General features: G+C 43.5%; 2 protein-coding genes and 1 pseudogene across 2 annotated transcripts; 2 read left to right on the top strand and 1 right to left on the bottom strand.

Moving 5' to 3' along the window:
• Positions 1 to 3,297: 3,297 nt before the first annotated feature.
• Positions 3,298 to 96,708, bottom strand: LOC115145332 (dedicator of cytokinesis protein 7-like). Its single transcript, XM_065002803.1, is given in 52 exon segments — positions 3,298 to 4,016; positions 6,116 to 6,283; positions 6,442 to 6,692; positions 8,337 to 8,447; positions 8,449 to 8,577; positions 8,764 to 8,853; positions 9,175 to 9,285; positions 9,287 to 9,310; positions 12,213 to 12,344; positions 12,608 to 12,751; positions 12,994 to 13,186; positions 13,260 to 13,360; positions 13,625 to 13,783; positions 14,046 to 14,198; positions 14,396 to 14,530; positions 14,887 to 14,983; positions 16,911 to 17,007; positions 17,178 to 17,313; positions 20,594 to 20,660; positions 20,662 to 20,771; positions 20,951 to 21,123; positions 21,407 to 21,576; positions 27,737 to 27,757; positions 27,759 to 27,859; positions 29,426 to 29,593; positions 31,343 to 31,456; positions 31,655 to 31,795; positions 32,403 to 32,498; positions 34,008 to 34,078; positions 36,864 to 36,873; positions 46,296 to 46,394; positions 55,035 to 55,201; positions 55,317 to 55,481; positions 55,737 to 55,965; positions 56,974 to 57,130; positions 57,132 to 57,160; positions 57,381 to 57,519; positions 61,279 to 61,349; positions 61,701 to 61,818; positions 76,495 to 76,657; positions 82,339 to 82,575; positions 82,947 to 83,109; positions 83,275 to 83,355; positions 83,579 to 83,728; positions 84,165 to 84,231; positions 84,320 to 84,405; positions 84,670 to 84,882; positions 85,016 to 85,145; positions 85,313 to 85,381; positions 89,784 to 89,959; positions 92,678 to 92,777; positions 96,671 to 96,708. Coding segments are annotated over 52 exon segments (6,363 nt in total). The 3' UTR covers positions 3,298 to 3,973.
• On the top strand, positions 65,497 to 71,222 carry LOC115145336 (angiopoietin-related protein 3-like). The gene is made up of 6 exons (XM_029686829.2): positions 65,497 to 66,182; positions 66,481 to 66,591; positions 66,754 to 66,976; positions 67,665 to 67,760; positions 69,028 to 69,300; positions 69,472 to 71,222. Exons 1-6 carry the CDS (start codon positions 65,658 to 65,660, stop codon positions 69,660 to 69,662), a joined length of 1,419 nt encoding a protein of 472 aa, XP_029542689.1. The 5' UTR covers positions 65,497 to 65,657; the 3' UTR covers positions 69,663 to 71,222.
• Positions 96,709 to 103,705: 6,997 nt separating the features above from the next.
• Positions 103,706 to 125,868, top strand: LOC135561354 (cysteine protease ATG4C-like; annotated as a pseudogene).
• The last annotated feature ends 18,311 nt before the right edge of the window (positions 125,869 to 144,179 follow it).

Genomic DNA, 144,179 nt, shown 5'->3' on the forward strand with positions numbered 1-144,179 from the left:
ATCAGCTGCTAGTTTTTTAGCATCTTTCCTGACGATTTACATACTCCTTTTTAAAAAAAATGTATTTCGAAATGTTTATCAACTTCTGAAAAGTGACTCAACATTAATGCCCGCACCTCCTTCTAAAGGACACTAACCATTTTCTCTGTCACCCCCAGTCAAGACATCATTTCCGAGGCGACGGAAACCTCGCGAGTGATGTCATCAACAAGCGCTCAATCTTGACTCATTTCGCAACGATTTTCAACTCATTGTAAATAATGGTTGGCTGTCTGCAACAACAGTATTTCGGGTTCGATAAACCAAACCTAATTTATCACATCTGTTGAATCCTGATTTAGAGTTTACAACATCAATCAACATCTCTCAATTCGCTAATCTTATAAAAACATTTCGATGGACACAAATCTATCGTAATTGTTCCCCCGTTATTATTCAGAATTAATTTGATTTAAGTTACTGTCTCGTCTTTGAATTAGCATTTTAATTACGACTCTTTTCCCAATGTATTATTCCCAACAAATTATTTAGTGAACAGACATCGCCTTGCATCAAAATCTCCGTTCTTATATTAAGTTGAATGAATTAGTCTTTCAATTTGAACCAAACAAACTATTTAAAACGTTCAGTTTATATCTTATACCAATACTAGTGACTATAACTTTCTCTGCAAAACAATTAGTTTAATTAAAACCAAAAACTCAGACATATATAACTACTCTTTACACCTCAGCTGGGAACCGAACCCCGGCCTCCCACGTGGCAGGCGAGAACTCCACCACTGAACCACCAATGCTATGGAACTGAGATTCTCCGCAAATAGACCCAATTTACAGTTCTGTATTTGTTACTCCGGCATCTGAACAACAGAAAATAGCACTAATTTAAACGCCCAAAGTTTTCCCTCAATTAGGATTCTCATTAATCTCACTCCCTTCGTATCTGACCCTTTCTTAAATACGTGAATTTTGTTCTTTTCTGCCTCTTTCTCTCTTAACCCACATTCCATTGTTTTCAGCTGAACTGCGGATGGCGGTTCCCCTCCTAAATGACCTTCCTGTGTCCATTTTAGCTTTAATCCCTCCCAAACTTTCTTCATGTGCTTCCATTGTTTCTTTCCCCCTGATCTATATTCTATTTTTTGTTCTAGGAACTCATTAAACCTCAGCTTTGGAGTATTGGGGGTCGCCATTGTGAATTTTTAATCGTGATTTTATTTAATTCAATCGGAATTTAATCGTAGTTTTAATCGGAATTCTCTCCTTCTATCTGAATATAGTTAGCATATACTTCGCCCGACGTTGATTAATACCCACGATGTACTCGAAGAGACACTGCTGCACGTGCTCTGTCTTATCTCTGAGCTTTTCCTTGTATATTCAGTTCGAGAAAAACGATTGGGTTGGTATAGCTTTCGTGGAGCGCGCAACCAAGGGATCTATTCGACTATATAGTCGCAATATTAAATATTATATTCAGATCTTATTTCAATTATACATCAGTCATTTTGTTCCTGATTATACATTTTACACAGAAGTTATAGATACATACAACATGGAAGTTTACATACAACACAGAATTTTCGGATTTATCCAATAACCCTTCTTGAGTTCTCTCTCTCTCTCTCTGTCTCTCCAACCATCAACAATCTTAATGGAGACGATTACAACCACATTACATTTTAATATGAACAGTTACAAATACACGTTATCTCTCTGACCCCTATCAGCTTATCTTTATCATTGGACCTCTTATCAGACTGGACTTCGACCGAGTCGCGGGACAAAATTACAATTTTTTTCCCTCGGCGCCAGGTTTAATGAATAGTAATTAGCTATCCCCTTACTGATATCTATCCCTAATCTCTATCGTGCTGACCCCTACCAGAATTTACACACATGTCCGACCCCTATCAAAATTATATCTGACCCCTATCGGAACTAATAATTACACATGTCCGACCCCTATCAGAATTATCTTTGACCCCTATCGGAACTACAGGCCTCAAAAGTGATCCCTCATCATTGAAAGCTATCAGACTGCGCTGACCGGGTCACGGGACAAAATTACAATTTATCCCCTCGGCGCCAGATTTAATGAATAGTAATCAGCTATCCCCTTACTGATATCTCATCAATGATTTAATCACCCGGCCGTCGCCGGTTTGTACCACATATGTTCACTCTACTGTTCTTTGACTCGTCAGCAAATTATACATTTACACAAGAATTCATACTTACTCGGAAATACTGATCAGAATTTAGACAGACTATACGACAATATGCAAAGTTTGATTTAACAGGTTTTGCTTACCTTGTTTATGGTGCACCTTTTAGATCAGTTTCCCGAGTTGAGCAGAATTATTGTCCTCCCCCGAATTTCTTTCACCCGTCTTTTTTGGAACCGTCCTTCCGTCACTCTCCTTCTCACACCCAATCAACTCACTTCGACCGGACCGTTATTAAACCATCCTCTGCTACCAAGTTCTGTTGATAAAAGGATATTAGAAGGGTGAGCCGGTTAAGGATCGATTCAGACCAGGTGTTAAAATTGTACGACAAGCGACAGTTTATTTCAGAGTGAGAATATCTGGTACACGTAAATACAGCTCTTCCGTTAGTTCGTGTTGGAACAGCAGGCAGAGAGCGAGTAAACAGTCAGCACAGCCCTTATATACGTCACAGAAAGTAGGTTGACTCTAGGAAGATCGGATCTCCGGATTGGTTCAGCTGGTTGTAGTCTGTAGTCTTCCGCCATTGGCTCAGTTGTCTGTCCGTCATCGTAGAATCTTCTTCGGGCACACAGTGTTCGGTTAAAAGGGAGATTATGTGTGTAATGTGGGAGCTATCCTGTAGGGGACCCCACAGGCTTTACTGTGAAAATACGTTGCTATGTGTTGTCTCAGTTATAACAATGCAATAGCCATGTATTTAGCAGTAGATTGGTCTCCTGCATAATAGCAATTCTTTACAAAAGCCACGTCTTTCTACACAGTACCACAACTTGATGAAGTAGCCAATCATTTTGCTGTGTATTTTAGATGGAATCAAGTCATTATAACGTACCAGAGGCCACCAAAATACAGCTCATTAGGCAACCTTATTTTAAGCCCCCACGGTCCGGGAAGTCCATAGCTTTACTTAGGGAAAACACTGGCTCCATGCCTTCAAATACTGTTGAACCGTCAGAAATAAGCTGCTCAGTTTTGGTCCATAATGTTTAAGTTCAGTTAGATACAGATAAAGGTGACCATCTCGGTCTAATTCTTGGTGGAATAACTTTTGCACGTGTAGAAAATAACATTTCTTGGTCGATTTATTATTTTGTACAAAATTGTATAAATACATCCAAGCAGTCAATAAATACCTAGCCAATCACTTTACAAAATGCCAGTACAACATCGTATTGAAGAAGACATGTTTTTGCATCATGGATGAATGTATTTAGCCTACATTGGATGTTTTCTTGTAAAGTTCTGTCCAAAGAACAATACTCACCCATTTGGACATTCAAATATTTATTTAGTAAAATAGTAAACAAAAAAATACATAACTATTCAATGTCAATGTTTAAAACATTTCCCTAACTAAAAACAAAATGTAGCTTAACTAAAAATGAGAATGATGATAAATAGTGTCGGTACATATTTTGCAAGTTTTCTTTCCTTCCAATTTTTGATTAAATATGAAAAAGTTCAAGTCGTAAAATGCATTGATACACAGTAAATAAAAAAAGTGCACACATGAAATATGAATACAGATTTGACATTATACGTAGTAAGATCCACTTTGTTAAACCCACTGATTGCGTAAACAGCCTGCCTGTAAACGAATAAGACACTTGTATGACGTACCGAGTTCGTGGTAACACTTCTTTAGCTTTCCGTCTGCTCGCTATCGGGAACGCTGACTCGGTCTTTACACATGAATAAACTAAGGCAATGATTCTTAATAAAAAAAAATGCTCTTCATCTTCAAAGTTCAAGCTTGCGGAGACTCATTCTGCTGAAGGAATCCCTGTGGAAAAAAAGAACACAGAATGCAAAGTCAGTGAAATATGGAGAAGCCAAGCCATACCAGATTGGCCATGCATATAACCTTACACCCAGTTGAGACCAAGTGCAGATAGTTTTACAGAGGTGATTCCAAATCACAGAATACCAAACTACCTGGTGAAGCTGTCCGTTTGCTGAATTTAACAGAAGCAAAAGCAGGAAATCATATTTGTGTGGAGGGGAATGCATGACAAAACATAAGCAATAGGAGTACTTCATACATCCAAATGAACATGACAAAACATAAGCAATAGGAGTACTTCATACGTCCAAATTAACACCTTAAACACTCCAAAGAAAGTGTTGTGAACATTAGAAGCAGTTTTTTCTACGTCTCTAAAAACATTTGTTGCCATAGTTGCACGTGATATAACGCTACTTGTTAGCTTTTCCCTATCAGATAACCTGGCATACTTATCCCTATGCTAAAAACACCAGCTGGACATGATTTTTCCTGTGACAAATATTGTACCGGCCAATTAAAAACGTTGACGTGACCATACCCTTTTTTCACCCATGAGAGTCCTTAACAGAAGTCACACAGCACCATCTGCTAATCAAAGTCAGTAAAACATGCACAAAACTTAAGTTGGACAGATAGCTCACAGTCAAGGCTTCTAATCCCAGGTGAGATAGTTTTTCCCTTTGAAATGTAGACCTACATTTATTGTGATAGTGTGTTGCTGAAGGGTGCAGCCAAAACCGTGTAAATGAAGATGACAAATATTTCTAAATGAGGAGTTTCTCGGAGATCCTCTCGTAGACCGACACATTCTATTATACAGGGGTGTAGATCGACCAGATCGCACCGGAGCGATGCTTCGTCACTTCTCAGAATGGTGCTTGTTTAATAAAGTGTAAAACTTAAGGTGAATCAATGTCTCGCAAGATCACTTAATGATTCATCAGTATTCTACATAAGCCCAAAATACTGAATATATAATAGCATAGTTTCATGTAACTGCTAGACCAGAAACACCATTTCGTATGTAGGCTACACTTACATTTTATATGCATTATTATAAATCATCCACTTTGTTACATTTTGAATCCAGCATCAATAAGTCAGTGAAACGTTTTACCGAGATACAGATCATTACAAAATAAAATTACAGATGTAGTTTATTTTTTATTATACAAATGTTGTGGCATAAGTGTCAGTAGAGAGAAGTTTTGCTCCTCTCGAAAGTGCAACAATATACAGGGGCAAGCGAATTAGCCTTCCTTCATTTAAATCTGCGTCTGGAATAAATGGTGGAGAAAATTGCAAGATTATGTTATAATACTGTTAATGCATCAAATGGTTGTTTTATGCAACAGAACAAGGGGGGTTCTCAGAACACTTTCATCTGTGTGTGTTCTACTGAGGATGGGCCTCTAGGAGCTTTAATGCTGACGGAAGATTTACCATGTCTTTGGGTGATGAACCTAACAAGACCGAATTTCATAGCATGAGTTACCGTTTCTGTACTGGGTTACCATGGGGAGATGGCTCCAGTATTGAGTTGGTGGGGCCTCTGGTTTCTACACAACGAGAACAGTCTCGACAGCGGATAGCCTTTGCTGTGAATTATTAGCATCTTTCATACGAATCTTAACATTGTGACCCATTCCATACATCTGTTGTTTGCCATGAACATCCAGGAGGATGGACTTTGCTATAAAATGCTGTGGCTTAGTCCTGCTGGTTGGGCTCAACGTATCACCTATAGAGGGGCTTGTTGACAAGCTCCACTACTGCAGTAATTAAATAAGAGCGTTTACTTGTTTTGAAGAAATGTACAAGTCTCTCCTTTTGATTCGAATAATTCCACGACAAGGAACATAATGATGCACTCTGAGTGATAGCGCAGTAATGTGCACTTGAGGTTTAGACTTTACCAGCATATAAAGCGCACGTCCGGGTTTTCCGATCAAGAGTAAATCTGATTACGAGTATCAAGTGTGATAAAATGGATACGATTCCGAATTTCCAGTATGACGAGATCGGCACACCCCTAGTTTAAAGTTAATGCATGTTCACAAGCATGTTCCTCTGCTTGTCAACATACACACACACACCTGTGAGAGGTGACCTGCAGCACAGGTTTATAAAGCTGGGGTATCTTTCTGCAGATGAGTGGCTGTAGCGCCTCCTTCAGACGATGGTAGTTCTTCTCCAACTCCCTCTGGTACTCCTTCTGGTCTGGACCAATTAGACTCTTGTTCTTACGGAGGGCGTCTTCACACCTGTATGGAGGAGAATAGGACAGGTGTGAGCAGAGCACTGGACTTCAATAAGACCTGTTGCATACAGGGAATTGGAGTCCATAATCTTGATTTACAAACAACAGTACTTTAAATTGAATAAACTTTATTGACCTCTAGAGCGGAAATTGGTACTTCACCTCTTGGTGAAGTCTTTGAAGCAGAGGCGTAGTTTGTTGTGGTGTCTGTAGAGTTTAGGGTCACTGGGGATCTCTGAAAGGAACACCTGGGCCACTTCCAGAGGTCCCTGGTTGACGGTGGTCCCCACAGACCCCTGCAGGACCATTTGCAGCATCTTGGCATCGGAGGGGTCCTGGTGAGTGGCGAAGGCCAGCTCCTGGGTCTTCTTCTGCATATCCTCTATGGCCACCTCAATGGGCATGGAGCTGATCTAACACAGGGTCAGAGAGACAGGGATTGACGATCAGATGGAGAAAGCAGACGAGAGACGATTGCTTCAATATTTAAAATTAACAGACAGGGATACAATGGGGAGAACAAGTATTTGATACACTGCCGATTTTGCAGCTTTTCCTACTTACAAAGCATGTAGAGGTCTAATGTTTTATCATAGGTACACTTCAACTGTGAGAGACGAATCTAAAACAAAAATCCAGAAAATCACATTATATGATTTTTAAGTAATTCATTTGCATTTTATTGCATGACATAAGTATTTGATACATCAGAAAAGCAGAACTTAATATTTGGTACAGAAACCTTTGTTTGCAATTACAGAGATCATACGTTTCCTGTAGTTCTTGACCAGGTTTGCACACACTGCAGCAGGGATTTTGGCCCACTCCTCCATACAGAACTTCTCCAGATCCTTCAGGTTTCAGGGCTGTTGCTGGGCAATACGGACTTTCAGCTCCCTCCAAAGATTTTCTATTGGGTTCAGGTCTGGAGACTGGCTAGGCCACTCCAGGACCTTGAGATGCTTCTTACGGAGCCACTCCTTAGTTGCCCTGGCTGTGTGTTTCGGGTCGTTGTCATGCTGGAAGACCCAGCTTCAATGCTCTTACTGAGGGAAGGAGGTTGTTGGCCAAGATCTCGCGATACATGGCCCCATCCATCCTCCCCTCAATACGGTGCAGTCGTCCTGTCCCCTTTGCAGATAGGCATCCCCAAAGAATGATGTTTCCCCCTCCATGCTTCACGGTTGGGATGGTGTTCTTAGGGTTGTACTCATCCTTCTTCTTCCTCCAAACACGGCAAGTGGAGTTTAGACCAAAAAGCTCTATTTTTGTCTCATCAGACCACATGACCTTCTCTGGATCATCCATATGGTCATTGGCAAACTTCAGACGGGGCTGGGACATGCGCTGGCTTGAGCAGGGGGACCTTGTGTGTGCTGCAGGATTTTAATCCATGACGGCGTAGTGTGTTACTAATGGTTTTCTTTGAGACTGTGGTCCCAGCTCTCTTCAGGTCATTGACCAGGTCCTGCCGTGTAGTTCTGGGCTGATCCCTCACCTTCCTCATGATCATTGATGCCCCACGAATTGAGATCTTGCATGGAGCCCCAGACCGAGGGTGATTGACTGTCATCTTGAAATTCTTCCATTTTCTATTAATTGCACCAACAGTTGTTGCCTTCTCACCAAGCTGCTTGCCTATTGTCCTGTAGCCCATCCCAGCCTTGTGCAGGTCTACAATTTTATCCCTTATGTCCTTACACAGCTCTCTGGTCTTGGCCATTGTGGAGAGGTTGGAGTCTGTTTGTTTGAGTGTGTGGACAGGTGTCTTTTATACAGGTAACGAGTTCAAACAGGTGCAGTTAATACATGTAATGAGTGGAGATTAATTAATTACTTAAAAATCATACGTCATAATGTGATTTTCTGGATTCTCTCACAGTTGAAGTGTACCTATGATAAAAATTACAGACCTCTACATGCTTTGTAAGTAGGAAAACCTGCAAAATCGGCAGTGTATCAAATACTTGTTCTCCCCACTGTATATGCCTGTTATTCATACAAATGATTGTCAGTAAGAACATCGCACTCTATGAGATGACGTGCCAGTGCCTCACCTCTTCTTTGTGGATGATGTTGATGCGGGTCTTGATGTAGGGGAAGGCGTGGGAGGTGGTGAGGATGGTTTTGCGCTTGAACTGATCGTGCAGATCCCCGTGCGCCCGCCCGCCCGTCCAGCGTGAAGGGCGTGCAGTAGACAAAGCGCCGCAGGTTGTAGTTCTTGTCGAAGTACGTGATGCGGTCCTTCATTTCATAGGTGTCAAAGTACGGCTCCACGTACGTGATCTGGACATAAGCCTGGACACAGTAAAGACACACAGTGACACCTGGTTAACATGATGTTTTACCAACATGAACCACAATACACATAAATAACCAATTAATAAACAATAGCCTTCAAATAACCTAAATGAATATTCAAATAAGTGATTATTTGGAATTACATCTTTATCCACAAACCCTCTCTCCCAACGGCACACGCACCTTATTTGGGTCCAGTTTGCACTTGTCCACTAGATTGGAGTCCTTAATGACTTCCACCTGGTCTTCCCCATAGCGCTCGCCATAAAACCCCTAAGAGATCAAACACACAGGACACACTCGGTGCTCCAGCTCTCTCACAGAGTAGACCGAGACCATTTCACAAACTGAGAAGAGACCATTACCTAAAGGAAAAATCCACTGAAAAACAATCTTTTGGTATTTCTTTCATTAGTCCACTGTTGATACGGTCCCAAAACATAATGTACTGTAGCAAGAGACACTTTCCATCTTGAAAGTCCAACATCTTGAAAACTTGACTGCTGACATGCGAAACATTTCAGGACTGTTATCAACAGTGGCCTAATTGGAAAAAAATAACCAAAAGATAGTTTGAGACAAACTGCCATTTACCTCGAGTCGGTGTGAGACCTCTGCTAGCTTGGTGATGGCAGGCTCTTTGTACACAAACTCCTGCTCGTCCAAGTCCCCAAATTTAGAGCCGTAAAATCCGACTCTGAAGTAAAGTACCAAACATTCTCTTCCCATCCTGTCAGACAGAAAACAATGTTTTACAAATGTAAAATATAAACGCATGCTACTTGAACAAAAACATGTTGCTTTTACACAGAATGTCATCAGAAGTGTAAGGATAAAGCACGGTAATAACCCCGTGGATGATGAGTCTGATTATGTCTGAGCCAGACTATTGATACATTAGCTGAAATCCATCCAACTCAGTGAAACCATCAAGTTCCAAGTTCTCGTCATCAGCAAACACTTCAATCGCAACACCAAATACGAACACAGACCAACGACCTTCAGCGTAATAGACACCGTTTTTAGGCTAATGTAAATGTTTGAATAAACTTTAAACAACTTTCAGAGGCTCTATCAATGATCACGTTGACCAATGATGTGTTATCGCTGATCAGATTGGAATATGTGCAATGGCCTCGAAACAGTACGTATTTCTGGGTGTTGTGTTGACGTGTGAATGGTTAGATACCACTGCGCCGTTGGAGCTGGGAACACAAGCATTTCGCTACACCCGCAATAACAGCTGATAAATATGTGTGTGTGTGACCAATAACATCTGACTTGATTTGAGTACACGTGTAAAAAGTCTGTCACGGGTCTAAGGTCCAGATGGCCCGGTACCCAAGCCTTTAAACTGGCAGATGAATGAGGATGGACAGAGCCAAATGAAATGAACAGGCGCTGGTCAAGCAGAGAGCTCTGTGGTTTTTCAGGAAGGAGTGGTGCAGCTAAGGAAAATGGGTGTGTGTCGGTGTGGTATGTGTGTGTGTGTGTGTGTGTGTGTGACGTGTGTGAAGAGGGGGAGGAGGATATATACGTGGCTGTACAGAAACAGGTCAGGACTGAGCCCAACCAGATCAACTCAAGGCTGCGAACTCCCAGTACTGCTCCTATTGGTTGCATTGAACAATTGTCTTAACTTACATGGCCTTGGCAATATAGGTATATAGCACAGAGTGAAATACATAGCATATTTTCCTGTGATCAGTTGCTCTGCCATTTGGCTCAGTGGTTGTTTGTCAGTGGTTCATTGCATTACATTCCCCTTCAAAAAAAGTAACAGAAATAAAGTAATCCTCAAACTAGAAACTTACCACAACACACAATTAGTAAAGTGGGGAGGAGGGGTCGGCATGGCAACCAGGGAAATCAAAAGGAGAAAACAAGAACACATTTCAATCAGGATTCCAGGTAATTCATTAGAGAAACTAAACAAGAACACCACGAGAACAACACAAACCAAGGCAAATAGAATAGACAGCAACCACCAATACCCAAACTATTCCTTTTGACTTTAAGAACACACGACACGAAACATGCAGAGAAAGACCGAGTGAAGTAAAGAGAGGTGAAAGGAGAGAGGGAGAGATAAGAGAGCAAAAGAAGAGAATGCAGTCATGGTGGTGATGGAGCTCCACAGTCCCTGGAAACATTCAGGGAGCTGTACTCCCAGTCCTTAAGTTCCCTCGAGAGAAAAAGGAGGAGTGTTCTGTCCTTGTCATGCAACACACCAGGTTAATACCAGTTAATAAGACAACAGCAGCAGTATGAATGAAGGAACTCAGGGGTCGATTTAGTTTGTCTTTTTCCAAATAAAAAAGGGAGAACATTTCACTTTGAGGTGAGACAAATCTAACAATCCAGTCCAAAATCCTTGGACTTGCACCCTCTTGAAATTCAACGTTTCTTAACCGAATGCGAATCCAGTTGAAACTGGTTTGTGGTTCATTTGTTCTATTACAAAAGGGCTCTGGTTTGTGTGTATCGAGAGAACAACCTGGAGGAGTGTATCCTCAGCACGAATATCTGACTAAAATCGAACCCTGTGAGATGAGTTGTGACAACAGGCGAGCGAGCAACAGACCAGATGTTGACGCCCGACCAGACCAGACTGTTTGTTGTTGATGAGAGACGGTCTGACAAGGCAGGGGTGCAAGTAGGTGAAGTCCTCATTCACCAAGACTTGCCATTAGTATCACACTGGGGCTCCCATGCAAGGCCTGCCAAAACGTTAAAACAACCTCTTCCGCAGACAGAGCAGAAGAGGAAAGGAGAATGAGGAGGGAGAGGAGGAGGGTTGCTGCCCGTCACATGGCATCAGCAGTCCCACAGTTGGTTGGACGAAGGGACAAATGGACAGCACCCAGTCTAGGTAGATGTTAATGGACGGTACAGTATAATGTAACATAGCAGCAGAGAGCAACACAACTAGCAAATAATAAATATGAAGTAGAGACAAAAAGTAAATGAGCAGGAACCATTAGGACCTACCTCCCAGCCAGTGCTCTGTGGTGACAAAGAAAAGACAAAATAAACACGTTGGTACACTGCAGTGACTGTCGGTCTGAGAGCGTTGGTACACTGCAGTGACTGTCGGTCTGAGAGCGTTGGTACACTGCAGTGACTGTCGGTCTGAGAGCGTTGGTACACTGCAGTGACTGTCGGTCTGAGAGCGTTGGTACACTGCAGTGACTGTCGGTCTGAGAGCGTTGGTACACTGCAGTGACTGTCGGTCTGAGAGCGTTGGTACACTGCAGTGACTGTCGGTCTGAGAGCGTTGGTACACTGCAGTGACTGTCGGTCTGAGAGCGTTGGTACACTGCAGTGACTGTCGGTCTGAGAGTGTACATATTTGGCATACTCTTTCCTGCAATGGCTCCAACAGACAATATGCACAGTTGGGTCCATGCTCCTAACACCCACATGGCACAGTACAGTCACAGTACATGTTTCTCTGTCCCAGAATCACAGACATGCACGGGTAAGATCCACAGACAGGCAGTCCTAAACGACCTCCACACAGAGGTGGGGCACGTAACAGTGTCTGTTGGGCACGTAACAGTCCTGTCTGTCAGTTCTCTATACCTACAGTATGTATAGGGCAAGAGCTAAATAAAAGCATGTGGCTTTACCTGATGCACGATTTTGCCAAAGGCTTCCTGTAGTTTACCATGTACGGTGGCCAACTTCTTGGCGTCCCGGTTGGCCTCGTGGATGGGGATCAGGACCTTGTACACCTCATTCACCGCCTCGTACATACCAGCCTGGGAAAAGGTATTGAAAGTATTGAGGTGCGCTTGATTTAGCTTGGGGCTTGCACTTTTGGGACTATTCCATTGGTTCCACTATACCGGGCAAAAACGATTAAGTGCATCTTAAGTATTTGACCCAGGTCTGGTTATGTGAAGTATTTATTCCTCTGAGTGGTTAGAATAAGCCTTGACAACACTGCATGTGTCACAGATAAACCAGCTGTGGATTGCCTCTGGTCTATCTTAAGTGCAGTAGTTCTTTCTCGGAGTCTCACCAGGGAGAAGGAGGAAGCAGCCTGATCCAGCAGCCCCACTAGGCCAGCCTCGGTGAAGTATTTCCCCGAGCAGATGCCCTCCTCATCGGGAGACACCACGTCGTCAGACACGGCAGACTCCTCCAGCACGTTGGAAGAGATGTTCTGAAACGGAGAAAGACGAGTCACACATGGTCACTCATTATTTAGACACAGACATACCACTCTAATGGGTTAATCGTGGTATTACTTTTTCTTTACAACATCTTACTCTGTATATTCAGTTGATAAATTGGAGTCAGTTGTGATGGCACTGAGCTAGGACTAAACCTGCAGTACCATGTCTCTCCAGGGTGATTTCCTAGTCAAATCTACAGTCCTAAAATAGTATTTTCCCCTGCCCTCACCTGGAAGGTGACACAGCCGACCGGCAGGTACTTGCGGTCCTCCAGCATGCTGAGGTATTCCGCCACCAGGGCCGCGCTGTGCACCAGACACTGGGCTGCCTCCGCGTGATTGGTCCTCTCAGAGTGTTTACCCGCCATGTTCTGCATCCACGTCAGACGCAGGTCTGGAGACGTCTGGTAACCCTTAGCGATCCTGGACACAGACGCAGCAACGCCTTGAAGAAAAGCTCAGTGTGTGTGTGTGTGTGTGTGTGTGTGGTCCATACCTGTACATGAGGTCTATGAGCATCTCTGGGTCCTCCTGGTGCTCCTTCATCTTGACTGTATCAGACAGGATCATGTGCAGGTTGAACACCAGATCCTGGACCTAAAGTACACACAAAAGATTGAAACATGAAGCATGGGTAATAAGGTGACATCATCATCTCACGTGATTGGACAAAGTATTCCCTTTCCTGCCAGCCATTTTCTGACGCCATTTTCATCTGTTTTTTTGTGTGTGTTGTATATTGAAGCACTTTTATATATTGAACAAGTACTTCCACTGCTTAGTACCACAATAACTAAAAAGGGTTAAATGTCAGTAAGTCCGTACTAATCTATTGACATCCAGCATGTCTGCTGCGGTTACCTGGTCAGGGAAGGTGGTCTCCCGGAGTTCCAGGTCTTCCTCGCCGTAGGTCAAGATGGTCTTCAGGGAACGGCGGAGGAATTCCTCGTTGAAGTTCTGAGACGTTCCCACCAGGGAGGACAGAGACATGGTCGCCTGCATCTTCACCCGGGCAAAATTCTACAAAAAAGATCAGGGCCAGTCAGAGAAACGGTGAGAACACAGAACACCTACATGGACAATGGAACCTGTCCTGAAAAGGAGGAACATATGTTACATGTGGAATATGTACAAGACGTGCAATCATTCTCCTGTGTTTCATCAATAAGGACTCAATGACCCCTAAAGGGATCAATAGTTGTATTGGAAATTGGTAGCGGGCAGGTAGACAGTACTCTTATGTGTCCGTGTTTGCTGTGCGTTGTCCTGACGTTGTACTTACGTTGCCAATCTCAAAGTTCTGCCTCATGAGCAGGTAGAGCGAAGCGGCGACATGGGATCTGATGGTGCCAATACTGCTGCTACAGTTCCTCAGCAGACGCAGACACAGGTCAGCACACTGCTCGGTCTCCTCCTCGAACAGCAGCTCTGGGAACTACACACACACACACACACACACACACACACACACACACGCACACACACACAGAAATGTACGTAGGTATGATAAACAGACAATACTATGACAGTACGCAGACATTTTACAAATCAACCTCACAAAATCTCTTTAAAAAGGTGCAACTCCTCGATGGAAGATATCGACAAGATTGTAGACAGGAAGTCAATTCTGACCTTGGAGACGAGAGCCCTCTGTGTAGCAAAGCAGTGCTGGAGGTAGAGGGCACTCTGGTTACAGGCCATGCTATGGAGCAGCACCTTCAACATTCCCCCCAGGATACTCTCCTTCGACTCTGTTACAGACACCGTCTAGGATACACAAATAGTGTCATTGCAAATAAGAATTTGCTCTAAATGGACTTGCCGAGTTAAATAAAGGTTAAATAAAACAACATTTAAAGGTAGACTCAGCGATATGACATAGGGGCACAGAGTAAACAGCATAGTGGGTACATTTCCACAACGACTAAGAGGGTTGAAGCGCGAGGCTATAGTTATCAGATATTTTGGTGCCCTGGCTGCCACGCTGCAAGAGCGTGAAGCGAACTTGTGCACGTACACATGCGCCGATACTGTTAGCGACTGTGTGAGAGTCTGGCAAAGTCTTGCATCTCTCTCGTCACAATATCTGCAGTGCTGCTGGTGGAAACGTCATTCCTCTGTACCTGGACGATGATCTCCAGAGTGTCCAGAATGGTCAGGTTGGCCTCCGTTGCCAGGTTACCGTCAATAAGTGCTTCATGCTCCAGCTCCGCTCGGGTCCTGTCACAGGAAACAGGACGTGACAGAAGGTCAGACACTCTCCAAAATGGCCGCTGGCCAGCTCCATATTCATGGGGTCCCCTTGAACACCACAGCACTCATCATGCCTGTCAGTCACATTTGAGCCATCGCACACAGACAGGAGTTCTTCCATGTGTAAGGGGTTTGGTGTATGAAGGGTTGAAGAATAGGATGATGGTGGTGGGGGGTTATGACATGCTTTGTTACAGTTGACGAGTCACAAACCTAACTACTAAAGGCTCCTGGGTTTGGGTTGGACTCCCTGGGCTGTGTAGTAGGATACTGTCTCTAAACCTGCACTCGCACAGTACACCAGAGTCCAGAGCACACGGTAGCTACACGCTGAGAGGAGAGCAGGGTACCAGGGACCCAAACGCACTTCCAACCCTTGGGGGGGGGGGGGGGTTAGTTACATGCTGACTGCTGACCAAACCGGACGCGTACGTGGGTCAACGCGCACACGTTGATTTTGTTCACCCACACCTGGCGCGATCAGGACACGCAGGTTGAAATATCAAAACGAACTCTGAACTAAATATATTAATTTGGGGACAGGTCAAAAAGCATTAAACATTTATGGCAATAGAGCTAGCTAGCTTACTGTTGCTAGCTCATTTGTCCTGGGATATAAACACTGGGTTGTTATTTCACCTGAAATGCACAAGGTCCACTACTCCGACAATTCATCCACAGATAAAACGGTAAACCAAATTAGTTTCTCATCATCTCCCCTCCTTCCTTCAGGCTTCTTTTTTTTCTTTGAACTTTACAGTACATTACTGCAACTGCCTGGAGTGCTGACCTCAGTTGATCTTTCAATCACCCACGTGGGTATACGCTCCTAAAAAACAATGAGGAGATGGCATGTGGGTATATGGTCCTAAAAGCCAATGAGGAGATGCTACTTGAAGCCCGGACTTGAAGCGCGTTGAGCGTCACAAATGTAGACGCCATGTAGACGCTTGCGAGCAATGTGGTTGCAATGATTGAATAATATGTATGTGTACATTTATTTTGCAAAGTTCGCGCACGTGACGCGAGTGGTGTGGTCAGCATGTTAGGCAGCAGAGGTAAGACAGGAGGAAGGTTAGGGGGGCACTGGTTGGATGGAGAGCGGTAGGGGTAGAGAGGCCACACCTATAGAAGATGTGATTTCTATGAAAGTGCTTTTCCATTTTATTGTTGTTGATTAACGGACATTCAGTATTACAAACGGGTCTAATTGGCTGTACAATCATCTACATTTTCTACTGTGCAAATTGTCACACATGCTGAATCAACCAATTGAGAGCCTACCATTTGCGACAGAATCACATCGATTTCCCCCATCTAAACCCAGAATAGGGAATAGACACACATCAAGTCAGAACCCAAATGAGCACTGCACACTGGTTAAAGGACCAGCAGTCCCACTGCAGGCACCAGACAGACATAAACCACAAGCACCGTTACAGGAGAGGTTAGGGGGTCAGAGGTCAGGGTACGGAGGTAATGAGTCAGGTCACCAAAGCAGCAGGAGAAACTCAGAGCACTGCAGCACACTGACTCCAGGGGGACCATTCAATACAATACCTGAGTGATCTGTGGCTCCTATACAGAGGCACAGTGAGACACGAGAGAACATTCGGAGGAATGAGTTAACAGATTAAATGGGACAGAGGAAAAGACGCATGTGCCTTACAGGCGTTTTAAACACGGAGCATCTGAAAACAATAGTATTCTGCTGTTGTAGCATCAGGAATCCAACCCATATCGCTCGGTGTGGGCTTGTTCAGTTCAAACTAGATTCTTGTTTCTTTTAAGAAGCCCACTATAGGGCCCGAGTGGATTGTGAGATGGCGATGTGTGCATGCATCTCTCTCTATCTCGCACTATGTGTGTGTGTGTGTAAAAAGCGTAAGCATACTTGTCCATCCTCTCGCTGTGCTGGCGCTAGTGTGTCATGTCTTTTCTCCAGCGCAGGTTTTCCTGGCTGCCGAAGGCACTGCCTGACGGACTCCTCTCTATGGGGGGACGACATAAGAGGAGGAGAGAAGGGAAAAAATAGGCAAAGGGGTAGAGAGGGTGAGGAGATGTGGAGCGAAAGGGAAAGAGAAGGTAAAGGCAAGAGAGATGGAATGGTCATTTTCAGATCACTTTTCCCAATGTGTGTGCGTGTGTGTTCCGTGTGTACCCAGCTGTCCCCTGCTGCGGCGGACCATCTCCTGCAGTGCCCCGATGCTCCCCAGTATGGCCTCCTCCAGCTTGGCCTTCATGTCCTTGGACTTCTTGAAGGTCAGGCTGTTCATGCGCTCAAAGGCCTTCTTCCCCTGCATGGTGGTGAAAACAACATGGGCCTTTTTCCACGATGAGGATGGAGAGAAGTTACACAGGGTTACTGCGCCACACCACCACAGCAAGAGAGGTAAAATGGAATAGAGATGGATTATATAAGAGTAAGGTGAGCCGAAGAGAGTAGGAAATCTCTCCGAGTAAGATTACTTTATTAGTCAACTGCACACAAGGTCCAACTGATACTTCCACTTGTAACCCAACCTCTCCGAAAGACACACACACACACACACACACACACACACACACACACACACACACACACACACGCAGTTGAAGTCGGAGGTTTACATACACTTAGACATTAAAACTAGTTTTTAAACCACTACACACATTTATTGTAACAAACTATAGTTTGTTTACAGACAGACTATTTCACATCAGAATTCCAGTGGGTCAGAAGTTTACATACACTAAGTTGACTTTAACTTCTTATGGCTGGGGGCAGTATTGAGTAGCTTGGATGAATAAGGTGTGCAGATGTACCCAGAGTAAACTACCTGCTCCGCAGTGCCAGTTGCTAATATATGCATATTATTAGTATATTTGGATATGAAACACTCTGAAGTTTCTAAAACTGTTTGAATGATGTCTGTGAGTAAAACAGAACTCATATGGCAGGCAAAAACCTGAGAAAAAACAACAACCAGGAAGTGGGAAATCTGAGGTTGGTTGTTCCTAGTGAAGTGAGTTTGGATTTGATTAGCAAACGCGCAAACAAAAGGAGCTATTTGGACATAAATGATGGACATTATCGAACAAAAAAAAAACTATTTGAAATCAGACACTGTGGTGGGTTTAACAGGCCCGTCTGAGGTTTGCTAGAGAGCATTTGGATTATCCAGAAGAAGATTGGGAGAATGTCATATGGTCAGATGAAACCAAAAGAGAACTTTTTGGTAAAAACTCAACTCGTCGAGTTTGGAGGACAAAGAATGCTGAGTTGCATCGAATGAACGCCATACCTACTGTGAAGCATGGGGGTGGAAACATCATGCTTTGGGGCTGTTTTTCTGCAAAGGGACCAGGACGACTGATCCATGTAAAGGAAAAAAATGAATGGGGCCATGTATCGTGAGATTTTGAGTGAAAACCTCCTTCCATCAGCAAGGGCATTGAAGATGAAAAGTGGCTGGGTCTTTCAGCATGACAATGATCCCAAACACACTGCCCGGGCAACGAAGGAGTGGCTTCGTAAGAAGCATTTCAAGTTCCTGGAGTGACCTAGCCAGTCTCCAGATCTCAACACCATAGAAAATCTTTGGAGGGGGTTGAAAGTCTGTGTTGCCCAGCAACAGCCCCAAAACATCACTGCTCTAGAGGAGATCTGCATGGAGGAATGGGCCAAAATACCAGCAAAAGTGTGTGAAAACCTTGTGAAGACTTACAGAAAACGTTTGACCTCTGTCATTGCCAACAAAGGGTATATAACAAAGTATTGAGATAAACTTTTGTTATTGACCAAATACTTATTTTCCACCATAATTTTCAAATAAATTCATTAAAAATCCTACAATGTGATTTTATGGATTTTTTTTCTCATTTTGTCTGTCATAGTTGAAGTGTACCTATGATGAAAATTACAGGTCTCTCTCATACTTTTAAGTGGGAGAACTTGCTCAATTGGTGGCTGACTAAATACTTTTTTGCCCCACTGTATGTCTGAGGAATTTTAATTATGAGATTTCTGTTGTTTTGAATTTGGCATTGTCACTGGCTGTTGTCATATCAATCCCGTTAGCGGGATCTCAACCCTACAACTTGGAAAATTCATGACTAGAAGCTCATAGAAGCTTCTGTCAGGCTAATTGACATCATTTGAGTCAATTGGAGGTGTACCTGTGGATGTATTTCAAGTCCTACCTTCAAACTCAGTGCCTCTGCTTAATATCATGGGGAAATCAAAAAATTGTAGAACTCCACAAGTCTGGTTCATCCTTGGGAGCAATTTCCAAACGCCTGAAGGTTCCACGTTCATCTGTACAAACAAAAGTATGCAAGTATAAACACCATGGGACCACGCAGCCGCCATACCGCTCAGGATGGAGATGCAATCGGTCTCCTAGAGATTAACATACTCTGGTGCGAAAACTGCAAATCAATCAAAAGGACCTTGTGAAGATGCTGAAGGAAACAGGTACAAAAGTATCTATATCCACAGTAAAACAAGTCCTATATTGACATAACCTGAAAGGCCGCTCAGCAAGGAAGAAGGCACTGCTCAAAAACCGGCATAAAAAAGCCAGACTACAGTTTGCACATGGGGACAAAGATTGTACTTTTTGGAGAAATGTCCTCTGATCTGATGAAACAAAAATAGAACTGTTTGGCCATAATGACCATCGTAATGTTTGGAGGAAAAGGGGGGGGCTTGCAAGCCAAAGAACACCATCCCAACCGTGAAGCACGGGGGTGGCAGCATCATGATGTGGGGGTACTTTGCTGCCTGAGGGAGAGGTGCACTTCACAAAATAGATGGCATCGTGAGGCAGGAAAATTATGTGGATATGTTGAAGCAACATCTCAAGATGTTAAAGCTTAGTCACAAATGGGTCTTCCAAATGGACAATGACCCCAAGCATACTTCCAAAGTTGTGGCAAAATGGCTTAAGGACAACAAAATCAAGGTATTGGAGTGGCGATCACAAAGCCCTGACCTCAATCCTATAGAACATTTGTGGGCAGAACTAAAAAGCGTGTGCGAGCGAAGAGGCCTACAAAACTGACTCCGTTACACCAGCTCTGTCAGGAGGAATGGGTCAAAATTAACCCACGTTTGACCCAAGTTAAACAATTTAAAGGCAATGCTACCAAATACTAATTGAGTGCATGTAAACTTCTGACCCACTGGGAATGCGATGAAAGAAATCAAATCTGAAATAAATCATTCTACTATTACATTTCACATTCTTAAAAAAGTGGTGTTCTTAAAGTGGTGTTCCTAACTGATCTAAGACAGGTCATTTTTACTAGGATTAATGTCAGGAATTGTAAAAACTGAGTTTAAATATATTTGGCTGAGGTGTGTGTAAACTTCTGACTTCAACTGTACATGTACCGATTTGAAAAACAACTCATAAGAGCCTGGGAAGTACAATATTAATAAAACCTTTTGAAATAAGTTTCTCTCCACCCAGTCTTATCCAGGCACGCAATAATGGACTGTCAAGTGAGGCTTGACGTGGTTCTACAGATTTGAGGCATTACTACAATAGATCTACAACACGCGCATGCTTTTTCTGTGCTCCGTCACGTTACCTTGTACTCGAAGCAGGAGACACAGAGGTAGAGCATGTCCAGCAGACGGTTGAGCTGGGAGTCAGACAGTGAACCACTTCTGTAGTACACACTCATCTGCATTCTTCAGAACCCACAGCAGACAGATCAATAGACTGCGACTGGACTCTGCTGAGAAGGTGGCGTGCGGACGACTGGCCTGGAGAGAGGGAGATGGGAAGAGACCAAGGGGAAAAAGGTCAGCAAAACAGAGAGTTATGAAAGTAAAGAGGTAGAAAGGGGGAACTTAACAGAAGGAGAGAAAGAGACTCTGGAAAAAAAGACAGAGGGAATAAGCGAGGAAGGGATAGAGAAAGAGAGAACAGGAATTGTAGTTGCCTGTGGGTTGAGCAGGAAGCTGCTGGGACGGGACATTGGAGATGAGGTCCCCGCTATCGCCATGGCAACAGTCTGACTGATCATGCTGTTGCCGTCCTCTACAGACTCATCCCTCCCGGCCCCATCTGCGGACCCCTGAGCTCCCCCAGGGCGGCCCCACTGGATATGAGAATCTACAGAAATGAGGGGGGGGGGGGGAAGAAAACAATCAGGATCAACATTTAACATTACACAAAACAAAATCAGTCAGGAGTAGCACACATCAGAGTTGCAGACATTGTTTAATGTGCTTTTCCTGAGTAGCACCAGAACCAGTGGGATGCCCAAAGACTTCTAAAGCCACCTGATAGTCCTTTAATCTAATCACACAGCCATTCAAGTATGGATAAACTCCACATATCTACAGACTCCTGAAGGTTTGGGACACGGAAGGCTAAATGTAGAATTTAGACCCACCCATGAAGCCGTGCAGCTGGGGAAGCGTTTCCATGACGATGCCGATGAGTGGCAGGTAGAGCATGGCGACACGGGCCTTGACCTCAGGGTCAGCGTAGCGGGGGTCAGAGTCATGGCTGGACAGCAGGTTATGGACCACACTGATCACCTTCTTATGTAAGCCAAACATCCTATAGGTTAGGGAGAGAGAAAGGCAGAGGTTGTTGTTTTCTTGGACAGGGACAAGTCCAAACACATTGACCAAACTATTTCCTGTAGGTTAGGGAGGGAGAAAGGCAGAGGTTGTTGTTTTCTTGGACAGGGACAAGTCCAAACACATTGACCAAACTATTTCCTGTAGGTTAGGGAGGGAGAAAGGCAGAGGTTGTTGTTTTCTTGGACAGGGACAAGTCCAAACACATTGACCAAACTATTTCCTGTAGGTTAGGGAGGGAGAAAGGCAGAGGTTGTTGTTTTCTTGGACAGGGACAAGTCCAAACACATTGACCAAACTATTTCCTGTAGGTTAGGGAGGGAGAAAGGCAGAGGTTGTTGTTTTCTTGGACAGGGACAAGTCCAAACACATTGACCAAACTATTTCCTGTAGGTTAGGGAGGGAGAAAGGCAGAGGTTGTTGTTTTCTTGGACCGGGACAAGTCCAAACACATTGACCAAACTATTTCCTGTAGGTTAGGGAGGGAGAAAGGCAGAGGTTGTTGTTTTCTTGGACAGGGACAAGTCCAAACACATTGACCAAACTATTTCCTGACGCATTGCATTATAGCGTTTCTAGCTGATGCTAATTTTAAACAATTGTTCTGTCATTTTTGACCCAAAAACTTTTGCGTAAACAAAAGACAGCGTGAGGTATCAAATCAAATGTTACTGGTCACATACACATGGTTAGCAGATGTTAATGCAAGTGTTGCGAAATGCTTGGCTTCTAGTTCCGACAATGCAGTAATATCTAACAAGTTATCTTAACAAATTCATAAAATCAACCTTCTACACACAAATGTAAAGGGATGAAAAATAATATGTACATATAAATATATGGATGAGAGATGGCTGTGCGTCATAGGCAAGATGCAGTAGATGGTATAGAGTACAGAATATACATATGAGATGAGTAATGTAGGATATAAACATTAAAGTGTCGTTATTTAAAGTGACTAGCGATACCTTTATTAAATCCATTTATTAAAGTGGCCAGAGATTTGAGTCTGTATGTTGGCAGCAGCCTCTCTATGGTAGTGATGGTTGTTTAACAGTCTGATGGCCTTGAGATAGAAGCTTTTTCCAGTCTCTCGGTCCCAGCTTTAATGCACCTGTACTGACCTCGCCTTCTAGATGATAGCTGGGTGTACAGGCAGTGGCTCGGGTGGTTGATGTCCTTGATTTTTTTTTGGCCTTCCTGTGACATCGGGTGCTGTAGGTGTCCTGGAGGGCAGGTAATTTTCCCCCAGTGATGCGTTGCGCAGATCACAATACTCTCTGGAGAGCCTTGCGGCTAAGGGCGGTGCAGTTGCCATACCAGGCGTTGATACAGGTCGACAGGATGCTATCGATTGTGCATCTGTAAAGGTTTGTGAGTGTTTTAGGTGACAAGGCACATTTCTTCAGCCTCCTGAGGTTGAAGAGTCGCTGTTGCGCCTTCTTCACCACGCTGTATGCAGAACGCCACAGAATGTTATTGTGCTGGTCAAGGGCAGTCTGGGGTGAAACAGGGGCTATATCTGTTCTTAGTTCTACATTAGTTCTACATTTTTTGAATGGGGCATGCTTGATTAAGATGGAGAGGAAAGCACTTTTGTAGAGCAACCAGGCATCCTCTACTGACAGGATGAGGTCAATATCCTTCCAGGATACCCAGGCCATGTCGGTTAGAAAGTCCTGCTTGCTGAAGTGTTTTAGGGAGTGTTTGACAGTGATGAGGGGGGGTCGTTTGACCGCGGACCCATTACGCACGCAGGCAATGAGGCAGTGATCGCTGAGATCCTGGTTGAAGACAGCAGAGGTGTATTTAGAGGGCAAGTTGGTCAGGATGATATCTAAGAGGGTGCCCATGGTTACAGATTTAGGGTTGTACCTGGTAGGTTCCTTGATAATTAGAGTGAGATTGAGGGCATCTAGCTTAGATTGTAGGATGGCCACGGTGTTAAGCATGTCCCAATTCATCGAGGAGTATACCACCTCAGTCATCGGCTTCATCAATAAGTGCATCGACGACGTCGTCCCAACCAGAAGCCGTGGATTACAGGCAACATCCGCATCGAGCTAAAGGCTAGAGCATCCGCTTTCAAGGAGTGGGACATTAATCTGGACGCTTATATGAAACCCTCATAACAACTATCAAACAAGCAAAGCGGATAAAGATTGAATCATACTAGACCGGCTCTGACGCTCGTCGGATGTGGCAGGGCTTGAAAACTATTACGGACTACAAAGGGAAACCCAGACGCAAGCTGCCCAGTGACACGAGCCTACCAGATGACCTAAATGCCTTTAATGCTCGCTTCGAGACAAGCAACACTGAAGCATGCATGAGAGCACCAGCTGTTATGGAAGACTGTGTCATAACGCTCTCGGTAGCCGATGTGAGTGAGACCTTTAAACAGGTCAACATTCACAAAGCCGTGGGGCCAGATGGAATACCAGGACGTGTACTCAAAGCATGCACAGACCAACTGGCAAGTGTCTCCACTGATATTTTCAACCTCTCCCTGACCGAGTCTGTAATACCTACATGTTTCAAGCAGACCACCATAGTCCCTGTGCCCAAGAAAGCAAAGGTAACCTGCCTAAATGATAACCACCCCGTGGCACTCACGTCGGTAGCCATGAAGTGCTTTGAAAGGCTGGACATGGCTCACATCAACAGCATAATCCCGGATACCCTAGACCCACTCCAATATGCATACCGCCTCAACAGATCCACCAATCGCACTCCACACTGCCCATTCCCACATGGACAAAAGGAACACTTATGTGAGAATGCTGTTCATTGACTACAGCTCAGTGTTCAACACCATAGAGCCCACAAAGCTCATCACTAGCTAAGGACCATAGGACTAAACACCTCCCTCTGCAACTGGATTCTGGACTTCACAAAACGGGCCTCCCCCAGGTAGTAAGGGTAGGCAACAACATGTCTGCCACGCTGATCCACAACACTGGGGCCCCTCAGGGGTGTGTACTTAGTCCCCTCCTGTACTCCACTGTGGGGACAACGTTGTTGATGCACTTTTAGGATAAACATTCCCTGTTCACTCATGACTGCATGGCCAAACACGACTCCAACACCATTATTACGTTTGCTGATGACACAACAGTGGTAGGCCTGATCACAATGAGACAGCCTATAGAGAGGAGGTCAGAGAACTGGCAGTGTGGTGCCAGGGCACCAACCTCTCCCTCAATGTGAGCAAGACAAAGGAGCTGATCATGGACTACAGGAAAAGGTAGGCCGAACAGGCCCCCATTAACATCGACGGGGCTGTAATGGACCGGGTCGAGAGTTTAAAGTTCCTTGGTGTCCGCATCAGTTAAATAAAGGTTAAATAAACAAACACACCAAGACAGTCATGAAGAGGCACAACAAAACCTTTTTCCCCTCAGGAGACTGAAAAGATTTGGCATGGGTCCCTAGGTGCTCAAAAAGTTCTACAGCTGCACCATCGAGAGCATCCTGACCGGTTGCATCACTGCCTGATATGGCAACTGCTCAGCATCTGACAGTAAGGCGCTACAGAGAGTAGTGCGTACGGCCCAGTACATCAGTGGAGCCAAGCTTCCTGCCATCCAGGACCTATATACTAGGTGGTGTCAGAGGAAAGCCCATAAAATTGTCAGAGACTCTAGTCACCAAAGTCATAGACTGTTTTCTCTGCTACCGCACGGCAAGTGGTCCCAGAGCGCCAAGTCTAGGACCAAAAGGCTCGTTAACAGCTTCTACCCCCAAGCCATAAGACTGCTGAACAATTAATGAATTGGCCACCAGACTATTTACATTGACATCACCTTCCCCCCCACATTTGTTTTGTACAAGGCTGCTACTCGTTGTTTATTATCTATGCATAGTCATTTCACCCCTAATTACATGTACAAATTACCTCAACTAACCTGTACCCCAGCACACTGACTCGGTACCGGTACCCCCTTTATATAGCCTCGTTATTGTTCTTTTGTGTTACTTTTAATTATTTTTTACTTACTTTTTTAAAGGTCTACACTTGTCGTATTCGGCGCATGTGACAAATAAAGTTTAATTTAATTTGTTGGGGGGGTGACATGGTGGTTTCGGTAAGAAGTACACACAGTGATACTCCAGGGGAGGTTTACCCCAAATGACCCTAACAGGTAGGCCTACATTACATTCAATGTGTTTATGCAAGTCTTTTGGGACATAGAATGCATCCATAGGATGCTAACTTGTTAAAATATCACATTTGGGATCTAGCTAATGATAAGCTCAGTAGGGTAAATGCAGATAGCCAGCCCCATGCTTCAGCCTATTTATTTATAGCCACTATGCTGCATCAGTTGGGCTACAAGTGATAACGCTTCCTGCTAATAACATACCTGATAATATGGACCATGCATAGAATATATGGGAAAAAGTCCAATACCATCATTAGCTGGGCTTTTAAACTGACACTATATGGGGCAGATGTTCACATAAAAAATTTTGTAGGTTTGTGTCAAGAACTGCAACGCTGCTGGGTTTTTCACGCTCAACAATTTCCCGTGTGTATCAAGAATGGTCCACCACCCAAAAGACATCCAGCCAACTTGACAACTTTGGGAAGCATTGGAGTCAACATGGGCCAGCCTCCTTGTGGAACGCTTTCGACAACCTGTAGAGTCCATGCCCCGAACAAATTTAAGCTGTTCTGAGGGCAAAGGGGGCGGTGCAGCTCAATATTAGGAAAGTGTTCTTAATATTTTGAACACTCATTGTATACGTCAGATGAACGATAACCCCGCTTATTAACTTCTTAAGGTATAGGGGGCAGCATTTTCACTTTTGGATAAATAGCGTGCCCAATTTCAACTTCCTGCTACTCATGTCAAGAATATAAGATATGCATATTATTAGTAGATTTGGATAGAAAACACTCTAAAGTTTCTAAAACAGTTTGAATCATGTCTGTGAGTATAACAGAACTTATGTAGCAGGCAAAACCCCAAGGACTAACCGTTCAAAAAAATGTTTTGTCTGTTCACTGAGTTCTCATTGGGAAACGATATTTCTTAGTTCCTACCGCTTCCACTGGATGTCACCAGTCTTTGGAATTTGGTTGAGGTTATTCCTTTGTGCAATGAAGAAGTAGGCCATCTAGGAACTGCGTAACACTGTTGAGAGTTGCGTAAGACTTGAAAAGTAGCTTGGTTTGTTGTCTTCCTGTATTGAACACAGATAGACCCGTCTTCAATTTGATCGATTATTAATGTTTAAAAATACCTAACGTTGTATTACAAAAGTAGTTTGAAATGTTTTGGCAAAGTTTACAGGCAACTTTTGAAATATTTTGTGGTGATGTTGAGCAATTTGGAAGCTGTTTTTTTCTGGATCAAACACGCCAAATAAATGGACATTTTGGATATATATGGACCGAATTAATCAAACAAAAGGACCAATTGTGATGTTTATGGGACATATTGGAGTGCCAACAAAAGAAGCTCGTCAAAGGTAAGGCATGTTTTATATTTTGCGTTTTGTGTAGCGCCTGCAGGGTTGAAATATGCTACCCTCTTTGTTTACTGTTGCGCTATCATCAGATAATAGCTTCTTATGCTTTTGCCGAAAAGCCTTTTAAAAATCTGACATGTTGGCTGGATTCACAACGAGTGTAGCTTTAATTGAGTATCTTACATGTGTGATTTAATGAAAGTTTGATTTTTATATCAATTTATTTGAATTTGCCGTGCTGCATTTTCCCTGGCTTTTGGCCAAGTGGGACGCAAGCGTCCCCTATACCATAAGAAGTTAACAGTCACTCACTCACACATTGTACTGCCCCTTAGCCTTGAGAGGGTCGAGAATGACAAAGACACACAGTATAGGTCAAAGGAGAGACACTTTCTCAACAGCACATCACACACAGTACCCCCCTAGACCTTCAGAAAGTATAGACAGTACCCCCCAGATCTTCAGACAGTACAGAATGACGAGAGAAACATGAGGTCCATGTGACCACAGTAACCCTCACACACAGTAACAATGTACTAACCACCTAGGAGCCTGCCTCGAGAATGACAGAGAGCGACAAAGGAGCCAAATGACATAACCTCTCGGTCTCCATATCACACACAAACACACAGACAGTAACACAATTTACGATTACTGACGCTTCGCCCTCTGGGTCCAGTCAGCACCAGACCAGCCAGGTAGTGCTGCTCTCTGAAGGGGACAGACAACTCAAACATGTTGGCAATCTTCTGGTCCTGGGCATGGGTAGAGAAGCCAGAACTCTGTGGAGATGGAGAGAGGTATGGAGAGAGTGAGAAACAGAAGCAGGGGATGATATAGAGAAATTGTCCACACAACCACTCCAGGACCTGTGTGCGTGCGTATATCTGGTGCGTATATACAGTTGAAGTCGGAAGTTTACATACACTTCGGTTGGAGTCATTAAAACTTGTTTTTCAACCACTCCACACATTTCTTGTTAACAAACTATAGTTTTGGCAAGTCAGTTAGGAGATCTACTTTGTGCATGACACCAGTCATTTACAGACAGATTATTTCACTTATAACTCACTGTATCACAATTCCAGTGGGTCAGAAGTTTACATACACCAAGATCTTAGATTTGTTTGTTTTTTTAGACATCCCCAAGCCTGGTTCATCCTTGGGATTTCCAAATGCCTGAAGGAACCACATTCATCTGTACAAACAATAGTACGCAAGTATAAACACCATGGGACCACGTAGCCGTCATACCGCTCAGGAAGGAGACGCAATCTGTCTCCTAGAGATGGACGTTCTTTGGTGCAAAAAGTGAAAATCAATCCCAGAACAACAGCAAAGGACCTTGTGAAGATGCTGGAGGAAACAGGTACAAAAGTGTCGATATCCACAAGTCCTACATCGACATAACTTGAAAGGCCGCTCAGCAAGGAAGAAGACACTGCTCAAAAAGATTACAGTTTGCAACTGCACATGTGAACAGAGATCGTACTTTTTGGAGAAAAGTCCTCTGGTCTGATGAAACAAAAATAGAACGGTTTGGCGATAATGACCATCGTTATGTTTGGGGGAAAAAGGGGGAGGCTTACAAGCCGAAGAACACCATCCCAACCGTGAAGCACGGGGGTGGCAGCAACATGTTGTGGGGGTGCTTTGCTGCAGGAGGGACTGGTGCACTTCACAAAATAGATGGCTACATGAGGGAAAATTATGTGGATATATTGAAGCAACATATGAAGACATCAGTCAGGAAGTTAAAGCTTGGTCACAAATGGGTCTTCCAAATGGACAATGACCCCAAGCATACTTTCAAAGTTGTGACAAAATGGCTTAAGGACCACAAAGTCAAGGTATTGGAGTGGCCATCACAAAGCCCTGACCTCAATCCTATAGAACATTTGTGTGGCAGAACTGAAAAAGCGTTGTCGTGCACAAGGAGGCCTACAAATCTGACTCAGTTACACCAGCTCTGTCAGGAGGAATGGGCCAACATTCACCCAACTTATTGTGGGAAGCTTGTAGAAGGCTACCTGAAACCTTTGACCCAAGTTAAACAATTTACAGGCAATGCTATCAAATACTAATTGAGTGCATGTAAACTTCTGACCCACTGGGAATGTGATGAAAGAAATAAAAGCTGAAATAAATCACTCCAATATTTTTCTGACATTTCACATTCTTAAAATAAAGTGGTGATCCTAACTGACCTAAGACAGGGAATTTTAATTAGGATTCAATGTCAGGAATTGTGAAAAACTGAGTTTAAATGTTTTTGGCTAAGCTGTATGTAAACTTCCGACTTCAGCTGTATGTGTGTGTCCAGTGTGTATGTACGGTGTATAGCTGACCTGTGAGGTTGCGGATGACATGCTGGGTGAAGGCGAGGTGGGAGGAGTGAGGAGACTGCAGGGCAGGTTAAGTGTGACGTAGTGCTCGTGGCTACAGACGATCCTCAGGAAGTCGAGTCTCAGGGACTCCAGAGTCGGGTTCTGCAGTGTGTACAGCTTCGTGGACACCTGGGGAAAGACATGGAATGAGATCTAGAAAAGTGCCCAAAACGGGGTTTGATGGAGAAGCACTGTTGAGGCCCTTTACTCCAAGTCAGTGAAGTGATATCCAATACTGTAATTCAAATCAAATCTTATTTGTCACGTGCTCCGAATACAACAGGTGTAGTAGACCTTACCGTGAAATGCTTACTTACAAGCCATTAACCAACAATGCAATTCAAGAAAGAGTTCAAAAGTAAACCAATAAAATAACGAGGCTTTATACAGGAGGTACCGGTAACGAGTTAATGTGTGGGGGTACAGGTTAGTCAAATTATTTTGTACATGTAGGTAGGGGTAAAGTGACTATGCATAGTTAATAAACAGCGAGTAGCAGCAGTGTAAAAACAAAGGTGTTTCAATGTAAATAGTCCAGGTGGCAATTTGATCAATTGTTCAGCAGTCGTATGGCTTGGGGGTAGAAGCTGTTATGGAGCCTTTGGGACCTAGACTTGGCGATCTGGTACCGCTTGCCGTGTGGTAGCAGAGAGAACAGTCTATGACTTGGGTGACTGGAATCTTTATCAACTTTTTAGGCCTTCCTCTGACACCGCCTAGTATATAGGTCCTGGATGGCAGGAAGCTTGGCCCCTGATGGACTGGCCCGTTTGCACTACCCTCTGTAGCGTATTACGGTCATATGCCGAGCAATTGCAATACCAGGCGGTGATGCAACCGGTCAGGATGCTCTCGATGGTTCAGCTGAATAACTTTTTGAGGATCTGGGGACCCATGCCAAATCTTTTCAGTCTCCTGAGGGGGAAAAGGTGTTGTCGTGCACTCTTCACGACTGTCTTGGTGTGTTTGGACCAAGATAGTTTGTTGGTGATTTGGACACCAAGGAACATGAAACTCTCGATCCGCTCCATTACAGCCCAGTCAATATTGATGGGGGCTTGTTCAGTCCGCCTTTTCCTGTAGTCCACGATCAGCTCCTTCGTCTTGCTCACATTGAGGGAGAGGATGTTGTCCTGGCCTGGTCTCTGACCTCCTCCCTATAGGCTGTCTCACTGTTGTCGGTGATCAGGCCTACCTCTGCTGTGTCGTCAGCAAACGTAATGGTGTTGGAGTCGCGCCTGGCCACGCAGTCGTGGGTGAACAGGGAGTATAGGAGGGGACTAAGCACGCACCCTGAGGGGCACCCATGTTGAGGATCAGCATTGCAGATGTGTTGTTACCTACCCTTACCACCTGGGTAGGAAGCCTGTCAGGAAGTCCAGGATCCAGTTGTAGAGGGAGGTGTTTAGTCCCAGGGTCCTTAGCTTAGTGATGAGCTTGAGGGCACTATGGTGATGAACACTAAGCTGTAGTCAATGGAAAGCATTCTCACATAGGTGTTCCTTTTGTCCAGGTGGGAAAGGGCAGTGTGGAGTGTGATTGAGACTGCGTCATCTGTGGATCTGTTGGAACAGGTACGCGAATAGGTGTGGGTCTAGGGTTTCCGGGATGATGGTGTTGATGTGAGCCATGTCCAGCCTTTCAAAGCACTTCATGGCTACCGACGTGACTGCTACAGAGCGGTAATCATTTGGGCAGGATAGATAATTGACAGGATAGCTACTGTAGCGTTACTTTGAAATCCTGTGCACAAAGTCACTCTGTAATCGATCATAGTGGTTTCATCACCAAGCCTTTTAAATGAAAGCAGATTCTACAAGGATGTTGTCATTGAGGTGCTGTTGGGGTGCTAAGTGGGTAGGTTCCCTCTCCCAGTACCTGTTTCCAGTATGTCTTGATGAGGGAGAAGACAAAGCCTCGATCCATGACAGACAGCAGGTCATTCAGGAAGAAGGCCAAGCTGGTGTTCAGACGCTCCTCCAACTCCAGGTCCTGATTGGACATAAACACAGGGTCAGAGGTCAGGGGAAATTCTCGAGAACACTGCTCGATCTGATTTACTCAGAACCATAAAATATCAATTTATTTGAAGTATCTGTGTGGTTAGTGGCATTAGAAACTGCTGTGTTGATGTAAGCCTGATCTGTAGTGTCCTGTGTGTCCTATGCTGTTGACAAAGTTCATTCTAACCTTCTGAAAGCGTGAGACAATGTCCCCAGCAATGGTGCTGACCAGGGCTGTGATGTCATCCATGAAGCGCTCAGGGAAACGGTTCTTTCTGGGCGACTCCAGCCGGTCGGTGAAGTACAGGTGGTGGATGATGCTCTTCACCTGAGGAGTGAGGTCATCAAGGTGAGACAGGGCCCAACCATAGCAGATGATAGAGGACGCTAGGGCCCAAAAGCTTGTTTTAGCATGGGCAGCACCATTGAGGACTTTCACCATTTTTGAAGTAGTAACTGTGTGAAACTTCATATGGGTTAATTAAGGAAGGATCACATAATTCCATCCAGGTCATCAAGAGGGATCAGCCAATGAATTACACGTGTGAGTAAACATTCCATAACTGCAGGTGACAATACATCGCCAACCTTGGCATGATACCTGTTCAAACACACTACAGGTGGCACAACGCACATTTTCAGTTGGTTTTGCCAACTCAAGTAGTAGAAGAAAAATGTACTACTTCAAAATGAAGATGTCCTCAATGGTGCTTCCCATGCTCTCACAGACTCCATAATGGGACAGACACAGTGATGTCTAAGTCTATGGGCCCACCACAAGTTGGAAGCCCCACGTACAATTTATCTTCTTAAAATCAGTTTTTAAAACTAACCAAGCAATTATGTTGGATATGCAACCAGGCCAGAGCAGTACAGGTCGGCACAGCTTAGTAGTGTGAAAAAGGCGCCAGAGATGCAGCTGTGTGTAGTCTTACCATGAGCTCAAAGAAGAACCAGGCCTGTTGTAGAGCTCCCTCCCTGACGATGCCATTGCTCACCACCCACTGTAGGGCCAGCTCCTCGTGGAACAACTGAGACACAGAGAGATGGAGACACACAGACCAGACAGTTAGACACACACATCAATTTAGTTTGAGCTTATCTGAATCATGTAATATTTGCTCAAAAAAAACGAAATAATCCACTTGGTGCACCTGTGTCTGGTGGTAACACTGAAAAGGGAGCCTTCATTAAAATCTAAATATATAAAAATATAAGTATGTGCCGTTTCCCGGAACAAGAGTAAAAGTGCTATAGTTAGTGGTACATTACACACATACACACAGTTCAAATCACAGCCAAGAGGTGGGACATCTACACTCTACATCAGGGAAGGGCAACTGCAGGCCAGCGACACCCCTTTTGTCAGTTGAGGCCTCGACTTACTGGTTAGAGTTGGAATACACAAGGTGAAATTTCAAAATGTGGTTGAGCATCACAGTTTTTCCCCTGTTATGTCAGTCACCGAGTCACTCAATTAGCCCATGTCAGCTAACATTTTTATTTTATTTTCTTTTTTAGATCGTTAAGTTAGTCCCGCTAGCTATCTAAACCTGAGGTAATCACAGTTGAATTACCAACCCATGGATTTTATTAGTCACTCAATCAGATATCATATTAAAAACTGCAAACAATTCTCTCCTCCCTATGGCAAAATGTGTAGAATTGCAGGAAATTAGCTGTAAAACCACAAATTTATATCGCCGCTACATGAAAAATGAGTAGAATTGCATAAAATTGCTAAATGTTTTCTCCAGCCCATGACATAATGTGTAGAATCACAGCAAACTTGATTTGAAACTGCCACATAGCAAAATGTGTTGAATTGCAGAAAATGAACTAATAAAACAACATTTTTCTCTCAACTGTCAAGAGGGGGGCTGCAAAAATGTTTTGCTCGCAAGGTAGGGGGACCCCCCAAACAAAATGTCACTTAGGGCCGCATGCTTATTTTAGATCCCCATTATCTTTTGCAGAAGCAGCAGCTACTCTTCCTGGGGGTCCACAAATGTGTGTGTATGGATGTAGGTATGCAGACCTGCAAGCCACTGTGGCCCCTCATTAGGAGTTCAGATTTTTTTGTGGTCCCCAACCCCATCAAAGTTGCCCATCCCTGCTCTACATCCAAAAAGACTACAATCCCCAAATACACCATCCAAACAAAAGGCACACATCCAAAGACAGACAGGCGAATAAGTTGAGGGGCCATTCTGCATGGCTCCTCCCCTCCCCCAGTGTAGACAGTGGCAGAAGACAGACAGGCGAATAAGTTGAGGGGCCATTCTGCATGGCTCCTCCCCTCCCCCGGTGTAGACAGTGGCAGAAGACAGACAGGCGAATAAGTTGGGGGGGCATTCTGCATGGCTCCTCCCCTCCCCAGGTGTAGACAGTGGCAGAAGACAGACAGGTGAATAAGTTGAGGGGGCATTCTGCATGGCTCCTCCCCTCCCCCGGTGTAGACAGTGGCAGAAGACAGACAGGCGAATAAGTTGAGGGGGAATTCTGCATGGCTCCTCCCCTCCCCCGGTGTAGACAGATACCTTTTTGGTGGGTAACCGTCCTGTTAAAGTTTGCAAGAAACTGGCGCTCTCAGTGTGCGAAGAAACTGGCGCTCTCAGTGTGCGAAGAAACTGGCGCTCTCAGTGTGCGAAGAAACTGGCGCTCTCAGTGTGCGAAGAAACTGGCGCTCTCAGTGTGCGAAGAAACTGGCGCTCTCAGTGTGCGAAGAAACTGGCGCTCTCCGTGTGCGAAGACATGCGGTTGCCACAGCGCTCCATGGCCTACGGGTGGGATGGTGACAACAACAACAGGTTAGTGAGGGTCAACAGGTGTGGGGTCTAGCTGTAGCACCTTCTCAACCCAAGGAGATGTGTCTGCACTCCATGGCCTACGGGTGGGACGGTGACAACAACAACAGGTTAGTGAGGGTCAACAGGTGTGGGGTCAACAGGTATGGGGTCTAGCTGTAGCACCTTCTCAACCCAAGGAGATGTGTCTGCGCTCCATGGCCTACGGGTGGGACGGTGACAACAACAACAGGTTAGTGAGGGTCAACAGGTGTGGGGTCAACAGGTGTGGGGTCAATCTGTAGCACCTTCTCAACCCAAGGGTGTGTCTGCAGCAGAATCCCTCTCTCACACACACAATTAACAAACATGAGCACAAACAAATCACACAAAACATCATAATCTAAACTACAGTATACAAAAACATACAGTAGCAATGTAGAAGTGCAGTGTGTGAGTTCCCTCATATTTACATTTCTTACACACCTCATTAGATACATTTTAAAAACTGCCCGAGACATGCAGTTCGCGCACAGTATTAAATGTGGGGGGGAAATGACAAGAAACACCCCAGATGTGGGTTAACTTGTGCCTACAACTTACCTCAGTTAAATAAAAACACATATAGGATTTTTTTTTACTGAATCTTTGGACATGACTAGAGCCACAAAACACCCTTCATGACAACTGAATGACGACAACCATAATCACAACACAGACAACAGAACAAGGACAAAGACAAGCACATACACACTCGCAGTCACTCCCAAACCCACCCAGCACACTCAATATCAAGCCCATCCCACACGCTGAATGAGATTAGTCGTAGGTCATGCATGGATTTAAATGATCATGGTGAAAATGAAACAGGACAGGGTGAAGAAAGCCAATTCAAATGAATGTTGGGAAAATGAAAAACGCCTCTGGGATTGCCAATAAAAATTGTATCGATTTCAAGTATGAGAAAAGAAAAATGGCACAAACGGAGTCACATGGGTCTTGGCTGGAAGTTGGCCGCAATGTACGTGCAACACCTCTCCTACACTATAGGGGTATTAGTAAGTGCGGTGAGAAATCCTTCCGCACTCGTTTCAAGACAGTGACAATGCCACGACTTCAGAATTGGCATAGATGTTTCTTCACGGTTTAAGGTTCATAGAGGCAGCTTTGACTTCCTAAGTCTGGTAGAGCGTGTAGGTGAGGTGCGGGGTGGTTGAGGTGCGGGTTAAGAAGGGTAGGGAGTGACGGTGATGTATTTTTTGTTGGGAGAGGAAGGAGTTATTGTTTAAGCACCTGCATGGTGTCGGTGTCAGAAGCAGAACCGTGGCTGGATCTCCAAGGGGTGCTCTTACACCGCATGGTGTGCACCCAGGAGTTGGAGCGGTCTAGGCCCTGAGACATCAAAGGTCCCAAGTCAAAGGGTAGGCAAGATTAAGGGAGCCACAAGTGGACAGAGCAGCACAGGGGAGGAAGGAATAGCATTGAGGTTAACGGTTAAGATGATTGAATCGTAAGCAGCAAGGCGGAATAATAAAGTTAGCTAGTTAAAGATCTGAAATAATTTCATTAGAAACTCCTGATTCATGAAAACAGAAATGCATGAACACATTAGATTGCATATCCCATCATGATAATCTGCACCCTTGGTTCAGAAACAAGAATACAGGTTAGTTTAGTAGCATTATTCTGTAGGTATCATTCATCACAGAGGAAGCCATAGAACTAGAATCACTAGGATACCTTGAACAGGAATCTCCATTCAAGTAGATGTGCCATCATGGGTGGATATTCTATTTCTATGGGGGTAGCATCCATCACTAGCATCACGTTAGACCAGACTATTCAGAAAGACAGAGAAGGGAGTGTTCATCCCTCACTCCTCTGTTAAGTATTTTTGGGGTCAAACTAAGTTATTTGATCAAAGTACGATTTATATGGCTGCATTAGAGCAAAAGTCCATGCTATTAACTAATTTACAAAGAGTCTCTGCAATACACTTGGATACCCCTGGAAATGACCCAACTAACAGAGCCATGAAGATTGTTTAACTTTACTAAAAGTGTGCCACTGTATGCTTTGCTATGCCTTCGTCGCGGAGGTTACCCTCTCTCTTCTGTGTGTCAGGTTGCCAATACAGGGGTTACAGAGATAAGGTGTTCCTGCTGATGTTTGTCCATCACCTATAGGGTTGACAAGTCACACAGTTGAGAAATGCTGCTTTCAGGTTCATAGTGTACAGTAAGTGATACAGTGGTACAGTGAACGCTTATGTGGAGGCAGACACAGTGGGGTTTTCAATCCAATCCTCTTTGAAGTCAGTGAATCCATGTAAATGAGGGCTGTGCGAGTGGCTTCCATCTGGCCACTCTACCATAAATGCCGGATTGGTGAAATGCTTCAGAGATGGTTGTGCTTCTGGAAGGTTCTCCCATTTCCACAGAGGAAATCTAGAGCTCTGTCAGTGAGACCATTGACACAATCCTGTCTCAGAGCTATACAGATAATTATTTCGACCTCATAGCTTGGTTTTTGCTCTGACATGCACTGTCAAGTCTGGGACCTTATATTGACACGTGCCTTTCCAAATCATGTCCAATCAATTGAATTTACTACAGGTGGACTACAATCAAGTTGTAGAAACATCTTAACTTCTTGGTGACAGGGGGGCAGTATTGAGTAGCTTGGATGAATAAGGTGCCCAGAGTAAACTGCCTGCTACTTTGTCCCAGATGCTAATATATGCATAGTATTAGTAGTATTGGATATAAAACACTCTGAAGTTTCTAAAACTGTGTGAATGATGTCTGTGAGTATAACAGAACCCATATGGCAGGTGAAAACCTGAGACAAATCCAACCAGGAAGTGGGAAATCTGAGGTTTGTTGTTTCATTTAAATTATTGCCTATCCAATATGCTGTGTCTATGGGGCCAGATTGCACTTCCCAAGGCTTCCAGCAGATGTCAACAGTCTTTAGAAAGTTGTTGCAGGCTTCTATTGTGGAAGGTGGTTGAATAAGAGCTGTTTCAACAAGTCGACGGCTGAGGCCAATTAGTTGTTTACTGTGTGGTCAGTCATGTTTTGTAAATAACAGCGATTACGAACCTCGATTTGGATGAGTACTGCTATTTCAACGAATCGGAGCCAAAGGACATAATGCTCATCCCAGACCCAATCCCCGTCACTCGGAGGAGGCGGCGACAGAGGTTGGCGTGCAGGATAAGTCGCCATTACCCTCCATTCTATTAGTGAACTTGAAATCAGTGGAATATAGACGTTAAATGTCTTACTAACGTCAGCCACGGAGAACGAGAGCCCACAGTCCTTGGGAGCAAGCCACATTGGTGACACTGTTATCATCAAACCAGGTGAAGGTGTTTAGCTTGTCCAGGAGCAAGACATCGGTGTCCGTGGCGTGGCTGGTTTTCCTTTTGTAATCCATGATTGTCTGTAGACCCTGCCGCATACGTCTCGTGTCTGAACCGTTGAATTAAACTCTTTGGGATAGGGGGCAGCATTTTCACTTTTGGATAAATAGCGTGCCCAATTTCAACTTCCTGCTACTCATGCCAAGAATATAAGATATGCATATTATTAGTAGATTTGGATAGAAAACACTGACGTTTCTAAAACTGTTTGAATCATGTCTGTGAGTATAACAGAACTTATGTAGCAGGCAAAACCCCGAGGACTAACCGTTCAGATATTTTTTTTTAAGGTCTCTGTCTGTTCAGTGAGTTCTCGTTGGCAAACAATATTTCTTAGGAACTGGAATTTCAGTTCCTACCGCTTCCACTGGATGTCACCAGTCTTTGGAATTTGTTTGAGGTTATTCCTTTGTGCAATGAAGAAGTAGGCCATCCAGGAACTGCGTAACACTGTTGAGAGTTGCGCAAGACGTGAAAAGTAGCATGGTTTGTTGTCACCTGTATTGAACACAGATAGACCCGTCTACAATTTGATCGATTATTAACGTTTAAAAATACCTAAAGTCGTATTAGTTTGAAATATTTTGGCAAAGTTTATAGGCAACTTTTGAAATATTTTGTAGTTACGTTGCGCATTTTGGAAGTTGTTTTTTTCTGGATCAAACGCGCTTTATAAATTGACATTTGGATATATATGGACGGAATTAATCGAACAAAAGGACTAATTGTGATGTTTATGGGACATATTGGAGTGCCAACAAAAGAAGCTCGTCAAAGGTAATGCATGTTTTATATTTTATTTATGTGTTTTGTGTAGCGCCTGCAGGGTTGAAACATGCTACCCTCTTTGTTTACTGTTGTGCTATCATCAGATAATAGCTTCTTATGCTTTCGCCGAAAAACCTTTTGAAAATCTGACATGTTGGCTGGATTCACAACGAGTGTAGCTTTAATTGAGTATCTTACATGTGTGATTTAATGAAAGTTTGATTTTTATATCATTTTTTATTTTATTTGCCGCGCTGCATTTTCCCTGTTTTTTGCCCAAGTGGGACGCAACCGTCCCCTATACCATAAGAAGTTAAGACCCCACTTTGTCTCTGTACTGACATTTTGCCTGTTTGATTGCCTTATAACTACACTTGTTTTTTTGTCCATATTCCCAGTCACCTTGCAAATGGTTAAATGAAGTAGTTTGTGCTTTCAGGTTTGAGTGAATTCTGCCATCTATCCACGGTTTCTGGTTTGGGTAAGTTTTAATAGTCACAGTAGGAACAACATCCCCTATACACTTCCTGATGAACTTAGTCACCGTGTCTGTGTATACGTCAATGTTATTCTCAGAGGGTACCTGGAACATATCCCAGTCCGTGTGATCAAAACTATCTTGAAGCGTGGATTCCGATTTGTCAGACCAGCGATGAATAGACCTTAGCACGGGTACTTCCTGTTTGAGTTTCTGCCTATAGGAAGGGAGGAGCAAAATGGAGTTGTGATCGGATTTGCCTAAGGGAGGGTGGGGGAGGGGCCTTTTAGGCATCGCAAAAGGGGGAGTAGCAGTGGTCCAGTGTTTTTCCAGAGCGAGTACTATAGTCAATGTGTTGACAGAACTTTGGTAGTATTTTCCTCAAATTTGCTTTGTTATAAAATAGAACGGTTTGGCGATAATGACCATCGTTATGTTTGGGGGAAAAAGGGGGAGGCTTACAAGCCGAAGAACACCATCCCAACCGTGAAGCACGGGGTGGCAGCAACATGTTGTGGGGGTGCTTTGCTGCAGGAGGGACTGGTGCACTTCACAAAATAGATGGCTACATGAGGGAAAATTATGTGGATATATTGAAGCAACATATGAAGACATCAGTCAGGAAGTTAAAGCTTGGTCACAAATGGGTCTTCCAAATGGACAATGACCCCAAGCATACTTTCAAAGTTGTGACAAAATGGCTTAAGGACCACAAAGTCAAGGTATTGGAGTGGCCATCACAAAGCCCTGACCTCAATCCTATAGAACATTTGTGTGGCAGAACTGAAAAAGCGTTGTCGTGCACAAGGAGGCCTACAAATCTGACTCAGTTACACCAGCTCTGTCAGGAGGAATGGGCCAACATTCACCCAACTTATTGTGGGAAGCTTGTAGAAGGCTACCTGAAACCTTTGACCCAAGTTAAACAATTTACAGGCAATGCTATCAAATACTAATTGAGTGCATGTAAACTTCTGACCCACTGGGAATGTGATGAAAGAAATAAAAGCTGAAATAAATCACTCCAATATTTTTCTGACATTTCACATTCTTAAAATAAAGTGGTGATCCTAACTGACCTAAGACAGGGAATTTTAATTAGGATTCAATGTCAGGAATTGTGAAAAACTGAGTTTAAATGTTTTTGGCTAAGCTGTATGTAAACTTCCGACTTCAGCTGTATGTGTGTGTCCAGTGTGTATGTACGGTGTATAGCTGACCTGTGAGGTTGCGGATGACATGCTGGGTGAAGGCGAGGTGGGAGGAGTGAGGAGACTGCAGGGCAGGTTAAGTGTGACGTAGTGCTCGTGGCTACAGACGATCCTCAGGAAGTCGAGTCTCAGGGACTCCAGAGTCGGGTTCTGCAGTGTGTACAGCCGTGGACACCTGGGGAAAGACATGGAATGAGATCTAGAAAAGTGCCCAAAACGGGGTTTGATGGAGAAGCACTGTTGAGGCCCTTTACTCCAAGTCAGTGAAGTGATATCCAATACTGTAATTCAAATCAAATCTTATTTGTCACGTGCTCCGAATACAACAGGTGTAGTAGACCTTACCGTGAAATGCTTACTTACAAGCCATTAACCAACAATGCAATTCAAGAAAGAGTTCAAAAGTAAACCAATAAAATAACGAGGCTTTATACAGGAGGTACCGGTAACGAGTTAATGTGTGGGGGTACAGGTTAGTCAAATTATTTTGTACATGTAGGTAGGGGTAAAGTGACTATGCATAGTTAATAAACAGCGAGTAGCAGCAGTGTAAAAACAAAGGTGTTTCAATGTAAATAGTCCAGGTGGCAATTTGATCAATTGTTCAGCAGTCGTATGGCTTGGGGGTAGAAGCTGTTATGGAGCCTTTGGGACCTAGACTTGGCGATCTGGTACCGCTTGCCGTGTGGTAGCAGAGAGAACAGTCTATGACTTGGGTGACTGGAATCTTTATCAACTTTTTAGGCCTTCCTCTGACACCGCCTAGTATATAGGTCCTGGATGGCAGGAAGCTTGGCCCCTGATGGACTGGCCCGTTTGCACTACCCTCTGTAGCGTATTACGGTCATATGCCGAGCAATTGCAATACCAGGCGGTGATGCAACCGGTCAGGATGCTCTCGATGGTTCAGCTGAATAACTTTTTGAGGATCTGGGGACCCATGCCAAATCTTTTCAGTCTCCTGAGGGGGAAAAGGTGTTGTCGTGCACTCTTCACGACTGTCTTGGTGTGTTTGGACCAAGATAGTTTGTTGGTGATTTGGACACCAAGGAACATGAAACTCTCGATCCGCTCCATTACAGCCCAGTCAATATTGATGGGGGCTTGTTCAGTCCGCCTTTTCCTGTAGTCCACGATCAGCTCCTTCGTCTTGCTCACATTGAGGGAGAGGATGTTGTCCTGGCCTGGTCTCTGACCTCCTCCCTATAGGCTGTCTCACTGTTGTCGGTGATCAGGCCTACCTCTGCTGTGTCGTCAGCAAACGTAATGGTGTTGGAGTCGCGCCTGGCCACGCAGTCGTGGGTGAACAGGGAGTATAGGAGGGGACTAAGCACGCACCCCTGAGGGGCACCCATGTTGAGGATCAGCATTGCAGATGTGTTGTTACCTACCCTTACCACCTGGGTAGGAAGCCTGTCAGGAAGTCCAGGATCCAGTTGTAGAGGGAGGTGTTTAGTCCCAGGGTCCTTAGCTTAGTGATGAGCTTGAGGGCACTATGGTGATGAACACTAAGCTGTAGTCAATGGAAAGCATTCTCACATAGGTGTTCCTTTTGTCCAGGTGGGAAAGGGCAGTGTGGAGTGTGATTGAGACTGCGTCATCTGTGGATCTGTTGGAACAGGTACGCGAATAGGTGTGGGTCTAGGGTTTCCGGGATGATGGTGTTGATGTGAGCCATGTCCAGCCTTTCAAAGCACTTCATGGCTACCGACGTGACTGCTACAGAGCGGTAATCATTTGGGCAGGATAGATAATTGACAGGATAGCTACTGTAGCGTTACTTTCGAAATCCTGTGCACAAAGTCACTCTGTAATCGATCATAGTGGTTTCATCACCAAGCCTTTTAAATGAAAGCAGATTCTACAAGGATGTTGTCATTGAGGTGCTGTTGGGGTGCTAAGTGGGTAGGTTCCCTCTCCCAGTACCTGTTTCCAGTATGTCTTGATGAGGGAGAAGACAAAGCCTCGATCCATGACAGACAGCAGGTCATTCAGGAAGAAGGCCAAGCTGGTGTTCAGACGCTCCTCCAACTCCAGGTCCTGATTGGACATAAACACAGGGTCAGAGGTCAGGGGAAATTCTCGAGAACACTGCTCGATCTGATTTACTCAGAACCATAAAATATCAATTTATTTGAAGTATCTGTGTGGTTAGTGGCATTAGAAACTGCTGTGTTGATGTAAGCCTGATCTGTAGTGTCCTGTGTGTCCTATGCTGTTGACAAAGTTCATTCTAACCTTCTGAAAGCGTGAGACAATGTCCCCAGCAATGGTGCTGACCAGGGCTGTGATGTCATCCATGAAGCGCTCAGGGAAACGGTTCTTTCTGGGCGACTCCAGCCGGTCGGTGAAGTACAGGTGGTGGATGATGCTCTTCACCTGAGGAGTGAGGTCATCAAGGTGAGACAGGGCCCAACCATAGCAGATGATAGAGGACGCTAGGGCCCAAAAGCTTGTTTTAGCATGGGCAGCACCATTGAGGACTTTCACCATTTTTGAAGTAGTAACTGTGTGAAACTTCATATGGGTTAATTAAGGAAGGATCACATAATTCCATCCAGGTCATCAAGAGGATCAGCCAATGAATTACACGTGTGAGTAAACATTCCATAACTGCAGGTGACAATACATCGCCAACCTTGGCATGATACCTGTTCAAACACACTACAGGTGGCACAACGCACATTTTCAGTTGGTTTTGCCAACTCAAGTAGTAGAAGAAAAATGTACTACTTCAAAATGAAGATGTCCTCAATGGTGCTTCCCATGCTCTCACAGACTCCATAATGGGACAGACACAGTGATGTCTAAGTCTATGGGCCCACCACAAGTTGGAAGCCCCACGTACAATTTATCTTCTTAAAATCAGTTTTTAAAACTAACCAAGCAATTATGTTGGATATGCAACCAGGCCAGAGCAGTACAGGTCGGCACAGCTTAGTAGTGTGAAAAAGGCGCCAGAGATGCAGCTGTGTGTAGTCTTACCATGAGCTCAAAGAAGAACCAGGCCTGTTGTAGAGCTCCCTCCCTGACGATGCCATTGCTCACCACCCACTGTAGGGCCAGCTCCTCGTGGAACAACTGAGACACAGAGAGATGGAGACACACAGACCAGACAGTTAGACACACACATCAATTTAGTTTGAGCTTATCTGAATCATGTAATATTTGCTCAAAAAAAACGAAATAATCCACTTGGTGCACCTGTGTCTGGTGGTAACACTGAAAAGGGAGCCTTCATTAAAATCTAAATATATAAAAATATAAGTATGTGCCGTTTCCCGGAACAAGAGTAAAAGTGCTATAGTTAGTGGTACATTACACACATACACACAGTTCAAATCACAGCCAAGAGGTGGGACATCTACACTCTACATCAGGGAAGGGCAACTGCAGGCCAGCGACACCCCTTTTGTCAGTTGAGGCCTCGACTTACTGGTTAGAGTTGGAATACACAAGGTGAAATTTCAAAATGTGGTTGAGCATCACAGTTTTTCCCCTGTTATGTCAGTCACCGAGTCACTCAATTAGCCCATGTCAGCTAACATTTTTATTTTATTTTCTTTTTTAGATCGTTAAGTTAGTCCCGCTAGCTATCTAAACCTGAGGTAATCACAGTTGAATTACCAACCAGGGGTCCCCCATGGATTTTATTAGTCACTCAATCAGATATCATATTAAAAACTGCAAACAATTCTCTCCTCCCTATGGCAAAATGTGTAGAATTGCAGGAAATTAGCTGTAAAACCACAAATTTATATCGCCGCTACATGAAAAATGAGTAGAATTGCATAAAATTGCTAAATGTTTTCTCCAGCCCATGACATAATGTGTAGAATCACAGCAAACTTGATTTGAAACTGCCACATAGCAAAATGTGTTGAATTGCAGAAAATGAACTAATAAAACAACATTTTTCTCTCAACTGTCAAGAGGGGGGCTGCAAAAATGTTTTGCTCGCAAGGTAGGGGGACCCCCCAAACAAAATGTCACTTAGGGCCGCATGCTTATTTTAGATCCCCATTATCTTTTGCAGAAGCAGCAGCTACTCTTCCTGGGGGTCCACAAATGTGTGTGTATGGATGTAGGTATGCAGACCTGCAAGCCACTGTGGCCCCTCATTAGGAGTTCAGATTTTTGTGGTCCCCAACCCCATCAAAGTTGCCCATCCCTGCTCTACATCCAAAAAGACTACAATCCCCAAATACACCATCCAAACAAAGGCACACATCCAAAGACAGACAGGCGAATAAGTTGAGGGGCCATTCTGCATGGCTCCTCCCTCCCCCAGTGTAGACAGTGGCAGAAGACAGACAGGCGAATAAGTTGAGGGGCCATTCTGCATGGCTCCTCCCCTCCCCAGTGTAGACAGTGGCAGAAGACAGACAGGCGAATAAGTTGGGGGGCATTCTGCATGGCTCCTCCCTCCCCAGGTGTAGACAGTGGCAGAAGACAGACAGGTGAATAAGTTGAGGGGCATTCTGCATGGCTCCTCCCCTCCCCGGTGTAGACAGTGGCAGAAGACAGACAGGCGAATAAGTTGAGGGGGAATTCTGCATGGCTCCTCCCCTCCCCCGGTGTAGACAGATACCTTTTTGGTGGGTAACCGTCCTGTTAAAGTTTGCAAGAAACTGGCGCTCTCAGTGTGCGAAGAAACTGGCGCTCTCAGTGTGCGAAGAAACTGGCGCTCTCAGTGTGCGAAGAAACTGGCGCTCTCAGTGTGCGAAGAAACTGGCGCTCTCAGTGTGCGAAGAAACTGGCGCTCTCAGTGTGCGAAGAAACTGGCGCTCTCAGTGTGCGAAGAAACTGGCGCTCTCCGTGTGCGAAGACATGCGGTTGCCACAGCGCTCCATGGCCTACGGGTGGGATGGTGACAACAACAACAGGTTAGTGAGGGTCAACAGGTGTGGGGTCTAGCTGTAGCACCTTCTCAACCCAAGGAGATGTGTCTGCACTCCATGGCCTACGGGTGGGACGGTGACAACAACAACAGGTTAGTGAGGGTCAACAGGTGTGGGGTCAACAGGTATGGGGTCTAGCTGTAGCACCTTCTCAACCCAAGGAGATGTGTCTGCGCTCCATGGCCTACGGGTGGGACGGTGACAACAACAACAGGTTAGTGAGGGTCAACAGGTGTGGGGTCAACAGGTGTGGGGTCAATCTGTAGCACCTTCTCAACCCAAGGGTGTGTCTGCAGCAGAATCCCTCTCTCACACACACAATTAACAAACATGAGCACAAACAAATCACACAAAACATCATAATCTAAACTACAGTATACAAAAACATACAGTAGCAATGTAGAAGTGCAGTGTGTGAGTTCCCTCATATTTACATTTCTTACACACCTCATTAGATACATTTTAAAAACTGCCCCGAGACATGCAGTTCGCGCACAGTATTAAATGTGGGGGGGAAATGACAAGAAACACCCCAGATGTGGGTTAACTTGTGCCTACAACTTACCTCAGTTAAATAAAAACACATATAGGATTTTTTTTTACTGAATCTTTGGACATGACTAGAGCCACAAAACACCCTTCATGACAACTGAATGACGACAACCATAATCACAACACAGACAACAGAACAAGGACAAAGACAAGCACATACACACTCGCAGTCACTCCCAAACCCACCCAGCACACTCAATATCAAGCCCATCCCACACGCTGAATGAGATTAGTCGTAGGTCATGCATGGATTTAAATGATCATGGTGAAAATGAAACAGGACAGGGTGAAGAAAGCCAATTCAAATGAATGTTGGGAAAATGAAAAACGCCTCTGGGATTGCCAATAAAAATTGTATCGATTTCAAGTATGAGAAAAGAAAAATGGCACAAACGGAGTCACATGGGTCTTGGCTGGAAGTTGGCCGCAATGTACGTGCAACACCTCTCCTACACTATAGGGGTATTAGTAAGTGCGGTGAGAAATCCTTCCGCACTCGTTTCAAGACAGTGACAATGCCACGACTTCAGAATTGGCATAGATGTTTCTTCACGGTTTAAGGTTCATAGAGGCAGCTTTGACTTCCTAAGTCTGGTAGAGCGTGTAGGTGAGGTGCGGGGTGGTTGAGGTGCGGGTTAAGAAGGGTAGGGAGTGACGGTGATGTATTTTTTTGTTGGGAGAGGAAGGGAGTTATTGTTTAAGCACCTGCATGGTGTCGGTGTCAGAAGCAGAACCGTGGCTGGATCTCCAAGGGGTGCTCTTACACCGCATGGTGTGCACCCAGGAGTTGGAGCGGTCTAGGCCCTGAGACATCAAAGGTCCCAAGTCAAAGGGTAGGCAAGATTAAGGGAGCCACAAGTGGACAGAGCAGCACAGGGGAGGAAGGAATAGCATTGAGGTTAACGGTTAAGATGATTGAATCGTAAGCAGCAAGGCGGAATAATAAAGTTAGCTAGTTAAAGATCTGAAATAATTTCATTAGAAACTCCTGATTCATGAAAACAGAAATGCATGAACACATTAGATTGCATATCCCATCATGATAATCTGCACCCTTGGTTCAGAAACAAGAATACAGGTTAGTTTAGTAGCATTATTCTGTAGGTATCATTCATCACAGAGGAAGCCATAGAACTAGAATCACTAGGATACCTTGAACAGGAATCTCCATTCAAGTAGATGTGCCATCATGGGTGGATATTCTATTTCTATGGGGGTAGCATCCATCACTAGCATCACGTTAGACCAGACTATTCAGAAAGACAGAGAAGGGAGTGTTCATCCCTCACTCCTCTGTTAAGTATTTTTGGGGTCAAACTAAGTTATTTGATCAAAGTACGATTTATATGGCTGCATTAGAGCAAAAGTCCATGCTATTAACTAATTTACAAAGAGTCTCTGCAATACACTTGGATACCCCTGGAAATGACCCAACTAACAGAGCCATGAAGATTGTTTAACTTTACTAAAAGTGTGCCACTGTATGCTTTGCTATGCCTTCGTCGCGGAGGTTACCCTCTCTCTTCTGTGTGTCAGGTTGCCAATACAGGGGTTACAGAGATAAGGTGTTCCTGCTGATGTTTGTCCATCACCTATAGGGTTGACAAGTCACACAGTTGAGAAATGCTGCTTTCAGGTTCATAGTGTACAGTAAGTGATACAGTGGTACAGTGAACGCTTATGTGGAGGCAGACACAGTGGGGGTTTTCAATCCAATCCTCTTTGAAGTCAGTGAATCCATGTAAATGAGGGCTGTGCGAGTGGCTTCCATCTGGCCACTCTACCATAAATGCCGGATTGGTGAAATGCTTCAGAGATGGTTGTGCTTCTGGAAGGTTCTCCCATTTCCACAGAGGAAATCTAGAGCTCTGTCAGTGAGACCATTGACACAATCCTGTCTCAGAGCTATACAGATAATTATTTCGACCTCATAGCTTGGTTTTTGCTCTGACATGCACTGTCAAGTCTGGGACCTTATATTGACACGTGCCTTTCCAAATCATGTCCAATCAATTGAATTTACTACAGGTGGACTACAATCAAGTTGTAGAAACATCTTAACTTCTTGGTGACAGGGGGGCAGTATTGAGTAGCTTGGATGAATAAGGTGCCCAGAGTAAACTGCCTGCTACTTTGTCCCAGATGCTAATATATGCATAGTATTAGTAGTATTGGATATAAAACACTCTGAAGTTTCTAAAACTGTGTGAATGATGTCTGTGAGTATAACAGAACCCATATGGCAGGTGAAAACCTGAGACAAATCCAACCAGGAAGTGGGAAATCTGAGGTTTGTTGTTTCATTTAAATTATTGCCTATCCAATATGCTGTGTCCATGGGGCCAGATTGCACTTCCCAAGGCTTCCAGCAGATGTCAACAGTCTTTAGAAAGTTGTTGCAGGCTTCTATTGTGGAAGGTGGTTGAATAAGAGCTGTTTCAACAAGTCGACGGCTGAGGCCAATTAGTTGTTTACTGTGTGGTCAGTCATGTTTTGTAAATAACAGCGATTACGAACCTCGATTTGGATGAGTACTGCTATTTCAACGAATCGGAGCCAAAGGACATAATGCTCATCCCAGACCCAATCCCCGTCACTCGGAGGAGGCGGCGACAGAGGTTGGCGTGCAGGATATCTAACAAGACTGTGAGTGGATAAGTCGCCATTACCCTCCATTCTATTAGTGAACTTGAAATCAGTGGACTATAGACGTTAAATGTCTTACTAACGTCAGCCACGGAGAACGAGAGCCCACAGTCCTTGGGAGCAAGCCACATTGGTGACACTGTTATCATCAAACCAGGTGAAGGTGTTTAGCTTGTCCAGGAGCAAGACATCGGTGTCCGTGGCGTGGCTGGTTTTCCTTTTGTAATCCATGATTGTCTGTAGACCCTGCCACATACGTCTCGTGTCTGAACCGTTGAATTAAACTCTTTGGGATAGGGGGCAGCATTTTCACTTTTGGATAAATAGCGTGCCCAATTTCAACTTCCTGCTACTCATGCCAAGAATATAAGATATGCATATTATTAGTAGATTTGGATAGAAAACACTGACGTTTCTAAAACTGTTTGAATCATGTCTGTGAGTATAACAGAACTTATGTAGCAGGCAAAACCCCGAGGACTAACCGTTCAGATATTTTTTTTTAAGGTCTCTGTCTGTTCAGTGAGTTCTCGTTGGCAAACAATATTTCTTAGGAACTGGAATTTCAGTTCCTACCGCTTCCACTGGATGTCACCAGTCTTTGGAATTTGTTTGAGGTTATTCCTTTGTGCAATGAAGAAGTAGGCCATCCAGGAACTGCGTAACACTGTTGAGAGTTGCGCAAGACGTGAAAAGTAGCATGGTTTGTTGTCACCTGTATTGAACACAGATAGACCCGTCTACAATTTGATCGATTATTAACGTTTAAAAATACCTAAAGTCGTATTAGTTTGAAATATTTTGGCAAAGTTTATAGGCAACTTTTGAAATATTTTGTAGTTACGTTGCGCATTTTGGAAGTTGTTTTTTTCTGGATCAAACGCGCTTTATAAATTGACATTTGGATATATATGGACGGAATTAATCGAACAAAAGGACTAATTGTGATGTTTATGGGACATATTGGAGTGCCAACAAAAGAAGCTCGTCAAAGGTAAGGCATGTTCTATATTTTATTTCTGCGTTTTGTGGGGCGCCTGCAGGGTTGAAACATGCTACCCTCTTTGTTTACTGTTGTGCTATCATCAGATAATAGCTTCTTATGCTTTCGCCGAAAAACCTTTTTAAAATCTGACATGTTGGCTGGATTCACAACGAGTGTAGCTTTAATTGAGTATCTTACATGTGTGATTTAATGAAAGTTTGATTTTTATATCATTTTTATTTTATTTGCCGCTGCATTTTCCCTGTTTTTTGCCCAAGTGGGACGCAACCGTCCCCTATACCATAAGAAGTTAAGACCCCACTTTGTCTCTGTACTGACATTTTGCCTGTTTGATTGCCTTATAACTACACTTGTTTTTTTGTCCATATTCCCAGTCACCTTGCAAATGGTTAAATGAAGTAGTTTGTGCTTTCAGGTTTGAGTGAATTCTGCCATCTATCCACAGTTTCTGGTTTGGGTAAGTTTTAATAGTCACAGTAGGAACAACATCCCCTATACACTTCCTGATGAACTTAGTCACCGTGTCTGTGTATACGTCAATGTTATTCTCAGAGGGTACCTGGAACATATCCCAGTCCGTGTGATCAAAACTATCTTGAAGCGTGGATTCCGATTTGTCAGACCAGCGATGAATAGACCTTAGCACGGGTACTTCCTGTTTGAGTTTCTGCCTATAGGAAGGGAGGAGCAAAATGGAGTTGTGATCGGATTTGCCTAAGGGAGGGTGGGGGAGGGGCCTTTTAGGCATCGCAAAAGGGGGAGTAGCAGTGGTCCAGTGTTTTTCCAGAGCGAGTACTATAGTCAATGTGTTGACAGAACTTTGGTAGTATTTTCCTCAAATTTGCTTTGTTAAAATCCCCAGCTACAATAAATGCGGCCCCAGGATGAGGTTTCCAGTTTGCATAAAGTCCAGTGTAGTTCCTTGAGGGACGCCATAGTATTGGCCTGAGGGAGCAGTATACACAGCTGTGACTACAACCAAAGATTCTGCCCCTGAACAAGGCCGTTAACCCACTGTTCCTAGGCCGTCATTGAAAATAAGAATTTGTTCTTAACTAACTTGCCTAGTTAAATTAAGGTAAAAAAAAATGTTTTTATTATAATATTACCTCCCAAAACAATTACGGTTGGCATTTGATTGTGAGGTATTTTATGTTGGGTAAACAAAAGGACTTGAGTTTCTGTATGTTATCACAATCACACCATGAGTAGTTAATCATGAAACATACACTACCGCCTTTCTTCTTCCCGGAGAGTTCTTTATTCCTGTCTGCGTGATGTACTGAGAACCCAGCTGGCTGTATGGACGGGGACATGATTCCATGAAACAGAGTATGTTACAGTCCCTGATGTATCTCTGGAAGGAGATCCTCGCCCTGAGCTCATAGACTTTGTTGTCCAGAGACTAAGCAAATAATATACTCAGAAGCGGTGGAAGGTGTGCATGCTTCCAGAGTCTGACTAGAAGTCCATTCCGAATCAAATCAAATCAAATTTATTTATATAGCCCTTCATACATCAGCTGATATCTCAAAGTGCTGTACAGAAACCCAGCCTAAAACCCCAAACAGCAAGCAATGCAGGTGTAGAAGCACGGTGGCTAGGAAAAACTCCCTAGAAAGGCCAAAACCTAGGAAGAAACCTAGAGAGGAACCAGGCTATGTGGGGTGGCCAGTCCTCTTCTGGCTGTGCCGGGTGGAGATTATAACAGAACATGGCCAAGATGTTCAAATGTTCATAAATGACCAGCATGGTCGAATAATAATAAGGCAGAACAGTTGAAACTGGAGCAGCAGCACAGTCAGGTGGAAGTTGAAACTGGAACAGCAGCATGGCCAGGTGGACTGGGGACAGCAAGGAGTCATCATGTCAGGAAGTCCTGGGGCATGGTCCTAGGGCTCAGGTCAGTTGAAACTGGAACAGCAGCATGGCCAGGTGGACTGGGGACAGCAAGGAGTCATCATGTCAGGTGGTCCTGGGGCATGGTCCTAGGGCTCAGGTCCTCCGAGAGAGAGAAAGAAAGAGAGAAGGAGATAATTAGAGAACGCACACTTAGATTCACACAGGACACCAAATAGGACAGGAGAAGTACTCCAGATATAACAAACTGAACCAGTAAGCCAGTGACTCAGCCCCTGTAATAGGGTTAGAGGCAGAGAATCCCAGTGGAAAGAGGGGAACCGGCCAGGCAGAGACAGCAAGAGCCTTTCCGTTCACCTTCCCACTCCTGGGCCAGACTACACTCAATCATATGACCCACTGAAGAGATGAGTCTTCAGTAAAAGACTTAAACGTTGAGACCGAGTTTGCATCTCTGACATGGGTAGGCAGACCGTTCCATAAAAATGGAGCTCTATAGGAGAAAGCCCTGCCTCCAGCTGTTTGCTTAGAAATTCTAGGGACAATTAGGAGGCCTGCGTCTTGTGACCGTAGCGTACGTGTAGGTATGTACGGCAGGACCAAATCAGAGAGATAGGTAGGAGCAAGCCCATGTAATGCTTTGTAGGTTAGCAGTAAAACCTTGAAATCAGCCCTTGCTTTGAAAGGAAGCCAGTGTAGAGAGGCTAGCACTGGAGTAATATGATCAAATTTTTTGGTTCTAGTCAGGATTCTAGCAGCCGTATTTAGCACTAACTGAAGTTTATTTAGTGCTTTATCCGGGTAGCCGGAAAATAGAGCATTGCAGTAGTCTAACCTAGAAGTGACAAAAGCATGGATTAATTTTTCTGCATCATTTTTGGACAGAAAGTTTCTGATTTTTGCAATGTTACGTAGATGGAAAAAAGCTGTCCTCGAAATGGTCTTGATATGTTCTTCAAAAGAGAGATCAGGGTCCAGAGTAACGCAGAGGTCCTTCACAGTTTTATTTGAGACGACTGTACAACCATTAAGATTAATTGTCAGATTCAACAGAAGATCTCTTTGTTTCTTGGGACCTAGAACAAGCATCTCTGTTTTGTCCGAGTTTAATAGTAGAAAGTTTGCAGCCATCCACTTCCTTATGTCTGAAACACATGCTTCTAGCGAGGGCAATTTTGGGGCTTCACCATGTTTCATTGAAATGTACAGCTGTGTGTCATCCGCATAGCAGTGAAAGTTTACATTATGTTTTCGAATAACATCCCCAAGAGGTAAAATATATAGTGAAAACAATAGTGGTCCTAAAACGGAACCTTGAGGAACACCGAAATTTACAGTTGATTTGTCAGAGGACAAACCATTCACAGAGACAAACTGATATCTTTCCGACAGATAAGATCTAAACCAGGCCAGAACATGTCCGTGTAGACCAATTTGGGTTTCCAATCTCTCCAAAAGAATGTGGTGATCGATGGTATCAAAAGCAGCACTAAGGTCTAGGAGCACGAGGACAGATACGGAGCCTCGGTCCGATGCCATTAAAATGTCATTTACCACCTTCACAAGTGCCGTCTCAGTGCTATGATGGGGTCTAAAACCAGACTGAAGCATTTCGTATACATTGTTTGTCTTCAGGAAGGCAGTGAGTTGCTGCGCAACAGCCCTCTCTAAAATTTTTGAGAGGAATGGAAGATTCGATATAGGCCGATAGTTTTTTATATTTTCTGGGTCAAGGTTTGGCTTTTTCAAGAGAGGCTTTATTACTGCCACTTTTAGTGAGTTTGGTACACATCCAGTGGATAGAGAGCCGTTTATTATGTTCAACATAGGAGGGCCAAGGACAGGAAGCAGCTCTTTCAGTAGTTTAGTTGGAATAGGGTCCAGTATGCAGCTTGAAGGTTTAGAGGCCATGATTATTTTCATCATTGTGTCAAGAGATATAGTACTAAAACACTTGAGCGTCTCTCTTGATCCTAGGTCCTGGCAGAGTTGTGCAGACTCAGGACAACTGAGGTTTGGAGGAATACGCAGGTTTAAAGAGGAGTCCGTAATTTGCTTTCTAATAATCATAATCGAATACCTCTTCTCCCCCGGCGGCATCTTGGAGCAGGCTCTGGGATAAGTTCAATTGCCCTGTGGGGTACGAACAAAGCATCCAATTCGGGAAAGTCATATTCCTGGTCGTAATGCAGGTGAGTTACCGTCGCACTGATATCCAAAAGATATTTCCGGCTGTATGTGACACATTATTAGTTGCTTAGGAGCTAGAAGCAGAGCTCGCCCATATCTCAGCTACCCACTGCAGCCCTCATCCTTCACATGCAACATCCGATCTGTTAAAGGTCCCCAAAGCACACACATTCCTGGGTTGCTCCCCTTTTCAGTTCGCTGCAGCTAGCGACTGAAACAAGCTGCAAAAAAAACCTCAAACTGGACAGATTTAACTCCATCTCTTCATTCAAAGACTCAATCATGGTCACTCTTACTGACATTGTGGCTGCTAAGCGTGATCTATCGTTGACTCTACCTTCTTGCCTTTTTGTGCTGTTGTCTGTGCCTAATAATGTTTGTACCATGTTTGTGCTGCTGCCATCTTGTGTTGCTACCATGTTGTCATGTGGTGTTGCTACAGTATCATGCTGTGTTGTCATGTGCTGCTGCCATCTTGTGTTGCTACCATGTTGTCATGTGGTGTTGCTACAGTATCATGCTGTGTTGTCATGTCTTAGGCCTCTCTTTATGTATGTGTGTTGTGTATCATGCTGTGTTGTCGTGATGTGTGTTTTGTACTATATTTTATTTTTAACCCCAGCCCCCCCCATCATTGCCGTACACACAGAGACAGGGGCATTCTCATTGCCTCTTCAGAAAGTAGCAGGAAATATGAACCAATGATGCATTCTGTTCATGACTTACAATAAACTTAGAGAAATGTATACATTTCCTATACATTTAGTTGATTCCCTACTAAGGTCAATTCCGTTTCAATGCCTGGATTGCGTGAGGGCCCACATTATCATATTTGGACCAGAATGAGGCTCTCCACTACCTATTGTTCCTGCAGTGATGATTCACCATCTAATGTTTTCATAATTTATTTGCAGATAATTTCCAAAAAGCCTACCGATAGCCTATGCAAATGAACGTCTCTCTCACTGATGCGGGTCGGTAGGCTACACTGACTAACGAGACACTCACAGACCTGCAAACTTCAGCACGGCGGCGGCACCCCAATAGATCGCTAGAAGATGCATATCGTTCATTCTAGCAGGAAAGGGTGCGACAGACTAGCGATTTGAAACTTTGAAATGAAAAGTAGCCTTTAATATAAAGTGGAAAAAGTAGCCGGCTCAAAATGAGTTCGTAACCGTCTGATTATAGCCGACGGCTGGCGCTATTGGAAAACACTGCACCATTGATGCATAGTGGACTGACTACACACCAAAAGAACTGAGAAACATAACGTAAACCATGTCAAATCAAATCAAATTTTATTTGTCACATACACATGGTTAGCAGATGTTAATGCGAGTGTAGCGAAATGCTTGTGCTTCTAGTTCCGACAATGCAGTAATAACCAACAAGTAATCTAACTAACAATTCCAAAACTACTGTCTTATACACAGTGTAAGGGGATAAAGAATATGTACATAAGGATATATGAATGAGTGATGGTACAGGGCAGCATAGGCAAGATACAGTAGATGGTATCGAGTACAGTATATACATATGAGATGAGTATGTAAACAAAGTGGCATAGTTAAAGTGGCTAGTGATACATGTATTACATAAGGATGCAGTCGATGATATAGAGTACAGTATATACGTATGCATATGAGATGAATAATGTATGGTAAGTAACATTATATAAGGTAGCATTGTTTAAAGTGGCTAGTGATATATTTATGTCTGGTCTGTAACGTGTCTCCTACCTTACTACCGATGATGGATCGGACCTCATCGTCAGGGGAGGTGGGTGTGCCAGAGATATCAGGGTTACTGTTGCTAAGGCTACGGGAGCGGTTGAGGTTTAGGCTGGCAGGTCGCTGGGCGGACCTGGCCATGGTGGCATAGTGGACTGAACCACCCAGACCTGGACCTAAGACAAACATGGAAGAGAAGAAAATAGTAATTATTGCTCCACAACAAATGTAATGGCGCTTACAATTTAATCGATTTTAATAGAAGTAAAACAGGGGTAAAACAAAAGGTACCTGGTGAGGGGGAGTTGGGGTCCATGTTGGGCAGGCGGAAGACGTAGTATACATAAGAGGAGAGCAGGCTGTTTCTGCCGTGCATGTCCTGACTAGTATCCAAGTACTTATGAAGCCGGTTCACTATGGACGCCATCACCTCGAACGACGCCTGGCCCAGGTTCACTACACATAAAAACATGGACAACACATTTAGGACCAGATAGTGCAGTCGTTTTATTCAGTGCCAGTTCAATGGCATCACAAATAAATAAAGTTCAAAGGCACATGTTTCAGGTTTGTTCTTAAAATATGAACTTTGAATATTTGTGTGTCATTTATGATCTTCCTATCATTTGGAAGGTTAGATGACCGACGGAATACAATTATTTAAATGAACTGATTGAAAGGCTACAGTTCCTATGAGCCTGGATGCGGTACCTATCTGTCCTGATATAACGGGCGGCCGCACCACCAGCAGCACCAGCTTGTCCAATAGGAGGTGGAGGAAGCGGACGATGGGCTCCAGCTGGGAGGAGTTCAGCGCGGCGATGCTGGACTTTAACTCCTCCTCCAGGTTGTTCTCCATGATGCGCATGTCTCCTATCCGCACAGGGAACATGTGGTCCAGGGCATGGACCAACGCAAAAAACTTATCCAGGTACTGGTCCTGATGGAGGGAGGGATGGAAGGAGGGAGGGAGGGAGGGAAAGAGAGAGAGAGAGAGAGAGAGAGAGAGAGAGATGGGGGGATGGGAGAAGTCAGTAAACAAAGAAAACCTGGCTTTGATAAAATAAATATTTGAGACTCCACTGCAAAATAGAAGTGCTTGAACTGTGTGCTCTGTGGTAAGAACAACAGACTAGAGGTCAACCAATTATGCTTTTTCAACAGCAATACCATATTTGTAATAATGACAATTACAACAATACTGAGTTAACACTTATTTTAACTTAATATAATAGATAAATTGAATTTAGTCTCAAATAAATAATGAAACATGATCAATTTGGTTTAAATAATGCAAAAACACAGTGCTGGAGAAGAAAGTAAAAGTGAAATACGTGCCATGTAAAAAAGCTAATATTTAAGTTCCTTGCTCAGAATATGAGAACATATGAAAGCTGGTGGTTCCTTTTAACATGAGTATTCAATATTCCCAGGTAAGAAGTTTTAGGTTGTAGTTATTATAGGAATTATAGGACTATTTCTCTCTATACCATTTGTATTTCATATACCTTTGGCTATTGGATGTTCTTATAGGCACTATAGTATTGTCAGCCTAATCTCGGGAGTTGATAGGCTTGAAGTCATAAACAGCGCTGTGCTTCAAGCATTGTGAAGAGCTGCTGGCAAACGCAGGAAAGTGCTGTTTGAATGAATGCTTACGATCCTGATGCTGCCTACCACCGCTCAGTCAGACTGCTCTATCAAATATCAAATCATAGACTTAATTATAATATAATAAACACACAGAAATACTAGCCTTAGGGCTTTAATATGGTCAAATCCGAAAATTATAATTTAGAAAACAAAACGTTTATTCTTTCAGTGAAATAGGGAACCGTTCCATATTTTATCGAATGGGTGGCAACCCTAAGTCTAAATATTGATGTTACATTGCACAACCTTCAATGTTATGTCATAATTAGAAAACGTTGGTTGTGGTAGGCTATACCTGTGTGTGGACAGTGGAAACGGATGTCACTTCAACGTTGAAAACACCTCTGTGGTTATCCACCCATTTCATCCCAGGTAGAGGAACATCAGGGGAGAGAACAGAGTAGGACTGAGGAGGTTTCTCCAGAGACACAGGAAGACAGAAGTTTCCTGTACAGACGACCGTTCTGCAGCATAGGAATCCACTAAGGAGAGAGGAGGAGAGAAATACAGATGATTGTGTGTGTGGTGCGTGTGTGTGGTGCGTGTGTGTGGTGCGTGTGTGTGGTGCGTGTGTGGTGCGTGTGTGTGGTGCGTGTGCATTTGCATGCACACACACACACACGTGTGTGACATGCCCGTGCACATGTGCGCATGCGTTTGTGCATATGTGCATACATGTGCATACATGTGCAGTGTAGTTACCGTGTATCCCACGGGGGTCTCCAGAGGGGTGTTCTGTTTCTGCTGGCAGCTAACATGGTAGAAAGTGAACAGGATGTGGTGGTGGTCAGTCAGAGAAGCCGGCAGCTTGATCTTCACCTCATCATGGAAGTCTGGGGACCTGGGGAGAAACACAACAACCATTACACACATAGTTGATTTAATGGTTGGTTAGACCTTTATAAGAAATAAACGCCTGGGAAAGACTGGGGCCGTACAGGAATAAGCATCTAAAAGGAGTATAGAGAAGTCCGGGGATCTGAGAAGCACAACAGCCATTACACACATAGTTGATTTAATGGTTGGTTAGAGCTTTATAAGAAATAAACGCCTGGGAAAGACTGGGGCCGTACAGGAATAAGCATCTAAAAGGAGTATAGAGAAGTCCGGGGATCTGAGAAGCACAACAGCCATTACACACATAGTTGATTTAATGGTTGGTTAGAGCTTTATAAGAAATAAACGCCTGGGAAAGACTGGGGCCGTACAGGAATAAGCATCTAAAAGGAGTATAGAGAAGTCCGGGGATCTGAGAAGCACAACAGCCATTACACACATAGTTGATTTAATGGTTGGTTAGAGCTTTATAAGAAATAAACGCCTGGGAAAGACTGGGGCCGTACAGGAATAAGCATCTAAAAGGAGTATAGAGAAGTCCGGGGATCTGAGAAGCACAACAGCCATTACAGAGTCCTAGTCGATTAGGGCTGTAATAGGAATGAGCATCTAAAAGGAGTATAGAGAAGTCCGGGGATCTGAGAAGCACAACAGCCATTACAGAGTCCTGGTCGATTAGGGCTGTAAAAGGAATAGGAATGAGCATCAAAATGTCACGGTTGGTTTATAGGAATAAACAACACACTAAAAGACTGCAAAGAAAGAAGCAAGGGGTTAATAGCTATAGAAAAAACCCCATCTAAATTAGTACAGAGCCTTTTTCTCATGGAGAAGACAAAATAGATTGTTTGTGGATAAAGGGTAGAAACATCCTTTGGAGCGAAGGAGCCTGAGCAACCTTTCCCCCTAATGGAAAATATAACATTATTGGACAGGCCGAGGGAATTAAACCCCAAACATCCAAAAGGTGAAACCTTTCAAAATCTGTGATTTAAAAAATTATAGTTAACTATGTTAAACCTTAACACTAGAAAAGCCAAGAGCGTCATATGGACGCAAAACTAATTGACATGTTTTATTACTCTGCATTTTTAAATTCGTGTCCTCCATGTCCTTGACATTTCCTAAATAGATCTTTAATACACATTGTCAACATCTTAATATCACAAAACAGAATTGGTGTTATAAGCAGTTAAGAGGAGATGTTATTCCCCCTTCCTCTTCATTGACGACCGAACAGCAAGTGTCGACGAGTTTATAAAAAGGTGTTGAACTGAGTGAATAAAGTCAATCTCCTATATCCCTTTGTCATTCATAGATCATATAACGTAGTTGCAGAGGAAAGAAAAAGTATGTTAAACCCTTTGGAATTACCTGGATTTCTGCATAAATTGGTCATCAAATTTGATCTGATCTTCATCTAAGTCACGACAAATAGACAAACATAGTGTGCTTGAACTAACAACACACAATTGATTGTATTTGTCTGGTCTAGATTGAATACATCATTTAAACCTTCACAGTGTAGGTTGGGGAAAGTATGTGAACCCCCCACGGTCTAAGAGCTGTTGAACCCCCCACGGTCTAAGAGCTGTTGAACCCCCCATGGTCTAAGAGCAGGGCTGTATCTCTCTGGGCCAGTGGTCACCAAACGGTCGATGGCGACCAACCTGTTGATCTCCAAGGCATTTCTAGTCAATCGCCAAACATTTCTGTAAAAAAAAAACAACAACGATTAAGCCTCGTTTTCCCATTCGTCTCGGGCTGTTGGTGGTAGGTTCAGCTCATTCAACTGCCCTGCTCGCTGGGTAGGCAAACTGATGCCATTTCATGTGTCTGAAGGTACAAGCTCTGCCTTCCCGGAGGGCCCGGAGAGGAAATCAAGTGCCACTATAGGCCTACCGTTGGCCAATCAGATTGCTCAGATGACCGAGTCTGCAGTAACGTAGCAGGCATGAAAGAAAGCGACAGCAAAAATTGATAGTGTGAGATTTCAAAACATTTAAAACCATGACCAGAGAGACTGTCAACGAATACGTCAAAGAGCTGCTGTTTGTATGAGTGAGTTCATGTTTAAGTTCATACTCAGCACTGTCAACACTTAGTATTCAACACTTTTATAACCCATAAAATGCACGTTGTTCCTACTTCCACTCAGCGCTACAACAAGCACTGCAGCAGTAATGAAGGAGAAGGAAAGTGTATCTATAGGCGTTGTTGTTATTATTAGCAGCTTGGGTTTTTAATATCAAGGAATATTTCACTTTCTCTGTTCATAGGAGAAACAACATGAATTTGTCCATGAGGCAGAAGTAATGCGGTGCGACTCGAGTTTCGCCATCAGCTGGAAGACGGTGTCTCTTTTTGGTCAGTGTGAGTGGAGGAAAGGGAGAGCGGAGGGATGTTGAGAGACGGACCCCTCAGTCTGCTGCTCTCTCCCTCCACTGAGACTGACCATCAGCTGGAAGACGGTGTCTCTTTTTGGTCAGTGAGTGGAGGAAAGGGAGAGCGGAGGGATGTTGAGAGACGGACCCTCAGTCTGCTGCTCGCTCCCTCCACTGAGACTGACCATCAGCTGGAAGACGGTGTCTCTTTTTGGTCAGTGTTGAGAGACAGTGGAGGAAAGGGAAGACGGTGTCGGAGGGATGTTGAGAGACGGACCCCTCAGTCTGCTGCTCTCTCCCTCCACTGAGACTGACCATCAGATGCAGGCACCATCAGCCCAGTAAAATAAAAAGCTAATTATTTAAATGTGTGCTCACTCAGCTGTTCCTCACAAGTAATACAACAATGGATCGCTTACCGGTGTGATCATATAGCCTACCTCAAATGTTGAAATATAATTGTTTTAAATGTCCAGAACAACAATGCATTGACAGGTAAATTCAAGCAGCCAGTATGCAGTGATATTGTATTGGGCCTATAGCTTACTACACAAACCTCATTGCTACAGTACTGTTTTTCACTGGTTAATGTTGCATAGGCTTACATTTTTTAAGTTATGTTAATAAAATAAATCAGAGCGGTAGATCTCGGCATGCATTTTGACTCAGAAAGTGATCTTGACTCAGAAAAGGTTGGTGACCACTGCCCTAGGCTAATGACTTCTCCAAAAGCTAATTGGGAGTCAGGAATCAGCTAACATGGAGTCCAATCAATGAGATAAGATTAGAGATGTTGGTTAGAGCTGCCTTGCCCGAAAAAAGAAAAAAAAAACTCACACTAAACAAGAATGGTGTTCATGGGAGGACACCACGGGAGACGACACTGTTGTCCAAAAAAAACATTGCTGCACGTTTGAAGTTTGCAAAAGTGCACCTGGATGTTCCAGGTGCAAAATATTCTGTGAACAGATGAAACTACAGTTGAGTTGTTTGGAAGGAACACACAACACTATGTGTGGAGGGAAAAAAGCACAGCACACCAACATCAAAACCTCATCCCAACTGTAAAGTATGGTGGAGGGAGCATTATGGTTTGGGGCTGCTTTGCTGCCTCAGGGCCTGGGTAGCGTACTATCGCCGACAGAAAAATGAATTCAAGTTTATCACGACATTTTGCAGGAGAATGTTATGCTCTGTCCACCAATTGAAGCTCAACAATGTAGAAAATAGTACAAATAAAGAAAAAACCAAATGAATGAGTAGGTGTCCAAACTTTTGAATGGTTCTGTGTATATTTCTTTTAAGAAAGGGCCTAAGCACACTTCATACAAAATGGAAACATCAGTGAATTGTCTGAGAGCTGGATCTGAGTCCCTCACCTGTTATGATACACTACAGCAGTGTATGCTTCTTTGGCGTAGTCTGCACAGCTAGACTTGCCAAAAATCACCTGGGGAAGAGAGAGATGAGAAAGACACTTAGATGAAGAACAGCATACAGGGGTTGAATTACAGAGGCCCAGAGGAAGAGAGGCAACATACAGTGGACATTAGACTTATGTTTGTCTGCATGTGTTAAAATGATGTGTTTAGTAACAGAGCTCAAATATACTTGAACACCATTCTTCACAATCCATTTTCCTAGAAATCAGTCTAGGATTGTGCAGCAGTACCTGGTAAAGCACCAAAATACACTAATAACATCTAAAATGAATTCTCGTGGGAGGGTGAGCTAAGAATAATTATTGTGGGTGGGCTAAGAAGCATTCTCGTGTGTGTGTGTGTGTGTGTGTCATTGTTACCGGCATTGCGTTGTTGGGGTCCTCCCCGTTCATGAACTGCACTTTCACTGTGATGTTCCGGGCAGAGCCTTGCCGGTTGGCGAAGTTCAGGCTGTGTGGGTTCACATACAGCAGGTTCCTGGAACACACATATACAGACACGCATTCCCATCGTGAAACCAAACCACCTTCCCGTCAAACAGTAACACATGAACTCAACCGACATAGCAGCACTGTTGATACTGTATGTATCAACAGCTCAGAGTGAATTTCACAACATTGTCCCCTCGCCATTTTCCTTAGGACATTACACAACTCCTACATATAATGTACTGAATATAACACATGTACAGTACTATCAATAGGTCAGTGACCGGAGTGACCAAGGCCATCAGGGTAGGCCTCTGTGGCCACTGACTGGTGGAAAAGGGAGGCTCGTCCTGTCAATCACTCTGGATCCACAGCAACTAAATCCTCTGCTGGGCTGGATCGGTGGTTGTGCTGGGGCACCATTTGCCTTACTGCACCACTACTGGGGGAAGGTGCAATAATGCCATGGCAAACTGCGTATGTTCAATTCCGTCAAAGAGGTATAATGTTCATCATCGATGATAGATATGTAAATTGAGCAGTTATTTTACCCTTCTTTTTTTAAAGTGTCTATAGTGGCAATTGGACAATACTGTGGTAGCCTCTAGGTTGATATTTTTAAAAAGCCCTCCTCTCTTCTCCACAGGCAGTAAGCAGTGGGGCTTCAGTTAACACTAGAAAGGCATAATGTGTCATAATGACGCAAACCAATTTAAAACATGTATTACCTTGCCATTTTTTAAGTCATGGTTTTAAAGTATAATGACATTATTGCGTTTGTGCTGATTTTCAAGCACACTTGGCACTGAAACGGATGTGTAGGCTACTGATATCTTCTTGATTTGACCGGGGGTCTTTGGTGGTTTGGGTATTTTTATTTGTTTTGTTATAAAAAAAAAAAAGGCTTTTACTCTGTTCCAACAACCATGATTTTGGTTTCATAGTTGTAACAAAGACACTCCATGAATAGCATTTATTTTACACTTGAAACTGTTTTTAGTGTTTATTTTTTACATATAACCTACAGTAACAAACAAATGAAAACAAACGTTATTTCAAATATTTTTTTTTATGCAGGTCACTTTATTTGGATAGTCCATCTGTAGATACTATACAGATGGTTATACCATCAATAAACTATCTGTATATAAACAACTGCTTGCTAAGTTACGGTTAGATTTAGAATAAGGGTAAGGGTTAAGGTTAGGTTAAGGGTTCGTTTACAGTTGGGACAAGGGTTGGGGTTAGGTCAAGGGTTAGTAGATAGTTAGTCCATTTCAACTATCTACATACTATCAGTTCCATCTGTAGATGCATTACAATCCAATCCAAATAAGTTGGTACCAATTTTTCGTATTCTAATGTTACCTAAGACCTTCATAAACACGACCATTTTTTTATTTATTTTTTACAATAGCATATATTTAATCTATTTATTTGACCATTAGAATGTTGAAAAGGCGTGTCATTGCCACGAAGGGAGGTCCAATGAGACCAGGCTTTTCTAGTGCTAACAAGCTGGACACACACGCTTTAGGGTTCCCAGGGTTACGACCCCAGAACGTCCGAGGCAGACGCAGTGCAGTGGCCTGACCACATTGACGTAGATTCCGCTGCAGGGGAGGTCCCCCTAGGACCACAGCTGTGACGACAAACGTGCTGAAACCGTGGGAATCCCTGATCCTTTCTCTCTCGGTTCATCTCCCTCACTCACGCTCTATCTATCTAATTTCCTCTCCCTTCGTTCCTCCCTCCTCCTTTCCCTGTCCAGTAGCTGTGTCTCTCCGTGAAGGCGAAGAGCTGGATGATTTTTTTTAATCGACTAGATTGTTCTTTGAGGCACCCATGGTGATTTTAGAATGATGTCATTGCATTGCAATAACCCCCAGGGGGAAAAAAAAACATTCTCACACATACGGACCAGATACAGCTCCCTTTTCAGCACGGGGCCAATTCTCTCCTATTGGTCCTTCAGCCTCAACAGATTCATCTCAGGTTAATCAATTATTTGACTCAGAGTAGCTGCATAACCAAACCAAGCCTAAGAACTGTTTCAGAGTCACACAGTCAACACTCGTCCTCCCACTGTAGGCCTACTAGATGTCCCAATGTGAATACTGTACCCTGTTTGTGCTCCCCACAGATTTAGAAAGGATAACATATAGGGAGTAAGGAATCATGTAGCCAGTTGTGTTTGTTCAGAAACCCATGTTTACTAAGGACATATTGCAGCCAGAGACTCTGTACTGTATGAACAAATAGCCAGCGTATCTGCATTTGCTATGAACATTGCTATGTACTAGAGCAGGGATGGGTCACTTTGATGGGGGTGGGGGCCACCAAAAAATCTGAACTCATCATGGGATACTACACATTTTGCCATGGGACGGAGAGAAATGTTAGTTTTTAGTAAGATATTTGAGTGAGACTGACTAACAAAATCAATGGGGGCCACCCGGCCTGTAATTCGACCATGATAATAAGTTTAGATAGCTGGCCGCTAAACTAACTTAGTAATCTAAAATAAATTGGTTAGCATGGGCTAATTGACTGACTATCAGTGACTGACATAAGAGAAAAACTGCTGATGCACAAACACATTTCAAAATAAGGGGGGTTGATCTGAGGGCCTTGAAAAGGGGGGCCACCAGTTGCCCATCCACTAGAGTTACCCGCGTCTGTAACGGCATGGTGAGTCTCGTCATGCTTTTACAGGTAACATAAATGCTAAAGCAACTTCTGACAAAGGAGACGCTAACTACCTCCCCACAATGTGCCTCTGTTGAAGGGAAGTTGCTGTCCATCACTATTTCCTCATTCTGTATTGGCATTTCATTTGAAACTTTTGGGGACCCCAAAATAAAGTATAACCATCGCTGTTCAGTTGGACAAACAATCCTAAAGAGGCAAAAAGTTGCTAAAAAGTCCTAGTGCCCCCCCCCCCCCACACAGAAAATCTCTGCCCCCACCCACACACCTCTCCACCCAATAAAACATAGAGCAGGACTAATATGATTTAGAGTCACTGAAACATCATTGAAACATGTTGTCGAGACAGTTTGACCAACATCTCAAAGTAGTCAGATTATTGGTAGCATTAAAATAATCTTGGCTAAGTGGGAGAAACAAAGATGCTCACAAAATGAGCACGGTCAGATTGCAGAACTAGAATAGTCAAATATGGCAACAAAATGAGTTCACAGTCGTCTACATTTAGCACATTGATGACATCCACCTGCCTCTCTCAGTACATACAGCACACCTCATCTAGACCCAGCGAGAGAGACCTGAGAGAGTGATGCTGGGCTGATTCAGCAGGACGTTAAATCAAACCCATAGACAACAATTGTGTGACATATTATGAATCATGGTGAGGTGTGGCTGCTATAAGGTGAGATTGATAGGGACAAATGAGCCATCATCTGATGGCCTTCCACTGTTGGCTTTCTGCTGATCAGCTAAAGCAGTGTACTGCAGATGGAGGCTGGGTAGGGTGTGGTGGGGGATTTGGGAGGTTAAGGGGAAGGGGGGCTGTTGTACTAAAGGGGTGTATTTGCTATTCGCTCACTGCAGTGATTTGTTTGTTTATGAAGGGAGGGGGTTGAGGGGGCCGCCGAGGGGATTTCAGGGGGCCCAGTAGCTCAAGCATAACAGGGCTTAATGATCAACTAACCTACCCTTCCCTTGCTGGACTGGGGTATATAACACAGGCCTGCCTGCCTGCTGCTCTCACATCTTTCTAGCAGAGTGACAGAGAGAGAGGTAGAGGGAGAGAGAGAAAGAGTAAGAGGTGTACAGACAGCCAGAGAGTGAAAGTAGGGCAGCGGAGGAAGAACAGAGAGAGAGACTACTTCTTGCTATTCCACGATTGCTGAGAGAGATTTGACCATGAAGCTCTTCTGCCTCTTGTTTCTGCTGGGTGTATCTACAGTTCAGGCAGCTCATCAGGATACCTCCAGGGTCTACCCCACTGTACCCTCTCAACTCCAGCCCCAGACGCAGCCTCCAGCCGAGGCCAAGTCCCGCTTTGCCATGCTGGACGATGTCCGTCTCCTTGCCAACGGCTTGCTCCAACTGGGTCAGAGCCTCAGGGAGTTTGTCCACAAGACCAAGGCCCAGATCAACGACATCTTTCAAAAACTCAACATCTTTGACCGCTCTTTCTACCAGCTCTCTGTGGTCACCTCTGAGATAAAGGAGGAAGAGGAGGAGCTGAAGAAGACCACCACATTCCTCAAGGCCAACAACGAGGAGATCCGGAACCTGTCACTGGAGATCAACTCCAAGATCAACAGTATCCTGCAAGAGAGGAGCCAGCTGCAGAGTAAAGTAGGAGGGCTGGAGGAGAAACTGAAGGGACTGTCGGAGAGCATGATGCCCGCAGAGCAGCTCTACGAGATCAAGTCACTCAAGGTACACTGCTGACCTTCACTCATATTAAATCAGTACTGAGATTTATGACTTATTTTGTTTCAATGTGAAATGTCTTTGTTCTAGAATAAGATTCAGTGTTTCTGGCACACATATTCAACATATACAATTCCTACTGAATATTGCATCAAATTTTATTTTGCTGAATTAATTGAGAAGTTTAAGTCAATAAAAACATACCTTTTTAATGAGTAGTACTGATTTCAATTTCAAGTTATGCCATTGGGAAATGTATTATAATGTGAGCATTAACGAGACAGTTTTAACTGGTCTGTTTCAGGATGTGATTGCGGCTCAGGAGAGGACCATCACGGACCTGCTGAAAGCTGTGAGGGAGCAGCACCATCAGCTCAACCACCAAAAAACTAAGATCAGGACTCTGGAGGAAAAGGTACATATCTCTGTTGCTTTATAGAGATAATCTAATTGTATACAGTAGACCAAAGGTAATGGCCATTTCTTTCATCCCTGTTCAATCAGTGTATAAAAAAGGCCACTAAAAACATTTAAATAGACAACACCATACCGTTTTTAACTTTGCCTGCTATTCCAGATCAGCATTGACAATTTCCAGGACACAACTGACAAAGTTGCGGATTCCAACTCAGAGACGCCAGGCATGTTTGGATACCTGACAGGCAACTCCACTGGTCCGGACACAGACCTATCCATGGACTGCAGTGATCTGTTCAACAGAGGAGAGAGAAACAGCGGGGTGTACTCTATCAAGCCAAACCAGTCTGAGCCTTTCAATGTGTTCTGTGAACTGACCTCAGGTAAGACACAATCCCGTGTCAAATTCTCAACCAACTATGTGACAGTAATGTGTCAAGCCATTTCTTTGCATTACATACAAGCGTTAGGAGTTGATGTTACTCTTCAAAAACACAAACCCCAAAGCAAATCAGGGGGAGGAAAATAGGTTTATTCACCAAAGAGAACAAATCACGCAGGGAGGTAGATAGTAGGTGTTCATGCTCCCCCATCCTCAGTGATTCTCTCCACAGAACAAAGCAATTTATAACCCCCCCTCCCACACTAGCCTGTGGCTGACCAATTAGAATTCCTTGCAGTACAACCAAATAACAAGTATCCTGCTCCAGACTCAATGTAGAGATGATTCAGACCAATGAAAACAGCAAAAGTAGCTATGAGTTCAGGACTGACAATTCTAAACAGATGTTGAACTGAAAAACATCTATTTCCATTGATTGTTAATTCTAGGCCTTTCGTCCTCTGCGTTGTGTATACATCTTTGACATATTCTTACAGAAGTCTAAATGGTCTAGACAAACAGACAAGCAGAAACGAGTCTATAGGAAACAGTGTCATACAGGCTATCAGAAGGAAATAAGCGCTTCCTACGAGTTTCCATAATCAGTCTAGAGAAAGGAACTGGATTTTGTTGTTGCTGTGTTTCTCTGTCCATGTATTGACTACATGTCCCATCTCCCACATCGACAGGAGGAGGATCAACAGTCATCCAGAGCAGGGAGGACGGGTCTGTGGATTTTGACCAAGCATGGGAGAAGTACGAGAACGGATTTGGGGATCTGGAAAGTTAGTTTGGCTTATTTCTTTCTATCAGTAAATGTTGTCAGTGGTGTGGACAGTAGAGCCCGACCGATAAGTCTTTGTTGGGGTTCGATACAGATTCGGATTTCTGGGGGAGAAAACATACAGATATATCTGCCGATATACTGTTTTACTGCGGGGAAATGAAAGTGTAATTTTCCCCACTGAATTCTCATAAAATCGCCATCCAAATGAGCAATTGTCCAATCTCTAGGCTTCAAATGTTGATTAAATACATTGTGACTACAATGACATGAGAATGGCCGCAAGTGTTCAGATAAGCATTAGATTCTTTTCATCCTATTTATTGTGTGTCGGTTATCGTTGGACTAGCGATGAAAAGGCCAATATCGTCCGATAATATCGTTGAACCAATATATCAGTCGGGATCTAGTAGACAGTCAATACATCTCTATCCATAACGAACAAAAAAAAACGAATGAAACCTTTATGGCTCAATTCAACTCAGCGGCAAGCACCCATACCTGATTATGCCTTTATATCCTGATTCCAGTCTACAAAGGCCTGTAGGCATTCATAAAGCAGGAAACAGCCAATACAGCCACGCTCCACCACTCTTAAGTACTTCCTGAAGGAACAGCGGATAGGAAACAGCCAATATAGCCACGCTCCACCACTCTTAAGTACTTCCTGAAAGAACAGCGGATAGGAAACAGTTATTGTAAATTAGCTTATCAGGCACCCTTTGACAGATTGACTTCCTCCATTGTCTGACTAGACAAAGCAATAGCTGCACTTAACTTCAGCCAGGCTTGGACCCCAGGTCATAGGCATATAATCCTACTGCATTCCAACAGGTCCTTTAAGATGTGAATTGTTCAGTGTCAGTTTCCGTCGCTGTTACGAGCGTAATTATGTCATCACACCCATGACTACAGTATGCAGCCAGGGGCTAGGGAAAATAGTATTTATTGAGTGTCAGAACTTGGCCCACACTATTTAACACGAGTTATGGGCCATGGCATACAGAACAAAACAAAGTAGCTAGGCCTACAGTATAGAATCTGAACTAGCTTTATGACCATTTGATGGCTTTGTATGTGTTTGTGATCTGTTAAAGTAGAGTTCTGACATGTGTGTGTGATCTGTGTTACTATAGAAGGGTTCTAACAGAATGTGTGCGTTCTCTGTGTTATCATAGGACAGCTCTGAGAGAATGTGTGTTTTATCTGTGTGTTGTAGCTCTATGGCCATTCAATGACATTTGTGTGTGCTATCGGTGTTATTGTAGGAGAGTTCTGGCTGGGCCTGAGGAAGATCCATAGCCTTGCTGGTCAGGGTGAATCTATCCTGCGTATTGAGCTGGAGGACTGGAAGGAAGAGCGGAGGTCTGTAGAGTACCAGTTCACCATGGAGGGACCCCAGGCCCACTACACCCTCCACCTCACCCACCTGTCTGGTGATCTGCCCGACGCCATGGGCAACCACAGTGGCATGAGGTTCTCAACCAAGGACAGAGACAACGACAACCACCAGGACTCCAACTGCGCCAAAAACTACACAGGTATGCATTGATCACACACCTGATGCAACTACAGGTACTGACTACACACTTGGTACAGGTTCACAGCACTGTCTGGTACCATACACCTGTTAAAGACATTTCCAAGCAGGCAGCACAGATAATTGACTATGGGTTCTAGAATTGTTATATAATTTAACCCATTTCTGGCAGGTGGCTGGTGGTTCAATGCCTGTGGTGACACCAACCTGAACGGCAGGTACATGTGGCTGAGGTCAAAGGGTCGTTCCATGAGGAGGAAAGGAATCCAGTGGAAACCTATGGGGACCTCCTACTCCCTCAAGACCACCAAGATCTCCATACGGCCAGCCTCACCCGCCCCCCTCACCTCAAGTCCCCCTTAACCTCGTCCCCACCTACATTACACCTCGTTGGTACGGCAACAACAAATACACCCCCTCTCGCCGTAACCTTCCACTTACCCACCCTCGCATTACACATTGTTGGCATGGTAGCAACAGATAGAGCAGCTGTTGACAGTAGAAAGAAAGTCTGCCGCCAATAACAGCCAGCCAACAATTTTGTATGACAGAGAAAATAAGCTGATTCGTCAGAATGATGCAATAGCAGTCAGCCGGTCAATGACCTCACAAATTGTTCCAGATACACATATAGAGTTGGGTAATCAGTTTTATAAGAGCCAAGTTTTGGTTTGGATGGAATGTCAGATGATTCAACACTGTCTGTCCTGGTCTGCAACACATCCCAGCACTGAGAATTTAGGCTACCTTCAATGGGTGAATTTAATTATGTAACCGACATAACTCTGCTTTAGATAAGTTACTACTCATTATGTTAAATGAATGAACTGCATGTGACAAAGACATCATCCTCAGGCATGTCCTTATCCACTGATTTATCACTCTATATTGTATTTCTGCACATTCGGTGGCTGTTGCTGAATGTACCAAATATTCACACATAAATAGACAAAATATCAAAATGATGCATAGATCTTCAAATGTATATGAGCTTAGTGTTTTCACCATCTTTTTAAAAACTTTATACTGTATTTAAAACAATTTTGATAATGTTCTATTAAATGTGCTGCCAGGGTAGTTAACGTCAGGTCATTTAGATTGGTCATATTGACTCTTGTCTCCTGCCAACTCTTATCTTTCTGCTGCATTTAAAACGGCTGCTACTTACTGTACATATGTTATGTTTCTTACTAATTATTGCTGAGCGATTAAATGACATTTAGTTCTTTCCCTCATTATTAAACTAATTGACCGACGTTGGATCAATTACTTGAATTCAATTTTATTTTGTTTTTGTCAGCTCAACACGCCGTTCTTCTAGAGAAATAAAAACAATAAAGAGAGAAATCAGATCAAGAACGAACTGAAATGCTAAAGAAAGTTTTTCAATAGAACAATATTTAACCTAGTTCAGCGCATAAGTGGTAATTAACTACAATGCCCATAATCCATTGCACCTGTACTGGCTTCCATATGTTACTCCCGGCCATATGAGAGAGTTATGTACACAAAACCGACAAAAGGTAGAGACAGTTTGAGAGGTAGCTCTACCCGATTGACAGTTGTAGTATTTGGTAATTAGCAGTCGTGAAAATATTTTTTTCATACAGCATAGGCAGCTAGCTACTAGCTTAGCTAAACATAGGCAGCTAGCTACTAGCTTAGCTAAACATAGGCAGCTAGCTACCAGCTTAGCTAAACATAGGCAGCTAGATACTAGCTTAGCTAAACAGCATATCTCATTGGAGAGAACTTCAGATGGTTGTCTGACTGGCTGCTACTGCCTGAGCAGAGCTTAGATGAGATGACTAACAAATTAAATAGAATAAAAAGTAATAAGACAATGGAATGTTTCCAATATTTTGGCATTTGGATGTTCTCAATATTTGGCTTTGGAATATTTATTAAAAAGCTCTAAAATCATTTTAAGGCAAACATTTAATGTTTTTTTTTAACCAAAATGTGAGGAAAATAAATAAATAAAAAATAAACACTAATCGCTCAGCACTATTACTTATCAGAGAGGCTCTGGTAAACTACTGTATATTTATAATAACAAATAAAACCGTCATACCCAAAACAAATATACTGCTGTCCTTTGTATTCTTTGCCAAGGAAAAACCAACAAACTGGGCTAATGATCTAATGCCATCTAAGCAGGTTTAGGCAATGCTTTACCAACCACAGGTCATCACACCCCTGGCCTATAAAGTCAACAGTTGAGTCTGATCAACCTGCAATGCTGACAACACTCCTGAAACATTATTTGCATGAACTGTCTTATGCAAGTGAGAGGCCAATATACAGCACACTGAACCAACAGTGAGTCAATTGCATTTGCTACTGTACCCAGATGTACTGTACCGCTCGTCCATTCAACATGTACATAGGTAAATAAACTTCAGAGCTCAGTGTTTTCTACCATAGAATTAGGAACGAGAATACTAGAATAGACATTAAACTTCTTATGACAGTATAAATGCTAAGCCATTTTGGTGAGTTGGTCAACCATGGTCAGCCAGTGCTGTGATAAGATGGTGTGAGACAATTCATTTGGAGATTATCTGCATTGTGCGTTTGTTAGCTAGCTAGCCAGACAAGTTTAGTGGAATGATTGCAGTAGTTCTTCAAATTCACTGCCAATACGACAACATTCCAGACAAACAACGCAGTCAATCCACAGCCATACAGTGGCTGAAATAAGTTGATGATAGGACTTAGACAAGTTGTGAATGCAAGTACTGATATTGTAATATCACTCATAGCTTTTCAAGAAAACAAAAATGTAGACATGGTCCATTGACATATTTTCCCCATCTCAGGAAGTAACTATAGTAGGTGCCTATTAAGTTCTAGGTAAAGTAACAGGGTTGACAATTTAATCTTATATCAGTCATAAATCAGTGTGCAACAGGGAGTGGCAATTGAATGCAAGCGTCACAAAAAGCTAAAACATTTCTAGCCCGTCTATCTTTGGGTAAGAGGGATGACGTGATGCTCGACCGGCTCAGTTTTCAACCACAAAACCCCAGAAAATTGCCAAGGATAGAACCTAAATTAATTACTAATCATAATCTTCAGAAATTACTGTCAAAGCAACAAAATAACTAGATAATAACATCATTTACAATGATGGTAAAACCAACATTTTTGGGATTAAGTGCGTTTGAAAGCTTCCTAGAAGAAAATGTTTTGCACTTTGGCAAACCTTTTTCATATTAAAAATCAAACGTATTGAATTCTCCATGTGGTCTACATTAAAGGTCACTTCATTTAATAAATAAAACATCTATATTGGTGCACAACTTCTACTAAAATATCAATGGGACGGAAAAGGGACTTTTTGTGGAACGAATCACATGACAATGTTTTAGGTTGACAATAACTATTACATGTAGTGATCCCCCGAAATGACATTTTTGTCCGATATCGATATTTTCTTGGTAAAAAAAACAACCCTGATACCGATAACCAATATTTACAATTTTAGCAGCCTTTTAAGCATTCTAGTACAGTTAAATAGTTAACACACACATGGACACAGCGGTCTAAGGCACTGCATCTCAGTGCAAGAGGCGTCACTACAGTCCTTGGTTCGAATCCAGGCTGTATCACATCTGGCCGTGATTGGGAGTCCCATAGGGTGGCGCACAATTGGCCCAGCGTTGTTCGGGGTAGGCCATCATTGTAAACAAGAAATGTTTTTAACTGACTTGCCTAGTTAAATAAAAGTTACACACACACACAGAGCTATTTTGTTGGCATTTACGCATGTCCCCATTACCAGTCAAATATAATCAAGACCTATTTCTTTCACTTACTTGCTGTGCTGTTTGGTTCAGTCGTTTCATTCTCAACCAGGATTTCTATGGAACACCGTTTGGGTCTTTGCAAAAAAGATATCCGACATGTCAAATAACACTATTTGATGTGTCAAATAAGCTTGTTGACCAATCAGGACCCTAATATGACTGCACGTCACATAATAATTTATCGCGTTCATACATTTTTTACGTAGTTATTACACATTGATTAAACTATTACTCGTATTTCATATGTCACAACGATTCATCGATACGTATGCTATGATGCTGGTAACGTTGCCTCGCGCATCTACAGTGCAGGTCATAAAAACAAAGCTAGCTAGCTCAGGGATGCAAACAATGTTCTTCCCCAAAAACATAGCAAAACAACATGATCTGTTTCAGTAGCTATAGTTAACTAGCTAACTATATAACTAGGTGTCATCTAAAATAACCCTAATTTATAAGACAGTTCTTATTTGATAAATGGTGGTCGAACCCATCTATGTGAAGTTAGCCACAATAAGGATTAGTCACAATAGTGGAATTTGCAGTTAGCCTTCAAAATATAAGTATGGCATAATTCTACTATTTGTATTTATTTGCATCACTGTCAATGACATTCTTTTATTTTGAAGGCAAACCACAAATTCCACTATTGTGCCTAATCATTGTTGTGTCTAGCTTCACAACACATAACCCGGTCCGGTCAAGCGTCACTAGCCAGATGAAGCTAGCTGGCTGCTTATAACTGTTGCTTTGAACAACAGGGTAAGTAGCTGGCTAGCTATTTATTTTCATGAACTGAAGTTCAATTTCAATATACGAACAACAAGTGGCAACCTAGCTAATACTTACTCACAAGGATTCCTAAATCATTGCAAAGAATAATGAAAACGACTACATTTTTTACTGGTCAATGTTTTCAGGCTGGTTGCATTGGTGCTAGCTAGGTACCAAGCTAAAGCTAGCTACCCCAGAAGTTGCGGTCAAACAAATTATGCTTTATTACCAACACGGTATTGTAAACACATCGTTCATGGCCGGTGTTTGCTTATTTGCAGACTTTTTTGTACAGCTTTGACAGTGCTACTGTATCTTTTTTGACACGCAAAGACCCAAACGGCATTCCATAGTATGTATGTCGTGAAGCTAATAGCAGTGATGCTATTACTGTGTAACTCCGGTAGGGAAACGTCAGAAAAATAGCGCACTTGGTAGTGTTAACCGGTGCTCAACCAGTCGGCGAAAGCCAACATCACCCACGACAGAGAACGGTTGATTGTCAAGGGTAATGAATTCCATTATCTTGGCTTTAATGGATTTCACCTTTGAGTCGTCTCGCTGAAATGTTCTTACTCTTTCAAATGACTGCTCGACTTGTTGACTGCCTGAACCACACAGCAGACATTGTGGGCTAGTTTAGGAATGCTGTGTTGAACGTGTAGCGCTAAACATTACGTGGTGTCATTACATCATGTACCTACGTTATATAGGTATACACTTCAGCTTTGACATAGTTTTTTTAACATCAACGTTAAACTAGACATCGGCCGATACCGATGTTGGCATTTTTAGCTAATATCGGCCATTTCCGATATGTTCACCGATATATCGTGCATCCCTATTTATTCCAATGGTTTGGGATTTCTCCCTGACCAAAATGGCTGCCATTACCAAAACATTCTGGAACTTTGAGGGTTTATGATATATCCCCCCTAGTAATGTAATAGGATGTTTGCACCACATCAATTTCCTTAACCAGGAAGTATGCAGAGCAACTAAAGCAGAGTTACTAAAGCTGGCAGGAGCTCAATCTAGGAAGGCCCTGACTGCTATCAGCAGACAAACAAGGCCTCAGGGCAGCTGAAGTGGCCATGTCAACACAACCTGTGATAAGGGTCCTCTACCACAGTGTCTGATAAGAGCCCTCTCTCTCCCTCCCTTCATTTCCCTCTTTCTCTCTCGCCATGTCAACACAGCGTCTGATAAAAGTCCTCTCTCCCCCTCACTCTCTGACCTTGACTAAAATAGCAGCAGGGCTCAGGAGGTCACTCAACACAAAGCCGTGTGCAGTTGGTCAGTCGACCAGGCAGTCACACGGGACATGGGGTGATGTTACAGATTGTTTCATGTTGAACGTGATGCGCCATCGCTAGGAGGAAAGCTTAATATCAACAGGAAGGCCTGTAGGTTGTGTGTTGTGCTGCTCTGTTACAGTAGTGTTACCAGATGTGGCTCAGATGAAAGCGAGACAGGGATAGTGGATGGGAGAAACACCGTTTGGTTCGTCTGTGTCCTCCAGGCTCCAGTATATTTGATCAGAACAGTTAGAAGGAAATACACAGTCTCAAAAACAGGAAGGACTTCATGTGTGTCACATTCCCTTGAGGACTAGGAATGATATCAACGTGTCAGGAATGCCTGTTGGTGGTATTAGATTGTAAGTTTAAGGATGGTATTGGTTACAAATTCAAGCCCTCTAGCACAAACTTCCGCCGTACCTTACTTTTATTTTACTTGGCAAGTCAGTTAAGAACAAATTCATTATTTTCAATGACGGCCTAGGAACAGTGGGTTAAACTGTCTTGTTCAGGGGCAGAACGACAGATTTTTACCTTGTCAGATCAGGGATTCAATCTTGCAACCTTTCGGTTACAAGTCCTATTCTCTAATCACTGGGCTACCTGCCGCACCAAACTTCATTGTTAAACTACAGACTTACCAGGCCCGATCACAGGGATGGCTAACTCTAGAAGTTCCGTTGAACTGTTGAGGAATGCTTTTCATTAATTGCTTGTAAGTACTGTATGTTTTTATTGCATTGCATTAGTAAAATGCTGTATTTGTATGCATGGCTCTCTTGAAAAAGAGCCCTTCATCTCAATGGGACTTCCCTGCTAAAATAAAGGTTAAATAAATATCCATGCATGTCATCTTGTTATGTTGCCTGCTAGTTGGTAAAGTGAATCATTACCCGTAGCTGGTGTTGGGTAAGGCTAAGTACAGTGCATTCGAAGAGTATTCAGACCCCTTCACTTTTTCAGACCCCTTTACAGACTTAAATTGTTGTTGTTTTTTACTCATCTACACACACACACACACACACACCATAATGTCAAAGCAAAAACAGGTAAAGAATTTTTTCAACATTTATTTCAAAAAATGAAAAACTGAAATCACATTTACATAAGTATTCATAATGTAAATAAAGTTTGTTTTTCATTTTAAATACCTGTTTTCGCTTTGTCATTACGGGGTATTGTGTGGCGATAAACGAACAAAAACATTTTGTTAATCCATTTTAGAATAAGGCTGTAACGTAACAAAATGTGGAAAATAGTAGAAAAAAATACTTTCCGAATGAACTGTAAGTGGTATTGTTTCATTACCTGTAGGTGGTGTTTGGTACGTAGACGTCCCTGGGTGGGAACTCCAGTATCTCCCTGGTGGGGCGGACCCTGCTGTCTGGGTAGGGCTTGACCTGCTGGAGGTCAGGGGTCAAGCAGTAGTGGGGTTTCTCTGGGGCCGGCGAGATGTCAATCTTCAGCTGGGCTAGAGGGAACAAGACCGGGTAAATAACCTAAACAACAGCTCTACACCTCAACGAATATCTAAGCCTAATGGACTGATATGGCAGTGGTACTCTCTCACTGGAAGTTATACGTGAGTCTGAGGTTTTCAAAGTGTTGGGCGCCAGAGAGTTTTAGTGGAGGCGTGAAAGGAAAGTCAAACCGTATTCTCTTCTCTAATAACAAATAAATATGAGGTATTTTTCTATCTACCATCGCAGGGAAAACACACCTTCTAAAGCAGATTTGATGTATAGATTTAAAAAGAGGGGTGTCCCAGCTTTCCAGTGATACCACATTTACCTCTCAACTCCTAGAATTGTGCACATGGCAACTGCGCAACCAAACTATTAAAGGGGCAGCGGCATTTTAAAAATGCCAGACATACTCTGTAACAGAAACCAAAATAGATTATTTTCAGATAAAATAATAATTACCTGGATATCATTGATGTATTTTTGAATAGGTCAGTTGCATGTTCATTAAGTCGTGCAGAGCATGATTTAACTCCTACAGGCCCACTGTGACGCCGGCGTGTTCTGGGCGTCTAACCCCTTTAAAACACAGACTTCTGTGTTGTGCCATGGGATTTTGTCTATTTGTTCTGCATCCATTGATACCAACCATTAGTCTGTGATTAATGGGGGCTGAGCTAGAGCAGTGTTTGTGAGACAAGGGCAAATCCCAAAAGGGGCCCGGGGCGAGATCTTTTTACAAAAACGTATTTGGAGTCCGAATGGTTTGAGCTACAGACTATTAAATGTAGTCTATGAAGAGCCGAGACATTCAAACACATAACATGTTTTTGCTTTATGATGCTACACGAGAGTTGTTAGAAAGTAAGGGTTTCTCCTATATAGATCATAGGAAATCCCAGGAGAATAGTGTCTATAATACTGTAAGAAGCTCACATAGTTGCCGTCAAAACTCCAAACAGTTGTCACCGACTAGTTGGATATTAATTTCCACTGAGCAAACAATATCTGTAAGTATACATTTCTGTACACAAATTCATTTTTATCAGGTTTTTGCTTTGGAAAAATGTATAATTTGACACTTGTCAATAAAACTCATGTCAAATAGTTTTGTGTTACAACTTGTTGCTCTGGCTGTCCTGAAAATAAAATGTCAGATAGTTTTGTGTTACACTTGTAGACCTGGCTGTCCTGAAAATAAAATGGTAAAACACGTCATTGTGAGGCCAAATAAAAAGACTGGAAACTCAGATAAATAAAAAGCTACTTTTTTCTGGGGTCTCAGGATTAATGCCTTCAATCAGGACAGTGTCCATGAGGAAAAGGTTGTTCTCCAACAGTTTTATTGAAACTATTGTATTTATTTGAGAAATTAATAGAATATATTTTTCTTGATTTTCTCTGACGGGAGGCCCACTGTCTCACAACTTTAGAAACTGTTATTATTATAATCATCATCATCATCATCATCATCATCATTGCACTGGAACCTCCAGCACTAAAACTGTAAAAGCTACCAACACCAAAATAATTTTTACATTTGCAGATTGGCACTGGTCAAAATGCTTTTTGATACTACTTACACTTTGCACACTACAACCATATTTGTATAAATCCCAATGCATTTCAATGGCCATAGACTTCGACAGGAAACATTCCGGTCGTAACCAGCCATTTAAGATTGAATGGTGTTTCTAAGTTTCAAGCGCAGTCTGGAATAGGTTGCATACAGCTTTTGGATACCATTTGAACTATAACTTGTATTTGTTTTAAATTGAACTTCTATTTATTCAGGGGAACTCAATTGAGACCAGTGTCTCATTCTCAATGGTGCAATGAGAACAAACAATTCAAAATTCAACATTATAATGCAATAAAACAGCAACAAAAAAATACTCCTAGATACATTACAATACAAAATAAATTATTACAATCAACCGAAACACTTGCAACACTCAGTGAATTCATTCCTTATCAGAGTTCTAAAACGGCCCTATATTGACACAAGCGATTCAAGAAGTAATGAGGATTGTGAATGATTCCAAATGTGGGTGGGGCGTTAAAACTAAAGGCTGATTTAACTAGAGTTAACCAATCCTGTAAGCGGGTTTGGTGCCTCTTATATACTTTAACAGAGAAGTGAGACATGTTAGGAGCTAGCGCAGCAGAGCTTGGTAACCAGAAAGGAGCAATGAAGTGATCTACAGAAACTTAGAGAGGTCCAGCCGACCTTTTGATAAAGGATGCAGTGAAGTGTATTAAACCTGTCACCTGTGATAAAGCGAATCACGCTATGGTACACTGCATTCAAGGGTTTTAGAGTAGTGGCTGCTACATTCTGATAAATGGTGACACCATAACCAAGAGCTGGCAGGAAAGTTGACTGTACAATCTGCTTCCTGCTGTTTAGGGCGAGGCACGATCTATTTCTATAAAAAAAGAAGCCAACTTGAAAATCTCAAATTCTTAACTAGCTCATCTGTATGTTTTATTTTATTTTTTAATCGTCACATTTTCATCAATCCAAAAAGTCAATATATTTATGGGCGGGAACCTGCAACCATCCAATGCATAAATGTGTAAACCAAGAACATATTTCATTTTTTCCACATTTAAGTATCAATATTAAATCGATGATTGCACAAAATCAGATTGTAGCTCTAACAGGTCAGCAACAGGAGCAATAGTGCACATAAGAGTGTCATCTGCATACAGCTCTAACATAGCCTGGTCAGCAACAGGAGCAATAGTGCACATAAGAGTGTCATCTGCATACAGCTCTAACATAGCCTGGTCAGCAACAGGAGCAATAGTGCACATAAGAGTGTCATCTGCATACAGCTCTAACATAGCCTGGTCAGCAACAGGAGCAATAGTGCACATAAGAGTGTCATCTGCATACAGCTCTAACATAGCCTGGTCAGCAACAGGAGCAATAGTGCACATAAGAGTGTCATCTGCATACAGCTCTAACATAGCCTGGTCAGCAACAGGAGCAATAGTGCACATAAGAGTGTCATCTGCATACAGCTGAATGTTATAGGTTCTTGCATATAGACCAAAACTATTTATATACAATGCATTCGGAAAGTATTCAGACCCATTGACTTTTTCCCCACATTTTGTTACATTACAGCTTTATTCTAATAATGGATTAAATAGTTATTGTCCCTCATCAAACTACACACAATACCCCAAAATGACAAAGCAGAAAAACTTTTGACATTTTTTGCAAATTGGAAATTTCACATTTACTTAAGTATTCAGACCCTTTACTTAGTACTTTGTTGAAGCACCTTCGGCAGCCATTACAGCCTCGAGTCTTCTTGGGTATGACGCTACAAGCCTGGCACACCTGTATATGGGGAGTTTCTCCCATTCTTCTCTGCAGATCCTCTCAAGCTCTGTTATGTTGATGGGTCGCTGCACAGCTATTTTCAGGTCTCTCCAGAGATGTTCAAATTGGGTACAAGTCCGGGCTCTGGCTGGGCCACTCAAGAAACATTCAGAGACTTGTCCCTAAGCCACTGCTGCATTGTCTTGGCTGTGTGCTTAGGGTCATTGTGAACCTTCATCAAGCATCTCTATACTTTGCGCTATTCAATCTTGGTTTCCTCATACCAGAGAATCTTGTTTCTAATGGTCTGAGAGTCCTTTAGGTGTCTTTTGGCAAACTCCAAGCTGGCTGTCATGTGCCTTTTACTGGAGGAGTGGCTTTCATCTGGCCACTCCACTTACAGGCCTGATTAGTGGAGTGGTGCAGAGATGGTTGTCTTTCTGGAAGGTTCTCCCATCTCCCCACTTGAACTCTGTCAGAGTGACCATCGGGTTCTCGGTCACTACCCTGACCAAGGCCCTTCTCTCCTGCTCTAGGAAGAGTCTTGGTGGTTCCAAACTTCTTCCATTTAAGAATGATGGAGGTCACTGTGTTCTTGGGGACCTTCAATGTTGCAGACATGTTTTGGTACCCTTCCCCAGATCTGTGCCTCAACACAATCCTGTCTCGGAGCTCTAAGTATAATTCCTTCGACCTCATGGCTTGGTTTTTGCTCTGACATGGACTGTCATCTGTGGGACCTTATATAGACAGGTGTGTCCCTTTCCAAATCATGTCCAAACAATTCAAATTTACCACAGATGGATGCCAATCACGTTGTAGAAACATCTAAAAGATTATCAATAAAAACAGGATTCACCCAAGCTCAATTTCAAGTCTCATAGCAAAGGGTCTTAATACTTATGTAAATAAGGTAACCGTTGATTATTTTGTATAAATGTGAAAAATTCTACAAACCTGTTTTCACTTTGACATTATGGGGAATTGTGTATGGATCGATAAAAATAAAAGAATCATCCATTTTAGAATAAGGCTGTAACATAACAAAATATGGAAAAAGTCAAGGGGTCGGAATACTTCCAACTGCACTGTAAATAATAAAAGCAGAGCCCTGCGGGACACCTTTAGTAATACAGCGGTAACTTGACACGTTCAGAAAGCACATTGTGCACATCCTGTCTGACAGTTTCCAAACCACTTGCATGACAATTGGTCGAAGCTCATTTCAGACAACCTTTGAATGAGTAGGGGATGGTCGACAGTATCAAAGGCCTTGGATATGTCTATAAATATGGCAGCACAGTGATTCTTATGATCTAAGCAATTAAACACATCATTGAAGACAAGTGTAGCTGCTGAAAAGGTGCTATATCAAAAAAACTAAAACCAAAATGATGCACATTATGAATATCATTTGAAGTCAAAAAGAGTTTGCCACTGATTGTATCTTGTCTTTGCAAAAACATTACAGTTGTTTAGAAATTGGGTGGTAGTTATCTAGGTCAGAAGCATCCCCCTTTGTGAAGGGGAGGACATGCGCCGCCTTACAGATCTTAGGGATAGCACCAGAAGCAATTGTTACATTTTTTAAAAAATGGTTCTACAATGAGGGGGGCAGAAAGCTGCAGTAAAAAATTATCAAACGAATCAGCTATTGTGGATTTTCTATCTGTTTAGAGGTGAATAAAGGACTCCCTCTAGAGCAGGGATGTGTAACTTAGAATTATTATTTAATTTTTTACCTTTATTTAACTAGGCAAGTCAGTTAAGAACAAATTGTTATTTACAATGACGAACTAAGAACAGTGGATTAACTGCCTTGTTCAGGGGCAGAACGACAGATTTTTACCTTGACAGCTCGGGGATTCGATCTAGCAACCTTTCAGTTACTGGCCCAACGCCCTTGATGGGGATGGGGGCCACACAAAATCTTAACTCATCATGATGGGCCACAGTGGCTCGCGGGTCAGTGTACCCACATCCATACAAAGCCGGCTCTATACTTTTGGGGGCCTACGTAACACTTTGTTGGATTCCCACCACTATAAATCATTAATATTGTTTTGGGGGTGCATGCTACACTACTGCTTATAACTAACTGTAAGTATAACAATAAGAAATCTAAGACGTGTCAAATTAAATTCAGCTCTAGCTATACATTTGGTTTGCTAACTTGCTAGGTAAGTGGCTAGATGTCAAGATCAAGCTTCTTGGTTACAGCAGAGACATTCAATCCCATTGAATTTACTTCAGTAAAGGTCCTTTTCTAGTTAGTGGATTTATATGGTGATTTAATTCAAAAGATTGTGTTTATTGACACAGTGAGTAGTGCTGATGGTGTTGTTACTGTACCTGTGATAGGTCTCAGTCTCCTCAGTACAGAAGACGGCCTCCTCATGTCAGCTAAAAACTTATACAGGTCCTCATCACTCAACCTGTCCCCCTCCTGTTTAAAGAAGTTGGTGACGGTGAGGGTAGCAGGTCTGAAGCTGCTCAGACTACATGACTCGTCTCCACTGGTGGTCCTCTCCAGGGAGCGCCGGCCCGCAATGCTTGAGTTCCTCCTCTCCGACCATGACCCTTTCCTCTCTGGGGGGGGGGGGGGGGGCGCAACAGAAAGCCACAGCTAGAGTTACAGAATCACCATTACATCACAAGGTCAAAGGTAGTCATATAGAGCAGCCTCTACACTCTATATTCAATGACATGTTTAATTTCATATGATAATAAAGGTAACAATTGATGAAAAGCGGACTAGATGTGTTCCCTGAGTCCCCTCCCCCAGTATGAAACCTCTCCATCGGCAACCGTACCCCCGGTATGACTAATGTCCACCCGATGACTCATATAGACAAACTGCACGGCCCTGTTCTCAGCTGACACTGACATCCAGGGAGAACTGAACTCTATGGTAATCAATTCAACTCTGCACAACTTTATTGATCCCCAAGCGTTCTGACCTGGAAGTCCCATCTCCAGCTCAGTGTCTCTCTCCAGGCTGCCAGCGCTGTTCACAATGTTCATCAGGTGGATGGCTGTCCAGGCGAAGGGCATCCGGTACCGACCCAGACGTGTGCAGAACTGCTCCGACTGGCTCCGCAACTTGTCCAACTTCTCTTTGTTCTATATATGGAAGGAGAGAAAATCATTGCATCTCCTCCATCTGTTTGATGATCTATACCATAGAGCCTACCCAATAAACATTGTAATCTACCTAACCTATGAAAAGATTACCATTCACTTCGAGTCTATTGCGTATTTGAATGTTTTTTTAAAGAACGCTCTTACCTTGGCTGTGTCGGACTCTTTGAAGACCATGTAGGGCTCTGCACACTCTCCTATATCTCCCTGCTGCAACACCTTCTCCAGCTGGGGACAGCCAACACACAGGAAGGAAGTTATCAGTCACTACTCACATACAGATCGGCAGATCCAATGTACAGGAAGTGATTAAGTTAACATCGCAAAAATTCCCTGGTTTTTCAGAAATCCATTATTGATATGATTTACATCTTATTCCCTTCTGATTTTTTATTTATTTAATTTTACATTTAGGGAATTTTGTAACTCTAGAAATGTGCGTGATGCTGACCTGTATGACGAGGAACACGTCCTGGGAGGGATATGTGATGGAGAAGATGGCTGAGCGGGCCAGGGTAGAGATGGCTGCTGTCTGGCTGTGGGAGCGCAGCAGCCCTTTAGTCTGCTCTGAGTTCAGGTCGAATAAGAAGTTCTCTGATATCTGATGAGGGACGTGAAACTTTGAATGGAATAAACAGTGTAAAGAGACTAGTCTGATATTGATGTCGGTTAGGGCAATTTATTGCTCAATCCATTATGAATACTTAATCTGACAACATTGAAGTTTCTAAAAACTCTGAAATATTTGTTAACTGTAAATTGACTGAGCATGGAAGAGGGGCTTCGAGGGACTTTTTAAATTGGTTACCGTTTCCCTCTTAATGTTTGATGCGTATGAGCAACAATTGAGTGTTACTCATACAGATACATGACTTATGACTTAAAGAGCATTCACACAATGATAACAGGTCTCATATGTAAACTTTTATAGCCCAGTCATCTAGTTCATGTTGAACTCCAACCACTTTTAAGGATTTCTCAGAGACTGACCCAACAACTCCGGGCCGAGTGGCATTGAGGAAAACATAACAGCTTACCTTTTTCTTTTCCTTGACATCGTATAAGGCCAAACTGGCGAATATGGGCTCGATTTCAATCTCAAACCTTGAAGGGGAAAAAAGGATTGGGTCAGTAGAAAGCAGAAGGCAGCTAAAATGCTTTTTAAAGGTTGTCGGTGTGTTCCCCCACTTACTTCAAGGACAAGCACTTGACGAGTAGCCTCTGGCCCAAGTGCTCCTTAGGAACATCAGGCACACAGTGGCGCTCTATGGGTTCCTCCTGAGGACGCAGAGAAAGTGGAACTTAGAAGTGGCCCAAAAACCCGCAACCAATACATTTTCACCTGCCACATCATTTTTAAATTAGCCCAATTTTTCGGGAAAAACGCAGAACATGGCAACCCTGATCATGGCTGACGATACACATTAATGTGAAGAGACAGACATGCACAAGACCCTGGCAAAGCAAACGCTGGCCTGACACGTCAAAATGCACTTCCGTCTCTGTAGAAATGCAGCAGTGCGTGTGCGCCTTTGTCCTAACCTCTTCGAGGGCGGGGTGCAGGGCGAAGAGCTCGCGATGGCGGTTGGACTTGCGGTGCTCCTCATTGTGGCGGTCGATCTCCTCGTTGGGGGCTCGGTCCAGCAAATGGGGCAGGAGGGCGTCGGGGACAGAGTTCTTCAGGTCAAAGATACTGCAGGCCCAGCTGCCACGCGGAGTGTCGTCTATGGATATGGACCTACGCTTCAGGTCATCCTGGGGTAGGACAAACACACAGGTTAGAGAGGGCCTATATACACACACACACACTATAAAAATATTGGAAGTGTAAGATGACTGCCCCGTTGCTATGGGTTACCTAGTCGACTGCCCCATTGCTATGGGTTACCTGGTCGTCCTGATAAGCGCTAACATCTGGCATCTCATCAGCCTCAAACACCTGTTTGGGCAGGCCTTTCTGCCTCTCCTTCTGCTTGTCCAGGGTGTTAGGGTTAAACCCAGTACCAAGCTTATGGTATCTGTTGAAATTAGTAGACCAGAATGCAAGTGTTGAGCTGTAATAAATAACTAGCTGCCAGGTGTAATTGTAAAAATGTGTAAAATAAGGGTTAAAATGTGGGTGTTAAGATGTTTTATAGGTTTTCTAAAAAGGACACGCTCCCTAAATAATAGAGGGGAGCTTTACCTTCTGTTGACAACGTTCCAGTCCTCAGTGTAGGACCTGACACAGTCTCTGACGTGGGTGTCATTGTGCCTGGAAGGCAAAGCGATACCGCACGTTACAGTCAACGTCTCATCCTCAACACCAGATGAGGTTTAACGTTCATATGTTGCAGATGGAAACGTAATTCATAGAGCTATTACAGATGACCTATTTCTGGGGGCTTTCTAGTTCAAAAAGGGGCTTAGGTGGTGGGCGTGGCAGGTGGTGCGGTCAGCCCGTTTAGAGAACATTTTAGAGGCCCTGTCATGACAAAAAGTGTCCCCCTGTCAAAAAGTAATGGTGCTTACAAATGCCCTTAACTAGTCGTCTTCACCAGACAGAATAAAGTGATAGTGAGAGTGAGAGAGGTGGGAAGAGAGTGGTAGACTCGAGTATTTTAAACAATTCTTCTCTTTCAACTTGTTAGGCAATCATATGTACCTAAAGGGGAAGGACGGCCCAGCCACACAGGAGGGGGATTTTTTACTAAGGAGTAGAAGGAGGTTGTGCTGACTGAGATGTATGCTGGCAATTTCGGAGTGAAATGCATGATTGCCAGAATCAACCTACTGTACTCTTCTTCTGACGGGGAATTGTCCAGGTGGAGGAGAGCTGGGCAAGTGAAATAACCTTTTGTTTATCAATCACGTTCTATTATATCTGAAATGATTATGATTTAAATGAATGTCACATAATGTCACTGTGTGCTGGAAGGTCAGTACCCTGTCTAGCCTGCCAGAAGATTGAGAGGGTGAAGACTGTGGCGCCGGAGTTGAAGCCCATCATAGTTGTTTCACTATGGGACATGATCGGTAAGTATCTCAACTCAAATTTTGCCCTGATAAGTTGTTTTGTAATGGTTGCTTTATTTGACCACAGCAGAGTTCAATATTATAGAATGTGTGTGTCAGTCTCCTTACAAATATGAAAATCTGCATACTGTATGACACAGATATGGGTAAGAATAACGTAACCTTCTCCCTAACACTTTAAGTGTTAGGGTGGCCCTCATCGGACCCTTCACGAAATCCAGGAATGGCAACAGCTGGTGTCTGAAAGCGACCGATCACTTTAAAAAGTGGGTGGAGGCAATACCCATTAAGGTATAAAAGTATTAAAGGACGAGTACGTTCTTAACTCTACATTTTCTTCTGTAACCCATTAAAAATGGTTGCTTGCAACCAAAAATAGATTTTCGTTTTGTATCATACCCCTTCAAGGACGAGACTGGCGAGGCCAACTCCAAGGCGATGATGGACATCTTCAACATATTTCAAGATCTTACATTGTCAATAGATATCACTTTCCTACCCCCTGCTCCAGGTTTTTGAATGGACCAACCAGACCCTCCAGACTGCCATGGGCAGGTCCCTTGAAGGGTACCAGGAAGGGTGGGAGAACAACATGAAGGTCATTCTCTTTGATAACAACTGCATCCAGGTCTCCACCGAGTACGGACGGGTGCCGCAGCTGTTGACTGAGGTAAACAATGCGATAGTGTATACAGTTATTGCATATACGTAGTCTTTCAAATGTGTGATTGGTTTGTTGTTTGTCTATTGCTATTTTTGTATAACGTACTTTCAGATCACTGAAACCCCACCTGATGTGGTGGAAGTTGTCAAACCAGATCAGAACACCTTCAAAGACCACCTTCAGGCACGGACTGAGAAGGATGTGGAGGTCTTTGACCAGGTAAACATTTATTGGTTGACATTTAAAAAAGCAATAAATGGTCATCTTCTTCAATTTACCTCTCCAAATGACTTTAGGACCACCCCCCCAGCCAGAGGGGGACCACATTGAGGTAGGCTACACCTTCCAAAAGTTATGAAAAGTACATTAGCTCCCATTTATAACACTGCACTAATCCATCACATTTTCTCGCAGTAAAGTGTAACTTGTGTGTTTGCTTGTTTACTTCTCTGTCTCCTACCCTGTTCCCTTTAACTCTGCTCCTGTTCTCCATGAGCTAGGGGTTCTGCCCAACCCCCTGACGGATCCCTCTGATGTACTCCATTTCCAACCACCCTCCAGCATTTCATTACATACATTCACAGCTACTGTTATTGACATTCACAGCTACTGTTATTGACATTCACAGCTACTGTTATTGACATTCACAGCTACTGTTATTGACATTTACAGCTACTGTTATTGACATTCACAGCTACTGTTATTGACATTCACAGCTACTGTTATTGACATTTACAGCTACTGTTATTGACATTTACAGCTACTGTTATTGACATTTACAGCTACTGTTATTGACATTCACAGCTACTGTTATTGACATTTACAGCTACTGTTATTGACATTCACAGCTACTGTTATTGACATTTACAGCTACTGTTATTGACATTTACAGCTACTGTTATTGACATTTACAGCTACTGTTATTGACATTTACAGCTACTGTTATTGACATTCACAGCTACTGTTATTGACATTTACAGCTACTGTTATTGACATTTACAGCTACTGTTATTGACATTTACAGCTACTGTTATTGACATTACAGCTGCATAAGAAAGTTTTATTGACATTTACAGCTTGCTCTGTCATACTGGGCATTGACATTCAAGCTACTGTTATTGACATTTACAGATATTGACATTTACAGATGAACATTTAAAATTGACACAGCTACTGTTATTGACATTACTGCAAAAAGTTTCCTTGCCCTGTCATACTGGGCAGTACAGATGAACTCCCCTGCAAACACTCAGTACAAGTCCCCCTTTCGAGACTGGATGCCTGTTGAGAACAAGTGACAGGCAGAACCTCCCACCCACACAGCAACCCCCTTAAAATTCCACAAACCAGAATTCAGTATTTTAGTATGATTGCCATGTGACTGTCCCCACCAAAACAATCTGTGAAAATAATACCGACTGTACCAAAAACGATCAAAGTTTATGTATTAAAAATCTTAAATATTGCCAGGTTGGTTTCACAAGGTGTTCATAGTAAGAGTCAAGGTAACCTTTGAGTGAGAGAGAGAAGAGATAGAGATATATGGAGATAGATATCTATATCTATCTATGTTCAACCACAAGGTTATACTAATGAGCTATGCAAGATAGAAAGAAAATGAATCAGAGTAGAGGACTACAAATATTATATTATTTCAGTATAGATAAGGGAAGGGCAGGTTAAAATATTAACATGACAGCCAGACAAGCGAGGAGAGGTACGGAAGCTAAACCAAAACTTGTTTAAACAACTAAATTGACGTGGAAATCAGCCTTGTTCGCATAGCGATGATGAAAATAACATAATTTAGGCTGTAGTGAACTCAAATTCTAATCATTAGGTCATCACACCGTTGATATAGCAACAAACTCTAATAGTTTATCAAATCCCATTGTGACGCAGAGGGGGACACTTTTTGGTATGACATCCCCCATCTTGGCGGTGTAGAGAAATCTTTGCATTTTTAAGCCAATTTCCTACAATTCTACAAAACGTCTCCATGGAGAGGAGACATTTTTGCACTTTTAAAGCAAATTTCCTGCAATTCTAAGCATTTTGCCATGGTTAAATGCTGTGTTATTTTGCTCAAACATCATAACAAAACTGCTACTTCTAAATTAATTGTTTTTATTTAAATTATCCTTGACTCTAGCTTTTATTTGGGGCGTCAGGGTAGCCTAGTGGTTAGAGAGTTGGACTAGTAACCAAAAGGTTGCAAGTTCAAATCCCTGAGCTGACAAGGTACAAATCTGTCTGAACAGGCAGTTAACCCACTGTTCCTAGGCCGTCATTGAAAATAAGAATTTGTTCTAACTGACTTGCCTAGTTAAATAAAAGGTCAAATAAAATTGTGTGATTGTTTAATTCTCAGAGATCATATTATTTAAAAAAATAAAAGGTCCATGATCTTTTCTACATACTTTATCTGGTTTCAGCCGGTTAAGTACACAGTGAACGTGTTTTTCCATCCCGAAAATGTATAATAATTGGCGACCACAAAAAAAACACTTGGGCGGCCAGCCCAAGGATTTCAATGGCAGACAAATTCCAACTATTTTACCTGACAAATAGTCATTTCTGTTAGTTCATGTCTGTTCTAGACAATATATTCATATCTAAACATTGTGTAACACCCCTCCTAACCGGACATCAAAACCAGAACAGTTATTTGCTTTATTCATTTGGTAAATCAATTGGTGTAATTGTGTTAAAATGAGGAGATGCAACCTGTTTGCTGCAACTGAGTTAGACCTGATGTAGGCCTAGAGGAATCTGATAATGTCTCAACTGATACAGACTCAGCTCGTACTGTATGGGGCTTTTTTTTTGGGGGGGGTCTACGGTAAAGCCCTTTTTGATAACTGTTGATATTTTTTTTAAAGGCTTTAAATTAATAGTATTGATTGATCTGATTGAGTTCCTCAGGACCAACTCTAACCCAGCCAGTCAGTCAGTATTGTCCCAGTCAAGCACCTACCCTTCCTCGGGCACGGCCTGTCCCACTGTGCGACACTCTCTGGGGGTGCAGACCACCTCGATGTCGTCCGGGGGGAACTCGATCAGGTCCCTCAGGGGGCCCGACTCGATGATGCGTGGGTGAGTGCTGAGGTACTCCTCAAAATCCACTGGCTCCACTGCCTCTGTGAAAGGCACCTGGCAACAGAGAGAAGAGGCTTTGGTAGAGTGAATACAAAAATCTGAGAATATATCTGAAAAAGGCCTACCTTACCCGCAGAAAATCATCCCCAAAAAGTCCAGCTGTATTACTAGCAAAGAAATATCAAGGCTTAGCTGTCAGCAAACGCTGTGGCTTAATAAATGTTGAGACAAGTTCTATCCTGAGAATGTTTCAAAACCAATCATCAGGCAACTGCAGGAGCCTTTCTCCTCAGTGAATTTCATTTAAAAAATAGTGTCACAAAACAAAATATATAATTTTTTGATAAAACTATACTAAATACATTCACATATCACCAAATGATTAAAAACACACTATTTTGCAATGGAGGTCTACAGTAGCCTCAACAGCGCTCTGTGGGGTTGCACCATGGTATAAACAGAACTACCCATCCTCCTCTGGGAACATTGACCTCCATACCTAGGAGGCTCATGGTTCTCACCCACTTCCATAGATGTCCTCCAACCTATCAGAGCTCTTGCCACATGAATTGACATTGTGTCCACTCAATCAAAGGATCAGAGAATGAATCTAGTAATGAAAGCATAAGCTACAGCTTATGCACTGTAGTGTATAAAATGTGGTGAGTAGTTGACAAAGACAATAGTTGAACAGTTCAAGAAATTTCTTCAAAAATGAAGGAGAAGCGAGAGAGCTAGCTATATTTCGTAGTATTTGTTTTTTTTATAACTTTCAATTTTTACTTAACTAGCTTAGCTAGTATAGTTCACTCAAACACCCAGCTCACACAGAGAGATATGCTATGTTAGCTAGCTGGCTATGGCTATCCCAACACTCACTCTTCCAAGTCAAGGTAAGTTTTTTATTTTATAAAATGTATTGCACCTGTTCAAAAATGGCTTTTTTTCCCCTGATTACAACCTCTCATTCTGTTGTTGTTTTTTTACAAAATGTTCTAAATATAGCTATTTTAAAAACAAGCCACAGAAAGTCTGTTGCCATTTCAGTTTAATCCACAACAAGACAGAACAAATAATGGTTCAACTCAAATATACTAGTTGATAAAAAAAATTGGAAAACAAAATGTAAAACTGTATAACCTTAAATTAGATGAGAAAAAGGATTGGTAGAGTTATGTCACACATGCAGCTAACAAAAATATATGGACATTTCTGCTCTATCCAAAATGTACAACCAAGTAATTATAGCACTATCATAAAAAGGAAAAAAGAGTGGAAGGGGGAGAAAGTAAGGACCTTGTCCTTCAGCCGGATGTGGAGGTAATGGGCTGGTGTGGTTACATGTGGTCTGCGGTTTTGAGGTCGGTTGGACGTATTGCCAAATTCTCTAAAGTGACGTTGGCGGTCACTATGGTTGAGAAATAAACATGAAATGATCTGGCAACAGCTCTGGTGGACATTCCTGCAGTCAGTGTGCCAATTGCATGCAACCCTCAAAGTTTGAGACATCTGTGGCATTGTGTTGTGAGACGAAACTGCACATTTTAAAAGTGGCCTTTAAATTGTCCCCAGCATAAGGTGCACCTGTGTAATCAGATTATTATTATTTTTGTTAAATCATGCTTTTTTACATCAGCAGATGTCACCCATGATCATGCTGTTTAATCAGCTTATTGATCTGCCACATCTGTCAGATGGATGGATTTTATTGGAAAAGGAAAAAATGCTCACTAACAGGAATGTTAAAATTTGAGAGAAATTAGCTTTGTGTGTATGGACAATTTCTGGGATTTTTTATTTCAGCTCATGAAAGATGTTCAGTGTAGTCGGGAAGAGATTTCGATGTACCGTTTCCATTGCACATGGTTTATGTACTGATACACAAAACGATGCCAGATTCAAAACAAGAGTTTTTCAATTAAAATTATTATACAAAATTCTTTCAACCAATATAATGTTATATATATATATATATATATGAGAGATACAACAATCCAAGCTTTGCAGATTTATCTATGAAGAGACAATCATTAGAACATTGGTTTTGGTACTGTACATATGTAGATCGTGTTTTTGTCGTAGGTTCAGGAAAGGATGAAGAAATGCAACACTTACTTGGAGTTAACTGTGTATATAGCACTGCTGGGTGATTTGAAAAGTCAGAGTCAATCGATCAATAATACTTAGCAAAATGTTTATTTTACAATCTGTAAAAACTATGAGAATAGAAAGCTTTAGACCTTCTGTGAAACATCATAGCACAGTTGAAACATATATGGCAAATAGAAATCAACTGGATGGTGTTCAGAGTTAGATGGATAGATAACCACTGCGCCACCCGGGAGGCCTAAATCTAAATATATTTGAAGTAACCACACTTTGCCTTGATGACAGCTTTGCACACTCTTGGCATTCTCTCAACCAGCTTCAGATAGATAGATAGATAGATGGATGTATGTATGTATGTATGTATGTATGTATGTATGTATGTATATGTATGTATGTATGTATGTATGTATGTATGTATGTATGTATGAGTGTGTGTGTATGTATGTATGTATGTATGTATGTATGTATGTATGTATGTATGTATGTATGTATGTATGTATGTATGTATGTATGTATGTATGTATGTATGTATGTAGGGGTGAGAGGATGTGAAGAATGGACCTGTTAATTGTTAGCTGATAGACTCAAACCCTTCCCCCTCCCACCATTTACCTCTACCTCTCCCTCTGCAAAAACCAAGATGCATTGTGGTTAGAAGCTTACGGTGTTGCTTGCAGCGGCACCCACGTTCAGGTTCTTGAGCAGCTGTGGGGAGCCCCCATACTGACTAGCAATCTGCTTTCTGTCCTCAGCTGCTACAGTCCTGTAGGGAGATGAGGAGAGAGAAGCTTAGCAGTGAATATCAAACTAAACTTCTCACCTCAGCTGCTACAGTCCTGTAGGGAGATGAGGAGAGAGAAGCTTAGCAGTGAATATCAAACTAAACTTCTCAACTCAGCTGCTACAGTCCTGTAGGGAGATGAGGAGAGAGAAGCTTAGCAGTGAATATCAAACTAAACTTCTCACCTCAGCTGCTACAGTCCTGTAGGGAGATGAGGAGAGAGAAGCTTAGCAGTGAATATCAAACTGCTTTCTCACCTCAGCTGCTACAGTCCTGTAGGGAGATGAGGAGAGAGAAGCTTAGCAGTGAATATCAAACTGCTTTCTCACCTCAGCTGCTACAGTCCTGTAGGGAGATGAGGAAAGAGAAGCTTAGCAGTGAATATCAAACCATTAAACAACTTTAGGGCTATGCCCCTTTTTCGCCTGAATGACGTGCCCAAAGTAAACTGCCTGTAGCTCAGGCCCTGAAGCCAGGATATGCAGATAATTGGTACCATTGGAAAGAAAACAATTAGAAGTTTGTAGAAATGTTTAAATAATGTAGGAGAATATAAACACAATAGATATGGTAGGAGAAAATCCAAAGAAAAATCCATAATAACTTTTAGAATTTATTTGAATTACGCTCCCTCCAGTTTCACCGGAAGTTTTCCCACTATCGGGACACCGATCCTTAAGATTAAGTTAACAGGTAAAACACAGAGAGACAGATCATAGTTATAGGCGAAATTCTTTGCTCCAACAAATGGCAACCCTTCAGTCCAGACAGAGGCTAGCCACTTGCCAGTTTAATCTATTTAATCTAGGCTTTGCTTATGGAAAACAGTCAGATGTTGCCTCCAGGCTGCTTACAGTCAAAGATGTCGCTCTCTCACACACACACACACACGCACACACACGCACACACACGCACACACACGTCCAGAAGCCTTTTTCGGTCATAGGAAATATTATGTACCAAAGAAAATTAAGATCAGCGTGAAATGGCCGCTATCCACTGCAGTGCCATCTCGGAGCATGCACTGATCAGCTGGCAAGTGTCTTCACTGACCTTTTCAACCTCTACCTAACTGTCTGTAATACCTATAGTGCCTTCAGAAAGTATTCATACCCATTGACTGATTCCTAACTTGGTTGTGTTTCAGCCTAAATTCAAAATAGATTAAATATTTTTTAAATTCTCACCCATCTACACACAACACCCCATAATGACAAAGTGTTTCATATTTCTGCAAACCTTCTGAAAATAAAATACAGAAATATAATTTACATAATTCTTCGCACCCGAGTCAATACCAGTGCTAACTGATTAACAGAAATGTCGGTTATTTTTCATTTTTTTAAACAACTTATTGACCTGTCGGTTCAGTTATTTGAATTCCATTTTGTTCGTGTTTTTTCAGTGAATTCAATGCGCACATTGCACAGTTTCTCTAGAGATAAATCAGATTCAGCCTGAACTGTGTGACACAGAAGGGAGTTGTAGTTTCCAACAGGCCAATAATCTACAGTTCAGCACATAAAATATGGTAATTTTACTGCAATGACCATAATCCATTACGCACGTAGAGTGCATTCAGAAAGTAAAGAGTTTTTCCACATTTTTTTACATTACAGCCTTATTCTGAAATCGATTAAATTGCTGCTGCTGCTGCCCCCCCCAATTAGCCTATCAGAAGCTTCTAAAGTCATGACATTTCTGGAATTTTCCAAGCTATTTAATGGCACAGTCAACTTAGTGTATGTAAACCTCTGACCCACTGGAATTGTGATAGAGTGAAATAATCTGTCTGTAAACAATTGTTGGAAAAATTACTTGCGTCATGCACAAAGTAGATGTCCTATCCAACTTGCCAAAACTATAGCTTGAAGAAAGAAAGAAAGAAATTTGTGGAGTGGTTGAAAAACAAGTTTTAATGACTCCAACCTAAGTGTATGTAAACTTCCCACTTCAACTGTAGATTCCCTTGCTCATGCGTGGTTCGGACGGACCAGTCAACAGCACCATCTGCAGTGCCTCTACTCAAATGACTCTCATCTAACACACACGCCATACGTTGCTGCTACTATATTTGTTCCTGCTGCTCAGCCACTTTACCCCTGATTGTATGCATACAACTACCTCGGCTATCACTATCGTTATTGATATTGTTTGTGAACATACTGTATATTTTATTTATATTGACACCATCTATTTCCGATATTGATATTATGCAAGTAACCTTTGGCTGTACCGTTTACCACCTTCTGTAGAGACCCATCCACTTAGCAAAATATTGATATATAAAAATGAATATTGACATTTGTGGTCGTAACATGATTTTGTGACATACCACACAGACTCACTAAACACAAATTCTTCGTTTTTAAATGATGTCTGAGTGTTGGAGTGTGCCCCTGGCTATCTGTCAATAACAAAATAAAAATAGGGCCGCCTGGTTTAAGGAATTTGAAATTATTTATACTTTTACTTTTGATACATAAGTACATACTTAAGTATTTTTAAAACCACATACTTTTAGACTTTTACTCAAGTGGTATTTTACTGGGTGACTTAGTTTTACTTCAGTAATTTTCTAATAAGGTATCTTTACATCTGGACACTTTCTGAATTTTTCCTTATTGTAGGCGACTACCACTTTTATTCTTACTTTTTACTACTCTACTCACTTTTTAGCACATGAACTCACATGTGAATCCATAAAGACATGGGTGGGTCTGGCTTAAGATGGTGTGAACTATGCTGAATGGGTGGAGACAAAGGAGGGCTCTCAAGTTGGTACCAAAACATTCGAAGGTCCTTTTCTTAAAAGTGAGTTCACAGGTTCATCAACTTTCAATGCGGAATTACTTTCCCATTGTTCCTCAAAAATGCAGTGTATTATATACCATTTTGCAGCTCTGAATCTACTTTTCACCAATGTAAAAAAAAAAATCTACTTCAATTTTTGCTACATAAGACCGAATCCAGGTAGTGAGTCACATATGAGCAATTTCTTCACAACAATGCAATGCATTGTTTTACATCCAGCTTTAATTCCACTGGCATGAACAGCAAGCAACTGAAATTGACACAGCACTTCTGGTTTTGTTCGTTTCAATAGACCTGAATGCATTACCTTTAACTGTGGTTGACATAACTTTGAATGTTAGGGCTTTTGCTGGTAAACTACCACTGTCCATGACGATGTTAGTTAACGTCACTGTAAAGGATGGAGTTGGGCTCCGCGATTTAGGATGGAGTTGGGCGGCGACTCAGTTTGGGCAAACTGGAGCTCCATCACATAAAAACAATTATTTATCATAAACTAGTGAATTCATCACCCAAAGAATAACTCGCAATTACACAAGTCATTGTTCTGTGTAATTGCGGGCTATTCTTTGGGTACTGAAATCAGCACCTACAGTAAAGAGCTCCACTGGCATCATAGCTACTGTGTTGCTTTCTCTCGTCGATGTGTCAGTGCTACCCAGCCGTAGCCAACAAGTTACCGCAACTGTCTACTACGGATTTACTAGTCAGTCCAACTAATGCTTACCTAAATCCCTGTAAAGACCGATAGTGGTTGGGTTTGATAGTATGATAGATGTCAAACGTAGCTAAACTTCAACCCCGTATGCATGCAACGGCACAATACACAAAAATAACATTGCGAGAAACAGACAGCGCTGTATTCTATGGCGGGTCTATGACTGGTACTGGGGCATCTTTGATATGGCTAACGATAACTAGCTAGCTGGCAGGGCCTTATTTGGGGATGGCTTTGCCTTGAAACGGAGGGCAGAAGACGAGTTTTTTAAATATTGAAAACGGCGTAGCTTGAACGAGGGACTCAGTTCTGTCAGTGTTAAAATTGGAAGTAACGCCCTTACCTGCTGATTTTTTGGGCGAATGCGCGGCGCTCAGCCATGACTGTAGACGCTGATGTGCTTGGGTTCACAGACTTTCCGCTGCTTTCTCCCAAGGAAAACAATGAGTCTGGAATAGCTACCGTAAAGATCATAAAGCAGGCGCACACGAACACACCCTGCCACAAGTCAGACAGACTGTTTTTGTATGACACCAAACACTTCATTCGCCTAACACAAGTTTCAAAATGCAATTTGGCACGTATTTGCTGTTGAAAGAAATTCCGTTTATTTCAGTCCATTTTCAAATAGTTATTTCAAATCTCACCAAGCCTCCAACTGCACTTAAATGCAAGTAAAAACTAAATGCATGCTCTTCAACCGATCACTGCCAACACCTGCCCGCCCGTCCAGAATCACTACTCTGGACGGTTCTGACTTGGAGTATGTGGACAACTGCAAATACCTAGGTGTCTGGCTAGACTGTCAACTTTCCTTCCAGACTCACATTAAGCATCTCCAATCCAAAATTAAATCTAGAATCGGCTTCGTATTTCGGAACAAAGCATCCTTCCCTCATGTTGCCAAACATGCCATCGTAAAAGTGACCATCCTACCGATCCTCGACTTTGCGATGTCATTTATAAAATCAACTCCAACGCTATACTCAACAAATTGGATGCAGTCTATCACAGTGCCATCCGTTTTGTCACCAAAGCCCCATATGCTACCCACCACTGCGACCTGTATGCTCTCGTTGACTGGCCCTCGCTTCATACTCGTCACCAAACCCACTGGCTCCAGGTCATCTACAAGTCTCTGCTAGGTAAAGCCCTGCCTTATCTCAGCTCACTGGTCACCATAGCAGCACCAACCCGTAGCACACGCTCCAGCAGGTATATCTCACTGGTCACCCTCAAAGCCAATTCGTCCTTTGACCGCCTTTCCTTCCAGTTCTCTGTTGCCAATGACTGGAACGATCTGCAAAAATCACTGAAGCTGGAGACTCATATCTCCCTCACTAGCTTTAAGCACCAGCTGTCAGAGCAGCTTACAGATCACTGCACCTGTAGATAGCCCACCTGTAAACAGCTCATCCAACTACCTCATCCTCATACTGTATTTATTTATTTATCTTGCTCCTTTGCACCCCAGTATCTCTACTTGCACATTCATCTTCTGCACATCTACCATTCCAGTGTTTAATTGCTATATTGTAATTACTTCGCCACAATGGCCTATTTATTGCCTTGCCTCCCTTATCTTACCTAATTTGCACTCACTGTATACAGACTTTTCTTTTTTCTACTGTATTATTGACTGTATGTTTGTAATTCCACGTGTAACTCTGTGTTGTTGTATGTGTCGGACTGCTATGCTTTATCTTGGCCAGGTCACAGTTGTAAATGAGAACTTGTTCTCAACTAGCCTACCTGGTTAAATAAAGTTGAAATATTTTTTTTTCCTTTATTTTTTTAAGACATTGCAAATCCCATTTATTCTATCCATACACTGTCTGAATATACATTTATGGAAATGTAATGTTATGACACAATAAAAGTGCATTTTAAGCATAAATATATGATATTTCTATGATTTTAACTCGTGGATCAATTTAAAAATTATTATAACACCAACAACTTAATGGAATGAATGAATGTGCTTGTAGTAGCCTGGTAGAATGTTGGCTTCTTAGTGTTCATAGCCATGGTTATCAACTGTATTGCAAAAATGGAACATCAATCACAGAAAATGGATGTTGTGGTGGCATCTGCAGAGAAGTACTTGGATTTTACTGCGATTTTTACTGCGGAGTTACTAGGTGTGTTGAACGATAGTGTTCAGTCCTCCCAAGCTACGGCCTGGTATAGGATCAGATAAGGCCAAGTAGTGGGAAAGTGGTGAGGTTTTAATGGGTGTAGGTTAGTTGGTAGGGCAATTTTTCCTTCCCCTTTCCTCATCCATTTCTGTGACACAAAGTGTAGTGAATTCACACCCCAGAACAGTAGGTGGAAACACAGGGCTAGACAAGAGACTATAGATGAATAGGGAGGCCGTGACCAGCCTCACATTCAAGTACAGTAGGTGGCGGCGTATGCACCTTACAGTTGGTTGCGAGCCACCAATAAAATTTAAGAAGAAGAAGTATCCGTGCAGGTCCATGGATCTCATATTCTGGAGAGGAGAGACAACCGGGGGTGAAAGGTCGTTGAGACAGGGAGGTCACACATGGTAGCAGTGTTTGTTAGTGGGGCTGTATACCTGTGGGAAGTGGTCGGTCGGTCAGTTAGACCAACATCATGCCTGGAAGAGGGGAAGGGAGATGGTTGGGAGGTAGCTAATCTAAAGAGTTTACTAAAGCGGAAAAAGAGGGAGAAGAAGAGTGGCAGTAACAGGGACCCAGGTGGCTCGAGTGGAAAGGTTCCTCAATGAGGGTTGAGGAAAGTGGGGGGCGGAGTTTAAGGTTATTGTGAAGTTTAGGAGGAGATAGAAGGCCAGTAGCATTAACACTCTTAAAGTATCAGACGTGTTGTGCAAAGAGATTGGAGACATTTTCAATACAGAAATCCTGCCAAATGGACCAAAGCTTTGAGACTGAAAACGCTGGGGGGAAAGCCAGTGGAGTGCTATGCCCCAGGACTGAACCAAAGAGCCAAGGGACTCGTTTATGGGGTAACTCTGGATATAATGGAGGATGAGTTGAGGAACAATCTGGAGGGGTTTCGAATCGTAGATGTCTTCCTGTTCAAGGTGTTGGGTTCTTATTTTTCAGAGTAAACAACTCACGGACACTAGAGAAGCTTAACCAAGTTTAATTCTTCCCAAAGGGTCGACACAGCCGTATTCAGACAAAAAAAATATAATCTCACCATCACAAGTATATATACCCCACTTTAGACACTCCTCCTTCTCTCCAATCCTTACATCTTATGGTTTCACAGGAAGAGGGTAATAAACCCTTTTTACTCCCTTCAGGGGATCTGACCTGACCTCAACCCCTCCTTCTCCTAATCCACAGATGTCCATCTGATCCCCTATAGCAATCCTGTGATCTCCTCCCATCCACCCAACACATTCCAAAGCCATCTGTTTTTCTACAGAGACCCATTACCTTCTGACATAAAACCCATTCTCTTTCACTCCTTATATTCTATGCTTCTAATCTATCATGTCTTTAATATCTCAATGTTCAAAGTTTAGCCCGATTCCAACAAAAGGGACTCGAAATGGACAGAGAAGCGAGGAGATCTTGCCACAGAGAGTGAACCTTGGATTCCTGAGCTTCACTGTCAAGGCATATGTGCAGCCTCACTTGCGGTGCTCTACATGCCAGAGGTATGGGCATGTGGTAGTGGTGTGCAGGAGGACAAGAAGATGTGGGAAATGTGGAGGAGATTATGAGTACTCAGAGTGTGCAGGAGGAAAGCCGAAGTGTTGTAATTGTGGGGGAAACCTTGTGGCAGCATTACGAGGTTGTGAACACACCATGTTCAAGCTGAGCAGGTATAGAAGATTTGAGTGGAGGAGGGAGTATCGTATGAAGAGGGCAGCGAGTTGTGGACAGCACTGCTGCACAGATGCAGGTGTGTGCGCTGCTGTTAGTGGGGGTTCCATGGGTGGCCCCTTCACCAATATCAGTGATTCCAGCTGACTCGTACTTGATCAAGAAGGAGTTCTTGGCCTTTATGGTGGAAGTGTTTTGGGTAGCGAGACAGGTGAACATGTCATCCGGGCCTGAAAGATGCAGTGATTAAGCAAGCAGAGGCATTCTTAGAGATCAAGGATAAATCAGTGGTGAGTTTGCACTCCTATATACAGGCAGTGAGGAGAGGTGGATCTCAGGAGGACGGTGGTGTTGGGGAAGTGTCAGAATCGAATGATATGGAATGACGTTTATGATAGTGCCGTAGAATGCGAGAAGTTTCATCTCTAATGGGAAAGAATGTAAGACTTTTGTGGATGTATATAAAGATACGCATGAGACAGTATGCGCAGGAAATGTGGTTGAAACCATGTTTGGATTTTGTTTTGCCTGGGTATGTGGCCACATGGGCTGATCGGGAAGAGCAAGTGGAGGGGGGTGAAGTTTCTGAAACTAGGTGTACAGTATGGAAGAGTAATGTTGAGAACTGAGTTGGAATGTATAACGGTTGAAGTGTGCCGTGTCCAGTGCAGAATTACAGTACTTAACTTTTACAACTACAGATTAGTCTGCATAAAAGATGGATTCCCAACCAGATTTCAAATTGGGAGGGCAACTATGTCATGCATTGTCTGACGCTGGCATCAGGGGTTCTGGCCAGAAGAGGGGATTTGGATTTAATGGACCGGTATACTGTACAATTGGGAGCGAGCATTTCCCAATTCTGAGCTGGTTTGGCCGGAAACTTTTGGAAGTGGATGAAAGACATTGGAAAAGCTTGATGGGAGGAATTTGCAGAGTAATGTGCAGAATGTTTCAGTGAGGTTCACAGTGACTGATCTGTTGAAGAATGGAATGAATTCCTGTGTTCATTGCCAATTCAAGCTTCTGTGCTTACTATCCCACAGAGAATGCCCCTAGAACACGGAGGAACAAGGGTTGTGATGTTGCAGTTCGTGCTCGAAATTTGGAATACAGGGCCCTGACACGACATATATTGGAGGGTTCAGCGGTGGAGTATTAAAGCTATCGGAGGTGGGGAAGGTCATTAAGGGAGCTAAGTGGGAGTGTTGGAGAAATATTGTGTGAGATTGGGGGCAGATACACCGGTGGGGGATGTGTGGGCGGTGATTGGCGAATGTTGGGAAGTTGCAGACGGTTGGGTATGCTGGTGTTGGAGAAGAGATCACTGTAAATTATAAAGATGACTTACTGTATGTGTCAAAACATTTCAGGCTATCCACCAGTGGTGTAAAGTACTTTTAAGTACTGCTTAAGTCGTTTTTTGGGGTATCTGTACTTTACATGACTATTTATATTTTTGACAAGTTTTACTTTTACTCCACTACATTGCTAAAGAAAATAATGTACTTTTTACTCCATACATTTTCCCTGACACCCGAAAGTGCCTGTTACATTTTGAATGCTTAGCAGGACAGGACAATTGTCTAATTCACGCACTTATCAAGAGAACATCCCTGGTCATCTCATCCCTACTACCTCTGTAGTAGTTCCAATCGTGAAACCGGGGAAAAAAGCATCCCACCCGGGCTCATACCGACCCATAGAGTTGACCTCTGTACTGTGTAAAGTAATGGAAAGAATGGTAACAGACAAGTACATATGTGTGAAAGTGTTGGTCTCTTTTCTCCGTACCAGAGCGGATTAACCATGGACTTGGTGCTAGCACTGGACTGTGATATAAAGAAGGTGATGGCCATCAAGGAGGAAGTGGTGGCATTATTACTGGACATTGAAAAGGCATACGACATGCTCTGGAAAGGGGGACTGCTGCTGAGGCTGCATGATGCTGGGGTGCGGGGTCACCTGTTTAATTGGATCCAGGATTGTGCAACTGGGACCTAGATTTGTGCAACTGGGTCCTAGACTTCCTGACAGGCACCCAGGTGGTGAAGGTAGGCAACATCACCTCTGCAACATCACCTCCTCCCGCACTCCCTGTTCACCCATGACTGCATGGTCATGCATGTCTCCAACTCAAAAGTTTGCTGACGACATAACAATGGTAGGCCTGATTACTAACAACGGAAAGACCGCCTACGGGGAGGAGGGGAGAACACTGTAAGAGTGGTGGCAGAAATATAATCTCAACTTCAACAAAATGAAGGTGCTGATCGTCGACTACAGGAGACATCAGAGAGAGCACACACCCATCCACATCAATGGGGCTGCAATGGAGAAGGTCAAAAGCATCAAGTTCCTCATGTGTACACAACACTAAGTACCTGAAATGGTCCCTCCACACCAACAGCGTGGTAAAGGCACAACAGCACCTATTCAACCTTGGGAGACTGAAAAAATGTATATTGTCCCCTAAGACCCTCACGAACTACCACAGATGCACCATCAAGAGTATTCAGTAAGGCTGTAGCCTGGCACGACAACTGCCCGCCCGCAACCACAATGTTCTCCAGAGGGTGGTGCAGTCCGTCCAACGCATCACCGGGGGCACACTGTCTGACTTCCAGGACATCTACAGCTCACAATGTCACACGAAGGCCAAGAAGATCATCAAAGACCTCAGCCTCCCAAGCCACAGCTTGTTCACCCCACTTCCATCTAGAAGGGGGAGACAGTACAGGTGCAGCAAAGATGAACCGAGAGACTGATAAACAGCTTCTATCTTCTGGCCATCAGACTGTTAAACAGTCACCACTAGCTGGCCTCCACCCAGTACCCTGCCTTGAACATTAGTCACTGTTACTAAGCTGTTGCGCAGCAACTCACTGCCTTCCTGAAGACAAACAATGTATATGAAATGTTTCAGTCTGGTTTTAGACCCCATCATAGCACTGAGACTGCACTTGTGAAGGTGGTAAATTACCTTTTAATGGCGTCAGACCGAGGCTCTGCATCTGTTCTCGTGCTCCTAGACCTTAGTGCTGCTTTTGATACCATCGATCACCACATTCTTTTGGAGAGATTGGAAACCCAAATTGGTCTACACAGACAAGTTCTGGCCTGGTTTAGATCTTATCTGTCGGAAATATATCAGTTTGTCTCTGTGAATGGTTTGTCCTCTGACAAATCAACTATAAATTTCGGTGTTCCTCAAGGTTCCGTTTTAGGACCACTATTGTTTTCACTATATATTTTACCTCTTGGGGATGTCATTCGAAAACATAATGTTAACTTTCACTGCTATGCGGATGACACACAGCTGGTTGAGAGAATGCCAAGAGTGTGCAAAACTGTCATCAAGACAAATGGTGTCTACTTTGAAGAAAGAAAAATATACACTATTACACTCTTTTGGTTACTACATGATTCCATATGTGTTATTTCATAGTTTTGATGTCTTCACTATTATTCGACAATGTAGAAAATAGAAGAAATAAATTTTAAAAACCTTCAATGAGTAGGTGTGCCCAAACATTTGACCGGTACTGTAGATCATGAGCTCCTCCAAGCTGAGTGCAGTGGGTCACAGATGTGTTGGTGAACTTGCCGACTTCAGATCTGACAGCAGATGCAGACGAGTCAAGGTGAACATGGACGCGGACACACTCTTTCGGTTGCCACTGGACATCAACAAGTATGTCGCTGAATGCAAAGCTGCCCAGAGACAAGACATAGCCTGGGTGGCCACTCTTAACCTGTCACAAGGGAACTCGGAACCAGACTCAAGGGGACCCTTGCCGACGATCAGCCACAATGAGTTTGTGAGGACTCAGAGAATGGATAAGGCCATTGGAGAACTAATCAGACTGAAAGAAGCCAACACAGTCCTGACCTGTAATGACAGACGTGGAGCCAGTGGTCCTTCGATAAGGAAGGTGATGCATGAATGGGGGAAACTTCACCTCGACAATGGACTACAATACCGGAAGACATGCCAGAGAAGACAACTGTTGGTACTGAGAGAGTTCTTATCCTGGCGAGGCACCGGTTTTACCGGCCCAATTAATAAAGAGAGACATCGACGAGCATGTAACCCGACGGTGCCACTGTATAAAGCAAAAGAAGCCGGTTACACACCCAGAGCACCAATAGGCAGCATTACTACTAGTTCACCTTTGGAACTTGTGTCTATTGACTACATGTATTTAGAGGTCAGCTGAGGTGGCTATGAATATATCCTGGGTGTCATTGATCATGGCCATTAATATGGAGTTGGTCCCCCCTTTGCTGCTATAACAACCTCCACTCTTCTGGGAAGGCTTTCCACTAGATGTTGGAACATTGCTGTGGGGACTTGATTCTATTCATCCACAAGAGAATAAGTGAGGTCAGGCACTGATATTACGCGATTAGGGCTGGCTTGCAGTCGGTGTTCCAATTCATCCCAAAAGTGTTCGATGGGGTTGAGGTCAAGGCTCTGTTCAGGCCAGTCAAGTTCTTATACACCGATCTCAACAAACCATTTCTGTATGGACCTCACTTTGTGCACGGGGGCATTGTCATGCTGAAACAGGAAAGGGCCTTGCCCAAACTGTTGCCACAAATTTGGAAGCACAGAATTGTCTAGAATGTCATTGTATGCTGTAGCCTAGCCCGAACCATGCAATACAGCCTCAGAACATTATTCCTCCTCCACCAAACTTTACAGTTGGCACTATGCATAGGGACAGATAGCATTCTCCTGGTATCTGCCGAACCCTGATTCGTCCGTCGGACTGCCAGATGGTGAAGTGTGATTCATCACTCCAGAGAATGCGTTGCCACTGCTCCTGAGTCCAATCGCGGCGAGCTTTACACCACTCTATACAACACTTGGCATTGCACATGGTGATCTTCGGCTTGTGTGCGGCTGCTCGGCCATGGAAATCCATTTCATGAAGCTCCCGACGAACAGTTCTTGTTAGGGGCGCAACTTTCACCCGGAACAAGTCCCCCCCCCACATTCTGAAATTGCATCCCCCCCCATTTTATCATTGGAGTCTGATACAAAACCTGGAAATGGTGTGCTTTAGGACCATGCAGACGCCCCCGAGTGGTCAGGTAGGCTGTTTTGGAGTGTTTATCCGACTTGAATTTGTTTTTTATAATTAAATAATTATGTCCCCCACTTCTAAAGCCAAAGTTGCGCCCCTGGTTCTTGTGCTGATGTTGCTTCCAGAGGCATTTTGGAAATCGGTAGTGAGTGTTGCAAGCGAGGACAGATGATTTTTACACTCTACGCACTTCAGCCCTGTTCTGTTAGTTTGTATGGCATACCACTTCGTGGCTGAGCCATTGTTGATCTTATACGTTTACACTTCACAATAACAGCACCTACAATTGACCGGGGCAGCATTAGCAGGGCAGAAATTTGATGAACTGAACTATGACCATGCTACATTGAAAGTCACTGAGCTCTTCAGTAAGGCCATTCTACTGCCAATGTTTCTATGGAGAATGCATGGCTGTGTGCTTGATTTTATACACCTGTCAGCAATGAGTGTGGCTGAAATAGCAGAATCCACTAATTTATTTAGACCCCCTTTTCCACATTTTGTTACATTACAGCCTTATTCTAAAATTATTATTTTTTAAATCTAGACACAATTCCCCATAATGTCAAAGCAAAAACAGGAGTCAAGGAGTCAAGGTTCTTGGCTCCTAAACAAAGTGGTTTCTCTGTTCTTTGGAGTCTGACCTCTTGAGACCCACACAATGATAAATATGAACCTCATTTTATTTTTATGCAGCCATTTAGAAAACAATATTTGAGCCTTAACTTGTTCTTCCACTGATTCTGAAATATGTCATTAAAGAAATCTTTCTTTCTCAATATAAAATTACTAATGGCCACTTAAAGATATTTATTGAACAATTTCCCTTTCATTCACTCTGCAAGGGCATTATGTTAATGCCTCATGCCCTAATCCGGCTCCTTTTATGGCCTTGGCCACTCCCACTCTCGTCACCCCACGTGCCCACTCTGTTTGTAGGGCTAAAACGCTGTAAAAGTGAAATACAGGACATACTGAGAAGCTATAATTGGACTATTATACCATAGGGATTTCTCATTCTCTTATTTAAAGTCAAACTGGACTGTATCTGTTATAGCAGAAGATTTAAGGCAAGTCTTTATTTCATGACTTCTGAAAGAGTCTTTGTTCTAAGAGTCTTTGGTCTGGAGAATGTGGTTCAATGTCACATTTGAGCTGACAGCCAGAACACTGGTACCATTTGCTGTAACTTTAGTCTTTCTTGCGCTGAATGCAGCCTACATTTAGTTTTCTGATGATTTTGGTATATTTGCAAAACATACTTCAACAAGGCACATTAAATAAATGATCTGATCATTGAAAGTTTCCTTTAATTGTTCAACTAACAAATTGGAAAATATATATTAGGTGTTAAACAACCTGATGGTCCTCTGTCTGTGTTCCTCAGACTGGTTTGAGGCGTTGACCCTCCAGCCTCTAAACTCAGGGACCTGAACTACCAGTGCAGCCAAGCGTCTGGTGGCCAGCCTGGAGGCCTTGTTACAGTGGGAGAGGCCCTTGGACGCAGGGCCGCTGCTCCATTCTCTGGGGGCTCCTGGAGTTGTGGAGGAGGCTGACACCCACCTGAGGAAGGTGTACCACCGCACCCTGGTGTCCTGGATGGGGGACAGCAGACCCTGGGCTGGCGGGTATAACTGTTGATGCCTCCCAGGACTGTACAGGTATGACAGACGAGCCTCCATGGGGCAAAGGTTCTGGGCACCTCGCCCAGTCTGACCCCGCATGAGGAAAAACACAAAGAAACACAGTTTAGGGGGACAATAGATATAACTGTAGAGCTGGAATAGAGAGAGGGATAATAGTTAAGAGCTGGGATAGATAGAGGATAGATGGAGAGCAGGTAGAAAGGTAGAGACGTGACAGGAGGTTCACACCTCCTCCAACCCCTCATCCTAAATCCTCCTCCTTCCTCCAATATCTTGGATTTTGAGTAAAGTCATTCTTCTCAATAGCAAGTGATTGGGACTGGTTGTGTGAGAGAAAATAGAGTGTTAAGATGAGAGCTGCAGGATCTTGACTCTCTCAGTGTGTGAAGAGAGCAGTACAGGTACAATAGTAGGGCACTATAAGGATGAGAGAGGTGGACAGCAGCAGTGGATTACACTCTCACACCACTGCAGAATACAGACACACTTATGATTAGAGGCCTTGGTGAGAGAGTTGAGTAGAGAAATTGCTCTATGGGCAGGGGTGGGCAAACTTTTTGGCTCGAGGGCCACATCGGGATTTTAAACTATAACTACCAGTTGGATACCACGAAATTGGGGAGAAAAAAAGTGTAAAAAGAATACATGTATTTTCTTTTTTATGTCTCGCGGGCCGGATTGAAGTGCCCGTGGGCCGTACTTTGCCCCCCCATGACCTACCGGTGTAGTAGCACTCGACTCTGCAAAAGTTTGACCCTGTCTGACCTCTAGTATTGATCAACCATAGTGTACACGCTGATATCATCGATAGCCACTGTTCGTGTGTGGCGGGGGAGCGGCCGTCATCCTCATCCCAGTCCGTCATCCTCATCCCAGTCCCACTGGAGGGAGGGAGAGGCGACAAACCCAGAGTACTTCAACTTCGTCAAGGTGGGGGAAAAATAACATAACCCTCATAGGTTTATCCTCTCCTTTACATAAACTTGTATTGAAAAGAGTGTAGAAAGTAGTGATTAGAGAAAAGAGTAGGTTGTTCATGAGTAGTATGTCCCCAAATATATCTAAGTTGGATTTGACAGCAGAGGGTTTTGTATTAGCTACAGTAGTACATAGACTTGTTATATTCAGTCCATATATTCCTGTTCTGTGTACAGTTGCGGCCAATATATTGGCACCCTTGCACTTTTCTTACATTTTTTACTATTTCTATTGAAATAAGTTGAAATTTAAAACAACTTTTGGTCACAGCAACTTGTTATTGGATTTTTAACATTGCAGAACCAATTTTATTTTTGTAACTTAAGTCCCCCAGCCAGGACACTTGGGTGCGGTGGTAGGCCTCCTTCAGGTGGGTGTCAGCATCCTCCACTCCCCCTGGAGTTCGTCATCTCTCACATGTCTTTTTCGACAGGTATTTTTGAAAGTGTAAGGATAATTCAGCCATAGTTGTTCTGAAACGTTTATTGCTTGCCAACATTTTAGTCCCTCCTCTATGTTTAATATAATACACATACATTAATTAATAGGTTCGGGTGCCTGTCCTGACGTGAAGTTTGTTCTATAGAAAGTATTTGACTCTGATGTGTACCGCAGAAAGTATTTGACTCTGATGTGTACCACAGAAAGTATTTGACTCTGATGTGTACCACAGAAAGTATTTGACTCTGATGTGTACCACAGAAAGTATTTGACTAAATTAAGGAAATTAGAAGTGGGGGGGAATTGGGTACAAGCTACTCTATAAAACAAAGTAGCCTCTCGCTGGCCGAAATTCACATACTGAGGCACACGTGTGGAATTGTCGTTAAGACACTAACAGCTTACAGACAGTAGGCAATTAAGGTCACAGTTGTGAAAACTTACGACACTTTCAGAGTCTACTGACTCTGAAAAACACCAAAAGAAAGATGCCCTGTTCACCGATCCTGTGCAGGTGTTGTTATACATGGGCTGCCACTGCGAGGACTGCAGATGTGGCAAGGGCAATAAATTGCAATGTCCGTACTGTGAGATGCCTAAGACAGAGCTACAGGGAGACAGGACTGACAGCTGATCATCCTCGCAGTGGCAGACCATGTGGAAAAACACCTGCACAGGATCGGTACATCCGAACATCACACCTGCGGGACAGGTACAGGATGGCAACAACAACTGCCGAGTTACACCAGGAACGCACAATCCCTCCATCAGTGCTCAGACTGTCCACAATAGGCTGAGAGAGGCTGGACTGATGACTTGTAGGCCTGTTGTAAGGCAGCCTATGGGCACAAACCCACCATCGCTGGATCAGACAGGACTGGCAAAAAGTGCTCTTCACTGACGAGTCGCGGTTTTGTCTCACCAGGGGTGATGGTTGGATTTGCGTTTATCATCGAAGGAATGAGCGTTACACCGAGGCCTGTACCCTGGAGCGGGATCGATTTGGAGGTGGAGGGTCCGTCATGGTCTGGAGCGGTGTGTCACAGCATCATCGGACTGAGCTTGTTGTCATTGCAGGCAATCTCAACGCTGTGCATAAGAGGGAAGACATCCTCCTCTCTCATGTGGTACCCTTCCTGCAGGCTCATCCTGACATGACCCTCCAACATGACAATGCCACCAGCCTTACTGCACGTTCTGTGCGTGATTTCCTGCAAGACAGGAATATCAGTGTTCTGCCATGGCCAGCGAAGAGCCCGGATCTCAATGCAGCCGGTGGCCACGCCAGATACTGACTGTTACTTTTGATTTTGACCTCCCCCTCTTTGTTCAAGGACACATTATTCAATTTCTGTTAGTCACATGTCTGTGGAACTTGTTCAGTTTATGTCTCAGTTGTGGAATCTTGTGATGCTCATACAAATATTTACACATGTTAAGTTTGCTGAAAATAAACGCAGTTGACAGTGAGAGGACGTTTCTTTTTTTGCTGAGTTTATTTTTAGAAAAGTGCAAGGGTCCCAATCACTTGAGGCTGCTGAGGGGAGGACGGCTCATAATAATGGTTGGAATGGAGCGAATGGTATTACTGTGTTTCCATTATACTTGGCCACATCTCTATATGGCAGAGTAATTGGGTCTTTACAATAAATGAGTGCCTTTTGTGTCCCTTTGATATTTTAAAGAGACAGTGCGGTTAACATGTTTTCTAGTTTTTTTAATGATCGTTTCACACTTTGAGGTCGAAAACTGAAATTGGGAAAATTATGCTAATGCCCCTTTTGTGTAATAGCTGTTAGAAAAAATTGCCTGGAATTTCAGCCTGTTCAGGTGTAATATAATTTTTGGCTGGTGCATAGCGTCAAAAGGTGATCTGATTATAATAGACCAATGAACATTCATTTTTTATTTACATATTCCATCCTAGTTTTGTGCTGGTCCCACTCAAAGGTAAGCGATATTGTGCAGTATGGCTGCCTTTGAACTGTATTCCATCCAAACAAGATGGTGCTGATAGATAGGGCAGCCGTTCTTCTAGTTCCTAGACAACTTTGCAGTATTTTTTTTCTTTTTATGTGTTATTTCTTAGATGATTATTTTTGTATTTTTGTTATTTTCATACAGCCGGGAATGTCTTTTGGATATCAGAGCGGCGGTAAATCACCAGCATTACCAGCATTGAAAACAGATAGAACGTCTTCAATTTGATCGATTATTAACGTTTAAAAATACCTAAAGTTATATTACAAAGTAGTTTGAAATATCTTGGCAAAGTTTAGAAATAATTTGTAGTGACGTTAGCATTTTGGAAGCAGTTTTTTTTCTGGATCAAACGCACAAATAAATTGACATTTTGGATATATATGGACGGAATTAATCGAACAAAAGGACCAATTGTGATGTTTATGGGACATATTGGAGTGCCAACAAAAGAAGCTCGTCAAAGGTAAGGCATGTTCTATATTTTATTTCTGCGTTTTGTGGGGCGCCTGCAGGGTTGAAACATGCTACCCTCTTTGTTTACTGTTGTGCTATCATCAGATAATAGCTTCTTATGCTTTTGCCGAAAAGCCTTTTTAAAATCTGACACGTTGGCTGGATTCACAACGAGTGTAGCTTTAATTTAGTATCTTACATGTGTGATTTAATGAAAGTTTGATTTTTATATCAATTTATTTAAATTTGCCGCGCTGCATTTTCCCTGGTTTTTGGCCAAGTGGGACGCACTTTTTCAAATTTCTATCCAAATCCACTAATAATATGCATATATTATTATATATATTATTATATATATTATTATATATATTATATATACTTATATTCTTGGCATGAGTAGCAGGAAGTTGAAATTGGGCTCGCTATCACTATCCAAAAGTTAAAATGCTGCCCCCTATACCTTAAGAAGTTAATGAAGCTGCCAATTGAGAACTTGTGAGGTGTCTGTTTCTCAAACTAGACACTCTAATGTACTTGTCCTCTTGCTCAGTTGTGCCCCTGGGGCCTCCCACTCCTCTTTCTATTCTGGTTAGACAGTTTGCACTGTCCTGTGAAGGGAGTAGTACACAGCGTTGTACGAGATCTTCAGTTTCTTGGCAATTTCTCGCATGGAATAGCCTTCATTTCTCAGAACAAGAATAGACTGACGAGTATCAGAAAAAAAAGTGCATTGTTTCTGGCCATTTTGAGCCTGTAATCAAACCCACAAATGCTGATGCTCTAGATACTCAACCAGTCGAAAGAAGGCCCGTTTTATTGCTTCTTTAATCAGCATGATAGTTTTCAGCTGTGCTAACATAATTGCAAAAGGGTTTTCTAATGATCAGTTAGCCTTTTAAAATTATAACTTGGATTAGCTAACACAACGTGCCATTGGAACACCGGAGTGATGGTTGCTGATAATGGGCCTCTGTACGCCTATGTAGACATCCCATTAAAAAATATGCTGTTTCCAGCTACGATAGTCATTTACAACATTAACAATGTCTACACTGTGTTTCTGATAAATTTTATGTTATTTTAATGGACAAAAAATGAGCTTTTCTTTCAAAAACAAGGAAATCTCTAAATGATCCCAAACTTTTGAACGGTAGTGTACATAAACTTGAAATCACTGGCCATTTTAATAATGGAACACTAGACACTAATTTTAACATATTTTACTCATCTCATATGTATATACTGCATTCTATTATATTCTCCACAGGACAGTGTTGTTTACCCTACTTTTTGCGATGCCGGTAGGTTTGTCGGTTGTATTTTCTATCTCTTGACTCATTGCACGTGAAGCACAATATATAAACAGTAGCCGACTGTAACCTAACGTAGTTGACCGAGGCGGATTTCCTCGCAATCAGCTGGAAGTGTTTGTCATTCGATCTGTGGTTCGGTTAGGCTTGGCCATATTGTGCAAGTGTTTGTCACATGTGAATTGCATCAGTATTGAAAATAAAACCGGTAATACAAACTGATATACAAACCATCTAATGAAGGTACGGTTGATAAGACTTCCTCGTGGATCATTTCTATCACATTTACCGCCGACATAGGGACAAAATCGGTGGAAACAGGGAAAGTAAATTGAAATGAAGTTTGTTCATCATTCTGACTTGGAATAGGACTGTTCAGGAAAGCCGTGCCTACATGTTAGAGACGGCAGTGTTATTATTGTACTCTCACATTCTAAAAGAGGCTAGCTAGCTAATATTACGGGACAGTACTGGATTTTAGCTTTGACTAACGTTTCTAGCTATGGCAATTGCCATCTCTCTAATGTAAATTTGATGACATAATGATTGCAAAGTTCTTGCCCACTTTAGCAATGTCATCGTATTTCCAGGCCTCTCATTATCTGTCTCCTCAGAAAATGTTAGCTAGGTTGCTAGCTACCAAAGTCTGTTAGCTAACTTAATAATGGTAGCTAACATTAGCCTGTTTACTGTTGTTCAAGCTGCAGTCAGAGTAAGTCACCCAAAATGTACCAAGGTAGCCTACTTGATTTAGCTTACACCTTGTATTTTTTACATTTCGGTTTTCTTTGATGACTGTACTAAATAAAATGCTCAAATTGACTATTTGAAGAGTATTTGTCATTAGGTATTGGAGCTAAAACGAACTGTCTTGTATTTGGATTTGTAGCTACTAGCCTGCCAGCCAGAAGAAAGCGAGAGGGTAGCTATTATTATTAGCTAGCTAGATATCTCATTAGGTGTATGTTTATCTGTGAAATGAATCCTAAAAAAACAAAAAAAACATCTGGCTGTTGAATGCAAGAATGAATGTATAACCCTTATGATAGGGTTACTACCTGCCCTCCAGGACACCTACACCACCCGATGTCACAGGAAGGCCAAAAAGATAATCAAGGACAACAACCACCCGAGCCATTGCCTGTTCACCCCGCTATCATCCAGAAGGCGAGGTCAATACAGGTGCATCAAAGCAGAGACCGAGAGACTGAAAAACAGCTTCTATCTCAAGGCCATCAGACCGTTAAACAGCCACCACTAACATTGAGTGGCTGCTGCCAACATACTGACTCAACTCTGATGTAATCAATTTATCACTAGCCACTAGCCATAATGCTTACATACCCTACATTACTGATCTCATATGCATATACTGTACGCTATACCATCTACTGCATCTTGCCATCTTGATGTAATTAAATGTATCACTTGCCACTGTAAACAATGCCACTTTATATAATGTTTTCATACCCTACATTACTCATCTCATATGGTCACGCCCTGACCATAGAGAGCCTTTTTATTCTCTATTTTGGTTAGGTCGGGGTGTGACTAGGGTGGGTAATCTAGGTTATTTTATTTCTATGATGGCCTGGTATGGTTCCCAATCAGAGGCAGCTGTTTATCGTTGTCTTTGATTGGGGATCATGTTTAGGCAGCCATTTCCCCACTGTGTTTTGTGGGATCTTGTTTTTGTGTTGTTGCCTGTGAGCACTCCAGAACGTCACGTTTCGTTTGTTCTTTATTGTTTTGTGTCTTTCACCTCAATAAATATGTGGAACCCATGTCACGCTGCGCTTTGGTCCGAATGTTCTTACGACGAACGTGAGAGAAGATCCCACCACACCAGGACCAAGCAGCGTGCCCAGGAGGAGAAGATATCCTGGGCTTGGGAGGAAATCAAGGAGGAGAAGATATCCTGGACTTGGGAGGAAATAATGGGAGGACACGAAAGCCTTCCTTGGAAGCAGACGCAAGGAGAGAAGGGAAGACAGCGACGACGCCGGGGTTCGAGGCCACAACATAATCCCAAAAAACAGCCCAAAAGTTTTTGGGGGGGAGGCACATGGAGGTGGCGGCTGAGCAGAGGGAAGATCCAGAGACCACGTGGGATTCGATGGAACAGTGTGAGGAGGGATACCAGAGAATGGAGTTGGCTAGGAGTATGCGGCAACGCAGGCGTTTGGAGGAACGTGTCATAAGTTCAGTGAAACATGGGCCGGCTTCATGTTTCTGGTCTCCAGTGCGCCTTCCCAGTCCGGTACGTCCTGTGTCTCCTCTGCGCACTCTCCCTGAAGTGCGTGTTCCCAGTCCGGTACGTTCTGTGTCTCCTCCTCGCACTTGCCCTGAAGTGTGTGTCACCAGTCCGGTACCACCTGTGCCGGCTCCACGCACTAGGCCTCCAGTGCCCCTTCCCAGTCCGGTACATCGTGTGCCTGCTCTTCTCACTCGCCCTGAGGTGCGTGTCACCGGTTCCGGAGCCACCTGTGCCGGCTCCATGCACCAGGTTTCCGGTGTCGGTCCCCAGTCCAGAGCTTCCTGAGACGGTCCCCAGTCCAGAGCTTCCGGCGACGGTCCCCAGTCCAGAATGTCCGGCGACGGTCCCCAGTCCAGAATGTCCGGCGACGGTCCCCAGTCCAGAGCTTCCGGCGACGGTCCCCAGTCCAGAGCTTCCGGCGACGGTCCCCAGTCCAGAATGTCCGGCGACGGTCCCCAGTCCGGAACCTCCTACGACGGTCAACAGTCCGGAACCTCTTACGACGGTCCACAGTCCGGAACGAGGGTCAACGGTCTGGAGCTTCCAGGCCAGGCGTCCAGTCCAGTTCCAAGGCCGGAGCCTTCCTCTGCGCCGATGCCCAGTCCAGGCACGGTGTTCAGTCCCGCTCCAGGGCAGGAGCCTCCCTCTGCGCCATTGCCCAGTCCAGGCACGGTGTCCAGTCCAGCTCCAAGGCGGAGTCTTCCTCTGCAACGATGTCCAGGCACGGCGTCCAGTCCTGCTCCATGGCAGGAGTCGTCCTCTGCGCCGGTGCCCGGTCCAGGCACGACGTCCAGTCCCGCTCCAGGGCAGTAGCCTTCCTCTGCACCTATGTCCAGGCACAGCGTCCAGTCCCGCTCCATGGCCGGAGCCTTCCTCTGTGCCGGTGCCCAGTCCAGGCACGGCATCCAGTCCCGCTCCATGGCCAGAGCCCTCTTCTGCACCGGTTCCCAATCCAGGCAGGGTGGCAAACTCAGCTCCATGGCCGGAGCTTTCCTCGGCGCCGAGGCCCAGTCCGGGCGTTCTATCCAGCTCCATGGCCGGACCCGTGGTCTGGGCGGGGGCGAAGTCTCGCAGCAGAGCCGCCACCGATGCTGGCGGATCCGCGAGCGGAGTGGCTACTTCGCCCCGCACTGGAGCTGCCACCGACGCTAGATGCCCACCCGGACCCTCCCCTAGAGAGTCAGGTTTTGAGGCCGGAGTCCGCACCTTGGTGGGGGTACTGTCACGCCCTGACCATATAGAGCCTTTTTATTCTCTATTTTGGTTAGGTCGGGGTGTGACTAGGGTGGGTAATCTAGGTTATTTTATTTATACGTTGGCCTGGTATGGTTCCCAATCAGAGGCAGCTGTTTATCGTTGTCATATCGTTGTTTATCATATTTAGGCAGCTATTTCCCCACTGTGTTTTGGGATCTAGTTTTTGTGTTGTTGCCTGTGAGCACTCCAGAACGTCACGTTTCGTTTGTTCTTTATTGTTTTGTGTCTTTCACCTCAATAAATATGTGGAACCCATATCACTCTGCGCTTTGGTCCGAATGTTCTTACGACGAATCTGACACATATGTATATACTGTACTCTATACCATCTTGTCACAGCTGTTGAAGGAAGTGGACCAAGGTGCGGCGTGCTGAGCGTACATTTTAATTTATTATAAAAAATGACGCCAATAAAACAACAAACGAGAAAACAACCGTGAAGCTACAGGCTATGTGCCATAAACAAAAGTCAACTTCACACAAAGACAGGTGGGAAAAAGGGCTACCTAAGTATGGTTCTCAATCAGAGACAACGATAGACAACTGTCCCTGATTGAGAACCCTACCCGGCCAAAACATAGAAATACAAATAATAGAACATTGAATACCCACCCCAAATCACACCCTGACTAAACCAAATGGAGACATAAAAAGGATCTCTAAGGTCAGGGGGTGACACATCTACTGCATCTTGCCATCTTGATGTAATCTATCACTAGCCACTTTAAACAATGCCACTTTATGTAATGTTTTCATACCCTACATTACTCATCTCATATGTATATACTGTACTCTATACCATCTGCTGCATCTTGCCTATGCCGTTCAGGCATCACTCATTCATATATATTTTTTTACATATATGTATTCATTCCTTTACACTTGTGTGTATAAGGTGGTTATTGTGAAATTGTTAGGTTATATTGCTTGTTTGATATTACTGCATGTTCGGGGGGGGGGGGCATGTGGGTTACTGGGGGCCCTGCCTTGATTGGGTAACTGATTAATAAAATAAACGGCTTAATAAATAAATGTGACTGCTCAATTGTGTGATTCAGGGGCTGGGCTGGACCCAAGACCATGAATTGCTTTACTTTTAAAAATATTATTTTATATCCAACCACAGGAGCCTGCTCTCAATGTTAAAAATACACCAGAGAGCATGATTTAGCTACAGAGGATCAATAGTTTTTTTTTTAAATAACTGGATTAAGTTATCACAAACAGGTATCTGCCAAAATAAAGGAAACACCAACATAAAGTCTATTAAAAGGGTGTTGGGCTATCACGAGCTGCCAGAACAGCTTCAATGCACCATGGCATAGATTCTACAAGTGGACCTAAATGACGCAAGCAAAATGCACACCATACTGTAGCATGTACTTTGTATTCCTCATTTACTCAAGTTTCCTTTATTTGTTGCATTGTGGCCATAGATATATAATCCATAGAAGGGTTTTGTAACAGTTTACCCTGGCAATATGACAATTAAATTCGTTGGTACACTAGCAATGGATGCCATTCCAGACTTGAATGTGAATAGCCATCTTTGGATTATATTTCTATGGTTTGTTGCGGCTGTTGGTTTGACTTTTGCAGATTTCGAAATGCAATCACGTGAAAAATGTACAGTTTGGAAAGCAAATGCCAACTGCTGAAAAAAGAAGACTATTCTGTCTGTAGAACCAATATATTTGTTTTTTCTCAGCAACTCTTAGCACTGTTTCTCAAAGTAGCTCATCTTGAGGTAGGTTAATGCCATGACGAGCGCATCGGCCATCACGTGACTTCATCTTCATTATTAGGTGACTCGTAGTGCTACTGGAAATTATATTTAGTAGCCTAATGTAGCCTGATATGATATGCAGTGCCTTCAGAAAGTATTCATACCCCTTGACTTATTCCACATTTTGTTGTGTTACGGTCTGATTTCAAAATGGATTAAATATGTTTTTCTCTCACCCAATACTTTGTAGAAGCACCTTTGGCAGCGAGTCTTTTTTCTTATCCAAATTCTTCAAGCTCTGTCAAAGAGTCCTCAATGATTACAAGCATACCCATAACATGATGCAGCCACCACTATGCTTGAAAATATGAAGAGTAGAACTCAGTAATGTGTTGTATTGGATTTGCCACAAACATAACACTTCCTACATTTTTTGCACTATTACTTTAGTGCCTTATTGCAACAGGATGCATGTTTTGGAATATTTGTATTCTGTTACAGGCTTCCTTCTTTTCACTTTGTCATTTAGGTTAGAGTTGTGGAGTAACTACAGTGTTGTTGATCTATCCTTAGTGTTCTGCTATCACAGCCATCAAACTCTGTAACTGTTTTAAAGTCACTATTGGCCTCATGGTGAAATCCCTGAGCGGTTTAATTTGTCTCCGGCAACTGAGTTAGTAGGAAGGAAGTATGTATCTTTGTAGTGACCGGATGTATTGATACACCATCCAAAGTGTAATGAATAACTTCATGCTCAAATTGATATTCAATGTCTGTTTTTTTATTTTTACTCAAATACCAATCGGTGCCCTTCTTTGCAAGGCTTTGGAAAACCTCCCTGGTTTTTGTGGTTGAATCAGTGATTGCGGAGTATTTCTGAGTAGATTAGGGCCTAATTCATTTATTTCAATTGACTGATTTCCTTACATGAACTGTAAAATCATTGAAATTGTTGCATGTTGTGTTAATATTTTTGTTCAGTATATATATATTTCCTCCTAATATTGTACAATCTGGCCTGGTCTGTTGGCCATTGGACCATTGGCCTGGTCTGTTTGTTTGAATTCAAGACCAGATTGACCTGTCAGTCAGAGTAGCCACTCATTTTGGTAATTTATGTGTTATTAAAAACGATTCAGCTAATGTCTTACTATTTTTTTACCACTTTTTCTCACCCATTTCTTGGTATCCAATTGGTAGTTACAGTCTTGTCCCATCGCTGCAACTCCCGTACGGAGTTGCAGCGGAGAGGCGAAGGTCGAGAGCCGTGCGTCCTCCGAAACACAACACAGCCAAGCCACACTGCTTCTCGACACAATGCCCGCTTGACCTGGAAGCCATCCGCACCAATGTGTCAGAGGACACAAGTACACCTGACAACCCGTCAGCGTGCATGGTAGAAGAACATCCCTGCTGGCTAAACCCTCCTCTAACCCGGACGATGCTGGGCCAATTGCGCCCCGGCACATGGGTCTCCCGGTTGCATCCAGCTGCAAAAGAGCCTGAACTCGAACCAGGATCTCTAGTGGCACAGCTATCACTGTGATGCAGTGCCCTAGACCATTGTGCCACTCGGGAGGCCCAGCTAATGTCTTCTGTCATATAAATGATGTAGAATTGCATTAAATGTGTTTTTTAAAGGCTATGATCTCTTAATCCGGCCCTCAGATGGATTATAGATGACAGGGTTATAGAACTGTTGCGGGATCTGGACAGAGAGAGCTGGGCTCTGGACTGGGGTGCCATGGTCGAGTCCTATGAGCGCTTCACCCTCCTCTTCCGCTCGATATTTGATCATCCTGTGGAGGGCCGAAAGATCTGGGGTTATAGAACTGTTGCGGGATCTGGACAGTACGGGGAAAAAATTGACAGGACAATGTGGGACAGGGATTCATTTTAACTCATGTGTCAACCTCTAGCGCAGACCTCTAAATTAGTATTACATTTCATTCCAATTGGCATTAAAAATGTATTACATTAAACTTCATGGAACCTGCAGATACCCTGAAACAATCATTGAACATCTAAACCATAGTTTAACAGCAATTGAGCTTTTTGTAGTATTTTCATCCGTGATCCGTTTTTGTTTGGTGAAGAAGTTAGCGGGTCGAACATAACACGTCAACCCTGCTACCCATAGATAGATAGGCTAGAATTTTTTTCCTCAGTAACATATTTTTTTGTGGAGGTTATTTTCAATTGCCCCTCCCTGTTACACAACAAGCTTCCATTCTCCCTGTCACAAGGGGATTTATGGCTGTTTTAAGATGAAGTCCTCAACCTTGTTGTCACTTCCGGTACTGCTTCTCATTCCTTTTAACAGCTCGGAGGTCTACCTCACCGGCCTTTTACGCGTCACTGAACTGAATCATTACCATCAACCCCGGACTATCTTGTCTCATTAGGCACACCTGGTTCCCATTCCCCCTGATTAGTATGTGTATATATGTGCCCTCTGTTCCTCATTGTCCTTGTTGGTTATTGTTCCATGTCCGTTGGTCTTGTGAGTACCTGTGCTCTGTTGTATCAGCTTTCGTGTTACTGTGTTAAGGCCTGTGTTTAGCGGTTATGTACTACCAGGCCTCAGGTACGCCTGAGGCGGGACTGTGCACATGTTATTATGGGTGTCGTCCCGTGTATTGTTATTACGGGTCTTGTCCCGTTAATTTATTAGAGGTTTACACCTCACTATTTGTTTGGATTACAGCCCTGTGTTATATATAGACGTGTTTGTTTTGTGCTTCGTCCCCTTCATGTTCATGACATACTCTATTTTGGGTAGAGAAAAATAATAATATATTTTGTATTTCTGCGCCTGTCTCCTATCATTATACAATGTGAATAATCAACCCATCTAATGGAGACAGCGGGAAAGGCCAAGCTGGCGACCATCGTAGGGACAGTCCAGCATCACAAGGACGTTTTCTCCAGACTCGGCAGCGCCATGGACAGCATATTGGCAACCATCCTGCGTTTGGAGGGGAATGTGCAGTCCCTCCAGCCTCCAGCACCGGTTCCAGCACCAGCACCAGCCCCCACACCACCACTACCTGCCTCCGTCCCATCTGAGCCGGTCGGCGGAATACCCCAGAGTGCTTTGACAGGGCGCCAGCGAGATGCAAGGGACTCCTTCTGCAATGTGACCTTGACCTCGCTCTCTACGCCGAGGCTGTCTCCGGGAGAGACAGGGTTGCCACCGTCATCTCGGCACTGACCGGACGGGCCCTGGACTGGGGTGCCGCAGTCTGGGAAACGGGTGTGCCCAACGTTGAGTCCTACGAACTCTTCACCCGCTGCCATTCGATGTTTGATCATCCTGTGCTGGGCTGAGAGTGGGGTGAGTGCTTACTCCGACTACCCCAGGAATCTAGAACAGCCTCGGTGTTCGCCCTGGAGTTCCGGACCATCGCGGCCTCTACCGGATGGAATGAGTCGGCTTTGATCACCGTTTTCCGCAGAGGACTGCGGGAGGAGGTACAGATGGAGTTAGACTGCCGTGATGACAACCTGTCATTCGACCAGCTCATCAGCATGGTGATCCGGTGGGACAACCTCCTGCGGTCCCAACAAAGACCTGCACGGAATCCGGAGCCCATGGCTATACCTGCTCCATGGCCAGAGCCGATGGAGGGGGCCCTGCACGTTTGCCCGAGGCAGCACATAGAAGGAGGAATCTGGGCTCCTGTTGTGGAGAAAAGGGTAATTTCTTCCCAACCTGCCCCCTGGCCATTAATAGGTGCGGAGGTGACAAGCCAGGGAATTCCCCTGCTTCATCCCAAGGGAGGTGTCTCGCGGTGTCTGTCAACACCATTACTGTGGAAAGTCCAGATCACGCCCCTCAGGTGGATTTACCGGAGGAATACCAGGATCTGCACCGGGTTTTCTCTAAGACCCAGGCTACATGCCTGACTCCTCATCGCCCCTGGGACTGTGCCATTGACCTGCTGTCTGACGCAGCCCTCCCGAGAGGACACGTCTACCCTCTGTCCTATGCGGAGACCGAGGCCATGAAGACCTACGCACAGTAGAGCCTCCAGCAGGGTTTTATCTGCCCCTCTACGTCACCAGCCTTCTCAAGCTTAATTTTTGTTAATACGAAAGATGGGGGACTGTGCCCCTGCATTGATTATCAAACACTGAATAAATCCACCGTTAAGGTCAGCATTGTGGTTAATATATACAACATTTTGGTCTATTCTAGGACCAGCATGTCTCCTTGGTCAGGTCCGTGCTGGGAAGACTGTTGGAGCATCATCTTTCCAGCCGTCCGTGTCCGTTTTGGGCTACCTCATATCCACGGAGGGGGTGGAGATGGAGGAGCAACGCGTCAGCGCAGTCAGGTCATGGCACATCTCCAACTCCGTGAAAGCAGTCCAGCGATTCCTGTGGTTGGCCAAATATTTCCAGAGGTTCATCCGAGCCTTCAGCCCAGTGGTCGCGCCTCTTACCTTCCTGCTGAGAGGAGGTCCCCGTTGGGCTTCGTTGGATGGCGGAAGTGGAGAGGGAAATCAAGACGCTGAAGGCACGCTTCACCATTGCTCCTGTGCTGGCACATCCCGATCCCTCACTCCCCATCGTCGAGGTGGATGCCTCCGAAGTAGAAGTCGAGGCAGGGCTGTCCCAGCACACCGGAACCCCTCCAAAGCTGTGGCCCTGCACCTTCTACTGCAAGCAGCCGAGCCCCGCCCAGAGGATCTACGATGTAGGGGACCGGGAACTCTTGGCGGTCAAGAAGTCTCTGAAGACATGGAGGCACTGGTTGGAGGGGTCCAAAATCATTTCCTGGTGTGGAAGGACCACCGCAATCTGGAGTACATCAGGACAGCGAAGAAACTAGACCCTCGACAGGCCAGGTGGGCTCTATTCTTTGCCAGGTTCCAATTCATGCTTTCCTATAGGCCAGGCTCTAAGAACGTGAAGGCGGACGCCCTGTCTCACCTCTATGACGCAGAGGAGAGGCAGGGGGAGGAGACACCCATCATCCCTCCGTTCCGTATCTTCGCGCCAGTGGTGTGGGACGAAATACTGGGATAGTCCGTACCATCGCCTGCCTGACTGAGAAGTGCTGGTGGCCCACCTTGGCTAGGGATGTCTGGGTTCCTGCTTCCTGCTCCATCTGTGCCCAATCTAAGACACACAGACACAATCTAAGACACCCAGACATCTAAGACACCCAGAGAAAGCTCCTTCCCCTGCTGGTTCCACAACGACCCTGGTCTCACCTCTCGGTGGACTTTCTCACTGACCTTCCCCCCCCCAGGGGAACACCACTCTTCTCTTCGTTAATGGACAAGTTTTCCAAAGTTTGTCATCTCCTTCCTCTGCCTGGACTCCCATCGGCCATGCAAACCGCCGAGGCTCTTTTTATGCAGGTCTTCCGGCACTACGGGATCCCGGAGGACATTGCGTCAGACCGTGGCCCTCAGTTCACTTTCACTTCCATACACGCGTATGGAAGGCGTTCATGGGACGCCTGGGGGTCACGGTCAGTCTCACCTCCTGGTACTGTCCTCAAGCTAATGGGCAGGTGGAGAGGGTCAATCAGGATGTGGGCAGGTTCCTGAGGTGTTACTGTCAGGACCGGCCGGGGGAGTGGGCGGATTTTCTACCTTGGGCTGAGTACGCGCAGAATTCCCTTCACCACTCCTCCACTGTCCTTACTCTTTTCTAGTGTGTTGGGGTATCATCCGGCCCTGGCAGCTTCGCATTCGAGCCAGACCGAGGCCCCTGTGGTGGATGAGTGGTTTCGCTTGGCTGAGGAGATCTGGAACGCAGCGCATACTCGTCTCCAGCGGGCCGTGCGTCTTCACAAAGGAACAGACCGACTGCCACCACAGTGAGGTGCCTGTTTTCTCTCCAAGCGACTGGGTCTGGCTCTCCACCCGGAAATTTACTGCCCTGTGATAAAGATATGTATGTTTGTTTGTTTTGGGCTTCGTCCCCGCCATGTTCATGACATACTCTATTTTGGGTAGAGAAATAAAAAAATCCTGTTTCGTATTGCTGCGCCTGTCTCCTATTCAACGAGACACTTGTCACAGTCAACCCTATTATAGTCATTCCTTTCACTTTATTTGACACTTAATGTAGTCATTTTTTTTTGGTGAGATGGGAATACTTTTTTGGGGGGACAAAATTGTAAAATTAAGTGAAATCAAACATTTTTTAAAAATTATTAAGTTGCACTACTCAAAAGGTACCCAGTTGGTGGCACGACCCATTTGACTGTTTGTCCCCTGGTCTCAATCCTCCTCAGTGCATATAGAGTTTGGAGCACTGTATCGGCATCATCGAGGGGAAGTCCCAAACAGGCCTGCTACTTCCTGGGCTTTCAAGGTTAGTGTTTCACCCAGCAACCAAGCAAAGGACTAGAGAGAGGGAAGTGGAGATCATTTAGCATAATGTCCTTTCTCCTCTCTGTATAAAGAGGCAAAGTAAGTTCATGCATTTGTGTACGTGACGAGAAGACCATAGAGGACTGGATATGAGAGGAGTGTTTGTGAAACAGTGCTTATTTTATTTTTCTCTGACCATCAAAGCCTGGCTCATTTATCATGAGGGGTAAACCTCCCAAGTTGTGTTCGTAATTGATTTCCATAGGAGGCATTATGCATATCATCTCATCCTCATCTATCCAGTGGGGCCTAAAGTGAGTGACTCTCCATCACCTTCAGCGGCCAGGAGGAACCTTCAGTTGTACATGTTGGCAGTCAATATTTATGCATTTACATTTTACCAATTTGAAATACAGTGCCGGATTATGTCTAAATGACAAGCAATACATTCTCGCTGCCAAAACGCAACTCCAGCCCACATACATCATATGCAAATAGCTGAATATAATTGTGTGTTTGTAAAAGTAATTGCCCTACACAAAAATTCAATGACAGCCTCCTTTCCGTGGCCAGGGGGGAAAAAAATGTGCTCGCACAACGAGATTTGATTATGCAGAGTTTAATCCACCCTGGTCGATATTAAAAAACAAGAGGCATATTTGACTGTAAGAAGGCTAACAGTTGCCTAGCGGAATGACTTTGAGCTACTCTGCATAGAAAGTGGAGGGAAGTGATGTGTCGTCGGCGTGGTAGTGTTTGTAATAATCAGATGTTTTTTTGAATAACTTGTCTTTTGTTTTGTCCTTGTAGATGACAGCTTGATTTACATGGACCCTCATTACTGCCAGTCTTTTGTGGATGTCAGCACGAGCCATTTCCCGCTGCAGGTAATGGGAAATTACACTGAGCTGACTGGGGCTCAGTAATGTGAATTTAATAGTTTCTGTTAGTACTTAAGGATGTGAATCCTAAAGCAGCCTATGAGCAAATTACTGAGTCTCTGGCTGCTGATTTATTTGCTGTTCAGACATGTGAGGCTGCTGCTGAGGAGAAATACAGCATGTGGAATATAAGGAGCTCAGCTACTATGATCCTGGATATTTCAACACATAAAACATGGATTTATCATAGTGTATTGGACTGCTGCATTGGAACTTCTACTGATGCTTGGTCAAAGGGTGGAGCACACAATGTGACAAGAGATCAGAAACAGCCTTTATTTTCACCAGTCTGCGAGTGTGACATTAGAACGGCATTGCACTCATAAAACATAACATGTTTATCTTCCTGGTATGTCCTTCTAGTTTCGCACTCATATCTTTGATACTGTACTCACAAGCACTTCAATCATTGATTTGTAATATTACCGGCAATAACACACTGCTGTCTGTTTGATACAGGATTTTTTTGTTGTTGTCATTTTGTGTCGTATCGTTGCCGGTCGCCAAAGAAGATGCCTTCCAGTAAAGATGGATCCTAGTTGTACCATAGTCCTGGATACTTCTAGAGTAGAAGCCTATGAGAGAATCAGCCAAGAACTGTCCAAGGTGGGTGAACTAAAGCCTTTACTATTTGGTCAAAGTCCTATTAGTTTGTAATCAGATGAAATGGATATCCCATTGAAAGCAAGGTTAGGGAGTGAGATGAGAGAATGGCTGTAAGTGTGACCGAACTTTTATCATATAGAGTCAAGACAGTAAATAACGCAATTGGATTTTTGATTTTTTTTGGGCATGTCTGCACAGTGCCACACATGGTGAGTTTAGGCGTTAACTGTTGATCAAATCTGCTCTGTGACCACATTGCTTCTGTACATAAAATGAACTCGACACCAGGTGGCAGCATTTAGCTTAGAATCGGAGGCAGGTTTCCCCTCCCTGCTCTCCAGCTCTCAGGTGGGCTTCTTTGGATACTTCAAGAAACTTTCCTGACTTTTTCATGTGCCGTTATTGTATGCTTTGTTTTTGTTTATGAATCAGGTATTTCAGCCATCAGTGAAGGACAAATACCCAGCATTCACTTCCAAGCAAGGTTTTGGAAGAGATTACGACCTTTCGGCAGCATTAACCCCGGAGAAAAGGGAACGGCCCTTCATCCACAACCCACGGACAGCGGCTGCCACTGCTGGAGACTTTGTGCTGCTCTGAAGGCCGACGCCAAGGGCAAAGGTCATGATCAGAGACTTTTCAATAGCCGGCGAAGTGACTTTACCAGACAGACTGAAACAGGCTTATCCAAGGCCAGGACTCGTCCAACTGGACCTCTCAAGACCCCCTCTCAGACACTCCCTATACCCTATGGATCTGCTAGCTATGAAACAATTATTTCAGACACTTAAATGTATTTATTTATTTTTCTCACACCAGCATTCATGGTTTAATTAGCAAAACTTTAAAAACATTCAAACTGTTATCCTGTACTGTAGATAGTTGCTGTTAGTTTTGACTGCTCAAATGTAATCAGTAACATTAGAAAAAATAATCAAACATACCAGAAGTCTGTATTATGGATATGAAATTGTACTTAGGGACATGCGCTCTACTGAATCTTATACATTGTACATTATTGATACTGATGGAGAATCTGGTGCCTTGGCTTATTGGAAGAGTGACTCTCAGCCAAATATAACACACATTTACCTTTTAAGGAAATCAGTGCTGCACTACAGAAGCCGCCAATGGGGATCATCAGAGGACCTGTATGAGGAAGGATATATCTGTGGTTCTATAGCTGGGCCTGGTGAAGTGCTTGTATAGGAGAGTGCACTAGAGTTCATACACTAGAGTTAGTTTTTTTTAGCAATACTGAGAAAGTACTGGAGGTTTGGATTGGTAAAATATGTTCTAGGTTGTTATCACATTTACCTTAGGAGGGAAAGTATTATGTTGCCAAATCATTTCAAGATGTTTAGCATTTTCTGAGGTAGGTTATTCGAGCATTTCTGATTATTGTCCTTGAAAAGGTACTTTGGTTCATGACTTTTCTTTTTTTCATTTCAAAGCAAATGAAATGAGTCTTAAGTGGAAGGTTTGTCAATGTCACGGTCAAACACAACTATGTAGGTGTACAATGCCTTGCTTCTCCTTGCACTTTCATTACAAGTTACAAACTTCAAACACACTATACTCACATACTAACTGCATTGTAAAGATTGAATCATCTTGTTTAAATGGTGACAGACATTTGTAGAATAAACGTTTTTTTTAACGTGGGTTGAAAATAAGGTTGAATATATTTGAAATGTTGTACGATAATGTTTGACTGTTTCAAAATCATCCCCTCGACTGTAAATCTATGAAGACAGCCACATTCTACCAGCGCTGCCAAATGTTTACGAAATTCGTCTCTTTATCACAATATTGATTCTCACACTGCTGTGCAGCAAAGTCAAATAAAGTCATAAAATCTTTTCAGAATTTCTCATCTGATCCCTGCACCCCTTCACACGTTTCAAAAGCATTAAAGAGAGATTTTTTTTTAGTTTTGTCTCATCTTGCAATGAAAAAAAGACTAAACTTGACACGTGTTGAAATGTATTCAACCCTGTTTGTTACCCAGTCAAATGTACTAGATTAAAACTAATCGTACGTGCTAACCATCTCTACAGCCCATTAACCAGCCGGCGGGAAAATGTGACCCTGTGACACAGGCTGGGATTGTGTTCGCCTGTAGAGGAAAATAAAATATTGCTGTGTGCAACGACGCACTGTTGCCATGGGTAATATTTCTGTTGCCCCCATCGTTTGAGCTATGCTCTACATATTGTCATGCACAATACAAACTCTTGTATTATGGCATTAGGCTCGGGGGTCCCAGGGATCTGTTCACATGTCCATTCACTGAGAAACCAGAGAGCCCCAGCACATCGACTCGGTACTGGTACCCCGTGTGTATATAGCCAAGTTATCGTTACTTATCGCGTATTTATTCCTTGTGTTATTATTGTTCTATTATTTCTCTTTTCTTCTCTCTGCATTGTTGGGAAGGGTCCATAAGTAAGCATTTCACTGTTAGTCCACACCTGTTGTTTTACGAAGCATGTGACAGATACATTTGATTGGATTTGTATTATTTAAAACATTTTAATTAAACTAGTCAAGTCAGCTAAGAACAAATTCTTATTTGCAATGACGGCCTACCCCGGGCCAAACCCGGACGACGCTGGGCCAATTTTGCGCCGCCCTATGGGACTCCGAATCGCGGCCGGATGTGATACAGCCTCATTTGAGCAGGACATAATGGCATCATTTACAGTAAGTGTCAGATCAGAGCGTTCATACATAACAAGGCTGTTTTTTAAGGCCAACCGGCCGACTCTGTGGAAAGACAACTGTACATCAAGGCATTAAATATGCAGCAATGTTTCTGTATTTTGACTGCTGTGGAAAGTCTGTGGATGGTGGGGGGGTTGCTGTGGAGAGGAATGTGATGGGGGATCAGGATTTGGGGATTTTTGTCAGGCCCCAAGTGAACATGAAAGAGTGTGTTGGGAGGCACAGGGATGGCTGCTGTGTGCTGTAAGGGTCTGCTATGTTCACCTTGTACTTACAGGGATGTATGAATATTTGATTAGTGAGTCATGGATGGGCTCAGGGGAAATGCTTTGTACAAAGCAGCACACATAAACACACTAACCCCCCAACCACAAATCACACACACACACACACACACACACACACACACACACACACACACACACACACACACACACACACACACACACACACACACACACACACACACACACACACACACACACACACACACACACACACACACACACACACACACTCTCTAACTATCCTAACCATGCTCTCCTGTTTAATTAACACAGACACAGCTGCCAATAGTGCCATTGACATTGCGGATTCTTGAAAATCTAATTTGCCCAGCCGAGCACATTCCTCACATGAAAGGGAAGGGAATCCATGAGGCCTCCTTCTGTCCCAGAGTTTGGAGCTCACAGATGGACACTCAATAAAGTTTTTATTTTGGTGTCATTCAGGGGAGGAAATGGCTTGTGTTGCTGGTCACACAGACCTTGGGTGACGCATCTTCCAGTACGCAGGAATGGGATTGGAATGATGGCGGAATCGTCAGCACACAAATTCTTGGGACTGTGATGGTGTCTCTGTAGGCTAGAGCTAGACCTTTCATAGTGACGCAATGTGTTTGGGTGAAGATGTGTTAAAAAAAAAAACATGAAAAAATTGAAGCCAAATGTCACGTTCTGACCTTAGTTCCTTTGTTTTGTCTTTGTTTTAGTATGGTCAGGGCGTGAATTGGGGTGGGCAGTCTATGTTCTTTTTTCTATAATTTGGGATTTCTGTGTTTGGCCTGGTATGGTTCTCAATCAGAGGCAGCTGTCAATCGTTCTCCCTGATTGAGAACCATACTTAGGTAGCCTGGTTTCACCTTTGAGTTGTGGGTTGATTATTTTCTGTTCAGTGTGTTTTTGTATTCACCGTTCAGGACTGTTTCGTTTCGTTCTCGTTATTTTGTTTCGTGTTCATGATAATAAATTATCAATATGGACACTTACCACGCTGCGCATTGGTCCTCCTCTTCTTCCACCAACAACGGCCGTTACACCAAAACATAATTGAAAATCCAACCATGTTACATTCCACTGTACTGTAGATGTTTGAGATTAGCCTTCTTAAACCCCCAGATCCTTACTGTGCAGCCTAGCATTCCACTGTACTGTAGATGTTTGAGATTAGCCTTCTTAAACCCCCAGATCCTTACTGTGCAGCCTAGCATTCCACTGTACTGTAGATGTTTGAGATTAGCCTTCTTAAACCCCCAGATCCTTACTGTGCAGCCTAGCATTCCACTGTACTGTAGATGTTTGAGATTAGCCTTCTTAAACCCCCAGATCCTTACTGTGCAGCCTAGCATTCCACTGTGCTGTAGATGTTTGAGATTAGCCTTCTTTAACCCCCAGATCCTTACTGTGCAGCCTAGCATTCCACTGTACTGTAGATGTTTGAGATTAGCCTTCTTAAACCCCCAGATCCTTACTGTGCAGCCTAGCATTCCACTGTACTGTAGATGTTTGAGATTAGCCTTCTTTAACCCCCAGATCCTTACTGTGCAGCCTAGCATTCCACTGTACTGTAGATGTTTGAGATTAGCCTTCTTAAACCCCCAGATCCTTACTGTGCAGCCTAGCATTCCACTGTACTGTAGATGTTTGAGATTAGCCTTCTTAAACCCCAGATCCTTACTGTGCAGCCTAGCATTCCACTGTACTGTAGATGTTTGAGATTAGCCTTCTTAAACCCCCAGATCCTTACTGTGCAGCCTAGCATTCCACTGTACTGTAGATGTTTGAGATTAGCCTTCTTAAACCCCCAGATCATTACTGTGCAGCCTAGCATTCCACTGTACTGTAGATGTTTGAGATTAGCCTTCTTAAACCCCCAGATCCTTACTGTGCAGCCTAGCATTCCACTGTACTGTAGATGTTTGAGATTAGCCTTCTTTAACCCCCAGATCCTTACTGTGCAGCCTAGCATTCCACTGTACTGTAGATGTTTGAGATTAGCCTTCTTAAACCCCCAGATCCTTACTGTGCAGCCTAGCATTCCACTGTACTGTAGATGTTTGAGATTAGCCTTCTTAAACCCCCAGATCCTTACTGTGCAGCCTAGCATTCCACTGTACTGTAGATGTTTGAGATTAGCATTCTTTAACCCCCAGATCCTTTTACTGTGCAGCCTAGCATTCCACTGTACTGTAGATGTTTGAGATTAGCCTTCTTTAACCCCCAAATCCTTACTGTGCAGCCTAGCATTCCACTGTACTGTAGATGTTTGAGATTAGCCTTCTTAAACCCCCAGATCCTTACTGTGCAGCCTAGCATTCCACTGTACTGTAGATGTTTGAGATTAGCCTTCTTTAACCCCCAGATCCTTACTGTGCAGCCTAGCATTCCACTGTACTGTAGATGTTTGAGATTAGCCTTCTTAAACCCCCAGATCCTTTTACTGTGCAGCCTAGCATTCCACTGTACTGTAGATGTTTGAGATTAGCATTCTTTAACCCCCAGATCCTTTTACTGTGCAGCCTAGCATTCCACTGTACTGTAGATGTTTGAGATTAGCCTTCTTTAACCCCCAAATCCTTACTGTGCAGCCTAGCATTCCACTGTACTGTAGATGTTTGAGATTAGCCTTCTTAAACCCCCAGATCCTTACTGTGCAGCCTAGCATTCCACTGTACTGTAGATGTTTGAGATTAGCCTTCTTTAACCCCCAGATCCTTACTGTGCAGCCTAGCATTCCACTGTACTGTAGATGTTTGAGATTAGCCTTCTTTAACCCCCAGATCCTTACTGTGCAGCCTAGCATTCCACTGTACTGTAGATGTTTGAGATTAGCCTTCTTTAACCCCCAGATCCTTACTGTGCAGCCTAGCATTCCACTGTACTGTAGATGTTTGAGATTAGCCTTCTTAAACCCCCAGATCCTTTTACTGTGCAGCCTAGCATTCCACTGTACTGTAGATGTTTGAGATTAGCCTTCTTAAACCCCCAGATCCTTACTGTGCAGCCTAGCATTCCACTGTACTGTAGATGTTTGAGATTAGCCTTCTTAAACCCCCAGATCCTTACTGTGCAGCCTAGCATTCCACTGTACTGTAGATGTTTGAGATTAGCCTTCTTAAACCCCCAGATCCTTTTACTGTGCAGCCTAGCATTTGATCTTACAGTGCAATTAAACATTGCATTTATAATGTGGAGATGTTTAATTACGGTATTGTACTTTATACTCCATACATTTTCCTTGACACTCAAAAGTACTCGTTACGTTTTGAATGCTTAGCATGACTGGAAAGTTGTCTAATTCACACTCTTATCAAGAGAACATCCCTGGTCATCCCTAATGCTTCTGATCTGGCTGATCTCACTAAAAACAAATACTGATTTTGTAAATTATGTCTGGGTGTTGGATTGTACCCCTGGCTATCCGTACATTTTAAAAACAAGAAAATGATGCCGCCTGATTTGCTTTATAGAAGGCATATGAAATTATTTATACTTTTACTTTTGATACTTAAGTATATTTAAAACCAAATTTTACTCAGGTAGTATTTTACAGGGTGACTTTCACTTTTAAATGAGTCATTTTATATTAAGGTATCTTTACTTTTACTAAAAATATGACAATAGGGTACTTTTTTCACCACTGGATATATGTATGACCTATGTACACACACTAACATGTAGTGTAAGTGTGCAGTCCTGTCCTCTTCTAAGGTGTCGGACCTACCCCCTCCCAAACCGTCCCTGTCCCCACGCCAGGGGCGGCAGATTTACGCCCGGCCCTTGCTCACCCCTCTGTCGCCCACCGCTGTGGAATGGTATGCAGTGCATCTTCAAACAAGCACCTCCACCACTTTGAAATCTCATCACTTTGTGATAGGTCTAAAAGGGTAAATGTATGTGTTCAGAACATAAATACTGCCTGACGCACGGACGCTTACGTTTCACGTCGGTCCACACATCTGTCCCCTCCTCTCACCCCTGTCTTGTCTTGTCCTGCTTTACCCTGTCCTATCCTGCCCTGTCCTATATCCTACCCTGTCCCATCCTGTCATATCCTGCCCAGTCCTGTTCTACCCATCCTGTCCTGCCCAGTCCTTTCCTGAACGCCCTGTCTTGTCCTCCTATCCTGTCCTGCCCAGTCCTTTCCTGAACGCCCTGTCTTGTCCTCCTATCCTGTCCTGTCCTGGTCCTGGCCCTGCCCCATTCTGCCCTGTCCAGCCCTCTTCATCCTGTCCTATCCACTTTCCTCCTGTCCTGTCCCATCTTATCCTCTTTCGCCCTGTCCCATCGAGTCCTGTCCCATCCTGTCCGGTCCCGGACCTAGCCTGCACTGTCCTATTCTTTCCCATCCTGTCCTGTCCTATCCTGTCCAGCCCTGTCCCATCCTGTCCCACCCTGTCCTGCCTTGTCCTGTCTTGTCTTGTCTTGTCCCATCCTATCCCCTTCCAGCCTGTCATGTTCCGTCTTACCCTCTCCCGTCCTGTCCATTCTGTCCTATCCTGTCCTGTCCCTATCCCTTCCTATCCTGCCTCAGTTCTTTGGTATCCTGAGGAGTGCTGAGGCATTGCATGCCTCACATGTCTCCAGTGGCCCACTGCCAGACAGCTGTCATGATGCAGCAATACATCAACACCCACCAAGATAATTTAGTGTCCAGGAAAAACCTGAACAAAACTTAGAATGAAGTAGTTTAGATGTGGTTAATTTCCTCTACAATGTGACTTTGTGTTGGAACTGGGAGGTGTCCATGTCCATCTGCACTGACCCTATTTTGCATTGACTCTTTGCACACCCACAAGACTATACCCACACACTCACACACACTACACTGACACTCCCACACAAAACCCAAACACTTTCACATACACTACATATGCACACACACACACACACACACACACATAACACACACACGACAACTAAACACACACAAACACACTCTCACACACGCATACCAACACAGCACAAACACACATACACAAGCATACCGACACAGAACAAACACACATACACAAGCATACCAACACAGCACAAACACACATACACAAGCATACCGACACAGAACAAACACACATACACACACATACCAACACAGCACAAACACACATACACAAGCATACCGACACAGAACAAACACACATACACAAGCATACCGACACAGAACAAACACACATACACAAGCATACCGACACAGAACAAACACACATACACAAGCATACCGACACAGAACAAACACACATACACAAGCATACCGACACAGAACAAACACACACACACACACTCATCATATGGTGCTGCTACTCTGTTCTTCATTTTACTCTTATTATTATCTATCCTGATGCTTAGTCACTTTACCCTGCCTTCATGTACATACAGTGCCTTCAGAAAGTATTCATACTTACTCTACGTTTGTTGTGTTACAGCATGAATTCAAAATGGCTGAAATTGATTTTTATTTCTCCCATCTACACCAAATACCCCATAATGACAAGTGAAAACATGCTTTTAGAAATACGGTATCTTGGTAAGCAACTCAGTGTATATTTGGCCTTGTGTTTTAGGTTATCGTCCTGCTGAAAGGTGAATTTGTCTCCCAGTGTTTGTTGGAAAGCAGATTGAACCAGAATTTCCACAATCATTTTGCCTGTGCTTAGCTCTATTCAGTTTCATTTTAACCTAATAAACTAGCTAGTCCTTCCTGAAGACAAGCAAACCCACAACATGATGCAGCCACAAGCTTGAAAATATGAATAGTGGTATTCAGTGATGTGTTGTGTTGGATTTGCCCCAAATACTTTGTATTCAGCACATAAAGTAAATATTTGTTGCCACATTTGTGCAATTTTACTTTTGTGCCTTATTGCAAAAAATATTAATGTTTTGGGATATTTTTATTCTGTACGAGCTTCTTTCTTTTCCATCTGTCATTTAGGTTGGTATTGTGGAGTAACTACAACGTTGTTGATCCATCTTCAGTTTTCTCCTATCACAGCCATTAAACTCTGTAACTGGTTAAAAATCACCATTGGCCTCATGGTGAAATCCCTGAGCGGTTTCCTTCCTCTCCGGCAACTGAGTTATGAAGGAGGCCTGTATCTTTGTAGTGACTGGATGTATTGACACACCACCCAAATTGTAATGAATAACTTCATGCTCAAAGGGATATTCAATTTCAGTTTTTCTTTTTTTACCCATCTACCAACAGCTGCCCTTCTTTGCCTGGCTATTGCCTGGCTATTGTGGTTGAATTTGTGTTTGAAATTCACTGCTCGACTGAGGGACCTTATAGATAATTATATGTGTAGTGTACGTAGATTTGGTAGTCATAAACAAATCATGTCAAACACTATTCTTGCAAACAGAGTGAGTCCATGCAACTTTTATGTGACTTGTTAAGCACATTTTTACTCCTGAACATATTTAGGCTTGTCATAACAAAGGGGTTGAAGACTAACATAACAACATGACATAACAACATGACATAACAACATGACATAACAAAGGGGTTGAATAATAACATAACATGACATAACAACATGACATAACAACATGACATAACAACATGACATAACAAAGGGGTTGAAGACTAACATAACATACATGACATAACAACATGTCATAACAAAGGGGTTGAAGACTAACATAACATACATGACATAACAAAGGGGTTGAATAATAACATAACATACATGACATAACAACATGACATAACATACATGACATAACAACATGACATAACAAAGGGGTTGAAGACTAACATAACAACATGACATAACAAAGGGGTTGAATAATAACATAACATACATGACATAACAACATGACATAACAAAGGGGTTGAATAATAACATAACATACATGACATAACAAAGGGGTTGAAGACTAACATAACAACATGACATAACAACATGACATAACAAAGGGGTTGAATAATAACATAACATACATGACATAACAACATGACATAACAAAGGGGTTGAATAATAACATAACATACATGACATAACAAAGGGGTTGAATAATAACATAACATACATGACATAACAACATGACATAACAAAGGGGTTGAATAATAACATAACATACATGACATAACAACATGACATAACAACATGACATAACAAAGGGGTTGAATAATAACATAACATACATGACATAACAACATGACATAACAAAGGGGTTGAATAATAACATAACATACATGACATAACAACATGACATAACAAAGGGGTTGAATAATAACATAACATACATGACATAACAACATGACATAACAAAGGGGTTGAATAATAACATAACATACATGACATAACAACATGACATAACAAAGGGGTTGAATAATAACATAACATACATGACATAACAAAGGGGTTGAAGACTAACATAACAACATGACATAACAACATGACATAACAAAGGGGTTGAATAATAACATAACATACATGACATAACAAAGGGGTTGAATAATAACATAACATACATGACATAACAACATGACATAACAACATGACATAACAACATGACATAACAACATGACATAACAAAGGGGTTGAAGACTCAAGGCATTTCAGCTTTTCATGTTTAATTAATTTGTTTAAAAAAAAAATAATCTAAAATCATAATTCCACTTTGACATTATGGGCTATTGTGTGTAGGCCAGTGACACAAATCTCAATTTAATCCATTTTAAATTCAGGCTGTAACACAACAAAATGTGGAAAAAGTCAAGGTGTGTGAATACTTTCTGAAGGCTCTGTATCTACCTCAAATACCTCATATTATTCTGGCACTGGTACTCCCTGTATATAGCATGTGACAAATACATTTGATTTGCTCCTCTTTCTGTTAAACGTTGCCATGGCAGGTGCCCAAAGAAAAGCCTCCTAGCCGGTGTTGGCTAACCTTGCCTGGCTGTGACAACATGGAGGGCACTGCAGTTAACATTTAGACAACAGATGTGTGTGCTGGTTTTGATTTCTACTCCCGGTGACAGGGAATCTCAGGCAAATGGTCTCCGGGGTGATGTGGAGGAACACCGAAATTCCTCATTCCCCTCTCCTCTCAGGCATGGCCGGCCCTCTGTCAGCTTTTACTAACCAGATGCATCCGCAGCCTGAAAAGGAAGGATCCAGCACCTCAACGGGGCTGAAGGCACAGGATATTGCCTGCTGTGTAGCTGTCGACTCAGTTCTCCTCCTACTCCTGTGTCGAGAGGGGTGGCAAGTGTGTGTGTGTGTGTGTGTGTGTGTGTGTGTGTGTGTAACATACTTTGTGCACCTGTGCATTGTGCTTGAAAGAGAGTATGTTGCACACTAACACAGTTCCCTCTACCACTAGCCTTACCTCCCCCTGTGATTGCTGTGCATGAGTCTCTGCCACACTGAGGTTTCATAGCCCTGCTAGTATTCTACGGCGTCTCCTCATAGCCAGCGCACTGTATGAGTGTGTACCTGCTTGTTTGTTTGAGAGTATATTTGTGTAAATCTATTCTGTTGAGTATGTCTATGGCATGTGTACGTTTGAGAATGTGTGTCCGTGTGCACATTTGTGTGTGCGTGTATGTGCATACGAGAGTGCGTGATTGTATGCTTAAGTACTTGCTGTGTGTGGTTGCCTATGCACTTGCGGATCTGCAACACACACACACCACTATCCTCCTGCGGCTGCAGGGCCCTAGCTAGCTTCTCCATGATCCTGGTGCTGCAGAGAGACGCCATAAAGCCAGAGTAATTAAAGGGGATCCGGATGTAATTGCCTCAGTGAATCAATTTAATCAGCACCTGCACCTGTTAAAGACTCAACATGATGGTGCAATCTCACCTTTTTAATTAGAATTAGCAAAAATGACATGCATAGTAATCATTTGGTTTTCAAAGCACTTTTACCAATGAGTGGACCATTGTCTAAGGCAAATATTAAAAGATGAGATTGGAGAAGTGGAGTGAGTTAGACTGGAGGTCAGGGGAGAAAATGTCAGGACAGTGAAACGTCTCCGGTGGCTATTGGTGTGCATCCGCCCGTGGAGTTAGGGCCAAAGAGCTAGTTATTTACACAGCGTAGTGATACAATCTCTGCAGCCTGGCTGACACATAAAACCACTCTGATGTAGAGGTGAGAGAACTGTCACAACAACTGTGTGTGTGTGTGTGTGTGTGTGTGTGTGTGTGTGTGTGTGTGTGTGTGTGTGTGTGTGTGTGTGTGTGTGTGTGTGTGTGTGTGTGTGTGTGTGTGTGTGTGTGTGTGTGTGTGTGTGTGTGTGTGTGTGTGTGTGTGTGTGTGTGTGTGTGTGTGTGTGTGTGTGTGTGTGTGTGTGTGTGTGTGTGTGTGTGTGTGTGTGTGTGCATATGATCTCTAAAAGAATACCAGAACAACTGCGAAACACAGATAGCACAGAGGATAAAATCATGAATGTATTAATGTGCCCATTATTATAATACTAGGTCTCCACACTCCTTTGAAATATAGGCCTTCTCAACACATATACCTAATATACTAAAAAAGAACATTTAAAATGACTCAGTGGAACGTGTGAACGCATTAATTTTCAGTACAAAAAATATATATTTTTAAGCAGGTCTCAGGCCATACTTTTTCTCTAGCTGAAATGCATAATGGATTCCCATCTAATCCATTACAGCAGGAGGAGGGAGGGAGAGTCTTCATCCCTCCTCCACCCGGGGATGTTCTTCTTTAAATGAAGTTTTAATATATCACGACAGAGGGTGTCCAAGGTCAATTACAAGACTCTGTCCATCCCACCGTCCAAACCCTACATGGTGCTTAGTTAACCATAATATATATCAGTCCTACATCACTGGTCCACTCGCGAACATGTATCAGCTATGCAGACTACACACACGAAGGCTGAACCTATCCAACAACCCGGTGTACGTTTACTGTTGACTATTTGTCCACCCGATTGGCAGCTAAGGTCGCCACCGTCGGTGACAAGCGAATCAGAGAGCTCACTGTCGCCAACGTTCATTTGTCATGGCTTGAGGTGGAGGGATATCTCTTTATGCATCAAGAATACGCTAAAAGTCACTAGGTTTAGATATGAATTTAATCTGTCCGTGGTGTTTGGCAGGCCAGATAGGCACGCGGGGGGGGGGTCCACCCTATTTTAAAGAGTAAGGAGGATTTAATGTGCTTATGAACACACTTATGTATTCATTTGAGCAATAAACGACAGGCCGAGTCAGAAAACAAACTGCCTCTCTTTCGGGGGCCATTTTAATTAAATGCCATAGATTGTCAAATTTATCGATCCTTCAGACTGAAGGATGTCTTGAACGATTTCCATATTTTGACTGAGGTGAGGGAGATGGAGGAAGGCTCTGCTGGTTAAATGGGCCCGGCTGTTATGGGCATGGGAGGAGGAAGGGGGATATGTCCTGAAGCAATAGGCCCAGTGTTATGGGATTAGGCCCGCTCCCCTCTCTCTCTTCTCTCTCCCCTCTCCCCTTTTTCTCCCCCTCTCTCCCTTCTCTCTCTGAGCTGTATACAGATGGGCCTCTGACAGCCCTACAGCTGTTCCGCTAATTGTTCATTAAGTGTTCTATTGATTCCCTGATTCTGAGTACATGTGTTTTTCAGACGCCGCCTCTCGTGTGATGTATCAGGTGCTAGCACACACACACACACGCACACGCACACGCACACACACACACACACACACACACACACACACACACACACACACACACACACACACACACACACACACACACACACACACACACACACACACACACACACACACACGCACACGCACATCCCGGGCCAGATGACAGGGCCGGCTGATGCAGAGAACGCGAGCTGCCACTTCCAATCGAGGGCCCCTCTGTCTGAGGAAAGCAGCTCTACCGTGCTAGCCGAGCAGGCAGGGTTTTATTTTCTAAACTTTTAGCATCAATCTATTAAAGTGCCAGCGGCAGCATGGATTTTTAATTTTTTTAAATTCTTTGTTAAGCGGGCAGCTCCAGATTGCACCTGGCTGATAAGAGAAGCTGTTGTGTGAGTCTATTAGAGCTCTGATACCCTCACTGATTACCAAGTTAGTCCTATCTACGAAGAGCACAGCTTGACCGGAAAATTATACGTAGGGAGATGAAAGAGGGAGGGATAACGGGAGGGATGGTAAGAGAGGGAGGAGGAGAAGAGGAGAGGGAGGTGGAGATGAGGAGAGGGAGGTGGAGAAGAGGAGAGGGAGGTGGAGAAGAGGAGAGAGAGGAGAGGTGGAGAAGAGGAGAGGGAGGAGGAGGAGAGAGAGGAGGAGAAGAGGAGAGGGAGGTGGAGAAGAGGAGAGGGAGGTGGAGAAGGGGAGAGGGAGGAGGAGAAGAGGAGAGGGAGGAGGAGAAGAGGAGAGGGAGGTGGAGAAGAGGAGAGGGAGGAGGAGAAGAGGAGAGGGAGGTGGAGAAGGGGAGAGTGAGAGAAAGGAGGGAGGGAGAGATAAGGTAGCAGGAAAAAAAGGACGCTTTCATGCAGGCCTTCATCTCTGGGATCTACTGGCAGACGGGTCCATATTTAATGTACAGACAGAGCTGATAAAACCTTGCAGAACCATAAATCTACCGTTCAAAACAAATAGACTGGGGTAAAACGGTAAAAGCTATTTAAATGACCATAACGGACAAATGTGTCCATCTGCTGGTTTACTGTAAGTGAAGCAGAGATGCTGACTTGGATTGTTTTCTGAAGGCTCAATACAATCCCTTTGACAGAATTGTCCTTAACCATTCTATCCACTGTCGTGATAAAATAGATTTTAACACTGGACATAGGAATAAGATAAAAGCTGATGTCACATAGTAGCCTAGTATTTATTTCTGTGTTTTTTTTTCCGATTATGAAATGCAGAACACGTTCAGTACAGTGTAATTTGATTCAGTACTGTTATGAATTTATAGAAGAAAATGCAATGAATAGAAATAGTAATAGTATTGTAAATCTGTCCAAGACCAGACCAAAGAGAGAAAAATCACCCGACAATCTCTAGCCGTCTCTTTTTGTTCTAAAGCACCACAATTTGGCTTTCAAATTGGACTGAGTGCTTCACTGAGTCAAGTCATATACTCCCTCCCGCCGTGGCTGGTGGCCTCTCCATTTCCTGGCCGGGCCTCTCTCTCTTTCGCCACTCTCTCATTCGGTGGAGTGATAATGTTCTCTGTAAAACACAATCACTCAGCTCCCTGCTATCCTTTGTATAAGGCTCCCGGAGCCCAATCAATATGGCCAGGCTAGGTGACTTATCATCTAGTGTTGGGAGGGCAGGCGGGCGGTGTTGGGACAGAGCAGACAGGGGACTGCATTCTGATGCACACGTGAGGCCTGTCGCCTGCCCAGCCTTGCTCGGCTCTCTATGGCCGGACAAACAGGACTCAGTCAGGCTTAAAACTGTGTAGCTTCTGCTGAATGGGAAAGGAAACAGAATTTTCCTGAATACATTTTTGACAGCACTTCAAGTTGCTCTTATGACGGTGTGGTAAAACTGTAGTTACACTGGTGAAAACATTGTTATGACGTCTTGTTACATAGTTTTTTGTATTTCTTAATAATGGCGTTCTGCGTGCTTTGCGACGCTGTACAGAAGAATGAGGTGTACTTTCCAGACATCTATTGCTATACAGTACATTAGCTTAACTTATGCTCCCAGCGTTCTCATCATAAAACTACAGTAGTGGTCTGGTCAAATTAGCACCTTGATGAAGGTTGAAATACTCTGGACTGAAATGCCATGGCCTTTGGGGTGTACACAGTTACCTCCGAACGAGCAAGACATCATAAACCCAATCTGGCCTGTACACAGCTGTAGCCAATCTTTAAGGCCATAGGGTGATGTGTGGTCGTGAACCATTTTCTCTTAACCTTGCTTGCATCTGCAGTCTGGAGGCAACACTCCCAAGATTTTGATTTAACATTATCACCAGTGTGTCTCAGTTTTTATATGTTGACATAGAGCTGGTTGCTTTGTTCGTGGAACTCAAACCTTCTTGGAAATCATGCATTGTTTGCATTCGATGCCTGAACACACGTTAAACAGATATATATATATATATTATTGTAAGTATTCAGTTTCAATTGATTTATTTTCCAATCTTGTTTTTTTTGCCAGTGTAAGCAATGTTAGGCTTAGTATTTATTTATTTTGCTCGTGTGAAAATTGTCCCGGCAGCGAAGTCACTTAAACCATTTGAAAAAGAGAATTGCACAAATACTCAATTGACCAGTTTAAGTGTGTGTTCAGTAATTCATTCATTTCATTAACTTACGGGGAATAAACCTGAATTACATTATCTCCTACTGAAACATGGCGCCGGAGAAGATGGCAGACGTTCTACTTGCCTCCAGCCGATTGGGAGAAGATGGCAGACGTTTTACGTGCCTCTAGCCGATTGGGAGAAGATGGCAGACGTTTTACGTGCCTCTAGCCGATTGGGAGAAGATGGCAGACGTTTTACGTGCCTCTAGCCGATTGGGAGAAGATGGCAGACGTTCTACGTGCCCCCAGCCGATTGGGAGAAGATGGCAGACGTTTTACGTGCCTCCAGCCGATTGGGAGAAGATGGCAGACGTTCTACGTGCCCCCAGCCGATTGGGAGAAGATGGCAGACGTTCTACGTGCCCCCAGCCGATTGGGAGAAGATGGCAGACGTTCTACGTGCCTCCAGCCGATTGGGATTTTTGGGTCACTTATTTGCGTTGTTTGTAACTTTTTTTTTCAAACTTATTTTGTACATAATGTTGTCGCTACCATCTCTTATGACCGAAAATATCTTCTAGACATCAGGACTGCGATTACTCACCACGGACTAGCAGAATCTTCCTTCTTCTTTTCACGACGAGCCCGATGCAAAGGATACTTCCTCGGGAACAGGCCCCGATCCCGTGATCTGCGTGAAGAGGAGGCGGAGAAAGGTCCGGCTGCCTTCTGAGAATTGGCAGGCGATCTAATAAACCCCCACATCCCTCCAGGACCTCTATACCAGGCGGTGTCAGAGGAAGGCCCTAAAAATTCTCCAGCCACCCTAGTCATAGACAGTTCTCTCTGCTACCGCATGGCAAGCGGAACCGGAGCACCAAGTCTAGGTAAAAGAGGCGTCTAAACAGCTTCTACCCCCAAGCCATAAGACCCCTGAACATTTAGTCAAATGGCTACCCAGACTATTTGCAGTGACACCCCCCACCCCCTCTTTACACCACTGCTACTCTCTGTTGTCATCTATACATAGTCACTTTAATAACTCTCTCTACATACTACCTCAAATAACCGGTGCCCCCAAACATTGACTCTGCATCGGTACCCCACAGTATATAGTCTCCACATTGACTCTGCATCGGTACCCCACAGTATATAGTCTCCACATTGACTCTGCATCGGTACCCCACAGTATATAGTCTCCACATTGACTCTGCATCGGTACCCCACAGTATATAGTCTCCACATTGACTCTGCATCGGTACCCCACAGTATATAGTCTCCACATTGACTCTGCATCGGTACCCCACAGTATATAGTCTCCACATTGACTCTGCATCGGTACCCCACAGTATATAGTCTCCACATTGACTCTGCATCGGTACCCCACAGTATATAGTCTCCACATTGACTCTGCATCGGTAAGTTTGACAGTATATAGTCTCCACATTGACTCTGCATCGGTACCCCACAGTATATAGTCTCCACATTGACTCTGCATCGTACCCCACAGTATATAGTCTCCACATTGACTCTGCATCGGTACCCCACAGTATATAGTCTCCACATTGACTCTGCATCGGTACCCCACAGTATATAGTCTCCACATTGACTCTGCATCGGTACCCCACAGTATATAGTCTCCACATTGACTCTGCATCGGTACCCCACAGTATATAGTCTCCACATTGACTCTGCATCGGTACCCCACAGTATATAGTCTCCACATTGACTCTGCATCGGTACCCCACAGTATATAGTCTCCACATTGACTCTGCATCGGTACCCCACAGTATATAGTCTCCACATTGACTCTGCATCGGTACCCCACAGTATATAGTCTCCACATTGACTCTGCATCGGTACCCCAAAGTATATAGTCTCCACATTGACTCTGCATCGGTACCCCACAGTATATAGTCTCCACATTGACTCTGCATCGGTACCCCACAGTATATAGTCTCCACATTGACTCTGCATCGGTACCCCACAGTATATAGTCTCCACATTGACTCTGCATCGGTACCCCACAGTATATAGTCTCCACATTGACTCTGCATCGGTACCCCACAGTATATAGTCTCCACATTGACTCTGCATCGGTACCCCACAGTATATAGTCTCCACATTGACTCTGCATCGGTACCCCACAGTATATAGTCTCCACATTGACTCTGCATCGGTACCCCACAGTATATAGTCTCCACATTGACTCTGCATCGGTACCCCACAGTATATAGTCTCCACATTGACTCTGCATCGGTACCCCACAGTATATAGTCTCCACATTGACTCTGCATCGGTACCCCACAGTATATAGTCTCCACATTGACTCTGCATCGGTACCCCACAGTATATAGTCTCCACATTGACTCTGCATCGGTACCCCACAGTATATAGTCTCCACATTGACTCTGCATCGGTACCCCACAGTATATAGTCTCCACATTGACTCTGCATCGGTACCCCACAGTATATAGTCTCCACATTGACTCTGCATCGGTACCCCACAGTATATAGTCTCCACATTGACTCTGCATCGGTAAGTTTGACAGTATATAGTCTCCACATTGACTCTGCATCGGTACCCCACAGTATATAGTCTCCACATTGACTCTGCATCGGTACCCCACAGTTTGATATAGTCTCCACATTGACTCTGCATCGGTTAGGGGCCCACAGTATATAGTCTCCACATTGACTCTGCATCGGTACCCCACAGTATATAGTCTCCACATTGACTCTGCATCGGTACCCCACAGTATATAGTCTCCACATTGACTCTGCATCGGTACCCCACAG

Source organism: Oncorhynchus nerka, linkage group LG17, assembly GCF_034236695.1.
Source record: "Oncorhynchus nerka isolate Pitt River linkage group LG17, Oner_Uvic_2.0, whole genome shotgun sequence".
NCBI classification, from domain to species: domain Eukaryota; kingdom Metazoa; phylum Chordata; class Actinopteri; order Salmoniformes; family Salmonidae; genus Oncorhynchus; species Oncorhynchus nerka.

Coding starts and splice junctions, on each gene's coding strand:
- LOC115145336 (XM_029686829.2), top strand. CDS start 65,658: ATGAAGCTCTTCTGCCTCTTGTTTCTGCTGGGTGTATCTACAGTTCAG. Junction 66,183..66,480: donor ACGAGATCAAGTCACTCAAG/GTACACTGCTGA, acceptor GGTCTGTTTCAG/GATGTGATTGCGGCTCAGGA. Junction 69,301..69,471: donor CTGCGCCAAAAACTACACAG/GTATGCATTGAT, acceptor CATTTCTGGCAG/GTGGCTGGTGGTTCAATGCC.